Here is a 144,179-nt window from a genome sequence, read left to right as displayed (position 1 = left end):
TGTCAGAAATAAGCTTTCTGATCAGAAAAAAGCATTTTGTGACAAAGTGATTCAGTGGATAATGAGAATGTCAGTTTTGACAAAGAACACTGTTCATTACTGAAATGCTCTAATTGAGCTGTTAGAATGTCAGAAACAAGCTTTCTGAGCTGAAAACTGCATTTTGTGACAAAGTGCATCAGTGGATGATGAGAATGTCAGTTTTGACAAAGAACACTTTTCATTACTAAAATGCTCTCATTGAGCTGTTAGAATGTCAGAAACAAGCTTTCTGAGCAGAAAAATGCATTTTGTGACAAAGTGATTCAGTGGATGATGAGAATGTCAGTTTTGACAAAGAACACTGTTCATTACTGAAATGCTCTAATTGAGCTGTTAGAATGTCAGAAACAAGCTTTCTGAGCTGAAAACTGCATTTTGTGACAGAGTGCTTCAGTGGATGATGAGAATGTCAGTTTTGACAAAGAACAATGTTCATTACTGAAATGCTCTAATTGAGCTGTTAGAATGTCAGAAACAAGCTTTCTGAGCTGAAAACTGCATTTTGTGACAAAGTGCATCAGTGGATGATGAGAATGTCAGTTGTGACAAAGAACACTGTTCATTACTAAAATGCTCTAATTGAGCTGTTAGAATGTCAGAAACATAATTTCTGATCAGAAAAATGCAATTTGTGACAAAGTGATTCAGTGGATGATGAGAATGTCAGTTTTGACAAAGAACACTGTTCATTACTGAAATGCTCTCAGTGACCTGTTAGAATGTCAGAAACAAGCTGTCTGAGCAGAAAAATGCATTTTGTGACAAAGTGATTCAGTGGATGATGAGAATGTCAAGTTTTGACAAAGAACACTGTTCATTACTGAAATGCTCTAATTGAGCTGTTAGAATGTCAGAAATAAGCTTTCTGATCAGAAAAAAGCATTTTGTGACAAAGTGATTCAGTGGATGATGAGAATGTCAGTTTTGACAAAGAACACTGTTCATTACTGAAATGCTCTAATTGAGCTGTTAGAATGTCAGAAACAAGCTTTCTGAGCTGAAAACTGCATTTTGTGACAAAGTGCATCAGTGGATGATGAGAATGTCAGTTTTGACAAAGAACACTTTTCATTACTAAAATGCTCTCATTGAGCTGTTAGAATGTCAGAAACAAGCTTTCTGAGCAGAAAAATGCATTTTGTGACAAAGTGATTCAGTGGATGATGAGAATGTCAGTTTTGACAAAGAACACTGTTCATTACTGAAATGCTCTAATTGAGCTGTTAGAATGTCAGAAACAAGCTTTCTGAGCTGAAAACTGCATTTTGTGACAGAGTGCTTCAGTGGATGATGAGAATGTCAGTTTTGACAAAGAACAATGTTCATTACTGAAATGCTCTAATTGAGCTGTTAGAATGTCAGAAACAAGCTTTCTGAGCTGAAAACTGCATTTTGTGACAAAGTGCATCAGTGGATGATGAGAATGTCAGTTGTGACAAAGAACACTGTTCATTACTAAAATGCTCTAATTGAGCTGTTAGAATGTCAGAAACATAATTTCTGATCAGAAAAATGCAATTTGTGACAAAGTGATTCAGTGGATGATGAGAATGTCAGTTTTGACAAAGAACACTGTTCATTACTGAAATGCTCTCAGTGACCTGTTAGAATGTCAGAAACAAGCTGTCTGAGCAGAAAAATGCATTTTGTGACAAAGTGATTCAGTGGATGATGAGAATGTCAAGTTTTGACAAAGAACACTGTTCATTACTGAAATGCTCTAATTGAGCTGTTAGAATGTCAGAAATAAGCTTTCTGATCAGAAAAAAGCATTTTGTGACAAAGTGATTCAGTGGATGATGAGAATGTCAGTTTTGACAAAGAACACTGTTCATTACTGAAATGCTCTCAATGAGCTGTTAGAATGTCAGAAACAAGCTTTCTGAGCTGAAAACTGCATTTTGTGACAGAGTGCATCAGTGGATGATGAGAATGTCAGTTTTGACAAAGAACACTGTTCATTACTGAAATGCTCTCAATGAGCTGTTAGAATGTCAGAAACAAGCTTTCTGAGCAGAAAAATGCATTTTGTGACAAAGTGATTCAGTGGATGATGAGAATGTCAGTTTTGACAAAGAACACTGTTCATTACTGAAATGCTCTCAATGAGCTGTTAGAATGTCAGAAACAAGCTTTCTGAGCTGAAAACTGCATTTTGTGACAGAGTGCTTCAGTGGTTGATGAGAATGTCAGTTTTGACAAAGAACACTGTTCATTACTGAAATGCTCTAATTGAGCTGTTAGAATGTCAGAAACAAGCTTTCTGAGCTGAAAACTGCATTTTGTGACAAAGTGATTCAGTGGATAATGAGAATGTCAGTTTTGACAAAGAACACTGTTCATTACTGAAATGCTCTAATTGAGCTGTTAGAATGTCAGAAACAAGCTTTCTGATCAGAAAAATGCATTTGGTGACAAAGTGATTCAGTGGATGATGAGAATGTCAGTTTTGACAAAGAACACTGTTCATTACTGAAATGCTCTAATTGAGCTGTTAGAATGTCAGAAACAAGCTTTCTGAGCAGAAAAATGCATTTTGTGACAAAGTGATTCAGTGGATGATGAGAATGTCAGTTTTGACAAAGAACACTGTTCATTACTGAAATGCTCTAATTGAGCTGTTAGAATGTCAGAAACATAATTTCTGATCAGAAAAATGCAATTTGTGACAAAGTGATTCAGTGGATGATGAGAATGTCAGTTTTGACAAAGAACACTGTTCATTACTGAAATGCTCTCAGTGACCTGTTAGAATGTCAGAAACAAGCTGTCTGAGCAGAAAAATGCATTTTGTGACAAAGTGATTCAGTGGATGATGAGAATGTCAGTTTTGACAAAGAACTCTAATTGAGCTGTTAGAATGTCAGAAACAAGCTTTCTGATCAGAAAAATGCATTTTGTGACAAAATGATTCAGTGGATGATGAGAATGTCAGTTTTGACAAAGAACACTGTTCATTACAAAAAAGCTCTAATTGAGCTGTTACAATGTCACAAACAAGCTTTCTGAGCTGAAAATTGCATTTTGTGACAAAGTGCATCAGTGCATGATGAGAATGTCAGTTGTGACAAAGAACACTGTTCATTACTAAAATGCTCTAATTGAGCTGTTAGAATGTCAGAAACAAGCTTTCTGAGCAGAAAAATGCATTTTGTGACAAAGTGATTCAGTGGATGATGAGAATGTCAGTTTTGACAAAGAACACTGTTCATTACTGAAATGCTCTCAATGAGCTGTTAGAATGTCAGAAACAAGCTTTCTGAGCAGAAAAATGCATTTTGTGACAAAGTGATTCAGTGGATGATGAGAATGTCAGTTTTGACAAAGAACACTGTTCATTACTGAAATGCTCTCAATGAGCTGTTAGAATGTAAGAAACATAATTTCTGATCAGAAAAATGCAATTTGTGACAAAGTGATTCAGTGGATGATGAGAATGTCAGTTTTGACAAAGAACACTGTTCATTACTGAAATGCTCTCAATGAGCTGTTAGAATGTCAGAAACAAGCTTTCTGAGCTGAAAACTGCATTTTGTGACAGAGTGCATCAGTGGATGATGAGAATGTCAGTTTTGACAAAGAACACTGTTCATTGCTGAAAAGCTCTAATTGAGCTGTTAGAATGTCAGAAACAAGCTTTCTGAGCTGAAAACTGCATTTTGTGACAAAGTGCATCAGTGGATGATGAGAATGTCAGTTGTGACAAAGAACACTGTTCATTACTAAAATGCTCTAATTGAGCTGTTAGAATGTCAGAAACAAGCTTTCTGAGCAGAAAAATGCATTTTGTGACAAAGTGATTCAGTGGATGATGAGAATGTCAGTTTTGACAAAGAACACTGTTCATTACTGAAATGCTCTAATTGAGCTGTTAGAATGTCAGAATCAAGCTTTCTGATCAGAAAAATGCATTTGGTGACAAAGTGATTCAGTGGATGATGAGAATGTCAGTTTTGACAAAGAACACTGTTCATTACTGAAAAGCTCTAATTGAGCTGTTAGAATGTCAGAAACAAGCTTTCTGAGCTGAAAACTGCATTTTGTGACAAAGTGCATCAGTGGATGATGAGAATGTCAGTTGTGACAAAGAACACTGTTCATTACTAAAATGCTCTAATTGAGCTGTTAGAATGTCAGAAACAAGCTTTCTGAGCAGAAAAATGCATTTTGTGACAAAGTGATTCAGTGGATGATGAGAATGTCAGTTTTGACAAAGAACACTGTTCATTACTGAAATGCTCTAATTGAGCTGTTAGAATGTCAGAAACATAATTTCTGCTCAGAAAAATGCAATTTGTGACAAAGTGCATCAGTGCATGATGAGAATGTCAGTTGTGACAAAGAACACTGTTCATTACTAAAATGCTCTAATTGAGCTGTTAGAATGTCAGAAACAAGCTTTCTGAGCAGAAAAATGCATTTTGTGACAAAGTGATTCAGTGGATGATGAGAATGTCAGTTTTGACAAAGAACACTGTTCATTACTGAAAGGCTCTAATTGAGCTGTTAGAATGTCAGAAACAAGCTTTCTGAGCTGAAAACTGCATTTTGTGACAAAGTGCATCAGTGGATGATGAGAATGTCAGTTTTGACAATGAACACTTTTCATTACTAAAATGCTCTCATTGAGCTGTTAGAATGTCAGAAACAAGCTTTCTGAGCAGAAAAATGCATTTTGTGACAAAGTGATTCAGTGGATGATGAGAATGTCAGTTTTGACAAAGAACACTGTTCATTACTAAAATGCTCTAATTGAGCTGTTAGAATGTCAGAAACAAGCTTTCTGAGCAGAAAAATGCATTTTGTGACAAAGTGATTCAGTGGATGATGAGAATGTCAGTTTTGACAAAGAACACTGTTCATTACTGAAAAGCTCTAATTGAGCTGTTAGAATGTCAGAAACAAGCTTTCTGAGCTGAAAACTGCATTTTGTGACAAAGTGCATCAGTGGATGATGAGAATGTCAGTTGTGACAAAGAACACTGTTCATTACTAAAATGCCCTAATTGAGCTGTTAGAATGTCAGAAACAAGCTTTCTGAGCAGAAAAATGCATTTTGTGACAAAGTGATTCAGTGGATGATGAGAATGTCAGTTTTGACAAAGAACACTGTTCATTACTGAAATGCTCTAATTGAGCTGTTAGAATGTCAGAAACAAGCTTTCTGATCAGAAAAATGCATTTGGTGACAAAGTGATTCAGTGGATGATGAGAATGTCAGTTTTGACAAAGAACACTGTTCATTACTGAAATGCTCTAATTGAGCTGTTAGAATGTCAGAAACAAGCTTTCTGAGCTGAAAACTGCATTTTGTGACAAAGTGCATCAGTGGATGATGAGAATGTCAGTTTTGACAATGAACACTTTTCATTACTAAAATGCTCTCATTGAGCTGTTAGAATGTCAGAAACAAGCTTTCTGAGCAGAAAAATGCATTTTGTGACAAAGTGATTCAGTGGATGATGAGAATGTCAGTTTTGACAAAGAACACTGTTCATTACTAAAATGCTCTAATTGAGCTGTTAGAATGTCAGAAACAAGCTTTCTGAGCAGAAAAATGCATTTTGTGACAAAGTGATTCAGTGGATGATGAGAATGTCAGTTTTGACAAAGAACACTGTTCATTACTGAAAAGCTCTAATTGAGCTGTTAGAATGTCAGAAACAAGCTTTCTGAGCTGAAAACTGCATTTTGTGACAAAGTGCATCAGTGGATGATGAGAATGTCAGTTGTGACAAAGAACACTGTTCATTACTAAAATGCCCTAATTGAGCTGTTAGAATGTCAGAAACAAGCTTTCTGAGCAGAAAAATGCATTTTGTGACAAAGTGATTCAGTGGATGATGAGAATGTCAGTTTTGACAAAGAACACTGTTCATTACTGAAATGCTCTAATTGAGCTGTTAGAATGTCAGAAACAAGCTTTCTGATCAGAAAAATGCATTTGGTGACAAAGTGATTCAGTGGATGATGAGAATGTCAGTTTTGACAAAGAACACTGTTCATTACTGAAATGCTCTAATTGAGCTGTTAGAATGTCAGAAACAAGCTTTCTGAGCTGAAAACTGCATTTTGTGACAAAGTGCATCAGTGGATGATGAGAATGTCAGTTTTGACAATGAACACTTTTCATTACTAAAATGCTCTCATTGAGCTGTTAGAATGTCAGAAACAAGCTTTCTGAGCAGAAAAATGCATTTTGTGACAAAGTGATTCAGTGGATGATGAGAATGTCAGTTTTGACAAAGAACACTGTTCATTACTGAAATGCTCTAATTGAGCTGTTAGAATGTCAGAAACATAATTTCTGATCAGAAAAATGCAATTTTTGACAAAGTGATTCAGTGGATGATGAGAATGTCAGTTTTGACAAAGAACACTGTTCATTACTGAAATGCTCTCAGTGACCTGTTAGAATGTCAGAAACAAGCTGTCTGAGCAGAAAAATGCATTTTGTGACAAAGTGATTCAGTGGATGATGAGAATGTCAGTTTTGACAAAGAACACTGTTCATTACTGAAATGCTCTAATTGAGCTGTTAGAATGTCAGAAACAAGCTTTCTGATCAGAAAAATGCATTTTGTGACAAAATGATTCAGTGGATGATGAGAATGTCAGTTTTGACAAAGAACACTGTTCATTACTGAAATGCTCTCAATGAGCTGTTAGAATGTCAGAAACAAGCTTTCTGAGCAGAAAAATGCATTTTGTGACAAAGTGATTCAGTGGATGATGAGAATGTCAGTTTTGACAAAGAACAATGTTCATTACTGAAATGCTCTAATTGAGCTGTTAGAATGTCAGAAACAAGCTTTCTGAGCTGAAAACTGCATTTTGTGACAAAGTGCATCAGTGGATGATGAGAATGTCAGTTGTGACAAAGAACACTGTTCATTACTAAAATGCTCTAATTGAGCTGTTAGAATGTCAGAAACAAGCTTTCTGAGCAGAAAAATGCATTTTGTGACAAAGTGATTCAGTGGATGATGAGAATGTCAGTTTTGACAAAGAACACTGTTCATTACTGAAATGCTATCAGTGACCTGTTAGAATGTCAGAAACAAGCTGTCTGAGCAGAAAAATGCATTTTGTGACAAAGTGATTCAGTGGATGATGAGAATGTCAAGTTTTGACAAAGAACACTGTTCATTACTGAAATGCTCTAATTGAGCTGTTAGAATGTCAGAAATAAGCTTTCTGATCAGAAAAAAGCATTTTGTGACAAAGTGATTCAGTGGATAATGAGAATGTCAGTTTTGACAAAGAACACTGTTCATTACAAAAAAGCTCTAATTGAGCTGTTAGAATGTCAGAAACAAGCTTTCTGAGCTGAAAACTGCATTTTGTGACAAAGTGCATCAGTGCATGATGAGAATGTCAGTTGTGACAAAGAACACTGTTCATTACTAAAATGCTCTAATTGAGCTGTTAGAATGTCAGAAACAAGCTTTCTGAGCAGAAAAATGCATTTTGTGACAAAGTGATTCAGTGGATGATGAGAATGTCAGTTTTGACAAAGAACACTGTTCATTACTGAAAAGCTCTAATTGAGCTGTTAGAATGTCAGAAACAAGCTTTCTGAGCTGAAAACTGCATTTTGTGACAAAGTGCATCAGTGGATGATGAGAATGTCAGTTGTGACAAAGAACACTGTTCATTACTAAAATGCTCTAATTGAGCTGTTAGAATGTCAGAAACAAGCTTTCTGAGCAGAAAAATGCATTTTGTGACAAAGTGATTCAGTGGATGATGAGAATGTCAGTTTTGACAAAGAACACTGTTCATTACTGAAATGCTCTAATTGAGCTGTTAGAATGTCAGAATCAAGCTTTCTGATCAGAAAAATGCATTTGGTGACAAAGTGATTCAGTGGATGATGAGAATGTCAGTTTTGACAAAGAACACTGTTCATTACTGAAAAGCTCTAATTGAGCTGTTAGAATGTCAGAAACAAGCTTTCTGAGCTGAAAACTGCATTTTGTGACAAAGTGCATCAGTGGATGATGAGAATGTCAGTTGTGACAAAGAACACTGTTCATTACTAAAATGCTCTAATTGAGCTGTTAGAATGTCAGAAACAAGCTTTCTGAGCAGAAAAATGCATTTTGTGACAAAGTGATTCAGTGGATGATGAGAATGTCAGTTTTGACAAAGAACACTGTTCATTACTGAAATGCTCTAATTGAGCTGTTAGAATGTCAGAAACATAATTTCTGCTCAGAAAAATGCAATTTGTGACAAAGTGCATCAGTGCATGATGAGAATGTCAGTTGTGACAAAGAACACTGTTCATTACTAAAATGCTCTAATTGAGCTGTTAGAATGTCAGAAACAAGCTTTCTGAGCAGAAAAATGCATTTTGTGACAAAGTGCATCAGTGCATGATGAGAATGTCAGTTGTGACAAAGAACACTGTTCATTACTAAAATGCTCTAATTGAGCTGTTAGAATGTCAGAAACAAGCTTTCTGAGCAGAAAAATGCATTTTGTGACAAAGTGATTCAGTGGATGATGAGAATGTCAGTTTTGACAAAGAACAATGTTCATTACTGAAATGCTCTAATTGAGCTGTTAGAATGTCAGAAACAAGCTTTCTGAGCTGAAAACTGCATTTTGTGACAAAGTGCATCAGTGGATGATGAGAATGTCAGTTGTGACAAAGAACACTGTTCATTACTAAAATGCTCTAATTGAGCTGTTAGAATGTCAGAAACAAGCTTTCTGAGCAGAAAAATGCATTTTGTGACAAAGTGATTCAGTGGATGATGAGAATGTCAGTTTTGACAAAGAACACTGTTCATTACTGAAATGCTATCAGTGACCTGTTAGAATGTCAGAAACAAGCTGTCTGAGCAGAAAAATGCATTTTGTGACAAAGTGATTCAGTGGATGATGAGAATGTCAAGTTTTGACAAAGAACACTGTTCATTACTGAAATGCTCTAATTGAGCTGTTAGAATGTCAGAAATAAGCTTTCTGATCAGAAAAAAGCATTTTGTGACAAAGTGATTCAGTGGATAATGAGAATGTCAGTTTTGACAAAGAACACTGTTCATTACAAAAAAGCTCTAATTGAGCTGTTAGAATGTCAGAAACAAGCTTTCTGAGCTGAAAACTGCATTTTGTGACAAAGTGCATCAGTGCATGATGAGAATGTCAGTTGTGACAAAGAACACTGTTCATTACTAAAATGCTCTAATTGAGCTGTTAGAATGTCAGAAACAAGCTTTCTGAGCAGAAAAATGCATTTTGTGACAAAGTGATTCAGTGGATGATGAGAATGTCAGTTTTGACAAAGAACACTGTTCATTACTGAAAAGCTCTAATTGAGCTGTTAGAATGTCAGAAACAAGCTTTCTGAGCTGAAAACTGCATTTTGTGACAAAGTGCATCAGTGGATGATGAGAATGTCAGTTGTGACAAAGAACACTGTTCATTACTAAAATGCTCTAATTGAGCTGTTAGAATGTCAGAAACAAGCTTTCTGAGCAGAAAAATGCATTTTGTGACAAAGTGATTCAGTGGATGATGAGAATGTCAGTTTTGACAAAGAACACTGTTCATTACTGAAATGCTCTAATTGAGCTGTTAGAATGTCAGAATCAAGCTTTCTGATCAGAAAAATGCATTTGGTGACAAAGTGATTCAGTGGATGATGAGAATGTCAGTTTTGACAAAGAACACTGTTCATTACTGAAAAGCTCTAATTGAGCTGTTAGAATGTCAGAAACAAGCTTTCTGAGCTGAAAACTGCATTTTGTGACAAAGTGCATCAGTGGATGATGAGAATGTCAGTTGTGACAAAGAACACTGTTCATTACTAAAATGCTCTAATTGAGCTGTTAGAATGTCAGAAACAAGCTTTCTGAGCAGAAAAATGCATTTTGTGACAAAGTGATTCAGTGGATGATGAGAATGTCAGTTTTGACAAAGAACACTGTTCATTACTGAAATGCTCTAATTGAGCTGTTAGAATGTCAGAAACATAATTTCTGCTCAGAAAAATGCAATTTGTGACAAAGTGCATCAGTGCATGATGAGAATGTCAGTTGTGACAAAGAACACTGTTCATTACTAAAATGCTCTAATTGAGCTGTTAGAATGTCAGAAACAAGCTTTCTGAGCAGAAAAATGCATTTTGTGACAAAGTGATTCAGTGGATGATGAGAATGTCAGTTTTGACAAAGAACACTGTTCATTACTGAAAAGCTCTAATTGAGCTGTTAGAATGTCAGAAACAAGCTTTCTGAGCTGAAAACTGCATTTTGTGACAAAGTGCATCAGTGGATAATGAGAATGTCAGTTTTGACAAAGAACACTGTTCAATTCAAAAAAGCTCTAATTGAGCTGTTAGAATGTCAGAAACAAGCTTTCTGAGCTGAAAACTGCATTTTGTGACAAAGTGCATCAGTGCATGATGAGAATGTCAGTTGTGACAAAGAACACTGTTCATTACTAAAATGCTCTAATTGAGCTGTTAGAATGTCAGAAACAAGCTTTCTGAGCAGAAAAATGCATTTTGTGACAAAGTGATTCAGTGGATGATGAGAATGTCAGTTTTGACAAAGAACACTGTTCATTACTGAAAAGCTCTAATTGAGCTGTTAGAATGTCAGAAACAAGCTTTCTGAGCTGAAAACTGCATTTTGTGACAAAGTGCATCAGTGGATGATGAGAATGTCAGTTGTGACAAAGAACACTGTTCATTACTAAAATGCCCTAATTGAGCTGTTAGAATGTCAGAAACAAGCTTTCTGAGCAGAAAAATGCATTTTGTGACAAAGTGATTCAGTGGATGATGAGAATGTCAGTTTTGACAAAGAACACTGTTCATTACTGAAATGCTCTAATTGAGCTGTTAGAATGTCAGAAACAAGCTTTCTGATCAGAAAAATGCATTTGGTGACAAAGTGATTCAGTGGATGATGAGAATGTCAGTTTTGACAAAGAACACTGTTCATTACTGAAATGCTCTAATTGAGCTGTTAGAATGTCAGAAACAAGCTTTCTGAGCTGAAAACTGCATTTTGTGACAAAGTGCATCAGTGGATGATGAGAATGTCAGTTTTGACAATGAACACTTTTCATTACTAAAATGCTCTCATTGAGCTGTTAGAATGTCAGAAACAAGCTTTCTGAGCAGAAAAATGCATTTTGTGACAAAGTGATTCAGTGGATGATGAGAATGTCAGTTTTGACAAAGAACACTGTTCATTACTAAAATGCTCTAATTGAGCTGTTAGAATGTCAGAAACAAGCTTTCTGAGCAGAAAAATGCATTTTGTGACAAAGTGATTCAGTGGATGATGAGAATGTCAGTTTTGACAAAGAACACTGTTCATTACTGAAAAGCTCTAATTGAGCTGTTAGAATGTCAGAAACAAGCTTTCTGAGCTGAAAACTGCATTTTGTGACAAAGTGCATCAGTGGATGATGAGAATGTCAGTTGTGACAAAGAACACTGTTCATTACTAAAATGCCCTAATTGAGCTGTTAGAATGTCAGAAACAAGCTTTCTGAGCAGAAAAATGCATTTTGTGACAAAGTGATTCAGTGGATGATGAGAATGTCAGTTTTGACAAAGAACACTGTTCATTACTGAAATGCTCTAATTGAGCTGTTAGAATGTCAGAAACAAGCTTTCTGATCAGAAAAATGCATTTGGTGACAAAGTGATTCAGTGGATGATGAGAATGTCAGTTTTGACAAAGAACACTGTTCATTACTGAAATGCTCTAATTGAGCTGTTAGAATGTCAGAAACAAGCTTTCTGAGCTGAAAACTGCATTTTGTGACAAAGTGCATCAGTGGATGATGAGAATGTCAGTTTTGACAATGAACACTTTTCATTACTAAAATGCTCTCATTGAGCTGTTAGAATGTCAGAAACAAGCTTTCTGAGCAGAAAAATGCATTTTGTGACAAAGTGATTCAGTGGATGATGAGAATGTCAGTTTTGACAAAGAACACTGTTCATTACTGAAATGCTCTAATTGAGCTGTTAGAATGTCAGAAACATAATTTCTGATCAGAAAAATGCAATTTTTGACAAAGTGATTCAGTGGATGATGAGAATGTCAGTTTTGACAAAGAACACTGTTCATTACTGAAATGCTCTCAGTGACCTGTTAGAATGTCAGAAACAAGCTGTCTGAGCAGAAAAATGCATTTTGTGACAAAGTGATTCAGTGGATGATGAGAATGTCAGTTTTGACAAAGAACACTGTTCATTACTGAAATGCTCTAATTGAGCTGTTAGAATGTCAGAAACAAGCTTTCTGATCAGAAAAATGCATTTTGTGACAAAATGATTCAGTGGATGATGAGAATGTCAGTTTTGACAAAGAACACTGTTCATTACTGAAATGCTCTCAATGAGCTGTTAGAATGTCAGAAACAAGCTTTCTGAGCAGAAAAATGCATTTTGTGACAAAGTGATTCAGTGGATGATGAGAATGTCAGTTTTGACAAAGAACAATGTTCATTACTGAAATGCTCTAATTGAGCTGTTAGAATGTCAGAAACAAGCTTTCTGAGCTGAAAACTGCATTTTGTGACAAAGTGCATCAGTGGATGATGAGAATGTCAGTTGTGACAAAGAACACTGTTCATTACTAAAATGCTCTAATTGAGCTGTTAGAATGTCAGAAACAAGCTTTCTGAGCAGAAAAATGCATTTTGTGACAAAGTGATTCAGTGGATGATGAGAATGTCAGTTTTGACAAAGAACACTGTTCATTACTGAAATGCTATCAGTGACCTGTTAGAATGTCAGAAACAAGCTGTCTGAGCAGAAAAATGCATTTTGTGACAAAGTGATTCAGTGGATGATGAGAATGTCAAGTTTTGACAAAGAACACTGTTCATTACTGAAATGCTCTAATTGAGCTGTTAGAATGTCAGAAATAAGCTTTCTGATCAGAAAAAAGCATTTTGTGACAAAGTGATTCAGTGGATAATGAGAATGTCAGTTTTGACAAAGAACACTGTTCATTACAAAAAAGCTCTAATTGAGCTGTTAGAATGTCAGAAACAAGCTTTCTGAGCTGAAAACTGCATTTTGTGACAAAGTGCATCAGTGCATGATGAGAATGTCAGTTGTGACAAAGAACACTGTTCATTACTAAAATGCTCTAATTGAGCTGTTAGAATGTCAGAAACAAGCTTTCTGAGCAGAAAAATGCATTTTGTGACAAAGTGATTCAGTGGATGATGAGAATGTCAGTTTTGACAAAGAACACTGTTCATTACTGAAATGCTCTAATTGAGCTGTTAGAATGTCAGAAACAAGCTTTCTGAGCAGAAAAATGCATTTTGTGACAAAGTGATTCAGTGGATGATGAGAATGTCAGTTTTGACAAAGAACACTGTTCATTACTGAAATGCTCTAATTGAGCTGTTAGAATGTCAGAAACAAGCTTTCTGAGCTGAAAACTGCATTTTGTGACAAAGTGCATCAGTGCATGATGAGAATGTCAGTTGTGACAAAGAACACTGTTCATTACTAAAATGCTCTAATTGAGCTGTTAGAATGTCAGAAACAAGCTTTCTGAGCAGAAAAATGCATTTTGTGACAAAGTGATTCAGTGGATGATGAGAATGTCAGTTTTGACAAAGAACACTGTTCATTACTGAAAAGCTCTAATTGAGCTGTTAGAATGTCAGAAACAAGCTTTCTGAGCTGAAAACTGCATTTTGTGACAAAGTGCTTCAGTGGATGATGAGAATGTCAGTTGTGACAAAGAACACTGTTCATTACTAAAATGCTCTAATTGAGCTGTTAGAATGTCAGAAACAAGCTTTCTGAGCAGAAAAATGCATTTTGTGACAAAGTGATTCAGTGGATGATGAGAATGTCAGTTTTGACAAAGAACACTGTTCATTACTGAAATGCTCTAATTAAGCTGTTAGAATGTCAGAAACAAGCTTTCTGATCAGAAAAATGCATTTGGTGACAAAGTGATTCAGTGGATGATGAGAATGTCAGTTTTGACAAAGAACACTGTTCATTACTGAAATGCTCTAATTGAGCTGTTAGAATGTCAGAAACAAGCTTTCTGAGCAGAAAAATGCATTTTGTGACAAAGTGATTCAGTGGATGATGAGAATGTCAGTTTTGACAAAGAACACTGTTCATTACTGAAATGCTATCAGTGACCTGTTAGAATGTCAGAAACAAGCTGTCTGAGCAGAAAAATGCATTTTGTGACAAAGTGATTCAGTGGATGATGAGAATGTCAGTTTTGACAAAGAACACTGTTCATTACTGAAATGCTCTAATTGAGCTGTTAGAATGTCAGAAACAAGCTTTCTGATCAGAAAAATGCATTTGGTGACAAAGTGATTCAGTGGATGATGAGAATGTCAGTTTTGACAAAGAACACTGTTCATTACTGAAATGCTCTAATTGAGCTGTTAGAATGTCAGAAACAAGCTTTCTGAGCTGAAAACTGCATTTTGTGACAAAGTGCATCAGTGGATGATGAGAATGTCAGTTTTGACAATGAACACTTTTCATTACTAAAATGCTCTCATTGAGCTGTTAGAATGTCAGAAACAAGCTTTCTGAGCAGAAAAATGCATTTTGTGACAAAGTGATTCAGTGGATGATGAGAATGTCAGTTTTGACAAAGAACACTGTTCATTACTAAAATGCTCTAATTGAGCTGTTAGAATGTCAGAAACAAGCTTTCTGAGCAGAAAAATGCATTTTGTGACAAAGTGATTCAGTGGATGATGAGAATGTCAGTTTTGACAAAGAACACTGTTCATTACTGAAAAGCTCTAATTGAGCTGTTAGAATGTCAGAAACAAGCTTTCTGAGCTGAAAACTGCATTTTGTGACAAAGTGCATCAGTGGATGATGAGAATGTCAGTTGTGACAAAGAACACTGTTCATTACTAAAATGCCCTAATTGAGCTGTTAGAATGTCAGAAACAAGCTTTCTGAGCAGAAAAATGCATTTTGTGACAAAGTGATTCAGTGGATGATGAGAATGTCAGTTTTGACAAAGAACACTGTTCATTACTGAAATGCTCTAATTGAGCTGTTAGAATGTCAGAAACAAGCTTTCTGATCAGAAAAATGCATTTGGTGACAAAGTGATTCAGTGGATGATGAGAATGTCAGTTTTGACAAAGAACACTGTTCATTACTGAAATGCTCTAATTGAGCTGTTAGAATGTCAGAAACAAGCTTTCTGAGCTGAAAACTGCATTTTGTGACAAAGTGCATCAGTGGATGATGAGAATGTCAGTTTTGACAATGAACACTTTTCATTACTAAAATGCTCTCATTGAGCTGTTAGAATGTCAGAAACAAGCTTTCTGAGCAGAAAAATGCATTTTGTGACAAAGTGATTCAGTGGATGATGAGAATGTCAGTTTTGACAAAGAACACTGTTCATTACTGAAATGCTCTAATTGAGCTGTTAGAATGTCAGAAACATAATTTCTGATCAGAAAAATGCAATTTTTGACAAAGTGATTCAGTGGATGATGAGAATGTCAGTTTTGACAAAGAACACTGTTCATTACTGAAATGCTCTCAGTGACCTGTTAGAATGTCAGAAACAAGCTGTCTGAGCAGAAAAATGCATTTTGTGACAAAGTGATTCAGTGGATGATGAGAATGTCAGTTTTGACAAAGAACACTGTTCATTACTGAAATGCTCTAATTGAGCTGTTAGAATGTCAGAAACAAGCTTTCTGATCAGAAAAATGCATTTTGTGACAAAATGATTCAGTGGATGATGAGAATGTCAGTTTTGACAAAGAACACTGTTCATTACTGAAATGCTCTCAATGAGCTGTTAGAATGTCAGAAACAAGCTTTCTGAGCAGAAAAATGCATTTTGTGACAAAGTGATTCAGTGGATGATGAGAATGTCAGTTTTGACAAAGAACAATGTTCATTACTGAAATGCTCTAATTGAGCTGTTAGAATGTCAGAAACAAGCTTTCTGAGCTGAAAACTGCATTTTGTGACAAAGTGCATCAGTGGATGATGAGAATGTCAGTTGTGACAAAGAACACTGTTCATTACTAAAATGCTCTAATTGAGCTGTTAGAATGTCAGAAACAAGCTTTCTGAGCAGAAAAATGCATTTTGTGACAAAGTGATTCAGTGGATGATGAGAATGTCAGTTTTGACAAAGAACACTGTTCATTACTGAAATGCTATCAGTGACCTGTTAGAATGTCAGAAACAAGCTGTCTGAGCAGAAAAATGCATTTTGTGACAAAGTGATTCAGTGGATGATGAGAATGTCAAGTTTTGACAAAGAACACTGTTCATTACTGAAATGCTCTAATTGAGCTGTTAGAATGTCAGAAATAAGCTTTCTGATCAGAAAAAAGCATTTTGTGACAAAGTGATTCAGTGGATAATGAGAATGTCAGTTTTGACAAAGAACACTGTTCATTACAAAAAAGCTCTAATTGAGCTGTTAGAATGTCAGAAACAAGCTTTCTGAGCTGAAAACTGCATTTTGTGACAAAGTGCATCAGTGCATGATGAGAATGTCAGTTGTGACAAAGAACACTGTTCATTACTAAAATGCTCTAATTGAGCTGTTAGAATGTCAGAAACAAGCTTTCTGAGCAGAAAAATGCATTTTGTGACAAAGTGATTCAGTGGATGATGAGAATGTCAGTTTTGACAAAGAACACTGTTCATTACTGAAATGCTCTAATTGAGCTGTTAGAATGTCAGAAACAAGCTTTCTGAGCAGAAAAATGCATTTTGTGACAAAGTGATTCAGTGGATGATGAGAATGTCAGTTTTGACAAAGAACACTGTTCATTACTGAAATGCTCTAATTGAGCTGTTAGAATGTCAGAAACAAGCTTTCTGAGCTGAAAACTGCATTTTGTGACAAAGTGCATCAGTGCATGATGAGAATGTCAGTTGTGACAAAGAACACTGTTCATTACTAAAATGCTCTAATTGAGCTGTTAGAATGTCAGAAACAAGCTTTCTGAGCAGAAAAATGCATTTTGTGACAAAGTGATTCAGTGGATGATGAGAATGTCAGTTTTGACAAAGAACACTGTTCATTACTGAAAAGCTCTAATTGAGCTGTTAGAATGTCAGAAACAAGCTTTCTGAGCTGAAAACTGCATTTTGTGACAAAGTGCTTCAGTGGATGATGAGAATGTCAGTTGTGACAAAGAACACTGTTCATTACTAAAATGCTCTAATTGAGCTGTTAGAATGTCAGAAACAAGCTTTCTGAGCAGAAAAATGCATTTTGTGACAAAGTGATTCAGTGGATGATGAGAATGTCAGTTTTGACAAAGAACACTGTTCATTACTGAAATGCTCTAATTAAGCTGTTAGAATGTCAGAAACAAGCTTTCTGATCAGAAAAATGCATTTGGTGACAAAGTGATTCAGTGGATGATGAGAATGTCAGTTTTGACAAAGAACACTGTTCATTACTGAAATGCTCTAATTGAGCTGTTAGAATGTCAGAAACAAGCTTTCTGAGCAGAAAAATGCATTTTGTGACAAAGTGATTCAGTGGATGATGAGAATGTCAGTTTTGACAAAGAACACTGTTCATTACTGAAATGCTATCAGTGACCTGTTAGAATGTCAGAAACAAGCTGTCTGAGCAGAAAAATGCATTTTGTGACAAAGTGATTCAGTGGATGATGAGAATGTCAGTTTTGACAAAGAACACTGTTCATTACTGAAATGCTCTAATTGAGCTGTTAGAATGTCAGAAACAAGCTTTCTGATCAGAAAAATGCATTTGGTGACAAAGTGATTCAGTGGATGATGAGAATGTCAGTTTTGACAAAGAACACTGTTCATTACTGAAATGCTCTAATTGAGCTGTTAGAATGTCAGAAACAAGCTTTCTGAGCTGAAAACTGCATTTTGTGACAAAGTGCATCAGTGGATGATGAGAATGTCAGTTTTGACAATGAACACTTTTCATTACTAAAATGCTCTCATTGAGCTGTTAGAATGTCAGAAACAAGCTTTCTGAGCAGAAAAATGCATTTTGTGACAAAGTGATTCAGTGGATGATGAGAATGTCAGTTTTGACAAAGAACACTGTTCATTACTAAAATGCTCTAATTGAGCTGTTAGAATGTCAGAAACAAGCTTTCTGAGCAGAAAAATGCATTTTGTGACAAAGTGATTCAGTGGATGATGAGAATGTCAGTTTTGACAAAGAACACTGTTCATTACTGAAAAGCTCTAATTGAGCTGTTAGAATGTCAGAAACAAGCTTTCTGAGCTGAAAACTGCATTTTGTGACAAAGTGCATCAGTGGATGATGAGAATGTCAGTTGTGACAAAGAACACTGTTCATTACTAAAATGCCCTAATTGAGCTGTTAGAATGTCAGAAACAAGCTTTCTGAGCAGAAAAATGCATTTTGTGACAAAGTGATTCAGTGGATGATGAGAATGTCAGTTTTGACAAAGAACACTGTTCATTACTGAAATGCTCTAATTGAGCTGTTAGAATGTCAGAAACAAGCTTTCTGATCAGAAAAATGCATTTGGTGACAAAGTGATTCAGTGGATGATGAGAATGTCAGTTTTGACAAAGAACACTGTTCATTACTGAAATGCTCTAATTGAGCTGTTAGAATGTCAGAAACAAGCTTTCTGAGCTGAAAACTGCATTTTGTGACAAAGTGCATCAGTGGATGATGAGAATGTCAGTTTTGACAATGAACACTTTTCATTACTAAAATGCTCTCATTGAGCTGTTAGAATGTCAGAAACAAGCTTTCTGAGCAGAAAAATGCATTTTGTGACAAAGTGATTCAGTGGATGATGAGAATGTCAGTTTTGACAAAGAACACTGTTCATTACTGAAATGCTCTAATTGAGCTGTTAGAATGTCAGAAACATAATTTCTGATCAGAAAAATGCAATTTTTGACAAAGTGATTCAGTGGATGATGAGAATGTCAGTTTTGACAAAGAACACTGTTCATTACTGAAATGCTCTCAGTGACCTGTTAGAATGTCAGAAACAAGCTGTCTGAGCAGAAAAATGCATTTTGTGACAAAGTGATTCAGTGGATGATGAGAATGTCAGTTTTGACAAAGAACACTGTTCATTACTGAAATGCTCTAATTGAGCTGTTAGAATGTCAGAAACAAGCTTTCTGATCAGAAAAATGCATTTTGTGACAAAATGATTCAGTGGATGATGAGAATGTCAGTTTTGACAAAGAACACTGTTCATTACTGAAATGCTCTCAATGAGCTGTTAGAATGTCAGAAACAAGCTTTCTGAGCAGAAAAATGCATTTTGTGACAAAGTGATTCAGTGGATGATGAGAATGTCAGTTTTGACAAAGAACAATGTTCATTACTGAAATGCTCTAATTGAGCTGTTAGAATGTCAGAAACAAGCTTTCTGAGCTGAAAACTGCATTTTGTGACAAAGTGCATCAGTGGATGATGAGAATGTCAGTTGTGACAAAGAACACTGTTCATTACTAAAATGCTCTAATTGAGCTGTTAGAATGTCAGAAACAAGCTTTCTGAGCAGAAAAATGCATTTTGTGACAAAGTGATTCAGTGGATGATGAGAATGTCAGTTTTGACAAAGAACACTGTTCATTACTGAAATGCTATCAGTGACCTGTTAGAATGTCAGAAACAAGCTGTCTGAGCAGAAAAATGCATTTTGTGACAAAGTGATTCAGTGGATGATGAGAATGTCAAGTTTTGACAAAGAACACTGTTCATTACTGAAATGCTCTAATTGAGCTGTTAGAATGTCAGAAATAAGCTTTCTGATCAGAAAAAAGCATTTTGTGACAAAGTGATTCAGTGGATAATGAGAATGTCAGTTTTGACAAAGAACACTGTTCATTACAAAAAAGCTCTAATTGAGCTGTTAGAATGTCAGAAACAAGCTTTCTGAGCTGAAAACTGCATTTTGTGACAAAGTGCATCAGTGCATGATGAGAATGTCAGTTGTGACAAAGAACACTGTTCATTACTAAAATGCTCTAATTGAGCTGTTAGAATGTCAGAAACAAGCTTTCTGAGCAGAAAAATGCATTTTGTGACAAAGTGATTCAGTGGATGATGAGAATGTCAGTTTTGACAAAGAACACTGTTCATTACTGAAATGCTCTAATTGAGCTGTTAGAATGTCAGAAACAAGCTTTCTGAGCAGAAAAATGCATTTTGTGACAAAGTGATTCAGTGGATGATGAGAATGTCAGTTTTGACAAAGAACACTGTTCATTACTGAAATGCTCTAATTGAGCTGTTAGAATGTCAGAAACAAGCTTTCTGAGCTGAAAACTGCATTTTGTGACAAAGTGCATCAGTGCATGATGAGAATGTCAGTTGTGACAAAGAACACTGTTCATTACTAAAATGCTCTAATTGAGCTGTTAGAATGTCAGAAACAAGCTTTCTGAGCAGAAAAATGCATTTTGTGACAAAGTGATTCAGTGGATGATGAGAATGTCAGTTTTGACAAAGAACACTGTTCATTACTGAAAAGCTCTAATTGAGCTGTTAGAATGTCAGAAACAAGCTTTCTGAGCTGAAAACTGCATTTTGTGACAAAGTGCTTCAGTGGATGATGAGAATGTCAGTTGTGACAAAGAACACTGTTCATTACTAAAATGCTCTAATTGAGCTGTTAGAATGTCAGAAACAAGCTTTCTGAGCAGAAAAATGCATTTTGTGACAAAGTGATTCAGTGGATGATGAGAATGTCAGTTTTGACAAAGAACACTGTTCATCACTGAAATGCTCTAATTAAGCTGTTAGAATGTCAGAAACAAGCTTTCTGATCAGAAAAATGCATTTGGTGACAAAGTGATTCAGTGGATGATGAGAATGTCAGTTTTGACAAAGAACACTGTTCATTACTGAAATGCTCTAATTGAGCTGTTAGAATGTCAGAAACAAGCTTTCTGAGCAGAAAAATGCATTTTGTGACAAAGTGATTCAGTGGATGATGAGAATGTCAGTTTTGACAAAGAACACTGTTCATTACTGAAATGCTATCAGTGACCTGTTAGAATGTCAGAAACAAGCTGTCTGAGCAGAAAAATGCATTTTGTGACAAAGTGATTCAGTGGATGATGAGAATGTCAGTTTTGACAAAGAACACTGTTCATTACTGAAATGCTCTAATTGAGCTGTTAGAATGTCAGAAACAAGCTTTCTGATCAGAAAAAAGCATTTTGTGACAAAGTGATTCAGTGGATAATGAGAATGTCAGTTTTGACAAAGAACACTGTTCATTACAAAAAAGCTCTAATTGAGCTGTTAGAATGTCAGAAACAAGCTTTCTGAGCTGAAAACTGCATTTTGTAACAAAGTGCATCAGTGCATGATGAGAATGTCAGTTGTGACAAAGAACACTGTTCATTACTAAAATGCTCTAATTGAGCTGTTAGAATGTCAGAAACAAGCTTTCTGAGCAGAAAAATGCATTTTGTGACAAAGTGATTCAGTGGATGATGAGAATGTCAGTTTTGACAAAGAACACTGTTCATTACTGAAAAGCTCTAATTGAGCTGTTAGAATGTCAGAAACAAGCTTTCTGAGCAGAAAAATGCATTTTGTGACAAAGTGCATCAGTGGATGATGAGAATGTCAGTTGTGACAAAGAACACTGTTCATTACTAAAATGCCCTAATTGAGCTGTTAGAATGTCAGAAACAAGCTTTCTGAGCAGAAAAATGCATTTTGTGACAAAGTGATTCAGTGGATGATGAGAATGTCAGTTTTGACAAAGAACACTGTTCATTACTGAAATGCTCTAATTGAGCTGTTAGAATGTCAGAAACAAGCTTTCTGAGCTGAAAACTGCATTTTGTGACAAAGTGCATCAGTGGATGATGAGAATGTCAGTTTTGACAATGAACACTTTTCATTACTAAAATGCTCTCATTGAGCTGTTAGAATGTCAGAAACAAGCTTTCTGAGCAGAAAAATGCATTTTGTGACAAAGTGATTCAGTGGATGATGAGAATGTCAGTTTTGACAAAGAACACTGTTCATTACTGAAATGCTCTAATTGAGCTGTTAGAATGTCAGAAACATAATTTCTGATCAGAAAAATGCAATTTGTGACAAAGTGATTCAGTGGATGATGAGAATGTCAGTTTTGACAAAGAACACTGTTCATTACTGAAATGCTCTCAGTGACCTGTTAGAATGTCAGAAACAAGCTGTCTGAGCAGAAAAATGCATTTTGTGACAAAGTGATTCAGTGGATGATGAGAATGTCAGTTTTGACAAAGAACACTGTTCATTACTGAAATGCTCTAATTGAGCTGTTAGAATGTCAGAAACAAGCTTTCTGATCAGAAAAATGCATTTTGTGACAAAATGATTCAGTGGATGATGAGAATGTCAGTTTTGACAAAGAACACTGTTCATTACAAAAAAGCTCTAATTGAGCTGTTACAATGTCACAAACAAGCTTTCTGAGCTGAAAACTGCATTTTGTGACAAAGTGCATCAGTGCATGATGAGAATGTCAGTTGTGACAAAGAACACTGTTCATTACTAAAATGCTCTAATTGAGCTGTTAGAATGTCAGAAACAAGCTTTCTGAGCAGAAAAATGCATTTTGTGACAAAGTGATTCAGTGGATGATGAGAATGTCAGTTTTGACAAAGAACACTGTTCATTACTGAAATGCTCTCAATGAGCTGTTAGAATGTCAGAAACAAGCTTTCTGAGCAGAAAAATGCATTTTGTGACAAAGTGATTCAGTGGATGATGAGAATGTCAGTTTTGACAAAGAACACTGTTCATTACTGAAATGCTCTCAATGAGCTGTTAGAATGTCAGAAACAAGCTTTCTGAGCTGAAAACTGCATTTTGTGACAGAGTGCTTCAGTGGATGATGAGAATGTCAGTTTTGACAAAGAACAATGTTCATTACTGAAATGCTCTAATTGAGCTGTTAGAATGTCAGAAACAAGCTTTCTGAGCTGAAAACTGCATTTTGTGACAAAGTGCATCAGTGGATGATGAGAATGTCAGTTGTGACAAAGAACACTGTTCATTACTAAAATGCTCTAATTGAGCTGTTAGAATGTCAGAAACAAGCTTTCTGAGCAGAAAAATGCATTTTGTGACAAAGTGATTCAGTGGATGATGAGAATGTCAGTTTTGACAAAGAACACTGTTCATTACTGAAATGCTATCAGTGACCTGTTAGAATGTCAGAAACAAGCTGTCTGAGCAGAAAAATGCATTTTGTGACAAAGTGATTCAGTGGATGATGAGAATGTCAAGTTTTGACAAAGAACACTGTTCATTACTGAAATGCTCTAATTGAGCTGTTAGAATGTCAGAAATAAGCTTTCTGATCAGAAAAAAGCATTTTGTGACAAAGTGATTCAGTGGATAATGAGAATGTCAGTTTTGACAAAGAACACTGTTCATTACAAAAAAGCTCTAATTGAGCTGTTAGAATGTCAGAAACAAGCTTTCTGAGCTGAAAACTGCATTTTGTGACAAAGTGCATCAGTGCATGATGAGAATGTCAGTTGTGACAAAGAACACTGTTCATTACTAAAATGCTCTAATTGAGCTGTTAGAATGTCAGAAACAAGCTTTCTGAGCAGAAAAATGCATTTTGTGACAAAGTGATTCAGTGGATGATGAGAATGTCAGTTTTGACAAAGAACACTGTTCATTACTGAAATGCTCTAATTGAGCTGTTAGAATGTCAGAAACAAGCTTTCTGAGCAGAAAAATGCATTTTGTGACAAAGTGATTCAGTGGATGATGAGAATGTCAGTTTTGACAAAGAACACTGTTCATTACTGAAATGCTCTAATTGAGCTGTTAGAATGTCAGAAACAAGCTTTCTGAGCTGAAAACTGCATTTTGTGACAAAGTGCATCAGTGCATGATGAGAATGTCAGTTGTGACAAAGAACACTGTTCATTACTAAAATGCTCTAATTGAGCTGTTAGAATGTCAGAAACAAGCTTTCTGAGCAGAAAAATGCATTTTGTGACAAAGTGATTCAGTGGATGATGAGAATGTCAGTTTTGACAAAGAACACTGTTCATTACTGAAATGCTCTAATTGAGCTGTTAGAATGTCAGAAACAAGCTTTCTGAGCTGAAAACTGCATTTTGTGACAAAGTGCTTCAGTGGATGATGAGAATGTCAGTTGTGACAAAGAACACTGTTCATTACTAAAATGCTCTAATTGAGCTGTTAGAATGTCAGAAACAAGCTTTCTGAGCAGAAAAATGCATTTTGTGACAAAGTGATTCAGTGGATGATGAGAATGTCAGTTTTGACAAAGAACACTGTTCATTACTGAAATGCTCTAATTAAGCTGTTAGAATGTCAGAAACAAGCTTTCTGATCAGAAAAATGCATTTGGTGACAAAGTGATTCAGTGGATGATGAGAATGTCAGTTTTGACAAAGAACACTGTTCATTACTGAAATGCTCTAATTGAGCTGTTAGAATGTCAGAAACAAGCTTTCTGAGCAGAAAAATGCATTTTGTGACAAAGTGATTCAGTGGATGATGAGAATGTCAGTTTTGACAAAGAACACTGTTCATTACTGAAATGCTATCAGTGACCTGTTAGAATGTCAGAAACAAGCTGTCTGAGCAGAAAAATGCATTTTGTGACAAAGTGATTCAGTGGATGATGAGAATGTCAGTTTTGACAAAGAACACTGTTCATTACTGAAATGCTCTAATTGAGCTGTTAGAATGTCAGAAACAAGCTTTCTGATCAGAAAAAAGCATTTTGTGACAAAGTGATTCAGTGGATAATGAGAATGTCAGTTTTGACAAAGAACACTGTTCATTACAAAAAAGCTCTAATTGAGCTGTTAGAATGTCAGAAACAAGCTTTCTGAGCTGAAAACTGCATTTTGTAACAAAGTGCATCAGTGCATGATGAGAATGTCAGTTGTGACAAAGAACACTGTTCATTACTAAAATGCTCTAGTTGAGCTGTTAGAATGTCAGAAACAAGCTTTCTGAGCAGAAAAATGCATTTTGTGACAAAGTGATTCAGTGGATGATGAGAATGTCAGTTTTGACAAAGAACACTGTTCATTACTGAAAAGCTCTAATTGAGCTGTTAGAATGTCAGAAACAAGCTTTCTGAGCTGAAAACTGCATTTTGTGACAAAGTGCATCAGTGGATGATGAGAATGTCAGTTGTGACAAAGAACACTGTTCATTACTAAAATGCCCTAATTGAGCTGTTAGAATGTCAGAAACAAGCTTTCTGAGCAGAAAAATGCATTTTGTGACAAAGTGATTCAGTGGATGATGAGAATGTCAGTTTTGACAAAGAACACTGTTCATTACTGAAATGCTCTAATTGAGCTGTTAGAATGTCAGAAACAAGCTTTCTGATCAGAAAAATGCATTTGGTGACAAAGTGATTCAGTGGATGATGAGAATGTCAGTTTTGACAAAGAACACTGTTCATTACTGAAATGCTCTAATTGAGCTGTTAGAATGTCAGAAACAAGCTTTCTGAGCTGAAAACTGCATTTTGTGACAAAGTGCATCAGTGGATGATGAGAATGTCAGTTTTGACAAAGAACACTTTTCATTACTAAAATGCTCTCATTGAGCTGTTAGAATGTCAGAAACAAGCTTTCTGAGCAGAAAAATGCATTTTGTGACAAAGTGATTCAGTGGATGATGAGAATGTCAGTTTTGACAAAGAACACTGTTCATTACTGAAATGCTCTAATTGAGCTGTTAGAATGTCAGAAACATAATTTCTGATCAGAAAAATGCAATTTGTGACAAAGTGATTCAGTGGATGATGAGAATGTCAGTTTTGACAAAGAACACTGTTCATTACTGAAATGCTCTCAGTGACCTGTTAGAATGTCAGAAACAAGCTGTCTGAGCAGAAAAATGCATTTTGTGACAAAGTGATTCAGTGGATGATGAGAATGTCAGTTTTGACAAAGAACTCTAATTGAGCTGTTAGAATGTCAGAAACAAGCTTTCTGATCAGAAAAATGCATTTTGTGACAAAATGATTCAGTGGATGATGAGAATGTCAGTTTTGACAAAGAACACTGTTCATTACAAAAAAGCTCTAATTGAGCTGTTACAATGTCACAAACAAGCTTTCTGAGCTGAAAACTGCATTTTGTGACAAAGTGCATCAGTGCATGATGAGAATGTCAGTTGTGACAAAGAACACTGTTCATTACTAAAATGCTCTAATTGAGCTGTTAGAATGTCAGAAACAAGCTTTCTGAGCAGAAAAATGCATTTTGTGACAAAGTGATTCAGTGGATGATGAGAATGTCAGTTTTGACAAAGAACACTGTTCATTACTGAAATGCTCTCAATGAGCTGTTAGAATGTCAGAAACAAGCTTTCTGAGCAGAAAAATGCATTTTGTGACAAAGTGATTCAGTGGATGATGAGAATGTCAGTTTTGACAAAGAACACTGTTCATTACTGAAATGCTCTCAATGAGCTGTTAGAATGTAAGAAACATAATTTCTGATCAGAAAAATGCAATTTGTGACAAAGTGATTCAGTGGATGATGAGAATGTCACTTTTGACAAAGAACACTGTTCATTACTGAAATGCTCTCAATGAGCTGTTAGAATGTCAGAAACAAGCTTTCTGAGCTGAAAACTGCATTTTGTGACAGAGTGCATCAGTGGATGATGAGAATGTCAGTTTTGACAAAGAACACTGTTCATTGCTGAAAAGCTCTAATTGAGCTGTTAGAATGTCAGAAACAAGCTTTCTGAGCTGAAAACTGCATTTTGTGACAAAGTGCATCAGTGGATGATGAGAATGTCAGTTGTGACAAAGAACACTGTTCATTACTAAAATGCTCTAATTGAGCTGTTAGAATGTCAGAAACAAGCTTTCTGAGCAGAAAAATGCATTTTGTGACAAAGTGATTCAGTGGATGATGAGAATGTCAGTTTTGACAAAGAACACTGTTCATTACTGAAATGCTCTAATTGAGCTGTTAGAATGTCAGAATCAAGCTTTCTGATCAGAAAAATGCATTTGGTGACAAAGTGATTCAGTGGATGATGAGAATGTCAGTTTTGACAAAGAACACTGTTCATTACTGAAAAGCTCTAATTGAGCTGTTAGAATGTCAGAAACAAGCTTTCTGAGCTGAAAACTGCATTTTGTGACAAAGTGCATCAGTGGATGATGAGAATGTCAGTTGTGACAAAGAACACTGTTCATTACTAAAATGCTCTAATTGAGCTGTTAGAATGTCAGAAACAAGCTTTCTGAGCAGAAAAATGCATTTTGTGACAAAGTGATTCAGTGGATGATGAGAATGTCAGTTTTGACAAAGAACACTGTTCATTACTGAAATGCTCTAATTGAGCTGTTAGAATGTCAGAAACATAATTTCTGCTCAGAAAAATGCAATTTGTGACAAAGTGCATCAGTGCATGATGAGAATGTCAGTTGTGACAAAGAACACTGTTCATTACTAAAATGCTCTAATTGAGCTGTTAGAATGTCAGAAACAAGCTTTCTGAGCAGAAAAATGCATTTTGTGACAAAGTGATTCAGTGGATGATGAGAATGTCAGTTTTGACAAAGAACACTGTTCATTACTGAAATGCTCTCAATGAGCTGTTAGAATGTCAGAAACAAGCTTTCTGAGCAGAAAAATGCATTTTGTGACAAAGTGCATCAGTGCATGATGAGAATGTCAGTTGTGACAAAGAACACTGTTCATTACTAAAATGCTCTAATTGAGCTGTTAGAATGTCAGAAACAAGCTTTCTGAGCAGAAAAATGCATTTTGTGACAAAGTGATTCAGTGGATGATGAGAATGTCAGTTTTGACAAAGAACACTGTTCATTACTGAAATGCTCTCAATGAGCTGTTAGAATGTCAGAAACAAGCTTTCTGAGAAGAAAAATGCATTTTGTGACAAAGTGATTCAGTGGATGATGAGAATGTCAGTTTTGACAAAGAACACTGTTCATTACTGAAATGCTCTAATTAAAATGTTAGAATGTCAGAAACAAGCTTTCTGATCAGAAAAATGCATTTGGTGACAAAGTGATTCAGTGGATGATGAGAATGTCAGTTTTGACAAAGAACACTGTTCATTACTGAAATGCTCTAATTGAGCTGTTAGAATGTCAGAAACAAGCTTTCTGAGCTGAAAACTGCATTTTGTGACAAACTGCATTAGTGGATGATGAGAATGTCAGTTTTGACAAAGAACACTGTTCATTACTGAAATGCTCTAATTGAGCTGTTAGAATGTCAGAAACATGCTTTCTGATCAGAAAAATGCATTTTGTGACAAAGTGATTCAGTGGATGATGAGAATGTCAGTTTTGACAAAGAACACTGTTCATTACTGAAATGCTCTAATTGAGCTGTTAGAATGTCAGAAACAAGCTTTCTGAGCTGAAAACTGCATTTTGTGACAAACTGCATTAGTGGATGATGAGAATGTCAGTTTTGACAAAGAACAGTGTTCATTACTGAAATGCTCTAATTGAGCTGTTAGAATGTCAGAAACATGCTTTCTGATCAGAAAAATGCATTTTGTGACAAAGTGATTCAGTGGATGATGAGAATGTCAGTTTTGACAAAGAACACTGTTCATTACTGAAATGCTATCAGTGACCTGTTAGAATGTCAGAAACAAGCTGTCTGAGCAGAAAAATGCATTTTGTGACAAAGTGATTCAGTGGATGATGAGAATGTCAGTTTTGACAAAGAACACTGTTCATTACTGAAAAGCTCTAATTGAGCTGTTAGAATGTCAGAAACAAGCTTTCTGAGCTGAAAACTGCATTTTGTGACAAAGTGCATCAGTGGATGATGAGAATGTCAGTTGTGACAAAGAACACTGTTCATTACTAAAATGCCCTAATTGAGCTGTTAGAATGTCAGAAACAAGCTTTCTGAGCAGAAAAATGCATTTTGTGACAAAGTGATTCAGTGGATGATGAGAATGTCAGTTTTGACAAAGAACACTGTTCATTACTGAAATGCTCTAATTGAGCTGTTAGAATGTCAGAAACAAGCTTTCTGATCAGAAAAATGCATTTGGTGACAAAGTGATTCAGTGGATGATGAGAATGTCAGTTTTGACAAAGAACACTGTTCATTACTGAAATGCTCTAATTGAGCTGTTAGAATGTCAGAAACAAGCTTTCTGAGCTGAAAACTGCATTTTGTGACAAAGTGCATCAGTGGATGATGAGAATGTCAGTTTTGACAAAGAACACTTTTCATTACTAAAATGCTCTCATTGAGCTGTTAGAATGTCAGAAACAAGCTTTCTGAGCAGAAAAATGCATTTTGTGACAAAGTGATTCAGTGGATGATGAGAATGTCAGTTTTGACAAAGAACACTGTTCATTACTGAAATGCTCTAATTGAGCTGTTAGAATGTCAGAAACAAGCTTTCTGAGCTGAAAACTGCATTTTGTGACAGAGTGCTTCAGTGGATGATGAGAATGTCAGTTTTGACAAAGAACAATGTTCATTACTGAAATGCTCTAATTGAGCTGTTAGAATGTCAGAAACAAGCTTTCTGAGCTGAAAACTGCATTTTGTGACAAAGTGCATCAGTGGATGATGAGAATGTCAGTTGTGACAAAGAACACTGTTCATTACTAAAATGCTCTAATTGAGCTGTTAGAATGTCAGAAACATAATTTCTGATCAGAAAAATGCAATTTGTGACAAAGTGATTCAGTGGATGATGAGAATGTCAGTTTTGACAAAGAACACTGTTCATTACTGAAATGCTCTCAGTGACCTGTTAGAATGTCAGAAACAAGCTGTCTGAGCAGAAAAATGCATTTTGTGACAAAGTGATTCAGTGGATGATGAGAATGTCAAGTTTTGACAAAGAACACTGTTCATTACTGAAATGCTCTAATTGAGCTGTTAGAATGTCAGAAATAAGCTTTCTGATCAGAAAAAAGCATTTTGTGACAAAGTGATTCAGTGGATGATGAGAATGTCAGTTTTGACAAAGAACACTGTTCATTACTGAAATGCTCTAATTGAGCTGTTAGAATGTCAGAAACAAGCTTTCTGAGCTGAAAACTGCATTTTGTGACAAAGTGCATCAGTGGATGATGAGAATGTCAGTTTTGACAAAGAACACTTTTCATTACTAAAATGCTCTCATTGAGCTGTTAGAATGTCAGAAACAAGCTTTCTGAGCAGAAAAATGCATTTTGTGACAAAGTGATTCAGTGGATGATGAGAATGTCAGTTTTGACAAAGAACACTGTTCATTACTGAAATGCTCTAATTGAGCTGTTAGAATGTCAGAAACAAGCTTTCTGAGCTGAAAACTGCATTTTGTGACAGAGTGCTTCAGTGGATGATGAGAATGTCAGTTTTGACAAAGAACAATGTTCATTACTGAAATGCTCTAATTGAGCTGTTAGAATGTCAGAAACAAGCTTTCTGAGCTGAAAACTGCATTTTGTGACAAAGTGCATCAGTGGATGATGAGAATGTCAGTTGTGACAAAGAACACTGTTCATTACTAAAATGCTCTAATTGAGCTGTTAGAATGTCAGAAACATAATTTCTGATCAGAAAAATGCAATTTGTGACAAAGTGATTCAGTGGATGATGAGAATGTCAGTTTTGACAAAGAACACTGTTCATTACTGAAATGCTCTCAGTGACCTGTTAGAATGTCAGAAACAAGCTGTCTGAGCAGAAAAATGCATTTTGTGACAAAGTGATTCAGTGGATGATGAGAATGTCAAGTTTTGACAAAGAACACTGTTCATTACTGAAATGCTCTAATTGAGCTGTTAGAATGTCAGAAATAAGCTTTCTGATCAGAAAAAAGCATTTTGTGACAAAGTGATTCAGTGGATGATGAGAATGTCAGTTTTGACAAAGAACACTGTTCATTACTGAAATGCTCTCAATGAGCTGTTAGAATGTCAGAAACAAGCTTTCTGAGCTGAAAACTGCATTTTGTGACAGAGTGCATCAGTGGATGATGAGAATGTCAGTTTTGACAAAGAACACTGTTCATTACTGAAATGCTCTCAATGAGCTGTTAGAATGTCAGAAACAAGCTTTCTGAGCAGAAAAATGCATTTTGTGACAAAGTGATTCAGTGGATGATGAGAATGTCAGTTTTGACAAAGAACACTGTTCATTACTGAAATGCTCTCAATGAGCTGTTAGAATGTCAGAAACAAGCTTTCTGAGCTGAAAACTGCATTTTGTGACAGAGTGCTTCAGTGGTTGATGAGAATGTCAGTTTTGACAAAGAACACTGTTCATTACTGAAATGCTCTAATTGAGCTGTTAGAATGTCAGAAACAAGCTTTCTGAGCTGAAAACTGCATTTTGTGACAAAGTGATTCAGTGGATAATGAGAATGTCAGTTTTGACAAAGAACACTGTTCATTACAAAAAGGCTCTAATTGAGCTGTTAGAATGTCAGAAACAAGCTTTCTGAGCTGAAAACTGCATTTTGTGACAAAGTGCATCAGTGCATGATGAGAATGTCAGTTGTGACAAAGAACACTGTTCATTACTAAAATGCTCTAATTGAGCTGTTAGAATGTCAGAAACAAGCTTTCTGAGCAGAAAAATGCATTTTGTGACAAAGTGATTCAGTGGATGATGAGAATGTCAGTTTTGACAAAGAACACTGTTCATTACTGAAATGCTCTAATTGAGCTGTTAGAATGTCAGAAACAAGCTTTCTGAGCTGAAAACTGCATTTTGTGACAAAGTGCATCAGTGCATGATGAGAATGTCAGTTGTGACAAAGAACACTGTTCATTACTAAAATGCTCTAATTGAGCTGTTAGAATGTCAGAAACAAGCTTTCTGAGCAGAAAAATGCATTTTGTGACAAAGTGATTCAGTGGATGATGAGAATGTCAGTTTTGACAAAGAACACTGTTCATTACTGAAAAGCTCTAATTGAGCTGTTAGAATGTCAGAAACAAGCTTTCTGAGCAGAAAAAAGCATTTTGTGACAAAGTGCATCAGTGCATGATGAGAATGTCAGTTGTGACAAAGAACACTGTTCATTACTAAAATGCTCTAATTGAGCTGTTAGAATGTCAGAAACAAGCTTTCTGAGCAGAAAAATGCATTTTGTGACAAAGTGATTCAGTGGATGATGAGAATGTCAGTTTTGACAAAGAACACTGTTCATTACTGAAATGCTCTCAATGAGCTGTTAGAATGTCAGAAACAAGCTTTCTGAGCAGAAAAATGCATTTGGTGACAAAGTGATTCAGTGGATGATGAGAATGTCAGTTTTGACAAAGAACACTGTTCATTACTGAAATGCTCTAATTGAGCTGTTAGAATGTCAGAAACAAGCTTTCTGATCAGAAAAATGCATTTGGTGACAAAGTGATTCAGTGGATGATGAGAATGTCAGTTTTGACAAAGAACACTGTTCATTACTGAAATGCTCTAATTGAGCTGTTAGAATGTCAGAAACAAGCTTTCTGAGCTGAAAACTGCATTTTGTGACAAAGTGCATCAGTGGATGATGAGAATGTCAGTTTTGACAAAGAACACTTTTCATTACTAAAATGCTCTCATTGAGCTGTTAGAATGTCAGAAACAAGCTTTCTGAGCTGAAAACTGCATTTTGTGACAAAGTGCATCAGTGCATGATGAGAATGTCAGTTGTGACAAAGAACACTGTTCATTACTAAAATGCTCTAATTGAGCTGTTAGAATGTCAGAAACAAGCTTTCTGAGCAGAAAAATGCCTTTTGTGACAAAGTGATTCAGTGGATGATGAGAATGTCAGTTTTGACAAAGAACACTGTTCATTACTGAAATGCTCTAATTGAGCTGTTAGAATGTCAGAAACATAATTTCTGATCAGAAAAATGCAATTTGTGACAAAGTGATTCAGTGGATGATGAGAATGTCAGTTTTGACAAAGAACACTGTTCATTACTGAAATGCTCTCAGTGACCTGTTAGAATGTCAGAAACAAGCTGTCTGAGCAGAAAAATGCATTTTGTGAAAAAGTGATTCAGTGGATGATGAGAATGTCAGTTTTGACAAAGAACACTGTTCATTACTGAAATGCTCTAATTGAGCTGTTAGAATGTCAGAAACAAGCTTTCTGATCAGAAAAATGCATTTTGTGACAAAGTGATTCAGTGGATGATGAGAATGTCAGTTTTGACAAAGAACACTGTTCATTACAAAAAAGCTCTAATTGAGCTGTTAGAATGTCAGAAACAAGCTTTCTGAGCAGAAAAATGCATTTTGTGACAAAGTGATTCAGTGGATGATGAGAATGTCAGTTTTGACAAAGAACACTGTTCATTACTGAAATGCTCTCAATGAGCTGTTAGAATGTCAGAAACAAGCTTTCTGAGCTGAAAACTGCATTTTGTGACAAAGTGCATCAGTGGATGATGAGAATGTCAGTTGTGACAAAGAACACTGTTCATTACTAAAATGCTCTAATTGAGCTGTTAGAATGTCAGAAACAAGCTTTCTGAGCAGAAAAAAGCATTTTGTGACAAAGTGATTCAGTGGATGATGAGAATGTCAGTTTTGACAAAGAACACTGTTCATTACTGAAATGCTCTAATTGAGCTGTTAGAATGTCAGAAACAAGCTTTCTGATCAGAAAAATGCATTTGGTGACAAAGTGATTCAGTGGATGATGAGAATGTCAGTTGTGACAAAGAACACTGTTCATTACTGAAATGCTCTAATTGAGCTGTTAGAATGTCAGAAACATAATTTCTGATCAGAAAAATGCAATTTGTGACAAAGTGATTCAGTGGATGATGAGAATGTCAGTTTTGACAAAGAACACTGTTCATTACTGAAATGCTCTCAGTGACCTGTTAGAATGTCAGAAACAAGCTGTCTGAGCAGAAAAATGCATTTTGTGAAAAAGTGATTCAGTGGATGATGAGAATGTCAGTTTTGACAAAGAACACTGTTCATTACTGAAATGCTCTAATTGAGCTGTTAGAATGTCAGAAACAAGCTTTCTGATCAGAAAAATGCATTTTGTGACAAAGTGATTCAGTGGATGATGAGAATGTCAGTTTTGACAAAGAACACTGTTCATTACAAAAAAGCTCTAATTGAGCTGTTAGAATGTCAGAAACAAGCTTTCTGAGCAGAAAAATGCATTTTGTGACAAAGTGATTCAGTGGATGATGAGAATGTCAGTTTTGACAAAGAACACTGTTCATTACTGAAATGCTCTCAATGAGCTGTTAGAATGTCAGAAACAAGCTTTCTGAGCTGAAAACTGCATTTTGTGACAAAGTGCATCAGTGGATGATGAGAATGTCAGTTTTGACAAAGAACACTGTTCATTACTGAAATGCTCTAATTGAGCTGTTAGAATGTCAGAAACAAGCTTTCTGATCAGAAAAATGCATTTGGTGACAATGTGATTCAGTGGATGATGAGAATGTCAGTTTTGACAAAGAACACTGTTCATTACTGAAATGCTCTAATTGAGCTGTTAGAATGTCAGAAACAAGCTTTCTGAGCTGAAAACTGCATTTTGTGACAAACTGCATTAGTGGATGATGAGAATGTCAGTTTTGACAAAGAACACTGTTTATTACTGAAATGCTCTAATTGAGCTGTTAGAATGTCAGAAACAAGCTTTCTGAGCAGAAAAATGCATTTTGTGACAAAGTGCATCAGTGCATGATGAGAATGTCAGTTGTGACAAAGAACACTGTTCATTACTAAAATGCTCTAATTGAGCTGTTAGAATGTCAGAAACAAGCTTTCTGAGCAGAAAAAAGCATTTTGTGACAAAGTGATTCAGTGGATGATGAGAATGTCAGTTTTGACAAAGAACACTGTTCATTACTGAAATGCTCTAATTGAGCTGTTAGAATGTCAGAAACAAGCTTTCTGAGCAGAAAAATGCATTTTGTGACAAAGTGATTCAGTGGATGATGAGAATGTCAGTTTTGACAAAGAACACTGTTCATTACTGAAATGCTCTAATTGAGCTGTTAGAATGTCAGAAACAAGCTTTCTGATCAGAAAAATGCATTTGGTGACAAAGTGATTCAGTGGATGATGAGAATGTCAGTTTTGACAAAGAACACTGTTCATTACTGAAATGCTCTAATTGAGCTGTTAGAATGTCAGAAACAAGCTTTCTGAGCTGAAAACTGCATTTTGTGACAAAGTGCATCAGTGGATGATGAGAATGTCAGTTTTGACAAAGAACACTTTTCATTACTAAAATGCTCTAATTGAGCTGTTAGAATGTCAGAAACATAATTTCTGATCAGAAAAATGCAATTTGTGACAAAGTGATTCAGTGGATGATGAGAATGTCAGTTTTGACAAAGAACACTGTTCATTACTGAAATGCTCTCAGTGACCTGTTAGAATGTCAGAAACAAGCTGTCTGAGCTGAAAACTGCATTTTGTGACAAAGTGCATCAGTGCATGATGAGAATGTCAGTTGTGACAAAGAACACTGTTCATTACTAAAATGCTCTAATTGAGCTGTTAGAATGTCAGAAACAAGCTTTCTGAGCAGAAAAATGCATTTTGTGACAAAGTGATTCAGTGGATGATGAGAATGTCAGTTTTGACAAAGAACACTGTTCATTACTGAAATGCTCTCAATGAGCTGTTAGAATGTCAGAAACAAGCTTTCTGAGCAGAAAAATGCATTTTGTGACAAAGTGATTCAGTGGATGATGAGAATGTCAGTTTTGACAAAGAACACTGTTCATTACTGAAATGCTCTCAATGAGCTGTTAGAATGTCAGAAACAAGCTTTCTGAGCTGAAAACTGCATTTTGTGACAGAGTGCTTCAGTGGATGATGAGAATGTCAGTTTTGACAAAGAACACTGTTCATTACTGAAATGCTCTAATTGAGCTGTTAGAATGTCAGAAACAAGCTTTCTGAGCTGAAAACTGCATTTTGTGACAAAGTGATTCAGTGGATAATGAGAATGTCAGTTTTGACAAAGAACACTGTTCATTACAAAAAAGCTCTAATTGAGCTGTTAGAATGTCAGAAACAAGCTTTCTGAGCTGAAAACTGCATTTTGTGACAAAGTGCATCAGTGCATGATGAGAATGTCAGTTGTGACAAAGAACACTGTTCATTACTAAAATGCTCTAATTGAGCTGTTAGAATGTCAGAAACAAGCTTTCTGAGCAGAAAAATGCATTTTGTGACAAAGTGATTCAGTGGATGATGAGAATGTCAGTTTTGACAAAGAACACTGTTCATTACTGAAATGCTCTAATTGAGCTGTTAGAATGTCAGAAACAAGCTTTCTGAGCTGAAAACTGCATTTTGTGACAAAGTGCATCAGTGCATGATGAGAATGTCAGTTGTGACAAAGAACACTGTTCATTACTAAAATGCTCTAATTGAGCTGTTAGAATGTCAGAAACAAGCTTTCTGAGCAGAAAAATGCATTTTGTGACAAAGTGATTCAGTGGATGATGAGAATGTCAGTTTTGACAAAGAACACTGTTCATTACTGAAAAGCTCTAATTGAGCTGTTAGAATGTCAGAAACAAGCTTTCTGAGCTGAAAACTGCATTTTGTGACAAAGTGCATCAGTGCATGATGAGAATGTCAGTTGTGACAAAGAACACTGTTCATTACTAAAATGCTCTAATTGAGCTGTTAGAATGTCAGAAACAAGCTTTCTGAGCAGAAAAATGCATTTTGTGACAAAGTGATTCAGTGGATGATGAGAATGTCAGTTTTGACAAAGAACACTGTTCATTACTGAAATGCTCTCAATGAGCTGTTAGAATGTCAGAAACAAGCTTTCTGAGCAGAAAAATGCATTTTGTGACAAAGTGCATCAGTGCATGATGAGAATGTCAGTTGTGACAAAGAACACTGTTCATTACTAAAATGCTCTAATTGAGCTGTTAGAATGTCAGAAACAAGCTTTCTGAGCAGAAAAATGCATTTTGTGACAAAGTGATTCAGTGGATGATGAGAATGTCAGTTTTGACAAAGAACACTGTTCATTACTGAAATGCTCTCAATGAGCTGTTAGAATGTCAGAAACAAGCTTTCTGAGAAGAAAAATGCATTTTGTGACAAAGTGATTCAGTGGATGATGAGAATGTCAGTTTTGACAAAGAACACTGTTCATTACTGAAATGCTCTAATTAAAATGTTAGAATGTCAGAAACAAGCTTTCTGATCAGAAAAAAGCATTTGGTGACAAAGTGATTCAGTGGATGATGAGAATGTCAGTTTTGACAAAGAACACTGTTCATTACTGAAATGCTCTAATTGAGCTGTTAGAATGTCAGAAACAAGCTTTCTGAGCTGAAAACTGCATTTTGTGACAAACTGCATTAGTGGATGATGAGAATGTCAGTTTTGACAAAGAACACTGTTCATTACTGAAATGCTCTAATTGAGCTGTTAGAATGTCAGAAGCATGCTTTCTGATCAGAAAAATGCATTTTGTGACAAAGTGATTCAGTGGATGATGAGAATGTCAGTTTTGACGAAGAACACTGTTCATTACTGAAATGCTATCAGTGACCTGTTAGAATGTCAGAAAGAAGCTGTCTGAGCAGAAAAATGCATTTTGTGACAAAGTGATTCAGTGGATGATGAGAATGTCAGTTTTGACAAAGAACACTGTTCATTACTGAAATGCTCTAATTGAGCTGTTAGAATGTCAGAAACAAGCTTTCTGATCAGAAAAAAGCATTTTGTGACAAAGTGATTCAGTGGATAATGAGAATGTCAGTTTTGACAAAGAACACTGTTCAATTCAAAAAAGCTCTAATTGAGCTGTTAGAATGTCAGAAACAAGCTTTCTGAGCTGAAAACTGCATTTTGTGACAAAGTGCATCAGTGCATGATGAGAATGTCAGTTGTGACAAAGAACACTGTTCATTACTAAAATGCTCTAATTGAGCTGTTAGAATGTCAGAAACAAGCTTTCTGAGCAGAAAAATGCATTTTGTGACAAAGTGATTCAGTGGATGATGAGAATGTCAGTTTTGACAAAGAACACTGTTCATTACTGAAAAGCTCTAATTGAGCTGTTAGAATGTCAGAAACAAGCTTTCTGAGCTGAAAACTGCATTTTGTGACAAAGTGCATCAGTGGATGATGAGAATGTCAGTTGTGACAAAGAACACTGTTCATTACTAAAATGCCCTAATTGAGCTGTTAGAATGTCAGAAACAAGCTTTCTGAGCAGAAAAATGCATTTTGTGACAAAGTGATTCAGTGGATGATGAGAATGTCAGTTTTGACAAAGAACACTGTTCATTACTGAAATGCTCTAATTGAGCTGTTAGAATGTCAGAAACAAGCTTTCTGATCAGAAAAATGCATTTGGTGACAAAGTGATTCAGTGGATGATGAGAATGTCAGTTTTGACAAAGAACACTGTTCATTACTGAAATGCTCTAATTGAGCTGTTAGAATGTCAGAAACAAGCTTTCTGAGCTGAAAACTGCATTTTGTGACAAAGTGCATCAGTGGATGATGAGAATGTCAGTTTTGACAATGAACACTTTTCATTACTAAAATGCTCTCATTGAGCTGTTAGAATGTCAGAAACAAGCTTTCTGAGCAGAAAAATGCATTTTGTGACAAAGTGATTCAGTGGATGATGAGAATGTCAGTTTTGACAAAGAACACTGTTCATTACTGAAATGCTCTAATTGAGCTGTTAGAATGTCAGAAACATAATTTCTGATCAGAAAAATGCAATTTGTGACAAAGTGATTCAGTGGATGATGAGAATGTCAGTTTTGACAAAGAACACTGTTCATTACTGAAATGCTCTCAGTGACCTGTTAGAATGTCAGAAACAAGCTGTCTGAGCAGAAAAATGCATTTTGTGACAAAGTGATTCAGTGGATGATGAGAATGTCAGTTTTGACAAAGAACACTGTTCATTACTGAAATGCTCTAATTGAGCTGTTAGAATGTCAGAAACAAGCTTTCTGATCAGAAAAATGCATTTTGTGACAAAATGATTCAGTGGATGATGAGAATGTCAGTTTTGACAAAGAACACTGTTCATTACAAAAAAGCTCTAATTGAGCTGTTACAATGTCACAAACAAGCTTTCTGAGCTGAAAACTGCATTTTGTGACAAAGTGCATCAGTGCATGATGAGAATGTCAGTTGTGACAAAGAACATTGTTCATTACTAAAATGCTCTAATTGAGCTGTTAGAATGTCAGAAACAAGCTTTCTGAGCAGAAAAATGCATTTTGTGACAAAGTGATTCAGTGGATGATGAGAATGTCAGTTTTGACAAAGAACACTGTTCATTACTGAAATGCTCTCAATGAGCTGTTAGAATGTCAGAAACAAGCTTTCTGAGCAGAAAAATGCATTTTGTGACAAAGTGATTCAGTGGATGATGAGAATGTCAGTTTTGACAAAGAACACTGTTCATTACTGAAATGCTCTCAATGAGCTGTTAGAATGTCAGAAACAAGCTTTCTGAGCTGAAAACTGCATTTTGTGACAGAGTGCTTCAGTGGATGATGAGAATGTCAGTTTTGACAAAGAACAATGTTCATTACTGAAATGCTCTAATTGAGCTGTTAGAATGTCAGAAACAAGCTTTCTGAGCTGAAAACTGCATTTTGTGACAAAGTGCATCAGTGGATGATGAGAATGTCAGTTGTGACAAAGAACACTGTTCATTACTAAAATGCTCTAATTGAGCTGTTAGAATGTCAGAAACAAGCTTTCTGAGCAGAAAAATGCATTTTGTGACAAAGTGATTCAGTGGATGATGAGAATGTCAGTTTTGACAAAGAACACTGTTCATTACTGAAATGCTATCAGTGACCTGTTAGAATGTCAGAAACAAGCTGTCTGAGCAGAAAAATGCATTTTGTGACAAAGTGATTCAGTGGATGATGAGAATGTCAAGTTTTGACAAAGAACACTGTTCATTACTGAAATGCTCTAATTGAGCTGTTAGAATGTCAGAAATAAGCTTTCTGATCAGAAAAAAGCATTTTGTGACAAAGTGATTCAGTGGATAATGAGAATGTCAGTTTTGACAAAGAACACTGTTCATTACAAAAAAGCTCTAATTGAGCTGTTAGAATGTCAGAAACAAGCTTTCTGAGCTGAAAACTGCATTTTGTGACAAAGTGCATCAGTGCATGATGAGAATGTCAGTTGTGACAAAGAACACTGTTCATTACTAAAATGCTCTAATTGAGCTGTTAGAATGTCAGAAACAAGCTTTCTGAGCAGAAAAATGCATTTTGTGACAAAGTGATTCAGTGGATGATGAGAATGTCAGTTTTGACAAAGAACACTGTTCATTACTGAAATGCTCTAATTGAGCTGTTAGAATGTCAGAAACAAGCTTTCTGAGCAGAAAAATGCATTTTGTGACAAAGTGATTCAGTGGATGATGAGAATGTCAGTTTTGACAAAGAACACTGTTCATTACTGAAATGCTCTAATTGAGCTGTTAGAATGTCAGAAACAAGCTTTCTGAGCTGAAAACTGCATTTTGTGACAAAGTGCATCAGTGCATGATGAGAATGTCAGTTGTGACAAAGAACACTGTTCATTACTAAAATGCTCTAATTGAGCTGTTAGAATGTCAGAAACAAGCTTTCTGAGCAGAAAAATGCATTTTGTGACAAAGTGATTCAGTGGATGATGAGAATGTCAGTTTTGACAAAGAACACTGTTCATTACTGAAAAGCTCTAATTGAGCTGTTAGAATGTCAGAAACAAGCTTTCTGAGCTGAAAACTGCATTTTGTGACAAAGTGCTTCAGTGGATGATGAGAATGTCAGTTGTGACAAAGAACACTGTTCATTACTAAAATGCTCTAATTGAGCTGTTAGAATGTCAGAAACAAGCTTTCTGAGCAGAAAAATGCATTTTGTGACAAAGTGATTCAGTGGATGATGAGAATGTCAGTTTTGACAAAGAACACTGTTCATTACTGAAATGCTCTAATTAAGCTGTTAGAATGTCAGAAACAAGCTTTCTGATCAGAAAAATGCATTTGGTGACAAAGTGATTCAGTGGATGATGAGAATGTCAGTTTTGACAAAGAACACTGTTCATTACTGAAATGCTCTAATTGAGCTGTTAGAATGTCAGAAACAAGCTTTCTGAGCTGAAAACTGCATTTTGTGACAAACTGCATTAGTGGATGATGAGAATGTCAGTTTTGACAAAGAACACTGTTCATTACTGAAATGCTCTAATTGAGCTGTTAGAATGTCAGAAACATGCTTTCTGATCAGAAAAATGCATTTTGTGACAAAGTGATTCAGTGGATGATGAGAATGTCAGTTTTGACGAAGAACACTGTTCATTACTGAAATGCTCTAATTGAGCTGTTAGAATGTCAGAAACAAGCTTTCTGATCAGAAAAATGCATTTGGTGACAAAGTGATTCAGTGGATGATGAGAATGTCAGTTTTGACAAAGAACACTGTTCATTACTGAAATGCTCTAATTGAGCTGTTAGAATGTCAGAAACAAGCTTTCTGAGCTGAAAACTGCATTTTGTGACAAAGTGCATCAGTGGATGATGAGAATGTCAGTTTTGACAAAGAACACTTTTCATTACTAAAATGCTCTCATTGAGCTGTTAGAATGTCAGAAACAAGCTTTCTGAGCAGAAAAATGCATTTTGTGACAAAGTGATTCAGTGGATGATGAGAATGTCAGTTTTGACAAAGAACACTGTTCATTACTGAAATGCTCTAATTGAGCTGTTAGAATGTCAGAAACAAGCTTTCTGAGCTGAAAACTGCATTTTGTGACAGAGTGCTTCAGTGGATGATGAGAATGTCAGTTTTGACAAAGAACAATGTTCATTACTGAAATGCTCTAATTGAGCTGTTAGAATGTCAGAAACAAGCTTTCTGAGCTGAAAACTGCATTTTGTGACAAAGTGCATCAGTGGATGATGAGAATGTCAGTTGTGACAAAGAACACTGTTCATTACTAAAATGCTCTAATTGAGCTGTTAGAATGTCAGAAACATAATTTCTGATCAGAAAAATGCAATTTGTGACAAAGTGATTCAGTGGATGATGAGAATGTCAGTTTTGACAAAGAACACTGTTCATTACTGAAATGCTCTCAGTGACCTGTTAGAATGTCAGAAACAAGCTGTCTGAGCAGAAAAATGCATTTTGTGACAAAGTGATTCAGTGGATGATGAGAATGTCAAGTTTTGACAAAGAACACTGTTCATTACTGAAATGCTCTAATTGAGCTGTTAGAATGTCAGAAATAAGCTTTCTGATCAGAAAAAAGCATTTTGTGACAAAGTGATTCAGTGGATGATGAGAATGTCAGTTTTGACAAAGAACACTGTTCATTACTGAAATGCTCTAATTGAGCTGTTAGAATGTCAGAAACAAGCTTTCTGAGCTGAAAACTGCATTTTGTGACAAAGTGCATCAGTGGATGATGAGAATGTCAGTTTTGACAAAGAACACTTTTCATTACTAAAATGCTCTCATTGAGCTGTTAGAATGTCAGAAACAAGCTTTCTGAGCAGAAAAATGCATTTTGTGACAAAGTGATTCAGTGGATGATGAGAATGTAAGTTTTGACAAAGAACACTGTTCATTACTGAAATGCTCTAATTGAGCTGTTAGAATGTCAGAAACAAGCTTTCTGAGCTGAAAACTGCATTTTGTGACAGAGTGCTTCAGTGGATGATGAGAATGTCAGTTTTGACAAAGAACAATGTTCATTACTGAAATGCTCTAATTGAGCTGTTAGAATGTCAGAAACAAGCTTTCTGAGCTGAAAACTGCATTTTGTGACAAAGTGCATCAGTGGATGATGAGAATGTCAGTTGTGACAAAGAACACTGTTCATTACTAAAATGCTCTAATTGAGCTGTTAGAATGTCAGAAACATAATTTCTGATCAGAAAAATGCAATTTGTGACAAAGTGATTCAGTGGATGATGAGAATGTCAGTTTTGACAAAGAACACTTTTCATTACTGAAATGCTCTCAGTGACCTGTTAGAATGTCAGAAACAAGCTGTCTGAGCAGAAAAATGCATTTTGTGACAAAGTGATTCAGTGGATGATGAGAATGTCAAGTTTTGACAAAGAACACTGTTCATTACTGAAATGCTCTAATTGAGCTGTTAGAATGTCAGAAATAAGCTTTCTGATCAGAAAAAAGCATTTTGTGACAAAGTGATTCAGTGGATGATGAGAATGTCAGTTTTGACAAAGAACACTGTTCATTACTGAAATGCTCTCAATGAGCTGTTAGAATGTCAGAAACAAGCTTTCTGAGCTGAAAACTGCATTTTGTGACAGAGTGCATCAGTGGATGATGAGAATGTCAGTTTTGACAAAGAACACTGTTCATTACTGAAATGCTCTCAATGAGCTGTTAGAATGTCAGAAACAAGCTTTCTGAGCAGAAAAATGCATTTTGTGACAAAGTGATTCAGTGGATGATGAGAATGTCAGTTTTGACAAAGAACACTGTTCATTACTGAAATGCTCTCAATGAGCTGTTAGAATGTCAGAAACAAGCTTTCTGAGCTGAAAACTGCATTTTGTGATAGAGTGCTTCAGTGGATGATGAGAATGTCAGTTTTGACAAAGAACACTGTTCATTACTGAAATGCTCTAATTGAGCTGTTAGAATGTCAGAAACAAGCTTTCTGAGCTGAAAACTGCATTTTGTGACAAAGTGATTCAGTGGATAATGAGAATGTCAGTTTTGACAAAGAACACTGTTCATTACAAAAAGGCTCTAATTGAGCTGTTAGAATGTCAGAAACAAGCTTTCTGAGCTGAAAACTGCATTTTGTGACAAAGTGCATCAGTGCATGATGAGAATGTCAGTTGTGACAAAGAACACTGTTCATTACTAAAATGCTCTAATTGAGCTGTTAGAATGTCAGAAACAAGCTTTCTGAGCAGAAAAATGCATTTTGTGACAAAGTGATTCAGTGGATGATGAGAATGTCAGTTTTGACAAAGAACACTGTTCATTACTGAAATGCTCTAATTGAGCTGTTAGAATGTCAGAAACAAGCTTTCTGAGCTGAAAACTGCATTTTGTGACAAAGTGCATCAGTGCATGATGAGAATGTCAGTTGTGACAAAGAACACTGTTCATTACTAAAATGCTCTAATTGAGCTGTTAGAATGTCAGAAACAAGCTTTCTGAGCAGAAAAATGCATTTTGTGACAAAGTGATTCAGTGGATGATGAGAATGTCAGTTTTGACAAAGAACACTGTTAATTACTGAAAAGCTCTAATTGAGCTGTTAGAATGTCAGAAACAAGCTTTCTGAGCAGAAAAAAGCATTTTGTGACAAAGTGCATCAGTGCATGATGAGAATGTCAGTTGTGACAAAGAACACTGTTCATTACTAAAATGCTCTAATTGAGCTGTTAGAATGTCAGAAACAAGCTTTCTGAGCAGAAAAATGCATTTTGTGACAAAGTGATTCAGTGGATGATGAGAATGTCAGTTTTGACAAAGAACACTGTTCATTACTGAAATGCTCTCAATGAGCTGTTAGAATGTGTCAGAAACAAGCTTTCTGAGCAGAAAAATGCATTTGGTGACAAAGTGATTCAGTGGATGATGAGAATGTCAGTTTTGACAAAGAACACTGTTCATTACTGAAATGCTCTAATTGAGCTGTTAGAATGTCAGAAACAAGCTTTCTGATCAGAAAAATGCATTTGGTGACAAAGTGATTCAGTGGATGATGAGAATGTCAGTTTTGACAAAGAACACTGTTCATTACTGAAATGCTCTAATTGAGCTGTTAGAATGTCAGAAACAAGCTTTCTGAGCTGAAAACTGCATTTTGTGACAAAGTGCATCAGTGGATGATGAGAATGTCAGTTTTGACAAAGAACACTTTTCATTACTAAAATGCTCTCATTGAGCTGTTAGAATGTCAGAAACAAGCTTTCTGAGCTGAAAACTGCATTTTGTGACAAAGTGCATCAGTGCATGATGAGAATGTCAGTTGTGACAAAGAACACTGTTCATTACTAAAATGCTCTAATTGAGCTGTTAGAATGTCAGAAACAAGCTTTCTGAGCAGAAAAATGCATTTTGTGACAAAGTGATTCAGTGGATGATGAGAATGTCAGTTTTGACAAAGAACACTGTTCATTACTGAAATGCTCTAATTGAGCTGTTAGAATGTCAGAAACATAATTTCTGATCAGAAAAATGCAATTTGTGACAAAGTGATTCAGTGGATGATGAGAATGTCAGTTTTGACAAAGAACACTGTTCATTACTGAAATGCTCTCAGTGACCTGTTAGAATGTCAGAAACAAGCTGTCTGAGCAGAAAAATGCATTTTGTGAAAAAGTGATTCAGTGGATGATGAGAATGTCAGTTTTGACAAAGAACACTGTTCATTACTGAAATGCTCTAATTGAGCTGTTAGAATGTCAGAAACAAGCTTTCTGATCAGAAAAATGCATTTTGTGACAAAGTGATTCAGTGGATGATGAGAATGTCAGTTTTGACAAAGAACACTGTTCATTACAAAAAAGCTCTAATTGAGCTGTTAGAATGTCAGAAACAAGCTTTCTGAGCAGAAAAATGCATTTTGTGACAAAGTGATTCAGTGGATGATGAGAATGTCAGTTTTGACAAAGAACACTGTTCATTACTGAAATGCTCTCAATGAGCTGTTAGAATGTCAGAAACAAGCTTTCTGAGCTGAAAACTGCATTTTGTGACAAAGTGCATCAGTGGATGATGAGAATGTCAGTTGTGACAAAGAACACTGTTCATTACTAAAATGCTCTAATTGAGCTGTTAGAATGTCAGAAACAAGCTTTCTGAGCAGAAAAAAGCATTTTGTGACAAAGTGATTCAGTGGATGATGAGAATGTCAGTTTTGACAAAGAACACTGTTCATTACTGAAATGCTCTAATTGAGCTGTTAGAATGTCAGAAACAAGCTTTCTGATCAGAAAAATGCATTTGGTGACAAAGTGATTCAGTGGATGATGAGAATGTCAGTTGTGACAAAGAACACTGTACATTACTGAAATGCTCTAATTGAGCTGTTAGAATGTCAGAAACATAATTTCTGATCAGAAAAATGCAATTTGTGACAAAGTGATTCAGTGGATGATGAGAATGTCAGTTTTGACAAAGAACACTGTTCATTACTGAAATGCTCTCAGTGACCTGTTAGAATGTCAGAAACAAGCTGTCTGAGCAGAAAAATGCATTTTGTGAAAAAGTGATTCAGTGGATGATGAGAATGTCAGTTTTGACAAAGAACACTGTTCATTACTGAAATGCTCTAATTGAGCTGTTAGAATGTCAGAAACAAGCTTTCTGATCAGAAAAATGCATTTTGTGACAAAGTGATTCAGTGGATGATGAGAATGTCAGTTTTGACAAAGAACACTGTTCATTACAAAAAAGCTCTAATTGAGCTGTTAGAATGTCAGAAACAAGCTTTCTGAGCAGAAAAATGCATTTTGTGACAAAGTGATTCAGTGGATGATGAGAATGTCAGTTTTGACAAAGAACACTGTTCATTACTGAAATGCTCTCAATGAGCTGTTAGAATGTCAGAAACAAGCTTTCTGAGCTGAAAACTGCATTTTGTGACAAAGTGCATCAGTGGATGATGAGAATGTCAGTTTTGACAAAGAACACTGTTCATTACTGAAATGCTCTAATTGAGCTGTTAGAATGTCAGAAACAAGCTTTCTGATCAGAAAAATGCATTTGGTGACAATGTGATTCAGTGGATGATGAGAATGTCAGTTTTGACAAAGAACACTGTTCATTACTGAAATGCTCTAATTGAGCTGTTAGAATGTCAGAAACAAGCTTTCTGAGCTGAAAACTGCATTTTGTGACAAACTGCATTAGTGGATGATGAGAATGTCAGTTTTGACAAAGAACACTGTTTATTACTAAAATGCTCTAATTGAGCTGTTAGAATGTCAGAAACAAGCTTTCTGAGCAGAAAAATGCATTTTGTGACAAAGTGCATCAGTGCATGATGAGAATGTCAGTTGTGACAAAGAACACTGTTCATTACTAAAATGCTCTAATTGAGCTGTTAGAATGTCAGAAACAAGCTTTCTGAGCAGAAAAAAGCATTTTGTGACAAAGTGATTCAGTGGATGATGAGAATGTCAGTTTTGACAAAGAACACTGTTCATTACTGAAATGCTCTAATTGAGCTGTTAGAATGTCAGAAACAAGCTTTCTGAGCAGAAAAATGCATTTTGTGACAAAGTGATTCAGTGGATGATGAGAATGTCAGTTTTGACAAAGAACACTGTTCATTACTGAAATGCTCTAATTGAGCTGTTAGAATGTCAGAAACAAGCTTTCTGATCAGAAAAATGCATTTGGTGACAAAGTGATTCAGTGGATGATGAGAATGTCAGTTTTGACAAAGAACACTGTTCATTACTGAAATGCTCTAATTGAGCTGTTAGAATGTCAGAAACAAGCTTTCTGAGCTGAAAACTGCATTTTGTGACAAAGTGCATCAGTGGATGATGAGAATGTCAGTTTTGACAAAGAACACTTTTCATTACTAAAATGCTCTAATTGAGCTGTTAGAATGTCAGAAACATAATTTCTGATCAGAAAAATGCAATTTGTGACAAAGTGATTCAGTGGATGATGAGAATGTCAGTTTTGACAAAGAACACTGTTCATTACTGAAATGCTCTCAGTGACCTGTTAGAATGTCAGAAACAAGCTGTCTGAGCAGAAAAATGCATTTTGTGACAAAGTGATTCAGTGGATGATGAGAATGTCAGTTTTGACAAAGAACACTGTTCATTACTGAAATGCTCTAATTGAGCTGATAGAATGTCAGAAACAAGCTTTCTGATCAGAAAAATGCATTTTGTGACAAAATGATTCAGTGGATGATGAGAATGTCAGTTTTGACAAAGAACACTGTTCATTACAAAAAAGCTCTAATTGAGCTGTTACAATGTCACAAACAAGCTTTCTGAGCTGAAAACTGCATTTTGTGACAAAGTGCATCAGTGCATGATGAGAATGTCAGTTGTGACAAAGAACACTGTTCATTACTAAAATGCTCTAATTGAGCTGTTAGAATGTCAGAAACAAGCTTTCTGAGCAGAAAAATGCATTTTGTGACAAAGTGATTCAGTGGATGATGAGAATGTCAGTTTTGACAAAGAACACTGTTCATTACTGAAATGCTCTCAATGAGCTGTTAGAATGTCAGAAACAAGCTTTCTGAGCAGAAAAATGCATTTTGTGACAAAGTGATTCAGTGGATGATGAGAATGTCAGTTTTGACAAAGAACACTGTTCATTACTGAAATGCTCTCAATGAGCTGTTAGAATGTCAGAAACAAGCTTTCTGAGCTGAAAACTGCATTTTGTGACAGAGTGCTTCAGTGGATGATGAGAATGTCAGTTTTGACAAAGAACACTGTTCATTACTGAAATGCTCTAATTGAGCTGTTAGAATGTCAGAAACAAGCTTTCTGAGCTGAAAACTGCATTTTGTGACAAAGTGATTCAGTGGATAATGAGAATGTCAGTTTTGACAAAGAACACTGTTCATTACAAAAAAGCTCTAATTGAGCTGTTAGAATGTCAGAAACAAGCTTTCTGAGCTGAAAACTGCATTTTGTGACAAAGTGCATCAGTGCATGATGAGAATGTCAGTTGTGACAAAGAACACTGTTCATTACTAAAATGCTCTAATTGAGCTGTTAGAATGTCAGAAACAAGCTTTCTGAGCAGAAAAATGCATTTTGTGACAAAGTGATTCAGTGGATGATGAGAATGTCAGTTTTGACAAAGAACACTGTTCATTACTGAAATGCTCTAATTGAGCTGTTAGAATGTCAGAAACAAGCTTTCTGAGCTGAAAACTGCATTTTGTGACAAAGTGCATCAGTGCATGATGAGAATGTCAGTTGTGACAAAGAACACTGTTCATTACTAAAATGCTCTAATTGAGCTGTTAGAATGTCAGAAACAAGCTTTCTGAGCAGAAAAATGCATTTTGTGACAAAGTGATTCAGTGGATGATGAGAATGTCAGTTTTGACAAAGAACACTGTTCATTACTGAAAAGCTCTAATTGAGCTGTTAGAATGTCAGAAACAAGCTTTCTGAGCTGAAACCTGCATTTTGTGACAAAGTGCATCAGTGCATGATGAGAATGTCAGTTGTGACAAAGAACACTGTTCATTACTGAAATGCTCTAATTGAGCTGTTAGAATGTCAGAATCAAGCTTTCTGATCAGAAAAATGCATTTGGTGACAAAGTGATTCAGTGGATGATGAGAATGTCAGTTTTGACAAAGAACACTGTTCATTACTGAAAAGCTCTAATTGAGCTGTTAGAATGTCAGAAACAAGCTTTCTGAGCTGAAAACTGCATTTTGTGACAAAGTGCATCAGTGGATGATGAGAATGTCAGTTTTGACAAAGAACACTGTTCATTACTGAAATGCTCTCAATGAGCTGTTAGAATGTCAGAAACAAGCTTTCTGAGAAGAAAAATGCATTTTGTGACAAAGTGATTCAGTGGATGATGAGAATGTCAGTTTTGACAAAGAACACTGTTCATTACTGAAATGCTCTAATTAAAATGTTAGAATGTCAGAAACAAGCTTTCTGATCAGAAAAAAGCATTTGGTGACAAAGTGATTCAGTGGATGATGAGAATGTCAGTTTTGACAAAGAACACTGTTCATTACTGAAATGCTCTAATTGAGCTGTTAGAATGTCAGAAACAAGCTTTCTGAGCTGAAAACTGCATTTTGTGACAAACTGCATTAGTGGATGATGAGAATGTCAGTTTTGACAAAGAACACTGTTCATTACTGAAATGCTCTAATTGAGCTGTTAGAATGTCAGAAGCATGCTTTCTGATCAGAAAAATGCATTTTGTGACAAAGTGATTCAGTGGATGATGAGAATGTCAGTTTTGACGAAGAACACTGTTCATTACTGAAATGCTATCAGTGACCTGTTAGAATGTCAGAAAGAAGCTGTCTGAGCAGAAAAATGCATTTTGTGACAAAGTGATTCAGTGGATGATGAGAATGTCAGTTTTGACAAAGAACACTGTTCATTACTGAAATGCTCTAATTGAGCTGTTAGAATGTCAGAAACAAGCTTTCTGATCAGAAAAAAGCATTTTGTGACAAAGTGATTCAGTGGATAATGAGAATGTCAGTTTTGACAAAGAACACTGTTCAATTCAAAAAAGCTCTAATTGAGCTGTTAGAATGTCAGAAACAAGCTTTCTGAGCTGAAAACTGCATTTTGTGACAAAGTGCATCAGTGCATGATGAGAATGTCAGTTGTGACAAAGAACACTGTTCATTACTAAAATGCTCTAATTGAGCTGTTAGAATGTCAGAAACAAGCTTTCTGAGCAGAAAAATGCATTTTGTGACAAAGTGATTCAGTGGATGATGAGAATGTCAGTTTTGACAAAGAACACTGTTCATTACTGAAAAGCTCTAATTGAGCTGTTAGAATGTCAGAAACAAGCTTTCTGAGCTGAAAACTGCATTTTGTGACAAAGTGCATCAGTGGATGATGAGAATGTCAGTTGTGACAAAGAACACTGTTCATTACTAAAATGCCCTAATTGAGCTGTTAGAATGTCAGAAACAAGCTTTCTGAGCAGAAAAATGCATTTTGTGACAAAGTGATTCAGTGGATGATGAGAATGTCAGTTTTGACAAAGAACACTGTTCATTACTGAAATGCTCTAATTGAGCTGTTAGAATGTCAGAAACAAGCTTTCTGATCAGAAAAATGCATTTGGTGACAAAGTGATTCAGTGGATGATGAGAATGTCAGTTTTGACAAAGAACACTGTTCATTACTGAAATGCTCTAATTGAGCTGTTAGAATGTCAGAAACAAGCTTTCTGAGCTGAAAACTGCATTTTGTGACAAAGTGCATCAGTGGATGATGAGAATGTCAGTTTTGACAATGAACACTTTTCATTACTAAAATGCTCTCATTGAGCTGTTAGAATGTCAGAAACAAGCTTTCTGAGCAGAAAAATGCATTTTGTGACAAAGTGATTCAGTGGATGATGAGAATGTCAGTTTTGACAAAGAACACTGTTCATTACTGAAATGCTCTAATTGAGCTGTTAGAATGTCAGAAACATAATTTCTGATCAGAAAAATGCAATTTGTGACAAAGTGATTCAGTGGATGATGAGAATGTCAGTTTTGACAAAGAACACTGTTCATTACTGAAATGCTCTCAGTGACCTGTTAGAATGTCAGAAACAAGCTGTCTGAGCAGAAAAATGCATTTTGTGACAAAGTGATTCAGTGGATGATGAGAATGTCAGTTTTGACAAAGAACACTGTTCATTACTGAAATGCTCTAATTGAGCTGTTAGAATGTCAGAAACAAGCTTTCTGATCAGAAAAATGCATTTTGTGACAAAATGATTCAGTGGATGATGAGAATGTCAGTTTTGACAAAGAACACTGTTCATTACAAAAAAGCTCTAATTGAGCTGTTACAATGTCACAAACAAGCTTTCTGAGCTGAAAACTGCATTTTGTGACAAAGTGCATCAGTGCATGATGAGAATGTCAGTTGTGACAAAGAACATTGTTCATTGCTAAAATGCTCTAATTGAGCTGTTAGAATGTCAGAAACAAGCTTTCTGAGCAGAAAAATGCATTTTGTGACAAAGTGATTCAGTGGATGATGAGAATGTCAGTTTTGACAAAGAACACTGTTCATTACTGAAATGCTCTCAATGAGCTGTTAGAATGTCAGAAACAAGCTTTCTGAGCAGAAAAATGCATTTTGTGACAAAGTGATTCAGTGGATGATGAGAATGTCAGTTTTGACAAAGAACACTGTTCATTACTGAAATGCTCTCAATGAGCTGTTAGAATGTCAGAAACAAGCTTTCTGAGCTGAAAACTGCATTTTGTGACAGAGTGCTTCAGTGGATGATGAGAATGTCAGTTTTGACAAAGAACAATGTTCATTACTGAAATGCTCTAATTGAGCTGTTAGAATGTCAGAAACAAGCTTTCTGAGCTGAAAACTGCATTTTGTGACAAAGTGCATCAGTGGATGATGAGAATGTCAGTTGTGACAAAGAACACTGTTCATTACTAAAATGCTCTAATTGAGCTGTTAGAATGTCAGAAACAAGCTTTCTGAGCAGAAAAATGCATTTTGTGACAAAGTGATTCAGTGGATGATGAGAATGTCAGTTTTGACAAAGAACACTGTTCATTACTGAAATGCTATCAGTGACCTGTTAGAATGTCAGAAACAAGCTGTCTGAGCAGAAAAATGCATTTTGTGACAAAGTGATTCAGTGGATGATGAGAATGTCAAGTTTTGACAAAGAACACTGTTCATTACTGAAATGCTCTAATTGAGCTGTTAGAATGTCAGAAATAAGCTTTCTGATCAGAAAAAAGCATTTTGTGACAAAGTGATTCAGTGGATAATGAGAATGTCAGTTTTGACAAAGAACACTGTTCATTACAAAAAAGCTCTAATTGAGCTGTTAGAATGTCAGAAACAAGCTTTCTGAGCTGAAAACTGCATTTTGTGACAAAGTGCATCAGTGCATGATGAGAATGTCAGTTGTGACAAAGAACACTGTTCATTACTAAAATGCTCTAATTGAGCTGTTAGAATGTCAGAAACAAGCTTTCTGAGCAGAAAAATGCATTTTGTGACAAAGTGATTCAGTGGATGATGAGAATGTCAGTTTTGACAAAGAACACTGTTCATTACTGAAATGCTCTAATTGAGCTGTTAGAATGTCAGAAACAAGCTTTCTGAGCAGAAAAATGCATTTTGTGACAAAGTGATTCAGTGGATGATGAGAATGTCAGTTTTGACAAAGAACACTGTTCATTACTGAAATGCTCTAATTGAGCTGTTAGAATGTCAGAAACAAGCTTTCTGAGCTGAAAACTGCATTTTGTGACAAAGTGCATCAGTGCATGATGAGAATGTCAGTTGTGACAAAGAACACTGTTCATTACTAAAATGCTCTAATTGAGCTGTTAGAATGTCAGAAACAAGCTTTCTGAGCAGAAAAATGCATTTTGTGACAAAGTGATTCAGTGGATGATGAGAATGTCAGTTTTGACAAAGAACACTGTTCATTACTGAAAAGCTCTAATTGAGCTGTTAGAATGTCAGAAACAAGCTTTCTGAGCTGAAAACTGCATTTTGTGACAAAGTGCTTCAGTGGATGATGAGAATGTCAGTTGTGACAAAGAACACTGTTCATTACTAAAATGCTCTAATTGAGCTGTTAGAATGTCAGAAACAAGCTTTCTGAGCAGAAAAATGCATTTTGTGACAAAGTGATTCAGTGGATGATGAGAATGTCAGTTTTGACAAAGAACACTGTTCATTACTGAAATGCTCTAATTAAGCTGTTAGAATGTCAGAAACAAGCTTTCTGATCAGAAAAATGCATTTGGTGACAAAGTGATTCAGTGGATGATGAGAATGTCAGTTTTGACAAAGAACACTGTTCATTACTGAAATGCTCTAATTGAGCTGTTAGAATGTCAGAAACAAGCTTTCTGAGCTGAAAACTGCATTTTGTGACAAACTGCATTAGTGGATGATGAGAATGTCAGTTTTGACAAAGAACACTGTTCATTACTGAAATGCTCTAATTGAGCTGTTAGAATGTCAGAAACATGCTTTCTGATCAGAAAAATGCATTTTGTGACAAAGTGATTCAGTGGATGATGAGAATGTCAGTTTTGACGAAGAACACTGTTCATTACTGAAATGCTCTAATTGAGCTGTTAGAATGTCAGAAACAAGCTTTCTGATCAGAAAAATGCATTTGGTGACAAAGTGATTCAGTGGATGATGAGAATGTCAGTTTTGACAAAGAACACTGTTCATTACTGAAATGCTCTAATTGAGCTGTTAGAATGTCAGAAACAAGCTTTCTGAGCTGAAAACTGCATTTTGTGACAAAGTGCATCAGTGGATGATGAGAATGTCAGTTTTGACAAAGAACACTTTTCATTACTAAAATGCTCTCATTGAGCTGTTAGAATGTCAGAAACAAGCTTTCTGAGCAGAAAAATGCATTTTGTGACAAAGTGATTCAGTGGATGATGAGAATGTCAGTTTTGACAAAGAACACTGTTCATTACTGAAATGCTCTAATTGAGCTGTTAGAATGTCAGAAACAAGCTTTCTGAGCTGAAAACTGCATTTTGTGACAGAGTGCTTCAGTGGATGATGAGAATGTCAGTTTTGACAAAGAACAATGTTCATTACTGAAATGCTCTAATTGAGCTGTTAGAATGTCAGAAACAAGCTTTCTGAGCTGAAAACTGCATTTTGTGACAAAGTGCATCAGTGGATGATGAGAATGTCAGTTGTGACAAAGAACACTGTTCATTACTAAAATGCTCTAATTGAGCTGTTAGAATGTCAGAAACATAATTTCTGATCAGAAAAATGCAATTTGTGACAAAGTGATTCAGTGGATGATGAGAATGTCAGTTTTGACAAAGAACACTGTTCATTACTGAAATGCTCTCAGTGACCTGTTAGAATGTCAGAAACAAGCTGTCTGAGCAGAAAAATGCATTTTGTGACAAAGTGATTCAGTGGATGATGAGAATGTCAAGTTTTGACAAAGAACACTGTTCATTACTGAAATGCTCTAATTGAGCTGTTAGAATGTCAGAAATAAGCTTTCTGATCAGAAAAAAGCATTTTGTGACAAAGTGATTCAGTGGATGATGAGAATGTCAGTTTTGACAAAGAACACTGTTCATTACTGAAATGCTCTAATTGAGCTGTTAGAATGTCAGAAACAAGCTTTCTGAGCTGAAAACTGCATTTTGTGACAAAGTGCATCAGTGGATGATGAGAATGTCAGTTTTGACAAAGAACACTTTTCATTACTAAAATGCTCTCATTGAGCTGTTAGAATGTCAGAAACAAGCTTTCTGAGCAGAAAAATGCATTTTGTGACAAAGTGATTCAGTGGATGATGAGAATGTAAGTTTTGACAAAGAACACTGTTCATTACTGAAATGCTCTAATTGAGCTGTTAGAATGTCAGAAACAAGCTTTCTGAGCTGAAAACTGCATTTTGTGACAGAGTGCTTCAGTGGATGATGAGAATGTCAGTTTTGACAAAGAACAATGTTCATTACTGAAATGCTCTAATTGAGCTGTTAGAATGTCAGAAACAAGCTTTCTGAGCTGAAAACTGCATTTTGTGACAAAGTGCATCAGTGGATGATGAGAATGTCAGTTGTGACAAAGAACACTGTTCATTACTAAAATGCTCTAATTGAGCTGTTAGAATGTCAGAAACATAATTTCTGATCAGAAAAATGCAATTTGTGACAAAGTGATTCAGTGGATGATGAGAATGTCAGTTTTGACAAAGAACACTTTTCATTACTGAAATGCTCTCAGTGACCTGTTAGAATGTCAGAAACAAGCTGTCTGAGCAGAAAAATGCATTTTGTGACAAAGTGATTCAGTGGATGATGAGAATGTCAAGTTTTGACAAAGAACACTGTTCATTACTGAAATGCTCTAATTGAGCTGTTAGAATGTCAGAAATAAGCTTTCTGATCAGAAAAAAGCATTTTGTGACAAAGTGATTCAGTGGATGATGAGAATGTCAGTTTTGACAAAGAACACTGTTCATTACTGAAATGCTCTCAATGAGCTGTTAGAATGTCAGAAACAAGCTTTCTGAGCTGAAAACTGCATTTTGTGACAGAGTGCATCAGTGGATGATGAGAATGTCAGTTTTGACAAAGAACACTGTTCATTACTGAAATGCTCTCAATGAGCTGTTAGAATGTCAGAAACAAGCTTTCTGAGCAGAAAAATGCATTTTGTGACAAAGTGATTCAGTGGATGATGAGAATGTCAGTTTTGACAAAGAACACTGTTCATTACTGAAATGCTCTCAATGAGCTGTTAGAATGTCAGAAACAAGCTTTCTGAGCTGAAAACTGCATTTTGTGATAGAGTGCTTCAGTGGATGATGAGAATGTCAGTTTTGACAAAGAACACTGTTCATTACTGAAATGCTCTAATTGAGCTGTTAGAATGTCAGAAACAAGCTTTCTGAGCTGAAAACTGCATTTTGTGACAAAGTGATTCAGTGGATAATGAGAATGTCAGTTTTGACAAAGAACACTGTTCATTACAAAAAGGCTCTAATTGAGCTGTTAGAATGTCAGAAACAAGCTTTCTGAGCTGAAAACTGCATTTTGTGACAAAGTGCATCAGTGCATGATGAGAATGTCAGTTGTGACAAAGAACACTGTTCATTACTAAAATGCTCTAATTGAGCTGTTAGAATGTCAGAAACAAGCTTTCTGAGCAGAAAAATGCATTTTGTGACAAAGTGATTCAGTGGATGATGAGAATGTCAGTTTTGACAAAGAACACTGTTCATTACTGAAATGCTCTAATTGAGCTGTTAGAATGTCAGAAACAAGCTTTCTGAGCTGAAAACTGCATTTTGTGACAAAGTGCATCAGTGCATGATGAGAATGTCAGTTGTGACAAAGAACACTGTTCATTACTAAAATGCTCTAATTGAGCTGTTAGAATGTCAGAAACAAGCTTTCTGAGCAGAAAAATGCATTTTGTGACAAAGTGATTCAGTGGATGATGAGAATGTCAGTTTTGACAAAGAACACTGTTAATTACTGAAAAGCTCTAATTGAGCTGTTAGAATGTCAGAAACAAGCTTTCTGAGCAGAAAAAAGCATTTTGTGACAAAGTGCATCAGTGCATGATGAGAATGTCAGTTGTGACAAAGAACACTGTTCATTACTAAAATGCTCTAATTGAGCTGTTAGAATGTCAGAAACAAGCTTTCTGAGCAGAAAAATGCATTTTGTGACAAAGTGATTCAGTGGATGATGAGAATGTCAGTTTTGACAAAGAACACTGTTCATTACTGAAATGCTCTCAATGAGCTGTTAGAATGTGTCAGAAACAAGCTTTCTGAGCAGAAAAATGCATTTGGTGACAAAGTGATTCAGTGGATGATGAGAATGTCAGTTTTGACAAAGAACACTGTTCATTACTGAAATGCTCTAATTGAGCTGTTAGAATGTCAGAAACAAGCTTTCTGATCAGAAAAATGCATTTGGTGACAAAGTGATTCAGTGGATGATGAGAATGTCAGTTTTGACAAAGAACACTGTTCATTACTGAAATGCTCTAATTGAGCTGTTAGAATGTCAGAAACAAGCTTTCTGAGCTGAAAACTGCATTTTGTGACAAAGTGCATCAGTGGATGATGAGAATGTCAGTTTTGACAAAGAACACTTTTCATTACTAAAATGCTCTCATTGAGCTGTTAGAATGTCAGAAACAAGCTTTCTGAGCTGAAAACTGCATTTTGTGACAAAGTGCATCAGTGCATGATGAGAATGTCAGTTGTGACAAAGAACACTGTTCATTACTAAAATGCTCTAATTGAGCTGTTAGAATGTCAGAAACAAGCTTTCTGAGCAGAAAAATGCATTTTGTGACAAAGTGATTCAGTGGATGATGAGAATGTCAGTTTTGACAAAGAACACTGTTCATTACTGAAATGCTCTAATTGAGCTGTTAGAATGTCAGAAACATAATTTCTGATCAGAAAAATGCAATTTGTGACAAAGTGATTCAGTGGATGATGAGAATGTCAGTTTTGACAAAGAACACTGTTCATTACTGAAATGCTCTCAGTGACCTGTTAGAATGTCAGAAACAAGCTGTCTGAGCAGAAAAATGCATTTTGTGAAAAAGTGATTCAGTGGATGATGAGAATGTCAGTTTTGACAAAGAACACTGTTCATTACTGAAATGCTCTAATTGAGCTGTTAGAATGTCAGAAACAAGCTTTCTGATCAGAAAAATGCATTTTGTGACAAAGTGATTCAGTGGATGATGAGAATGTCAGTTTTGACAAAGAACACTGTTCATTACAAAAAAGCTCTAATTGAGCTGTTAGAATGTCAGAAACAAGCTTTCTGAGCAGAAAAATGCATTTTGTGACAAAGTGATTCAGTGGATGATGAGAATGTCAGTTTTGACAAAGAACACTGTTCATTACTGAAATGCTCTCAATGAGCTGTTAGAATGTCAGAAACAAGCTTTCTGAGCTGAAAACTGCATTTTGTGACAAAGTGCATCAGTGGATGATGAGAATGTCAGTTGTGACAAAGAACACTGTTCATTACTAAAATGCTCTAATTGAGCTGTTAGAATGTCAGAAACAAGCTTTCTGAGCAGAAAAAAGCATTTTGTGACAAAGTGATTCAGTGGATGATGAGAATGTCAGTTTTGACAAAGAACACTGTTCATTACTGAAATGCTCTAATTGAGCTGTTAGAATGTCAGAAACAAGCTTTCTGATCAGAAAAATGCATTTGGTGACAAAGTGATTCAGTGGATGATGAGAATGTCAGTTGTGACAAAGAACACTGTACATTACTGAAATGCTCTAATTGAGCTGTTAGAATGTCAGAAACATAATTTCTGATCAGAAAAATGCAATTTGTGACAAAGTGATTCAGTGGATGATGAGAATGTCAGTTTTGACAAAGAACACTGTTCATTACTGAAATGCTCTCAGTGACCTGTTAGAATGTCAGAAACAAGCTGTCTGAGCAGAAAAATGCATTTTGTGAAAAAGTGATTCAGTGGATGATGAGAATGTCAGTTTTGACAAAGAACACTGTTCATTACTGAAATGCTCTAATTGAGCTGTTAGAATGTCAGAAACAAGCTTTCTGATCAGAAAAATGCATTTTGTGACAAAGTGATTCAGTGGATGATGAGAATGTCAGTTTTGACAAAGAACACTGTTCATTACAAAAAAGCTCTAATTGAGCTGTTAGAATGTCAGAAACAAGCTTTCTGAGCAGAAAAATGCATTTTGTGACAAAGTGATTCAGTGGATGATGAGAATGTCAGTTTTGACAAAGAACACTGTTCATTACTGAAATGCTCTCAATGAGCTGTTAGAATGTCAGAAACAAGCTTTCTGAGCTGAAAACTGCATTTTGTGACAAAGTGCATCAGTGGATGATGAGAATGTCAGTTTTGACAAAGAACACTGTTCATTACTGAAATGCTCTAATTGAGCTGTTAGAATGTCAGAAACAAGCTTTCTGATCAGAAAAATGCATTTGGTGACAATGTGATTCAGTGGATGATGAGAATGTCAGTTTTGACAAAGAACACTTTTCATTACTAAAATGCTCTAATTGAGCTGTTAGAATGTCAGAAACATAATTTCTGATCAGAAAAATGCAATTTGTGACAAAGTGATTCAGTGGATGATGAGAATGTCAGTTTTGACAAAGAACACTGTTCATTACTGAAATGCTCTCAGTGACCTGTTAGAATGTCAGAAACAAGCTGTCTGAGCAGAAAAATGCATTTTGTGACAAAGTGATTCAGTGGATGATGAGAATGTCAGTTTTGACAAAGAACACTGTTCATTACTGAAATGCTCTAATTGAGCTGATAGAATGTCAGAAACAAGCTTTCTGATCAGAAAAATGCATTTTGTGACAAAATGATTCAGTGGATGATGAGAATGTCAGTTTTGACAAAGAACACTGTTCATTACAAAAAAGCTCTAATTGAGCTGTTACAATGTCACAAACAAGCTTTCTGAGCTGAAAACTGCATTTTGTGACAAAGTGCATCAGTGCATGATGAGAATGTCAGTTGTGACAAAGAACACTGTTCATTACTAAAATGCTCTAATTGAGCTGTTAGAATGTCAGAAACAAGCTTTCTGAGCAGAAAAATGCATTTTGTGACAAAGTGATTCAGTGGATGATGAGAATGTCAGTTTTGACAAAGAACACTGTTCATTACTGAAATGCTCTCAATGAGCTGTTAGAATGTCAGAAACAAGCTTTCTGAGCAGAAAAATGCATTTTGTGACAAAGTGATTCAGTGGATGATGAGAATGTCAGTTTTGACAAAGAACACTGTTCATTACTGAAATGCTCTCAATGAGCTGTTAGAATGTCAGAAACAAGCTTTCTGAGCTGAAAACTGCATTTTGTGACAGAGTGCTTCAGTGGATGATGAGAATGTCAGTTTTGACAAAGAACACTGTTCATTACTGAAATGCTCTAATTGAGCTGTTAGAATGTCAGAAACAAGCTTTCTGAGCTGAAAACTGCATTTTGTGACAAAGTGATTCAGTGGATAATGAGAATGTCAGTTTTGACAAAGAACACTGTTCATTACAAAAAAGCTCTAATTGAGCTGTTAGAATGTCAGAAACAAGCTTTCTGAGCTGAAAACTGCATTTTGTGACAAAGTGCATCAGTGCATGATGAGAATGTCAGTTGTGACAAAGAACACTGTTCATTACTAAAATGCTCTAATTGAGCTGTTAGAATGTCAGAAACAAGCTTTCTGAGCAGAAAAATGCATTTTGTGACAAAGTGATTCAGTGGATGATGAGAATGTCAGTTTTGACAAAGAACACTGTTCATTACTGAAATGCTCTAATTGAGCTGTTAGAATGTCAGAAACAAGCTTTCTGAGCTGAAAACTGCATTTTGTGACAAAGTGCATCAGTGCATGATGAGAATGTCAGTTGTGACAAAGAACACTGTTCATTACTAAAATGCTCTAATTGAGCTGTTAGAATGTCAGAAACAAGCTTTCTGAGCAGAAAAATGCATTTTGTGACAAAGTGATTCAGTGGATGATGAGAATGTCAGTTTTGACAAAGAACACTGTTCATTACTGAAAAGCTCTAATTGAGCTGTTAGAATGTCAGAAACAAGCTTTCTGAGCTGAAACCTGCATTTTGTGACAAAGTGCATCAGTGCATGATGAGAATGTCAGTTGTGACAAAGAACACTGTTCATTACTGAAATGCTCTAATTGAGCTGTTAGAATGTCAGAATCAAGCTTTCTGATCAGAAAAATGCATTTGGTGACAAAGTGATTCAGTGGATGATGAGAATGTCAGTTTTGACAAAGAACACTGTTCATTACTGAAAAGCTCTAATTGAGCTGTTAGAATGTCAGAAACAAGCTTTCTGAGCTGAAAACTGCATTTTGTGACAAAGTGCATCAGTGGATGATGAGAATGTCAGTTGTGACAAAGAACACTGTTCATTACTAAAATGCTCTAATTGAGCTGTTAGAATGTCAGAAACAAGCTTTCTGAGCAGAAAAATGCATTTTGTGACAAAGTGATTCAGTGGATGATGAGAATGTCAGTTTTGACAAAGAACACTGTTCATTACTGAAATGCTCTAATTGAGCTGTTAGAATGTCAGAAACATAATTTCTGCTCAGAAAAATGCAATTTGTGACAAAGTGCATCAGTGCATGATGAGAATGTCAGTTGTGACAAAGAACACTGTTCATTACTAAAATACTCTAATTGAGCTGTTAGAATGTCAGAAACAAGCTTTCTGAGCAGAAAAATGCATTTTGTGACAAAGTGATTCAGTGGATGATGAGAATGTCAGTTTTGACAAAGAACACTGTTCATTACTGAAATGCTCTCAATGAGCTGTTAGAATGTCAGAAACAAGCTTTCTGAGCAGAAAAATGCATTTTGTGACAAAGTGCATCAGTGCATGATGAGAATGTCAGTTGTGACAAAGAACACTGTTCATTACTAAAATGCTCTAATTGAGCTGTTAGAATGTCAGAAACAAGCTTTCTGAGCAGAAAAATGCATTTTGTGACAAAGTGATTCAGTGGATGATGAGAATGTCAGTTTTGACAAAGAACACTGTTCATTACTGAAATGCTCTCAATGAGCTGTTAGAATGTCAGAAACAAGCTTTCTGAGAAGAAAAATGCATTTTGTGACAAAGTGATTCAGTGGATGATGAGAATGTCAGTTTTGACAAAGAACACTGTTCATTACTGAAATGCTCTAATTAAAATGTTAGAATGTCAGAAACAAGCTTTCTGATCAGAAAAATGCATTTGGTGACAAAGTGATTCAGTGGATGATGAGAATGTCAGTTTTGACAAAGAACACTGTTCATTACTGAAATGCTCTAATTGAGCTGTTAGAATGTCAGAAACAAGCTTTCTGAGCTGAAAACTGCATTTTGTGACAAACTGCATTAGTGGATGATGAGAATGTCAGTTTTGACAAAGAACACTGTTCATTACTGAAATGCTCTAATTGAGCTGTTAGAATGTCAGAAACATGCTTTCTGATCAGAAAAATGCATTTTGTGACAAAGTGATTCAGTGGATGATGAGAATGTCAGTTTTGACAAAGAACACTGTTCATTACTGAAATGCTCTAATTGAGCTGTTAGAATGTCAGAAACAAGCTTTCTGAGCTGAAAACTGCATTTTGTGACAAACTGCATTAGTGGATGATGAGAATGTCAGTTTTGACAAAGAACAGTGTTCATTACTGAAATGCTCTAATTGAGCTGTTAGAATGTCAGAAACATGCTTTCTGATCAGAAAAATGCATTTTGTGACAAAGTGATTCAGTGGATGATGAGAATGTCAGTTTTGACAAAGAACACTGTTCATTACTGAAATGCTATCAGTGACCTGTTAGAATGTCAGAAACAAGCTGTCTGAGCAGAAAAATGCATTTTGTGACAAAGTGATTCAGTGGATGATGAGAATGTCAGTTTTGACAAAGAACACTGTTCATTACTGAAAAGCTCTAATTGAGCTGTTAGAATGTCAGAAACAAGCTTTCTGAGCTGAAAACTGCATTTTGTGACAAAGTGCATCAGTGGATGATGAGAATGTCAGTTGTGACAAAGAACACTGTTCATTACTAAAATGCCCTAATTGAGCTGTTAGAATGTCAGAAACAAGCTTTCTGAGCAGAAAAATGCATTTTGTGACAAAGTGATTCAGTGGATGATGAGAATGTCAGTTTTGACAAAGAACACTGTTCATTACTGAAATGCTCTAATTGAGCTGTTAGAATGTCAGAAACAAGCTTTCTGATCAGAAAAATGCATTTGGTGACAAAGTGATTCAGTGGATGATGAGAATGTCAGTTTTGACAAAGAACACTGTTCATTACTGAAATGCTCTAATTGAGCTGTTAGAATGTCAGAAACAAGCTTTCTGAGCTGAAAACTGCATTTTGTGACAAAGTGCATCAGTGGATGATGAGAATGTCAGTTTTGACAAAGAACACTTTTCATTACTAAAATGCTCTCATTGAGCTGTTAGAATGTCAGAAACAAGCTTTCTGAGCAGAAAAATGCATTTTGTGACAAAGTGATTCAGTGGATGATGAGAATGTCAGTTTTGACAAAGAACACTGTTCATTACTGAAATGCTCTAATTGAGCTGTTAGAATGTCAGAAACAAGCTTTCTGAGCTGAAAACTGCATTTTGTGACAGAGTGCTTCAGTGGATGATGAGAATGTCAGTTTTGACAAAGAACAATGTTCATTACTGAAATGCTCTAATTGAGCTGTTAGAATGTCAGAAACAAGCTTTCTGAGCTGAAAACTGCATTTTGTGACAAAGTGCATCAGTGGATGATGAGAATGTCAGTTGTGACAAAGAACACTGTTCATTACTAAAATGCTCTAATTGAGCTGTTAGAATGTCAGAAACATAATTTCTGATCAGAAAAATGCAATTTGTGACAAAGTGATTCAGTGGATGATGAGAATGTCAGTTTTGACAAAGAACACTGTTCATTACTGAAATGCTCTCAGTGACCTGTTAGAATGTCAGAAACAAGCTGTCTGAGCAGAAAAATGCATTTTGTGACAAAGTGATTCAGTGGATGATGAGAATGTCAAGTTTTGACAAAGAACACTGTTCATTACTGAAATGCTCTAATTGAGCTGTTAGAATGTCAGAAATAAGCTTTCTGATCAGAAAAAAGCATTTTGTGACAAAGTGATTCAGTGGATGATGAGAATGTCAGTTTTGACAAAGAACACTGTTCATTACTGAAATGCTCTAATTGAGCTGTTAGAATGTCAGAAACAAGCTTTCTGAGCTGAAAACTGCATTTTGTGACAAAGTGCATCAGTGGATGATGAGAATGTCAGTTTTGACAAAGAACACTTTTCATTACTAAAATGCTCTCATTGAGCTGTTAGAATGTCAGAAACAAGCTTTCTGAGCAGAAAAATGCATTTTGTGACAAAGTGATTCAGTGGATGATGAGAATGTCAGTTTTGACAAAGAACACTGTTCATTACTGAAATGCTCTAATTGAGCTGTTAGAATGTCAGAAACAAGCTTTCTGAGCTGAAAACTGCATTTTGTGACAGAGTGCTTCAGTGGATGATGAGAATGTCAGTTTTGACAAAGAACAATGTTCATTACTGAAATGCTCTAATTGAGCTGTTAGAATGTCAGAAACAAGCTTTCTGAGCTGAAAACTGCATTTTGTGACAAAGTGCATCAGTGGATGATGAGAATGTCAGTTGTGACAAAGAACACTGTTCATTACTAAAATGCTCTAATTGAGCTGTTAGAATGTCAGAAACATAATTTCTGATCAGAAAAATGCAATTTGTGACAAAGTGATTCAGTGGATGATGAGAATGTCAGTTTTGACAAAGAACACTGTTCATTACTGAAATGCTCTCAGTGACCTGTTAGAATGTCAGAAACAAGCTGTCTGAGCAGAAAAATGCATTTTGTGACAAAGTGATTCAGTGGATGATGAGAATGTCAAGTTTTGACAAAGAACACTGTTCATTACTGAAATGCTCTAATTGAGCTGTTAGAATGTCAGAAATAAGCTTTCTGATCAGAAAAAAGCATTTTGTGACAAAGTGATTCAGTGGATGATGAGAATGTCAGTTTTGACAAAGAACACTGTTCATTACTGAAATGCTCTCAATGAGCTGTTAGAATGTCAGAAACAAGCTTTCTGAGCTGAAAACTGCATTTTGTGACAGAGTGCATCAGTGGATGATGAGAATGTCAGTTTTGACAAAGAACACTGTTCATTACTGAAATGCTCTCAATGAGCTGTTAGAATGTCAGAAACAAGCTTTCTGAGCAGAAAAATGCATTTTGTGACAAAGTGATTCAGTGGATGATGAGAATGTCAGTTTTGACAAAGAACACTGTTCATTACTGAAATGCTCTCAATGAGCTGTTAGAATGTCAGAAACAAGCTTTCTGAGCTGAAAACTGCATTTTGTGACAGAGTGCTTCAGTGGTTGATGAGAATGTCAGTTTTGACAAAGAACACTGTTCATTACTGAAATGCTCTAATTGAGCTGTTAGAATGTCAGAAACAAGCTTTCTGAGCTGAAAACTGCATTTTGTGACAAAGTGATTCAGTGGATAATGAGAATGTCAGTTTTGACAAAGAACACTGTTCATTACAAAAAGGCTCTAATTGAGCTGTTAGAATGTCAGAAACAAGCTTTCTGAGCTGAAAACTGCATTTTGTGACAAAGTGCATCAGTGCATGATGAGAATGTCAGTTGTGACAAAGAACACTGTTCATTACTAAAATGCTCTAATTGAGCTGTTAGAATGTCAGAAACAAGCTTTCTGAGCAGAAAAATGCATTTTGTGACAAAGTGATTCAGTGGATGATGAGAATGTCAGTTTTGACAAAGAACACTGTTCATTACTGAAATGCTCTAATTGAGCTGTTAGAATGTCAGAAACAAGCTTTCTGAGCTGAAAACTGCATTTTGTGACAAAGTGCATCAGTGCATGATGAGAATGTCAGTTGTGACAAAGAACACTGTTCATTACTAAAATGCTCTAATTGAGCTGTTAGAATGTCAGAAACAAGCTTTCTGAGCAGAAAAATGCATTTTGTGACAAAGTGATTCAGTGGATGATGAGAATGTCAGTTTTGACAAAGAACACTGTTCATTACTGAAAAGCTCTAATTGAGCTGTTAGAATGTCAGAAACAAGCTTTCTGAGCAGAAAAAAGCATTTTGTGACAAAGTGCATCAGTGCATGATGAGAATGTCAGTTGTGACAAAGAACACTGTTCATTACTAAAATGCTCTAATTGAGCTGTTAGAATGTCAGAAACAAGCTTTCTGAGCAGAAAAATGCATTTTGTGACAAAGTGATTCAGTGGATGATGAGAATGTCAGTTTTGACAAAGAACACTGTTCATTACTGAAATGCTCTCAATGAGCTGTTAGAATGTCAGAAACAAGCTTTCTGAGCAGAAAAATGCATTTGGTGACAAAGTGATTCAGTGGATGATGAGAATGTCAGTTTTGACAAAGAACACTGTTCATTACTGAAATGCTCTAATTGAGCTGTTAGAATGTCAGAAACAAGCTTTCTGATCAGAAAAATGCATTTGGTGACAAAGTGATTCAGTGGATGATGAGAATGTCAGTTTTGACAAAGAACACTGTTCATTACTGAAATGCTCTAATTGAGCTGTTAGAATGTCAGAAACAAGCTTTCTGAGCTGAAAACTGCATTTTGTGACAAAGTGCATCAGTGGATGATGAGAATGTCAGTTTTGACAAAGAACACTTTTCATTACTAAAATGCTCTCATTGAGCTGTTAGAATGTCAGAAACAAGCTTTCTGAGCTGAAAACTGCATTTTGTGACAAAGTGCATCAGTGCATGATGAGAATGTCAGTTGTGACAAAGAACACTGTTCATTACTAAAATGCTCTAATTGAGCTGTTAGAATGTCAGAAACAAGCTTTCTGAGCAGAAAAATGCATTTTGTGACAAAGTGATTCAGTGGATGATGAGAATGTCAGTTTTGACAAAGAACACTGTTCATTACTGAAATGCTCTAATTGAGCTGTTAGAATGTCAGAAACATAATTTCTGATCAGAAAAATGCAATTTGTGACAAAGTGATTCAGTGGATGATGAGAATGTCAGTTTTGACAAAGAACACTGTTCATTACTGAAATGCTCTCAGTGACCTGTTAGAATGTCAGAAACAAGCTGTCTGAGCAGAAAAATGCATTTTGTGAAAAAGTGATTCAGTGGATGATGAGAATGTCAGTTTTGACAAAGAACACTGTTCATTACTGAAATGCTCTAATTGAGCTGTTAGAATGTCAGAAACAAGCTTTCTGATCAGAAAAATGCATTTTGTGACAAAGTGATTCAGTGGATGATGAGAATGTCAGTTTTGACAAAGAACACTGTTCATTACAAAAAAGCTCTAATTGAGCTGTTAGAATGTCAGAAACAAGCTTTCTGAGCAGAAAAATGCATTTTGTGACAAAGTGATTCAGTGGATGATGAGAATGTCAGTTTTGACAAAGAACACTGTTCATTACTGAAATGCTCTCAATGAGCTGTTAGAATGTCAGAAACAAGCTTTCTGAGCTGAAAACTGCATTTTGTGACAAAGTGCATCAGTGGATGATGAGAATGTCAGTTGTGACAAAGAACACTGTTCATTACTAAAATGCTCTAATTGAGCTGTTAGAATGTCAGAAACAAGCTTTCTGAGCAGAAAAAAGCATTTTGTGACAAAGTGATTCAGTGGATGATGAGAATGTCAGTTTTGACAAAGAACACTGTTCATTACTGAAATGCTCTAATTGAGCTGTTAGAATGTCAGAAACAAGCTTTCTGATCAGAAAAATGCATTTGGTGACAAAGTGATTCAGTGGATGATGAGAATGTCAGTTGTGACAAAGAACACTGTTCATTACTGAAATGCTCTAATTGAGCTGTTAGAATGTCAGAAACATAATTTCTGATCAGAAAAATGCAATTTGTGACAAAGTGATTCAGTGGATGATGAGAATGTCAGTTTTGACAAAGAACACTGTTCATTACTGAAATGCTCTCAGTGACCTGTTAGAATGTCAGAAACAAGCTGTCTGAGCAGAAAAATGCATTTTGTGAAAAAGTGATTCAGTGGATGATGAGAATGTCAGTTTTGACAAAGAACACTGTTCATTACTGAAATGCTCTAATTGAGCTGTTAGAATGTCAGAAACAAGCTTTCTGATCAGAAAAATGCATTTTGTGACAAAGTGATTCAGTGGATGATGAGAATGTCAGTTTTGACAAAGAACACTGTTCATTACAAAAAAGCTCTAATTGAGCTGTTAGAATGTCAGAAACAAGCTTTCTGAGCAGAAAAATGCATTTTGTGACAAAGTGATTCAGTGGATGATGAGAATGTCAGTTTTGACAAAGAACACTGTTCATTACTGAAATGCTCTCAATGAGCTGTTAGAATGTCAGAAACAAGCTTTCTGAGCTGAAAACTGCATTTTGTGACAAAGTGCATCAGTGGATGATGAGAATGTCAGTTTTGACAAAGAACACTGTTCATTACTGAAATGCTCTAATTGAGCTGTTAGAATGTCAGAAACAAGCTTTCTGATCAGAAAAATGCATTTGGTGACAATGTGATTCAGTGGATGATGAGAATGTCAGTTTTGACAAAGAACACTGTTCATTACTGAAATGCTCTAATTGAGCTGTTAGAATGTCAGAAACAAGCTTTCTGAGCTGAAAACTGCATTTTGTGACAAACTGCATTAGTGGATGATGAGAATGTCAGTTTTGACAAAGAACACTGTTTATTACTGAAATGCTCTAATTGAGCTGTTAGAATGTCAGAAACAAGCTTTCTGAGCAGAAAAATGCATTTTGTGACAAAGTGCATCAGTGCATGATGAGAATGTCAGTTGTGACAAAGAACACTGTTCATTACTAAAATGCTCTAATTGAGCTGTTAGAATGTCAGAAACAAGCTTTCTGAGCAGAAAAAAGCATTTTGTGACAAAGTGATTCAGTGGATGATGAGAATGTCAGTTTTGACAAAGAACACTGTTCATTACTGAAATGCTCTAATTGAGCTGTTAGAATGTCAGAAACAAGCTTTCTGAGCAGAAAAATGCATTTTGTGACAAAGTGATTCAGTGGATGATGAGAATGTCAGTTTTGACAAAGAACACTGTTCATTACTGAAATGCTCTAATTGAGCTGTTAGAATGTCAGAAACAAGCTTTCTGATCAGAAAAATGCATTTGGTGACAAAGTGATTCAGTGGATGATGAGAATGTCAGTTTTGACAAAGAACACTGTTCATTACTGAAATGCTCTAATTGAGCTGTTAGAATGTCAGAAACAAGCTTTCTGAGCTGAAAACTGCATTTTGTGACAAAGTGCATCAGTGGATGATGAGAATGTCAGTTTTGACAAAGAACACTTTTCATTACTAAAATGCTCTAATTGAGCTGTTAGAATGTCAGAAACATAATTTCTGATCAGAAAAATGCAATTTGTGACAAAGTGATTCAGTGGATGATGAGAATGTCAGTTTTGACAAAGAACACTGTTCATTACTGAAATGCTCTCAGTGACCTGTTAGAATGTCAGAAACAAGCTGTCTGAGCAGAAAAATGCATTTTGTGACAAAGTGATTCAGTGGATGATGAGAATGTCAGTTTTGACAAAGAACACTGTTCATTACTGAAATGCTCTAATTGAGCTGATAGAATGTCAGAAACAAGCTTTCTGATCAGAAAAATGCATTTTGTGACAAAATGATTCAGTGGATGATGAGAATGTCAGTTTTGACAAAGAACACTGTTCATTACAAAAAAGCTCTAATTGAGCTGTTACAATGTCACAAACAAGCTTTCTGAGCTGAAAACTGCATTTTGTGACAAAGTGCATCAGTGCATGATGAGAATGTCAGTTGTGACAAAGAACACTGTTCATTACTAAAATGCTCTAATTGAGCTGTTAGAATGTCAGAAACAAGCTTTCTGAGCAGAAAAATGCATTTTGTGACAAAGTGATTCAGTGGATGATGAGAATGTCAGTTTTGACAAAGAACACTGTTCATTACTGAAATGCTCTCAATGAGCTGTTAGAATGTCAGAAACAAGCTTTCTGAGCAGAAAAATGCATTTTGTGACAAAGTGATTCAGTGGATGATGAGAATGTCAGTTTTGACAAAGAACACTGTTCATTACTGAAATGCTCTCAATGAGCTGTTAGAATGTCAGAAACAAGCTTTCTGAGCTGAAAACTGCATTTTGTGACAGAGTGCTTCAGTGGATGATGAGAATGTCAGTTTTGACAAAGAACACTGTTCATTACTGAAATGCTCTAATTGAGCTGTTAGAATGTCAGAAACAAGCTTTCTGAGCTGAAAACTGCATTTTGTGACAAAGTGATTCAGTGGATAATGAGAATGTCAGTTTTGACAAAGAACACTGTTCATTACAAAAAAGCTCTAATTGAGCTGTTAGAATGTCAGAAACAAGCTTTCTGAGCTGAAAACTGCATTTTGTGACAAAGTGCATCAGTGCATGATGAGAATGTCAGTTGTGACAAAGAACACTGTTCATTACTAAAATGCTCTAATTGAGCTGTTAGAATGTCAGAAACAAGCTTTCTGAGCAGAAAAATGCATTTTGTGACAAAGTGATTCAGTGGATGATGAGAATGTCAGTTTTGACAAAGAACACTGTTCATTACTGAAATGCTCTAATTGAGCTGTTAGAATGTCAGAAACAAGCTTTCTGAGCTGAAAACTGCATTTTGTGACAAAGTGCATCAGTGCATGATGAGAATGTCAGTTGTGACAAAGAACACTGTTCATTACTAAAATGCTCTAATTGAGCTGTTAGAATGTCAGAAACAAGCTTTCTGAGCAGAAAAATGCATTTTGTGACAAAGTGATTCAGTGGATGATGAGAATGTCAGTTTTGACAAAGAACACTGTTCATTACTGAAAAGCTCTAATTGAGCTGTTAGAATGTCAGAAACAAGCTTTCTGAGCTGAAAACTGCATTTTGTGACAAAGTGCATCAGTGCATGATGAGAATGTCAGTTGTGACAAAGAACACTGTTCATTACTAAAATGCTCTAATTGAGCTGTTAGAATGTCAGAAACAAGCTTTCTGAGCAGAAAAATGCATTTTGTGACAAAGTGATTCAGTGGATGATGAGAATGTCAGTTTTGACAAAGAACACTGTTCATTACTGAAATGCTCTCAATGAGCTGTTAGAATGTCAGAAACAAGCTTTCTGAGCAGAAAAATGCATTTTGTGACAAAGTGCATCAGTGCATGATGAGAATGTCAGTTGTGACAAAGAACACTGTTCATTACTAAAATGCTCTAATTGAGCTGTTAGAATGTCAGAAACAAGCTTTCTGAGCAGAAAAATGCATTTTGTGACAAAGTGATTCAGTGGATGATGAGAATGTCAGTTTTGACAAAGAACACTGTTCATTACTGAAATGCTCTCAATGAGCTGTTAGAATGTCAGAAACAAGCTTTCTGAGAAGAAAAATGCATTTTGTGACAAAGTGATTCAGTGGATGATGAGAATGTCAGTTTTGACAAAGAACACTGTTCATTACTGAAATGCTCTAATTAAAATGTTAGAATGTCAGAAACAAGCTTTCTGATCAGAAAAAAGCATTTGGTGACAAAGTGATTCAGTGGATGATGAGAATGTCAGTTTTGACAAAGAACACTGTTCATTACTGAAATGCTCTAATTGAGCTGTTAGAATGTCAGAAACAAGCTTTCTGAGCTGAAAACTGCATTTTGTGACAAACTGCATTAGTGGATGATGAGAATGTCAGTTTTGACAAAGAACACTGTTCATTACTGAAATGCTCTAATTGAGCTGTTAGAATGTCAGAAGCATGCTTTCTGATCAGAAAAATGCATTTTGTGACAAAGTGATTCAGTGGATGATGAGAATGTCAGTTTTGACGAAGAACACTGTTCATTACTGAAATGCTATCAGTGACCTGTTAGAATGTCAGAAAGAAGCTGTCTGAGCAGAAAAATGCATTTTGTGACAAAGTGATTCAGTGGATGATGAGAATGTCAGTTTTGACAAAGAACACTGTTCATTACTGAAATGCTCTAATTGAGCTGTTAGAATGTCAGAAACAAGCTTTCTGATCAGAAAAAAGCATTTTGTGACAAAGTGATTCAGTGGATAATGAGAATGTCAGTTTTGACAAAGAACACTGTTCAATTCAAAAAAGCTCTAATTGAGCTGTTAGAATGTCAGAAACAAGCTTTCTGAGCTGAAAACTGCATTTTGTGACAAAGTGCATCAGTGCATGATGAGAATGTCAGTTGTGACAAAGAACACTGTTCATTACTAAAATGCTCTAATTGAGCTGTTAGAATGTCAGAAACAAGCTTTCTGAGCAGAAAAATGCATTTTGTGACAAAGTGATTCAGTGGATGATGAGAATGTCAGTTTTGACAAAGAACACTGTTCATTACTGAAAAGCTCTAATTGAGCTGTTAGAATGTCAGAAACAAGCTTTCTGAGCTGAAAACTGCATTTTGTGACAAAGTGCATCAGTGGATGATGAGAATGTCAGTTGTGACAAAGAACACTGTTCATTACTAAAATGCCCTAATTGAGCTGTTAGAATGTCAGAAACAAGCTTTCTGAGCAGAAAAATGCATTTTGTGACAAAGTGATTCAGTGGATGATGAGAATGTCAGTTTTGACAAAGAACACTGTTCATTACTGAAATGCTCTAATTGAGCTGTTAGAATGTCAGAAACAAGCTTTCTGATCAGAAAAATGCATTTGGTGACAAAGTGATTCAGTGGATGATGAGAATGTCAGTTTTGACAAAGAACACTGTTCATTACTGAAATGCTCTAATTGAGCTGTTAGAATGTCAGAAACAAGCTTTCTGAGCTGAAAACTGCATTTTGTGACAAAGTGCATCAGTGGATGATGAGAATGTCAGTTTTGACAATGAACACTTTTCATTACTAAAATGCTCTCATTGAGCTGTTAGAATGTCAGAAACAAGCTTTCTGAGCAGAAAAATGCATTTTGTGACAAAGTGATTCAGTGGATGATGAGAATGTCAGTTTTGACAAAGAACACTGTTCATTACTGAAATGCTCTAATTGAGCTGTTAGAATGTCAGAAACATAATTTCTGATCAGAAAAATGCAATTTGTGACAAAGTGATTCAGTGGATGATGAGAATGTCAGTTTTGACAAAGAACACTGTTCATTACTGAAATGCTCTCAGTGACCTGTTAGAATGTCAGAAACAAGCTGTCTGAGCAGAAAAATGCATTTTGTGACAAAGTGATTCAGTGGATGATGAGAATGTCAGTTTTGACAAAGAACACTGTTCATTACTGAAATGCTCTAATTGAGCTGTTAGAATGTCAGAAACAAGCTTTCTGATCAGAAAAATGCATTTTGTGACAAAATGATTCAGTGGATGATGAGAATGTCAGTTTTGACAAAGAACACTGTTCATTACAAAAAAGCTCTAATTGAGCTGTTACAATGTCACAAACAAGCTTTCTGAGCTGAAAACTGCATTTTGTGACAAAGTGCATCAGTGCATGATGAGAATGTCAGTTGTGACAAAGAACATTGTTCATTACTAAAATGCTCTAATTGAGCTGTTAGAATGTCAGAAACAAGCTTTCTGAGCAGAAAAATGCATTTTGTGACAAAGTGATTCAGTGGATGATGAGAATGTCAGTTTTGACAAAGAACACTGTTCATTACTGAAATGCTCTCAATGAGCTGTTAGAATGTCAGAAACAAGCTTTCTGAGCAGAAAAATGCATTTTGTGACAAAGTGATTCAGTGGATGATGAGAATGTCAGTTTTGACAAAGAACACTGTTCATTACTGAAATGCTCTCAATGAGCTGTTAGAATGTCAGAAACAAGCTTTCTGAGCTGAAAACTGCATTTTGTGACAGAGTGCTTCAGTGGATGATGAGAATGTCAGTTTTGACAAAGAACAATGTTCATTACTGAAATGCTCTAATTGAGCTGTTAGAATGTCAGAAACAAGCTTTCTGAGCTGAAAACTGCATTTTGTGACAAAGTGCATCAGTGGATGATGAGAATGTCAGTTGTGACAAAGAACACTGTTCATTACTAAAATGCTCTAATTGAGCTGTTAGAATGTCAGAAACAAGCTTTCTGAGCAGAAAAATGCATTTTGTGACAAAGTGATTCAGTGGATGATGAGAATGTCAGTTTTGACAAAGAACACTGTTCATTACTGAAATGCTATCAGTGACCTGTTAGAATGTCAGAAACAAGCTGTCTGAGCAGAAAAATGCATTTTGTGACAAAGTGATTCAGTGGATGATGAGAATGTCAAGTTTTGACAAAGAACACTGTTCATTACTGAAATGCTCTAATTGAGCTGTTAGAATGTCAGAAATAAGCTTTCTGATCAGAAAAAAGCATTTTGTGACAAAGTGATTCAGTGGATAATGAGAATGTCAGTTTTGACAAAGAACACTGTTCATTACAAAAAAGCTCTAATTGAGCTGTTAGAATGTCAGAAACAAGCTTTCTGAGCTGAAAACTGCATTTTGTGACAAAGTGCATCAGTGCATGATGAGAATGTCAGTTGTGACAAAGAACACTGTTCATTACTAAAATGCTCTAATTGAGCTGTTAGAATGTCAGAAACAAGCTTTCTGAGCTGAAAACTGCATTTTGTGACAAAGTGCATCAGTGCATGATGAGAATGTCAGTTGTGACAAAGAACACTGTTCATTACTAAAATGCTCTAATTGAGCTGTTAGAATGTCAGAAACAAGCTTTCTGAGCAGAAAAATGCATTTTGTGACAAAGTGATTCAGTGGATGATGAGAATGTCAGTTTTGACAAAGAACACTGTTCATTACTGAAAAGCTCTAATTGAGCTGTTAGAATGTCAGAAACAAGCTTTCTGAGCTGAAAACTGCATTTTGTGACAAAGTGCATCAGTGCATGATGAGAATGTCAGTTGTGACAAAGAACACTGTTCATTACTAAAATGCTCTAATTGAGCTGTTAGAATGTCAGAAACAAGCTTTCTGAGCAGAAAAATGCATTTTGTGACAAAGTGATTCAGTGGATGATGAGAATGTCAGTTTTGACAAAGAACACTGTTCATTACTGAAATGCTCTCAATGAGCTGTTAGAATGTCAGAAACAAGCTTTCTGAGCAGAAAAATGCATTTTGTGACAAAGTGCATCAGTGCATGATGAGAATGTCAGTTGTGACAAAGAACACTGTTCATTACTAAAATGCTCTAATTGAGCTGTTAGAATGTCAGAAACAAGCTTTCTGAGCAGAAAAATGCATTTTGTGACAAAGTGATTCAGTGGATGATGAGAATGTCAGTTTTGACAAAGAACACTGTTCATTACTGAAATGCTCTCAATGAGCTGTTAGAATGTCAGAAACAAGCTTTCTGAGAAGAAAAATGCATTTTGTGACAAAGTGATTCAGTGGATGATGAGAATGTCAGTTTTGACAAAGAACACTGTTCATTACTGAAATGCTCTAATTAAAATGTTAGAATGTCAGAAACAAGCTTTCTGATCAGAAAAAAGCATTTGGTGACAAAGTGATTCAGTGGATGATGAGAATGTCAGTTTTGACAAAGAACACTGTTCATTACTGAAATGCTCTAATTGAGCTGTTAGAATGTCAGAAACAAGCTTTCTGAGCTGAAAACTGCATTTTGTGACAAACTGCATTAGTGGATGATGAGAATGTCAGTTTTGACAAAGAACACTGTTCATTACTGAAATGCTCTAATTGAGCTGTTAGAATGTCAGAAGCATGCTTTCTGATCAGAAAAATGCATTTTGTGACAAAGTGATTCAGTGGATGATGAGAATGTCAGTTTTGACGAAGAACACTGTTCATTACTGAAATGCTATCAGTGACCTGTTAGAATGTCAGAAAGAAGCTGTCTGAGCAGAAAAATGCATTTTGTGACAAAGTGATTCAGTGGATGATGAGAATGTCAGTTTTGACAAAGAACACTGTTCATTACTGAAATGCTCTAATTGAGCTGTTAGAATGTCAGAAACAAGCTTTCTGATCAGAAAAAAGCATTTTGTGACAAAGTGATTCAGTGGATAATGAGAATGTCAGTTTTGACAAAGAACACTGTTCAATTCAAAAAAGCTCTAATTGAGCTGTTAGAATGTCAGAAACAAGCTTTCTGAGCTGAAAACTGCATTTTGTGACAAAGTGCATCAGTGCATGATGAGAATGTCAGTTGTGACAAAGAACACTGTTCATTACTAAAATGCTCTAATTGAGCTGTTAGAATGTCAGAAACAAGCTTTCTGAGCAGAAAAATGCATTTTGTGACAAAGTGATTCAGTGGATGATGAGAATGTCAGTTTTGACAAAGAACACTGTTCATTACTGAAAAGCTCTAATTGAGCTGTTAGAATGTCAGAAACAAGCTTTCTGAGCTGAAAACTGCATTTTGTGACAAAGTGCATCAGTGGATGATGAGAATGTCAGTTGTGACAAAGAACACTGTTCATTACTAAAATGCCCTAATTGAGCTGTTAGAATGTCAGAAACAAGCTTTCTGAGCAGAAAAATGCATTTTGTGACAAAGTGATTCAGTGGATGATGAGAATGTCAGTTTTGACAAAGAACACTGTTCATTACTGAAATGCTCTAATTGAGCTGTTAGAATGTCAGAAACAAGCTTTCTGATCAGAAAAATGCATTTGGTGACAAAGTGATTCAGTGGATGATGAGAATGTCAGTTTTGACAAAGAACACTGTTCATTACTGAAATGCTCTAATTGAGCTGTTAGAATGTCAGAAACAAGCTTTCTGAGCTGAAAACTGCATTTTGTGACAAAGTGCATCAGTGGATGATGAGAATGTCAGTTTTGACAATGAACACTTTTCATTACTAAAATGCTCTCATTGAGCTGTTAGAATGTCAGAAACAAGCTTTCTGAGCAGAAAAATGCATTTTGTGACAAAGTGATTCAGTGGATGATGAGAATGTCAGTTTTGACAAAGAACACTGTTCATTACTGAAATGCTCTAATTGAGCTGTTAGAATGTCAGAAACATAATTTCTGATCAGAAAAATGCAATTTGTGACAAAGTGATTCAGTGGATGATGAGAATGTCAGTTTTGACAAAGAACACTGTTCATTACTGAAATGCTCTCAGTGACCTGTTAGAATGTCAGAAACAAGCTGTCTGAGCAGAAAAATGCATTTTGTGACAAAGTGATTCAGTGGATGATGAGAATGTCAGTTTTGACAAAGAACACTGTTCATTACTGAAATGCTCTAATTGAGCTGTTAGAATGTCAGAAACAAGCTTTCTGATCAGAAAAATGCATTTTGTGACAAAATGATTCAGTGGATGATGAGAATGTCAGTTTTGACAAAGAACACTGTTCATTACAAAAAAGCTCTAATTGAGCTGTTACAATGTCACAAACAAGCTTTCTGAGCTGAAAACTGCATTTTGTGACAAAGTGCATCAGTGCATGATGAGAATGTCAGTTGTGACAAAGAACATTGTTCATTACTAAAATGCTCTAATTGAGCTGTTAGAATGTCAGAAACAAGCTTTCTGAGCAGAAAAATGCATTTTGTGACAAAGTGATTCAGTGGATGATGAGAATGTCAGTTTTGACAAAGAACACTGTTCATTACTGAAATGCTCTCAATGAGCTGTTAGAATGTCAGAAACAAGCTTTCTGAGCAGAAAAATGCATTTTGTGACAAAGTGATTCAGTGGATGATGAGAATGTCAGTTTTGACAAAGAACACTGTTCATTACTGAAATGCTCTCAATGAGCTGTTAGAATGTCAGAAACAAGCTTTCTGAGCTGAAAACTGCATTTTGTGACAGAGTGCTTCAGTGGATGATGAGAATGTCAGTTTTGACAAAGAACAATGTTCATTACTGAAATGCTCTAATTGAGCTGTTAGAATGTCAGAAACAAGCTTTCTGAGCTGAAAACTGCATTTTGTGACAAAGTGCATCAGTGGATGATGAGAATGTCAGTTGTGACAAAGAACACTGTTCATTACTAAAATGCTCTAATTGAGCTGTTAGAATGTCAGAAACAAGCTTTCTGAGCAGAAAAATGCATTTTGTGACAAAGTGATTCAGTGGATGATGAGAATGTCAGTTTTGACAAAGAACACTGTTCATTACTGAAATGCTATCAGTGACCTGTTAGAATGTCAGAAACAAGCTGTCTGAGCAGAAAAATGCATTTTGTGACAAAGTGATTCAGTGGATGATGAGAATGTCAAGTTTTGACAAAGAACACTGTTCATTACTGAAATGCTCTAATTGAGCTGTTAGAATGTCAGAAATAAGCTTTCTGATCAGAAAAAAGCATTTTGTGACAAAGTGATTCAGTGGATAATGAGAATGTCAGTTTTGACAAAGAACACTGTTCATTACAAAAAAGCTCTAATTGAGCTGTTAGAATGTCAGAAACAAGCTTTCTGAGCTGAAAACTGCATTTTGTGACAAAGTGCATCAGTGCATGATGAGAATGTCAGTTGTGACAAAGAACACTGTTCATTACTAAAATGCTCTAATTGAGCTGTTAGAATGTCAGAAACAAGCTTTCTGAGCAGAAAAATGCATTTTGTGACAAAGTGATTCAGTGGATGATGAGAATGTCAGTTTTGACAAAGAACACTGTTCATTACTGAAATGCTCTAATTGAGCTGTTAGAATGTCAGAAACAAGCTTTCTGAGCAGAAAAATGCATTTTGTGACAAAGTGATTCAGTGGATGATGAGAATGTCAGTTTTGACAAAGAACACTGTTCATTACTGAAATGCTCTAATTGAGCTGTTAGAATGTCAGAAACAAGCTTTCTGAGCTGAAAACTGCATTTTGTGACAAAGTGCATCAGTGCATGATGAGAATGTCAGTTGTGACAAAGAACACTGTTCATTACTAAAATGCTCTAATTGAGCTGTTAGAATGTCAGAAACAAGCTTTCTGAGCAGAAAAATGCATTTTGTGACAAAGTGATTCAGTGGATGATGAGAATGTCAGTTTTGACAAAGAACACTGTTCATTACTGAAAAGCTCTAATTGAGCTGTTAGAATGTCAGAAACAAGCTTTCTGAGCTGAAAACTGCATTTTGTGACAAAGTGCTTCAGTGGATGATGAGAATGTCAGTTGTGACAAAGAACACTGTTCATTACTAAAATGCTCTAATTGAGCTGTTAGAATGTCAGAAACAAGCTTTCTGAGCAGAAAAATGCATTTTGTGACAAAGTGATTCAGTGGATGATGAGAATGTCAGTTTTGACAAAGAACACTGTTCATTACTGAAATGCTCTAATTAAGCTGTTAGAATGTCAGAAACAAGCTTTCTGATCAGAAAAATGCATTTGGTGACAAAGTGATTCAGTGGATGATGAGAATGTCAGTTTTGACAAAGAACACTGTTCATTACTGAAATGCTCTAATTGAGCTGTTAGAATGTCAGAAACAAGCTTTCTGAGCTGAAAACTGCATTTTGTGACAAACTGCATTAGTGGATGATGAGAATGTCAGTTTTGACAAAGAACACTGTTCATTACTGAAATGCTCTAATTGAGCTGTTAGAATGTCAGAAACATGCTTTCTGATCAGAAAAATGCATTTTGTGACAAAGTGATTCAGTGGATGATGAGAATGTCAGTTTTGACGAAGAACACTGTTCATTACTGAAATGCTCTAATTGAGCTGTTAGAATGTCAGAAACAAGCTTTCTGATCAGAAAAATGCATTTGGTGACAAAGTGATTCAGTGGATGATGAGAATGTCAGTTTTGACAAAGAACACTGTTCATTACTGAAATGCTCTAATTGAGCTGTTAGAATGTCAGAAACAAGCTTTCTGAGCTGAAAACTGCATTTTGTGACAAAGTGCATCAGTGGATGATGAGAATGTCAGTTTTGACAAAGAACACTTTTCATTACTAAAATGCTCTCATTGAGCTGTTAGAATGTCAGAAACAAGCTTTCTGAGCAGAAAAATGCATTTTGTGACAAAGTGATTCAGTGGATGATGAGAATGTCAGTTTTGACAAAGAACACTGTTCATTACTGAAATGCTCTAATTGAGCTGTTAGAATGTCAGAAACAAGCTTTCTGAGCTGAAAACTGCATTTTGTGACAGAGTGCTTCAGTGGATGATGAGAATGTCAGTTTTGACAAAGAACAATGTTCATTACTGAAATGCTCTAATTGAGCTGTTAGAATGTCAGAAACAAGCTTTCTGAGCTGAAAACTGCATTTTGTGACAAAGTGCATCAGTGGATGATGAGAATGTCAGTTGTGACAAAGAACACTGTTCATTACTAAAATGCTCTAATTGAGCTGTTAGAATGTCAGAAACATAATTTCTGATCAGAAAAATGCAATTTGTGACAAAGTGATTCAGTGGATGATGAGAATGTCAGTTTTGACAAAGAACACTGTTCATTACTGAAATGCTCTCAGTGACCTGTTAGAATGTCAGAAACAAGCTGTCTGAGCAGAAAAATGCATTTTGTGACAAAGTGATTCAGTGGATGATGAGAATGTCAAGTTTTGACAAAGAACACTGTTCATTACTGAAATGCTCTAATTGAGCTGTTAGAATGTCAGAAATAAGCTTTCTGATCAGAAAAAAGCATTTTGTGACAAAGTGATTCAGTGGATGATGAGAATGTCAGTTTTGACAAAGAACACTGTTCATTACTGAAATGCTCTAATTGAGCTGTTAGAATGTCAGAAACAAGCTTTCTGAGCTGAAAACTGCATTTTGTGACAAAGTGCATCAGTGGATGATGAGAATGTCAGTTTTGACAAAGAACACTTTTCATTACTAAAATGCTCTCATTGAGCTGTTAGAATGTCAGAAACAAGCTTTCTGAGCAGAAAAATGCATTTTGTGACAAAGTGATTCAGTGGATGATGAGAATGTCAGTTTTGACAAAGAACACTGTTCATTACTGAAATGCTCTAATTGAGCTGTTAGAATGTCAGAAACAAGCTTTCTGAGCTGAAAACTGCATTTTGTGACAGAGTGCTTCAGTGGATGATGAGAATGTCAGTTTTGACAAAGAACAATGTTCATTACTGAAATGCTCTAATTGAGCTGTTAGAATGTCAGAAACAAGCTTTCTGAGCTGAAAACTGCATTTTGTGACAAAGTGCATCAGTGGATGATGAGAATGTCAGTTGTGACAAAGAACACTGTTCATTACTAAAATGCTCTAATTGAGCTGTTAGAATGTCAGAAACATAATTTCTGATCAGAAAAATGCAATTTGTGACAAAGTGATTCAGTGGATGATGAGAATGTCAGTTTTGACAAAGAACACTTTTCATTACTGAAATGCTCTCAGTGACCTGTTAGAATGTCAGAAACAAGCTGTCTGAGCAGAAAAATGCATTTTGTGACAAAGTGATTCAGTGGATGATGAGAATGTCAAGTTTTGACAAAGAACACTGTTCATTACTGAAATGCTCTAATTGAGCTGTTAGAATGTCAGAAATAAGCTTTCTGATCAGAAAAAAGCATTTTGTGACAAAGTGATTCAGTGGATGATGAGAATGTCAGTTTTGACAAAGAACACTGTTCATTACTGAAATGCTCTCAATGAGCTGTTAGAATGTCAGAAACAAGCTTTCTGAGCTGAAAACTGCATTTTGTGACAGAGTGCATCAGTGGATGATGAGAATGTCAGTTTTGACAAAGAACACTGTTCATTACTGAAATGCTCTCAATGAGCTGTTAGAATGTCAGAAACAAGCTTTCTGAGCAGAAAAATGCATTTTGTGACAAAGTGATTCAGTGGATGATGAGAATGTCAGTTTTGACAAAGAACACTGTTCATTACTGAAATGCTCTCAATGAGCTGTTAGAATGTCAGAAACAAGCTTTCTGAGCTGAAAACTGCATTTTGTGATAGAGTGCTTCAGTGGATGATGAGAATGTCAGTTTTGACAAAGAACACTGTTCATTACTGAAATGCTCTAATTGAGCTGTTAGAATGTCAGAAACAAGCTTTCTGAGCTGAAAACTGCATTTTGTGACAAAGTGATTCAGTGGATAATGAGAATGTCAGTTTTGACAAAGAACACTGTTCATTACAAAAAGGCTCTAATTGAGCTGTTAGAATGTCAGAAACAAGCTTTCTGAGCTGAAAACTGCATTTTGTGACAAAGTGCATCAGTGCATGATGAGAATGTCAGTTGTGACAAAGAACACTGTTCATTACTAAAATGCTCTAATTGAGCTGTTAGAATGTCAGAAACAAGCTTTCTGAGCAGAAAAATGCATTTTGTGACAAAGTGATTCAGTGGATGATGAGAATGTCAGTTTTGACAAAGAACACTGTTCATTACTGAAATGCTCTAATTGAGCCGTTAGAATGTCAGAAACAAGCTTTCTGAGCTGAAAACTGCATTTTGTGACAAAGTGCATCAGTGCATGATGAGAATGTCAGTTGTGACAAAGAACACTGTTCATTACTAAAATGCTCTAATTGAGCTGTTAGAATGTCAGAAACAAGCTTTCTGAGCAGAAAAATGCATTTTGTGACAAAGTGATTCAGTGGATGATGAGAATGTCAGTTTTGACAAAGAACACTGTTCATTACTGAAAAGCTCTAATTGAGCTGTTAGAATGTCAGAAACAAGCTTTCTGAGCAGAAAAAAGCATTTTGTGACAAAGTGCATCAGTGCATGATGAGAATGTCAGTTGTGACAAAGAACACTGTTCATTACTAAAATGCTCTAATTGAGCTGTTAGAATGTCAGAAACAAGCTTTCTGAGCAGAAAAATGCATTTTGTGACAAAGTGATTCAGTGGATGATGAGAATGTCAGTTTTGACAAAGAACACTGTTCATTACTGAAATGCTCTCAATGAGCTGTTAGAATGTCAGAAACAAGCTTTCTGAGCAGAAAAATGCATTTGGTGACAAAGTGATTCAGTGGATGATGAGAATGTCAGTTTTGACAAAGAACACTGTTCATTACTGAAATGCTCTAATTGAGCTGTTAGAATGTCAGAAACAAGCTTTCTGATCAGAAAAATGCATTTGGTGACAAAGTGATTCAGTGGATGATGAGAATGTCAGTTTTGACAAAGAACACTGTTCATTACTGAAATGCTCTAATTGAGCTGTTAGAATGTCAGAAACAAGCTTTCTGAGCTGAAAACTGCATTTTGTGACAAAGTGCATCAGTGGATGATGAGAATGTCAGTTTTGACAAAGAACACTTTTCATTACTAAAATGCTCTCATTGAGCTGTTAGAATGTCAGAAACAAGCTTTCTGAGCTGAAAACTGCATTTTGTGACAAAGTGCATCAGTGCATGATGAGAATGTCAGTTGTGACAAAGAACACTGTTCATTACTAAAATGCTCTAATTGAGCTGTTAGAATGTCAGAAACAAGCTTTCTGAGCAGAAAAATGCATTTTGTGACAAAGTGATTCAGTGGATGATGAGAATGTCAGTTTTGACAAAGAACACTGTTCATTACTGAAATGCTCTAATTGAGCTGTTAGAATGTCAGAAACATAATTTCTGATCAGAAAAATGCAATTTGTGACAAAGTGATTCAGTGGATGATGAGAATGTCAGTTTTGACAAAGAACACTGTTCATTACTGAAATGCTCTCAGTGACCTGTTAGAATGTCAGAAACAAGCTGTCTGAGCAGAAAAATGCATTTTGTGAAAAAGTGATTCAGTGGATGATGAGAATGTCAGTTTTGACAAAGAACACTGTTCATTACTGAAATGCTCTAATTGAGCTGTTAGAATGTCAGAAACAAGCTTTCTGATCAGAAAAATGCATTTTGTGACAAAGTGATTCAGTGGATGATGAGAATGTCAGTTTTGACAAAGAACACTGTTCATTACAAAAAAGCTCTAATTGAGCTGTTAGAATGTCAGAAACAAGCTTTCTGAGCAGAAAAATGCATTTTGTGACAAAGTGATTCAGTGGATGATGAGAATGTCAGTTTTGACAAAGAACACTGTTCATTACTGAAATGCTCTCAATGAGCTGTTAGAATGTCAGAAACAAGCTTTCTGAGCTGAAAACTGCATTTTGTGACAAAGTGCATCAGTGGATGATGAGAATGTCAGTTGTGACAAAGAACACTGTTCATTACTAAAATGCTCTAATTGAGCTGTTAGAATGTCAGAAACAAGCTTTCTGAGCAGAAAAAAGCATTTTGTGACAAAGTGATTCAGTGGATGATGAGAATGTCAGTTTTGACAAAGAACACTGTTCATTACTGAAATGCTCTAATTGAGCTGTTAGAATGTCAGAAACAAGCTTTCTGATCAGAAAAATGCATTTGGTGACAAAGTGATTCAGTGGATGATGAGAATGTCAGTTGTGACAAAGAACACTGTACATTACTGAAATGCTCTAATTGAGCTGTTAGAATGTCAGAAACATAATTTCTGATCAGAAAAATGCAATTTGTGACAAAGTGATTCAGTGGATGATGAGAATGTCAGTTTTGACAAAGAACACTGTTCATTACTGAAATGCTCTCAGTGACCTGTTAGAATGTCAGAAACAAGCTGTCTGAGCAGAAAAATGCATTTTGTGAAAAAGTGATTCAGTGGATGATGAGAATGTCAGTTTTGACAAAGAACACTGTTCATTACTGAAATGCTCTAATTGAGCTGTTAGAATGTCAGAAACAAGCTTTCTGATCAGAAAAATGCATTTTGTGACAAAGTGATTCAGTGGATGATGAGAATGTCAGTTTTGACAAAGAACACTGTTCATTACAAAAAAGCTCTAATTGAGCTGTTAGAATGTCAGAAACAAGCTTTCTGAGCAGAAAAATGCATTTTGTGACAAAGTGATTCAGTGGATGATGAGAATGTCAGTTTTGACAAAGAACACTGTTCATTACTGAAATGCTCTCAATGAGCTGTTAGAATGTCAGAAACAAGCTTTCTGAGCTGAAAACTGCATTTTGTGACAAAGTGCATCAGTGGATGATGAGAATGTCAGTTTTGACAAAGAACACTGTTCATTACTGAAATGCTCTAATTGAGCTGTTAGAATGTCAGAAACAAGCTTTCTGATCAGAAAAATGCATTTGGTGACAATGTGATTCAGTGGATGATGAGAATGTCAGTTTTGACAAAGAACACTGTTCATTACTGAAATGCTCTAATTGAGCTGTTAGAATGTCAGAAACAAGCTTTCTGAGCTGAAAACTGCATTTTGTGACAAACTGCATTAGTGGATGATGAGAATGTCAGTTTTGACAAAGAACACTGTTTATTACTAAAATGCTCTAATTGAGCTGTTAGAATGTCAGAAACAAGCTTTCTGAGCAGAAAAATGCATTTTGTGACAAAGTGCATCAGTGCATGATGAGAATGTCAGTTGTGACAAAGAACACTGTTCATTACTAAAATGCTCTAATTGAGCTGTTAGAATGTCAGAAACAAGCTTTCTGAGCAGAAAAAAGCATTTTGTGACAAAGTGATTCAGTGGATGATGAGAATGTCAGTTTTGACAAAGAACACTGTTCATTACTGAAATGCTCTAATTGAGCTGTTAGAATGTCAGAAACAAGCTTTCTGAGCAGAAAAATGCATTTTGTGACAAAGTGATTCAGTGGATGATGAGAATGTCAGTTTTGACAAAGAACACTGTTCATTACTGAAATGCTCTAATTGAGCTGTTAGAATGTCAGAAACAAGCTTTCTGATCAGAAAAATGCATTTGGTGACAAAGTGATTCAGTGGATGATGAGAATGTCAGTTTTGACAAAGAACACTGTTCATTACTGAAATGCTCTAATTGAGCTGTTAGAATGTCAGAAACAAGCTTTCTGAGCTGAAAACTGCATTTTGTGACAAAGTGCATCAGTGGATGATGAGAATGTCAGTTTTGACAAAGAACACTTTTCATTACTAAAATGCTCTAATTGAGCTGTTAGAATGTCAGAAACATAATTTCTGATCAGAAAAATGCAATTTGTGACAAAGTGATTCAGTGGATGATGAGAATGTCAGTTTTGACAAAGAACACTGTTCATTACTGAAATGCTCTCAGTGACCTGTTAGAATGTCAGAAACAAGCTGTCTGAGCAGAAAAATGCATTTTGTGACAAAGTGATTCAGTGGATGATGAGAATGTCAGTTTTGACAAAGAACACTGTTCATTACTGAAATGCTCTAATTGAGCTGATAGAATGTCAGAAACAAGCTTTCTGATCAGAAAAATGCATTTTGTGACAAAATGATTCAGTGGATGATGAGAATGTCAGTTTTGACAAAGAACACTGTTCATTACAAAAAAGCTCTAATTGAGCTGTTACAATGTCACAAACAAGCTTTCTGAGCTGAAAACTGCATTTTGTGACAAAGTGCATCAGTGCATGATGAGAATGTCAGTTGTGACAAAGAACACTGTTCATTACTAAAATGCTCTAATTGAGCTGTTAGAATGTCAGAAACAAGCTTTCTGAGCAGAAAAATGCATTTTGTGACAAAGTGATTCAGTGGATGATGAAAATGTCAGTTTTGACAAAGAACACTGTTCATTACTGAAATGCTCTCAATGAGCTGTTAGAATGTCAGAAACAAGCTTTCTGAGCAGAAAAATGCATTTGGTGACAAAGTGATTCAGTGGATGATGAGAATGTCAGTTTTGACAAAGAACACTGTTCATTACTGAAATGCTATAATTGAGCTGTTAGAATGTCAGAAACAAGCTTTCTGAGCTGAAAACTGCATTTTGTGACAGAGTGCTTCAGTGGATGATGAGAATGTCAGTTTTGACAAAGAACACTGTTCATTACTGAAATGCTCTAATTGAGCTGTTAGAATGTCAGAAACAAGCTTTCTGAGCTGAAAACTGCATTTTGTGACAAAGTGATTCAGTGGATAATGAGAATGTCAGTTTTGACAAAGAACACTGTTCATTACAAAAAAGCTCTAATTGAGCTGTTAGAATGTCAGAAACAAGCTTTCTGAGCTGAAAACTGCATTTTGTGACAAAGTGCATCAGTGCATGATGAGAATGTCAGTTGTGACAAAGAACACTGTTCATTACTAAAATGCTCTAATTGAGCTGTTAGAATGTCAGAAACAAGCTTTCTGAGCAGAAAAATGCATTTTGTGACAAAGTGATTCAGTGGATGATGAGAATGTCAGTTTTGACAAAGAACACTGTTCATTACTGAAATGCTCTAATTGAGCTGTTAGAATGTCAGAAACAAGCTTTCTGAGCTGAAAACTGCATTTTGTGACAAAGTGCATCAGTGCATGATGAGAATGTCAGTTGTGACAAAGAACACTGTTCATTACTAAAATGCTCTAATTGAGCTGTTAGAATGTCAGAAACAAGCTTTCTGAGCAGAAAAATGCATTTTGTGACAAAGTGATTCAGTGGATGATGAGAATGTCAGTTTTGACAAAGAACACTGTTCATTACTGAAAAGCTCTAATTGAGCTGTTAGAATGTCAGAAACAAGCTTTCTGAGCTGAAACCTGCATTTTGTGACAAAGTGCATCAGTGCATGATGAGAATGTCAGTTGTGACAAAGAACACTGTTCATTACTAAAATGCTCTAATTGAGCTGTTAGAATGTCAGAAACAAGCTTTCTGAGCAGAAAAATGCATTTTGTGACAAAGTGATTCAGTGGATGATGAGAATGTCAGTTTTGACAAAGAACACTGTTCATTACTGAAATGCTCTCAATGAGCTGTTAGAATGTCAGAAACAAGCTTTCTGAGCAGAAAAATGCATTTTGTGACAAAGTGCATCAGTGCATGATGAGAATGTCAGTTGTGACAAAGAACACTGTTCATTACTAAAATGCTCTAATTGAGCTGTTAGAATGTCAGAAACAAGCTTTCTGAGCAGAAAAATGCATTTTGTGACAAAGTGATTCAGTGGATGATGAGAATGTCAGTTTTGACAAAGAACACTGTTCATTACTGAAATGCTCTCAATGAGCTGTTAGAATGTCAGAAACAAGCTTTCTGAGAAGAAAAATGCATTTTGTGACAAAGTGATTCAGTGGATGATGAGAATGTCAGTTTTGACAAAGAACACTGTTCATTACTGAAATGCTCTAATTAAAATGTTAGAATGTCAGAAACAAGCTTTCTGATCAGAAAAATGCATTTGGTGACAAAGTGATTCAGTGGATGATGAGAATGTCAGTTTTGACAAAGAACACTGTTCATTACTGAAATGCTCTAATTGAGCTGTTAGAATGTCAGAAACAAGCTTTCTGAGCTGAAAACTGCATTTTGTGACAAACTGCATTAGTGGATGATGAGAATGTCAGTTTTGACAAAGAACACTGTTCATTACTGAAATGCTCTAATTGAGCTGTTAGAATGTCAGAAGCATGCTTTCTGATCAGAAAAATGCATTTTGTGACAAAGTGATTCAGTGGATGATGAGAATGTCAGTTTTGACGAAGAACACTGTTCATTACTGAAATGCTATCAGTGACCTGTTAGAATGTCAGAAAGAAGCTGTCTGAGCAGAAAAATGCATTTTGTGACAAAGTGATTCAGTGGATGATGAGAATGTCAGTTTTGACAAAGAACACTGTTCATTACTGAAATGCTCTAATTGAGCTGTTAGAATGTCAGAAACAAGCTTTCTGATCAGAAAAAAGCATTTTGTGACAAAGTGATTCAGTGGATAATGAGAATGTCAGTTTTGACAAAGAACACTGTTCAATTCAAAAAAGCTCTAATTGAGCTGTTAGAATGTCAGAAACAAGCTTTCTGAGCTGAAAACTGCATTTTGTGACAAAGTGCATCAGTGCATGATGAGAATGTCAGTTGTGACAAAGAACACTGTTCATTACTAAAATGCTCTAATTGAGCTGTTAGAATGTCAGAAACAAGCTTTCTGAGCAGAAAAATGCATTTTGTGACAAAGTGATTCAGTGGATGATGAGAATGTCAGTTTTGACAAAGAACACTGTTCATTACTGAAAAGCTCTAATTGAGCTGTTAGAATGTCAGAAACAAGCTTTCTGAGCTGAAAACTGCATTTTGTGACAAAGTGCATCAGTGGATGATGAGAATGTCAGTTGTGACAAAGAACACTGTTCATTACTAAAATGCCCTAATTGAGCTGTTAGAATGTCAGAAACAAGCTTTCTGAGCAGAAAAATGCATTTTGTGACAAAGTGATTCAGTGGATGATGAGAATGTCAGTTTTGACAAAGAACACTGTTCATTACTGAAATGCTCTAATTGAGCTGTTAGAATGTCAGAAACAAGCTTTCTGATCAGAAAAATGCATTTGGTGACAAAGTGATTCAGTGGATGATGAGAATGTCAGTTTTGACAAAGAACACTGTTCATTACTGAAATGCTCTAATTGAGCTGTTAGAATGTCAGAAACAAGCTTTCTGAGCTGAAAACTGCATTTTGTGACAAAGTGCATCAGTGGATGATGAGAATGTCAGTTTTGACAATGAACACTTTTCATTACTAAAATGCTCTCATTGAGCTGTTAGAATGTCAGAAACAAGCTTTCTGAGCAGAAAAATGCATTTTGTGACAAAGTGATTCAGTGGATGATGAGAATGTCAGTTTTGACAAAGAACACTGTTCATTACTGAAATGCTCTAATTGAGCTGTTAGAATGTCAGAAACATAATTTCTGATCAGAAAAATGCAATTTGTGACAAAGTGATTCAGTGGATGATGAGAATGTCAGTTTTGACAAAGAACACTGTTCATTACTGAAATGCTCTCAGTGACCTGTTAGAATGTCAGAAACAAGCTGTCTGAGCAGAAAAATGCATTTTGTGACAAAGTGATTCAGTGGATGATGAGAATGTCAGTTTTGACAAAGTACACTGTTCATTACTGAAATGCTCTAATTGAGCTGTTAGAATGTCAGAAACAAGCTTTCTGATCAGAAAAATGCATTTTGTGACAAAGTGATTCAGTGGATGATGAGAATGTCAGTTTTGACAAAGAACACTGTTCATTACAAAAAAGCTCTAATTGAGCTGTTACAATGTCACAAACAAGCTTTCTGAGCTGAAAACTGCATTTTGTGACAAAGTGCATCAGTGCATGATGAGAATGTCAGTTGTGACAAAGAACACTGTTCATTACTAAAATGCTCTAATTGAGCTGTTAGAATGTCAGAAACAAGCTTTCTGAGCAGAAAAATGCATTTTGTGACAAAGTGATTCAGTGGATGATGAGAATGTCAGTTTTGACAAAGAACACTGTTCATTACTGAAATGCTCTCAATGAGCTGTTAGAATGTCAGAAACAAGCTTTCTGAGCAGAAAAATGCATTTTGTGACAAAGTGATTCAGTGGATGATGAGAATGTCAGTTTTGACAAAGAACACTGTTCATTACTGAAATGCTCTCAATGAGCTGTTAGAATGTCAGAAACAAGCTTTCTGAGCTGAAAACTGCATTTTGTGACAGAGTGCTTCAGTGGATGATGAGAATGTCAGTTTTGACAAAGAACAATGTTCATTACTGAAATGCTCTAATTGAGCTGTTAGAATGTCAGAAACAAGCTTTCTGAGCTGAAAACTGCATTTTGTGACAAAGTGCATCAGTGGATGATGAGAATGTCAGTTGTGACAAAGAACACTGTTCATTACTAAAATGCTCTAATTGAGCTGTTAGAATGTCAGAAACAAGCTTTCTGAGCAGAAAAATGCATTTTGTGACAAAGTGATTCAGTGGATGATGAGAATGTCAGTTTTGACAAAGAACACTGTTCATTACTGAAATGCTATCAGTGACCTGTTAGAATGTCAGAAACAAGCTGTCTGAGCAGAAAAATGCATTTTGTGACAAAGTGATTCAGTGGATGATGAGAATGTCAAGTTTTGACAAAGAACACTGTTCATTACTGAAATGCTCTAATTGAGCTGTTAGAATGTCAGAAATAAGCTTTCTGATCAGAAAAAAGCATTTTGTGACAAAGTGATTCAGTGGATAATGAGAATGTCAGTTTTGACAAAGAACACTGTTCATTACAATAAAGCTCTAATTGAGCTGTTAGAATGTCAGAAACAAGCTTTCTGAGCTGAAAACTGCATTTTGTGACAAAGTGCATCAGTGCATGATGAGAATGTCAGTTGTGACAAAGAACACTGTTCATTACTAAAATGCTCTAATTGAGCTGTTAGAATGTCAGAAACAAGCTTTCTGAGCAGAAAAATGCATTTTGTGACAAAGTGATTCAGTGGATGATGAGAATGTCAGTTTTGACAAAGAACACTGTTCATTACTGAAATGCTCTAATTGAGCTGTTAGAATGTCAGAAACAAGCTTTCTGAGCAGAAAAATGCATTTTGTGACAAAGTGATTCAGTGGATGATGAGAATGTCAGTTTTGACAAAGAACACTGTTCATTACTGAAATGCTCTAATTGAGCTGTTAGAATGTCAGAAACAAGCTTTCTGAGCTGAAAACTGCATTTTGTGACAAAGTGCATCAGTGCATGATGAGAATGTCAGTTGTGACAAAGAACACTGTTCATTACTAAAATGCTCTAATTGAGCTGTTAGAATGTCAGAAACAAGCTTTCTGAGCAGAAAAATGCATTTTGTGACAAAGTGATTCAGTGGATGATGAGAATGTCAGTTTTGACAAAGAACACTGTTCATTACTGAAAAGCTCTAATTGAGCTGTTAGAATGTCAGAAACAAGCTTTCTGAGCTGAAAACTGCATTTTGTGACAAAGTGCTTCAGTGGATGATGAGAATGTCAGTTGTGACAAAGAACACTGTTCATTACTAAAATGCTCTAATTGAGCTGTTAGAATGTCAGAAACAAGCTTTCTGAGCAGAAAAATGCATTTTGTGACAAAGTGATTCAGTGGATGATGAGAATGTCAGTTTTGACAAAGAACACTGTTCATTACTGAAATGCTCTAATTAAGCTGTTAGAATGTCAGAAACAAGCTTTCTGATCAGAAAAATGCATTTGGTGACAAAGTGATTCAGTGGATGATGAGAATGTCAGTTTTGACAAAGAACACTGTTCATTACTGAAATGCTCTAATTGAGCTGTTAGAATGTCAGAAACAAGCTTTCTGAGCTGAAAACTGCATTTTGTGACAAACTGCATTAGTGGATGATGAGAATGTCAGTTTTGACAAAGAACACTGTTCATTACTGAAATGCTCTAATTGAGCTGTTAGAATGTCAGAAACATGCTTTCTGATCAGAAAAATGCATTTTGTGACAAAGTGATTCAGTGGATGATGAGAATGTCAGTTTTGACAAAGAACACTGTTCATTACTGAAATGCTATCAGTGACCTGTTAGAATGTCAGAAACAAGCTGTCTGAGCAGAAAAATGCATTTTGTGACAAAGTGATTCAGTGGATGATGAGAATGTCAGTTTTGACAAAGAACACTGTTCATTACTGAAATGCTCTAATTGAGCTGTTAGAATGTCAGAAACAAGCTTTCTGATCAGAAAAAAGCATTTTGTGACAAAGTGATTCAGTGGATAATGAGAATGTCAGTTTTGACAAAGAACACTGTTCATTACAAAAAAGCTCTAATTGAGCTGTTAGAATGTCAGAAACAAGCTTTCTGAGCTGAAAACTGCATTTTGTAACAAAGTGCATCAGTGCATGATGAGAATGTCAGTTGTGACAAAGAACACTGTTCATTACTAAAATGCTCTAATTGAGCTGTTAGAATGTCAGAAACAAGCTTTCTGAGCAGAAAAATGCATTTTGTGACAAAGTGATTCAGTGGATGATGAGAATGTCAGTTTTGACAAAGAACACTGTTCATTACTGAAAAGCTCTAATTGAGCTGTTAGAATGTCAGAAACAAGCTTTCTGAGCTGAAAACTGCATTTTGTGACAAAGTGCATCAGTGGATGATGAGAATGTCAGTTGTGACAAAGAACACTGTTCATTACTAAAATGCCCTAATTGAGCTGTTAGAATGTCAGAAACAAGCTTTCTGAGCAGAAAAATGCATTTTGTGACAAAGTGATTCAGTGGATGATGAGAATGTCAGTTTTGACAAAGAACACTGTTCATTACTGAAATGCTCTAATTGAGCTGTTAGAATGTCAGAAACAAGCTTTCTGATCAGAAAAATGCATTTGGTGACAAAGTGATTCAGTGGATGATGAGAATGTCAGTTTTGACAAAGAACACTGTTCATTACTGAAATGCTCTAATTGAGCTGTTAGAATGTCAGAAACAAGCTTTCTGAGCTGAAAACTGCATTTTGTGACAAAGTGCATCAGTGGATGATGAGAATGTCAGTTTTGACAAAGAACACTTTTCATTACTAAAATGCTCTCATTGAGCTGTTAGAATGTCAGAAACAAGCTTTCTGAGCAGAAAAATGCATTTTGTGACAAAGTGATTCAGTGGATGATGAGAATGTCAGTTTTGACAAAGAACACTGTTCATTACTGAAATGCTCTAATTGAGCTGTTAGAATGTCAGAAACATAATTTCTGATCAGAAAAATGCAATTTGTGACAAAGTGATTCAGTGGATGATGAGAATGTCAGTTTTGACAAAGAACACTGTTCATTACTGAAATGCTCTCAGTGACCTGTTAGAATGTCAGAAACAAGCTGTCTGAGCAGAAAAATGCATTTTGTGACAAAGTGATTCAGTGGATGATGAGAATGTCAGTTTTGACAAAGAACTCTAATTGAGCTGTTAGAATGTCAGAAACAAGCTTTCTGATCAGAAAAATGCATTTTGTGACAAAATGATTCAGTGGATGATGAGAATGTCAGTTTTGACAAAGAACACTGTTCATTACAAAAAAGCTCTAATTGAGCTGTTACAATGTCACAAACAAGCTTTCTGAGCTGAAAACTGCATTTTGTGACAAAGTGCATAGGTGCATGATGAGAATGTCAGTTGTGACAAAGAACACTGTTCATTACTAAAATGCTCTAATTGAGCTGTTAGAATGTCAGAAACAAGCTTTCTGAGCAGAAAAATGCATTTTGTGACAAAGTGATTCAGTGGATGATGAGAATGTCAGTTTTGACAAAGAACACTGTTCATTACTGAAATGCTCTCAATGAGCTGTTAGAATGTCAGAAACAAGCTTTCTGAGCAGAAAAATGCATTTTGTGACAAAGTGATTCAGTGGATGATGAGAATGTCAGTTTTGACAAAGAACACTGTTCATTACTGAAATGCTCTCAATGAGCTGTTAGAATGTAAGAAACATAATTTCTGATCAGAAAAATGCAATTTGTGACAAAGTGATTCAGTGGATGATGAGAATGTCAGTTTTGACAAAGAACACTGTTCATTACTGAAATGCTCTCAATGAGCTGTTAGAATGTCAGAAACAAGCTTTCTGAGCTGAAAACTGCATTTTGTGACAGAGTGCATCAGTGGATGATGAGATGTCAGTTTTGACAAAGAACACTGTTCATTGCTGAAAAGCTCTAATTGAGCTGTTAGAATGTCAGAAACAAGCTTTCTGAGCTGAAAACTGCATTTTGTGACAAAGTGCATCAGTGGATGATGAGAATGTCAGTTGTGACAAAGAACACTGTTCATTACTAAAATGCTCTAATTGAGCTGTTAGAATGTCAGAAACAAGCTTTCTGAGCAGAAAAATGCATTTTGTGACAAAGTGATTCAGTGGATGATGAGAATGTCAGTTTTGACAAAGAACACTGTTCATTACTGAAATGCTCTAATTGAGCTGTTAGAATGTCAGAATCAAGCTTTCTGATCAGAAAAATGCATTTGGTGACAAAGTGATTCAGTGGATGATGAGAATGTCAGTTTTGACAAAGAACACTGTTCATTACTGAAAAGCTCTAATTGAGCTGTTAGAATGTCAGAAACAAGCTTTCTGAGCTGAAAACTGCATTTTGTGACAAAGTGCATCAGTGGATGATGAGAATGTCAGTTGTGACAAAGAACACTGTTCATTACTAAAATGCTCTAATTGAGCTGTTAGAATGTCAGAAACAAGCTTTCTGAGCAGAAAAATGCATTTTGTGACAAAGTGATTCAGTGGATGATGAGAATGTCAGTTTTGACAAAGAACACTGTTCATTACTGAAATGCTCTAATTGAGCTGTTAGAATGTCAGAAACATAATTTCTGCTCAGAAAAATGCAATTTGTGACAAAGTGCATCAGTGCATGATGAGAATGTCAGTTGTGACAAAGAACACTGTTCATTACTAAAATGCTCTAATTGAGCTGTTAGAATGTCAGAAACAAGCTTTCTGAGCAGAAAAATGCATTTTGTGACAAAGTGATTCAGTGGATGATGAGAATGTCAGTTTTGACAAAGAACACTGTTCATTACTGAAATGCTCTAAATGAGCTGTTAGAATGTCAGAAACAAGCTTTCTGAGCAGAAAAATGCATTTTGTGACAAAGTGCATCAGTGCATGATGAGAATGTCAGTTGTGACAAAGAACACTGTTCATTACTAAAATGCTCTAATTGAGCTGTTAGAATGTCAGAAACAAGCTTTCTGAGCAGAAAAATGCATTTTGTGACAAAGTGATTCAGTGGATGATGAGAATGTCAGTTTTGACAAAGAACACTGTTCATTACTGAAATGCTCTCAATGAGCTGTTAGAATGTCAGAAACAAGCTTTCTGAGAAGAAAAATGCATTTTGTGACAAAGATATTCAGTGGATGATGAGAATGTCAGTTTTGACAAAGAACACTGTTCATTACTGAAATGCTCTAATTAAAATGTTAGAATGTCAGAAACAAGCTTTCTGATCAGAAAAATGCATTTGGTGACAAAGTGATTCAGTGGATGATGAGAATGTCAGTTTTGACAAAGAACACTGTTCATTACTGAAATGCTCTAATTGAGCTGTTAGAATGTCAGAAACAAGCTTTCTGAGCTGAAAACTGCATTTTGTGACAAACTGCATTAGTGGATGATGAGAATGTCAGTTTTGACAAAGAACACTGTTCATTACTGAAATGCTCTAATTGAGCTGTTAGAATGTCAGAAACATGCTTTCTGATCAGAAAAATGCATTTTGTGACAAAGTGATTCAGTGGATGATGAGAATGTCAGTTTTGACAAAGAACACTGTTCATTACTGAAATGCTCTAATTGAGCTGTTAGAATGTCAGAAACAAGCTTTCTGAGCTGAAAACTGCATTTTGTGACAAACTGCATTAGTGGATGATGAGAATGTCAGTTTTGACAAAGAACAGTGTTCATTACTGAAATGCTCTAATTGAGCTGTTAGAATGTCAGAAACATGCTTTCTGATCAGAAAAATGCATTTTGTGACAAAGTGATTCAGTGGATGATGAGAATGTCAGTTTTGACAAAGAACACTGTTCATTACTGAAATGCTATCAGTGACCTGTTAGAATGTCAGAAACAAGCTGTCTGAGCAGAATAATGCATTTTGTGACAAAGTGATTCAGTGGATGATGAGAATGTCAGTTTTGACAAAGAACACTGTTCATTACTGAAATGCTCTAATTGAGCTGTTAGAATGTCAGAAACAAGCTTTCTGATCAGAAAAAAGCATTTTGTGACAAAGTGATTCAGTGGATAATGAGAATGTCAGTTTTGACAAAGAACACTGTTCATTACAAAAAAGCTCTAATTGAGCTGTTAGAATGTCAGAAACAAGCTTTCTGAGCTGAAAACTGCATTTTGTGGCAAAGTGCATCAGTGCATGATGAGAATGTCAGTTGTGAAAGAAGAACACTGTTCATTACTAAAATGCTCTAATTGAGCTGTTAGAATGTCAGAAACAAGCTTTCTGAGCAGAAAAATGCATTTTGTGACAAAGTGATTCAGTGGATGATGAGAATGTCAGTTTTGACAAAGAACACTGTTCATTACTGAAAAGCTCTAATTGAGCTGTTAGAATGTCAGAAACAAGCTTTCTGAGCTGAAAACTGCATTTTGTGACAAAGTGCATCAGTGGATGATGAGAATGTCAGTTGTGACAAAGAACACTGTTCATTACTAAAATGCCCTAATTGAGCTGTTAGAATGTCAGAAACAAGCTTTCTGAGCAGAAAAATGCATTTTGTGACAAAGTGATTCAGTGGATGATGAGAATGTCAGTTTTGACAAAGAACACTGTTCATTACTGAAATGCTCTAATTGAGCTGTTAGAATGTCAGAAACAAGCTTTCTGATCAGAAAAATGCATTTGGTGACAAAGTGATTCAGTGGATGATGAGAATGTCAGTTTTGACAAAGAACACTGTTCATTACTGAAATGCTCTAATTGAGCTGTTAGAATGTCAGAAACAAGCTTTCTGAGCTGAAAACTGCATTTTGTGACAAAGTGCATCAGTGGATGATGAGAATGTCAGTTTTGACAAAGAACACTTTTCATTACTAAAATGCTCTCATTGAGCTGTTAGAATGTCAGAAACAAGCTTTCTGAGCAGAAAAATGCATTTTGTGACAAAGTGATTCAGTGGATGATGAGAATGTCAGTTTTGACAAAGAACACTGTTCATTACTGAAATGCTCTAATTGAGCTGTTAGAATGTCAGAAACATAATTTCTGATCAGAAAAATGCAATTTGTGACAAAGTGATTCAGTGGATGATGAGAATGTCAGTTTTGACAAAGAACACTGTTCATTACTGAAATGCTCTCAGTGACCTGTTAGAATGTCAGAAACAAGCTGTCTGAGCAGAAAAATGCATTTTGTGACAAATTGATTCAGTGGATGATGAGAATGTCAGTTTTGACAAAGAACACTGTTCATTACTGAAAAGCTCTAATTGAGCTGTTAGAATGTCAGAAACAAGCTTTCTGAGCTGAAAACTGCATTTTGTGACAAAGTGCATCAGTGGATGATGAGAATGTCAGTTGTGACAAAGAACACTGTTCATTACTAAAATGCCCTAATTGAGCTGTTAGAATGTCAGAAACAAGCTTTCTGAGCAGAAAAATGCATTTTGTGACAAAGTGATTCAGTGGATGATGAGAATGTCAGTTTTGACAAAGAACACTGTTCATTACTGAAATGCTCTAATTGAGCTGTTAGAATGTCAGAAACAAGCTTTCTGATCAGAAAAATGCATTTGGTGACAAAGTGATTCAGTGGATGATGAGAATGTCAGTTTTGACAAAGAACACTGTTCATTACTGAAATGCTCTAATTGAGCTGTTAGAATGTCAGAAACAAGCTTTCTGAGCTGAAAACTGCATTTTGTGACAAAGTGCATCAGTGGATGATGAGAATGTCAATTTTGACAAAGAACACTTTTCATTACTAAAATGCTCTCATTGAGCTGTTAGAATGTCAGAAACAAGCTTTCTGAGCAGAAAAATGCATTTTGTGACAAAGTGATTCAGTGGATGATGAGAATGTCAGTTTTGACAAAGAACACTGTTCATTACTGAAATGCTCTAATTGAGCTGTTAGAATGTCAGAAACAAGCTTTCTGAGCTGAAAACTGCATTTTGTGACAGAGTGCTTCAGTGGATGATGAGAATGTCAGTTTTGACAAAGAACAATGTTCATTACTGAAATGCTCTAATTGAGCTGTTAGAATGTCAGAAACAAGCTTTCTGAGCTGAAAACTGCATTTTGTGACAAAGTGCATCAGTGGATGATGAGAATGTCAGTTGTGACAAAGAACACTGTTCATTACTAAAATGCTCTAATTGAGCTGTTAGAATGTCAGAAACATAATTTCTGATCAGAAAAATGCAATTTGTGACAAAGTGATTCAGTGGATGATGAGAATGTCAGTTTTGACAAAGAACACTGTTCATTACTGAAATGCTCTCAGTGACCTGTTAGAATGTCAGAAACAAGCTGTCTGAGCAGAAAAATGCATTTTGTGACAAAGTGATTCAGTGGATGATGAGAATGTCAAGTTTTGACAAAGAACACTGTTCATTACTGAAATGCTCTAATTGAGCTGTTAGAATGTCAGAAATAAGCTTTCTGATCAGAAAAAAGCATTTTGTGACAAAGTGATTCAGTGGATAATGAGAATGTCAGTTTTGACAAAGAACACTGTTCATTACAAAAAAGCTCTAATTGAGCTGTTAGAATGTCAGAAACAAGCTTTCTGAGCTGAAAACTGCATTTTGTGACAAAGTGCATCAGTGCATGATGAGAATGTCAGTTGTGACAAAGAACACTGTTCATTACTAAAATGCTCTAATTGAGCTGTTAGAATGTCAGAAACAAGCTTTCTGAGCAGAAAAATGCATTTTGTGACAAAGTGATTCAGTGGATGATGAGAATGTCAGTTTTGACAAAGAACACTGTTCATTACTGAAATGCTCTAATTGAGCTGTTAGAATGTCAGAAACAAGCTTTCTGATCAGAAAAATGCATTTGGTGACAAAGTGATTCAGTGGATGATGAGAATGTCAGTTTTGACAAAGAACACTGTTCATTACTGAAATGCTCTAATTGAGCTGTTAGAATGTCAGAAACAAGCTTTCTGAGCTGAAAACTGCATTTTGTGACAAAGTGCATCAGTGGATGATGAGAATGTCAGTTTTGACAAAGAACACTTTTCATTACTAAAATGCTCTCATTGAGCTGTTAGAATGTCAGAAACAAGCTTTCTGAGCAGAAAAATGCATTTTGTGACAAAGTGATTCAGTGGATGATGAGAATGTCAGTTTTGACAAAGAACACTGTTCATTACTGAAATGCTCTAATTGAGCTGTTAGAATGTCAGAAACATAATTTCTGATCAGAAAAATGCAATTTGTGACAAAGTGATTCAGTGGATGATGAGAATGTCAGTTTTGACAAAGAACACTGTTCATTACTGAAATGCTCTCAGTGACCTGTTAGAATGTCAGAAACAAGCTGTCTGAGCAGAAAAATGCATTTTGTGACAAAGTGATTCAGTGGATGATGAGAATGTCAGTTTTGACAAAGAACTCTAATTGAGCTGTTAGAATGTCAGAAACAAGCTTTCTGATCAGAAAAATGCATTTTGTGACAAAATGATTCAGTGGATGATGAGAATGTCAGTTTTGACAAAGAACACTGTTCATTACAAAAAAGCTCTAATTGAGCTGTTACAATGTCACAAACAAGCTTTCTGAGCTGAAAACTGCATTTTGTGACAAAGTGCATCAGTGCATGATGAGAATGTCAGTTGTGACAAAGAACACTGTTCATTACTAAAATGCTCTAATTGAGCTGTTAGAATGTCAGAAACAAGCTTTCTGAGCAGAAAAATGCATTTTGTGACAAAGTGATTCAGTGGATGATGAGAATGTCAGTTTTGACAAAGAACACTGTTCATTACTGAAATGCTCTCAATGAGCTGTTAGAATGTCAGAAACAAGCTTTCTGAGCAGAAAAATGCATTTTGTGACAAAGTGATTCAGTGGATGATGAGAATGTCAGTTTTGACAAAGAACACTGTTCATTACTGAAATGCTCTCAATGAGCTGTTAGAATGTAAGAAACATAATTTCTGATCAGAAAAATGCAATTTGTGACAAAGTGATTCAGTGGATGATGAGAATGTCAGTTTTGACAAAGAACACTGTTCATTACTGAAATGCTCTCAATGAGCTGTTAGAATGTCAGAAACAAGCTTTCTGAGCTGAAAACTGCATTTTGTGACAGAGTGCATCAGTGGATGATGAGAATGTCAGTTTTGACAAAGAACACTGTTCATTGCTGAAAAGCTCTAATTGAGCTGTTAGAATGTCAGAAACAAGCTTTCTGAGCTGAAAACTGCATTTTGTGACAAAGTGCATCAGTGGATGATGAGAATGTCAGTTGTGACAAAGAACACTGTTCATTACTAAAATGCTCTAATTGAGCTGTTAGAATGTCAGAAACAAGCTTTCTGAGCAGAAAAATGCATTTTGTGACAAAGTGATTCAGTGGATGATGAGAATGTCAGTTTTGACAAAGAACACTGTTCATTACTGAAATGCTCTAATTGAGCTGTTAGAATGTCAGAATCAAGCTTTCTGATCAGAAAAATGCATTTGGTGACAAAGTGATTCAGTGGATGATGAGAATGTCAGTTTTGACAAAGAACACTGTTCATTACTGAAAAGCTCTAATTGAGCTGTTAGAATGTCAGAAACAAGCTTTCTGAGCTGAAAACTGCATTTTGTGACAAAGTGCATCAGTGGATGATGAGAATGTCAGTTGTGACAAAGAACACTGTTCATTACTAAAATGCTCTAATTGAGCTGTTAGAATGTCAGAAACAAGCTTTCTGAGCAGAAAAATGCATTTTGTGACAAAGTGATTCAGTGGATGATGAGAATGTCAGTTTTGACAAAGAACACTGTTCATTACTGAAATGCTCTAATTGAGCTGTTAGAATGTCAGAAACATAATTTCTGCTCAGAAAAATGCAATTTGTGACAAAGTGCATCAGTGCATGATGAGAATGTCAGTTGTGACAAAGAACACTGTTCATTACTAAAATGCTCTAATTGAGCTGTTAGAATGTCAGAAACAAGCTTTCTGAGCAGAAAAATGCATTTTGTGACAAAGTGATTCAGTGGATGATGAGAATGTCAGTTTTGACAAAGAACACTGTTCATTACTGAAATGCTCTCAATGAGCTGTTAGAATGTCAGAAACAAGCTTTCTGAGCAGAAAAATGCATTTTGTGACAAAGTGCATCAGTGCATGATGAGAATGTCAGTTGTGACAAAGAACACTGTTCATTACTAAAATGCTCTAATTGAGCTGTTAGAATGTCAGAAACAAGCTTTCTGAGCAGAAAAATGCATTTTGTGACAAAGTGATTCAGTGGATGATGAGAATGTCAGTTTTGACAAAGAACACTGTTCATTACTGAAATGCTCTCAATGAGCTGTTAGAATGTCAGAAACAAGCTTTCTGAGAAGAAAAATGCATTTTGTGACAAAGTGATTCAGTGGATGATGAGAATGTCAGTTTTGACAAAGAACACTGTTCATTACTGAAATGCTCTAATTAAAATGTTAGAATGTCAGAAACAAGCTTTCTGATCAGAAAAATGCATTTGGTGACAAAGTGATTCAGTGGATGATGAGAATGTCAGTTTTGACAAAGAACACTGTTCATTACTGAAATGCTCTAATTGAGCTGTTAGAATGTCAGAAACAAGCTTTCTGAGCTGAAAACTGCATTTTGTGACAAACTGCATTAGTGGATGATGAGAATGTCAGTTTTGACAAAGAACACTGTTCATTACTGAAATGCTCTAATTGAGCTGTTAGAATGTCAGAAACATGCTTTCTGATCAGAAAAATGCATTTTGTGACAAAGTGATTCAGTGGATGATGAGAATGTCAGTTTTGACAAAGAACACTGTTCATTACTGAAATGCTCTAATTGAGCTGTTAGAATGTCAGAAACAAGCTTTCTGAGCTGAAAACTGCATTTTGTGACAAACTGCATTAGTGGATGATGAGAATGTCAGTTTTGACAAAGAACAGTGTTCATTACTGAAATGCTCTAATTGAGCTGTTAGAATGTCAGAAACATGCTTTCTGATCAGAAAAATGCATTTTGTGACAAAGTGATTCAGTGGATGATGAGAATGTCAGTTTTGACAAAGAACACTGTTCATTACTGAAATGCTATCAGTGACCTGTTAGAATGTCAGAAACAAGCTGTCTGAGCAGAAAAATGCATTTTGTGACAAAGTGATTCAGTGGATGATGAGAATGTCAGTTTTGACAAAGAACACTGTTCATTACTGAAATGCTCTAATTGAGCTGTTAGAATGTCAGAAACAAGCTTTCTGATCAGAAAAAAGCATTTTGTGACAAAGTGATTCAGTGGATAATGAGAATGTCAGTTTTGACAAAGAACACTGTTCATTACAAAAAAGCTCTAATTGAGCTGTTAGAATGTCAGAAACAAGCTTTCTGAGCTGAAAACTGCATTTTGTGACAAAGTGCATCAGTGCATGATGAGAATGTCAGTTGTGAAAGAAGAACACTGTTCATTACTAAAATGCTCTAATTGAGCTGTTAGAATGTCAGAAACAAGCTTTCTGAGCAGAAAAATGCATTTTGTGACAAAGTGATTCAGTGGATGATGAGAATGTCAGTTTTGACAAAGAACACTGTTCATTACTGAAAAGCTCTAATTGAGCTGTTAGAATGTCAGAAACAAGCTTTCTGAGCTGAAAACTGCATTTTGTGACAAAGTGCATCAGTGGATGATGAGAATGTCAGTTGTGACAAAGAACACTGTTCATTACTAAAATGCCCTAATTGAGCTGTTAGAATGTCAGAAACAAGCTTTCTGAGCAGAAAAATGCATTTTGTGACAAAGTGATTCAGTGGATGATGAGAATGTCAGTTTTGACAAAGAACACTGTTCATTACTGAAATGCTCTAATTGAGCTGTTAGAATGTCAGAAACAAGCTTTCTGATCAGAAAAATGCATTTGGTGACAAAGTGATTCAGTGGATGATGAGAATGTCAGTTTTGACAAAGAACACTGTTCATTACTGAAATGCTCTAATTGAGCTGTTAGAATGTCAGAAACAAGCTTTCTGAGCTGAAAACTGCATTTTGTGACAGAGTGCTTCAGTGGATGATGAGAATGTCAGTTTTGACAAAGAACAATGTTCATTACTGAAATGCTCTAATTGAGCTGTTAGAATGTCAGAAACAAGCTTTCTGAGCTGAAAACTGCATTTTGTGACAAAGTGCATCAGTGGATGATGAGAATGTCAGTTGTGACAAAGAACACTGTTCATTACTAAAATGCTCTAATTGAGCTGTTAGAATGTCAGAAACATAATTTCTGATCAGAAAAATGCAATTTGTGACAAAGTGATTCAGTGGATGATGAGAATGTCAGTTTTGACAAAGAACACTGTTCATTACTGAAATGCTCTCAGTGACCTGTTAGAATGTCAGAAACAAGCTGTCTGAGCAGAAAAATGCATTTTGTGACAAAGTGATTCAGTGGATGATGAGAATGTCAAGTTTTGACAAAGAACACTGTTCATTACTGAAATGCTCTAATTGAGCTGTTAGAATGTCAGAAATAAGCTTTCTGATCAGAAAAAAGCATTTTGTGACAAAGTGATTCAGTGGATAATGAGAATGTCAGTTTTGACAAAGAACACTGTTCATTACAAAAAAGCTCTAATTGAGCTGTTAGAATGTCAGAAACAAGCTTTCTGAGCTGAAAACTGCATTTTGTGACAAAGTGCATCAGTGCATGATGAGAATGTCAGTTGTGACAAAGAACACTGTTCATTACTAAAATGCTCTAATTGAGCTGTTAGAATGTCAGAAACAAGCTTTCTGAGCAGAAAAATGCATTTTGTGACAAAGTGATTCAGTGGATGATGAGAATGTCAGTTTTGACAAAGAACACTGTTCATTACTGAAATGCTCTAATTGAGCTGTTAGAATGTCAGAAACAAGCTTTCTGATCAGAAAAATGCATTTGGTGACAAAGTGATTCAGTGGATGATGAGAATGTCAGTTTTGACAAAGAACACTGTTCATTACTGAAATGCTCTAATTGAGCTGTTAGAATGTCAGAAACAAGCTTTCTGAGCAGAAAAATGCATTTTGTGACAAAGTGATTCAGTGGATGATGAGAATGTCAGTTTTGACAAAGAACACTGTTCATTACTGAAATGCTCTAATTGAGCTGTTAGAATGTCAGAAACAAGCTTTCTGATCAGAAAAATGCATTTGGTGACAAAGTGATTCAGTGGATGATGAGAATGTCAGTTTTGACAAAGAACACTGTTCATTACTGAAATGCTCTAATTGAGCTGTTAGAATGTCAGAAACAAGCTTTCTGAGCAGAAAAATGCATTTTGTGACAAAGTGCATCAGTGGATGATGAGAATGTCAGTTTTGACAAAGAACACTTTTCTTTACTAAAATGCTCTCATTGAGCTGTTAGAATGTCAGAAACAAGCTTTCTGAGCAGAAAAATGCATTTTGTGACAAAGTGCATCAGTGGATGATGAGAATGTCAGTTTTGACAAATAACACTTTTCTTTACTAAAATGCTCTCATTGAGCTGTTAGAATGTCAGAAACAAGCTTTCTGATCAGAAAAATGCAATTTGTGACAAAGTGATTCAGTGGATGATGAGAATGTCAGTTTTGACAAAGAACACTGTTCATTACTGAAATGCTCTCAGTGACCTGTTAGAATGTCAGAAACAAGCTGTCTGAGCAGAAAAATGCATTTTGTGACAAAGTGATTCAGTGGATGATGAGAATGTCAGTTTTGACAAAGAACACTGTTCATTACTGAAATGCTCTCAATGAGCTGTTAGAATGTCAGAAACAAGCTTTCTGAGCAGAAAAATGCATTTTGTGACAAAGTGCATCAGTGCATGATGAGAATGTCAGTTGTGACAAAGAACACTGTTCATTACTAAAATGCTCTAATTGAGCTGTTAGAATGTCAGAAACAAGCTTTCTGAGCAGAAAAATGCATTTTGTGACAAAGTGATTCAGTGGATGATGAGAATGTCAGTTTTGACAAAGAACACTGTTCATTACTGAAATGCTCTCAATGAGCTGTTAGAATGTCAGAAACAAGCTTTCTGAGAAGAAAAATGCATTTTGTGACAAAGTGATTCAGTGGATGATGAGAATGTCAGTTTTGACAAAGAACACTGTTCATTACTGAAATGCTCTAATTAAAATGTTAGAATGTCAGAAACAAGCTTTCTGATCAGAAAAATGCATTTGGTGACAAAGTGATTCAGTGGATGATGAGAATGTCAGTTTTGACAAAGAACACTGTTCATTACTGAAATGCTCTAATTGAGCTGTTAGAATGTCAGAAACAAGCTTTCTGAGCTGAAAACTGCATTTTGTGACAAACTGCATTAGTGGATGATGAGAATGTCAGTTTTGACAAAGAACACTGTTCATTACTGAAATGCTCTAATTGAGCTGTTAGAATGTCAGAAACATGCTTTCTGATCAGAAAAATGCATTTTGTGACAAAGTGATTCAGTGGATGATGAGAATGTCAGTTTTGACAAAGAACACTGTTCATTACTGAAATGCTCTAATTGAGCTGTTAGAATGTCAGAAACAAGCTTTCTGAGCTGAAAACTGCATTTTGAGACAAACTGCATTAGTGGATGATGAGAATGTCAGTTTTGACAAAGAACAGTGTTCATTACTGAAATGCTCTAATTGAGCTGTTAGAATGTCAGAAACATGCTTTCTGATCAGAAAAATGCATTTTGTGACAAAGTGATTCAGTGGATGATGAGAATGTCAGTTTTGACAAAGAACACTGTTCATTACTGAAATGCTATCAGTGACCTGTTAGAATGTCAGAAACAAGCTGTCTGAGCAGAAAAATGCATTTTGTGACAAAGTGATTCAGTGGATGATGAGAATGTCAGTTTTGACAAAGAACACTGTTCATTACTGAAATGCTCTAATTGAGCTGTTAGAATGTCAGAAACAAGCTTTCTGATCAGAAAAAAGCATTTTGTGACAAAGTGATTCAGTGGATAATGAGAATGTCAGTTTTGACAAAGAACACTGTTCATTACAAAAAAGCTCTAATTGAGCTGTTAGAATGTCAGAAACAAGCTTTCTGAGCTGAAAACTGCATTTTGTGACAAAGTGCATCAGTGCATGATGAGAATGTCAGTTGTGAAAGAAGAACACTGTTCATTACTAAAATGCTCTAATTGAGCTGTTAGAATGTCAGAAACAAGCTTTCTGAGCAGAAAAATGCATTTTGTGACAAAGTGATTCAGTGGATGATGAGAATGTCAGTTTTGACAAAGAACACTGTTCATTACTGAAAAGCTCTAATTGAGCTGTTAGAATGTCAGAAACAAGCTTTCTGAGCTGAAAACTGCATTTTGTGACAAAGTGCATCAGTGGATGATGAGAATGTCAGTTGTGACAAAGAACACTGTTCATTACTAAAATGCCCTAATTGAGCTGTTAGAATGTCAGAAACAAGCTTTCTGAGCAGAAAAATGCATTTTGTGACAAAGTGATTCAGTGGATGATGAGAATGTCAGTTTTGACAAAGAACACTGTTCATTACTGAAATGCTCTAATTGAGCTGTTAGAATGTCAGAAACAAGCTTTCTGATCAGAAAAATGCATTTGGTGACAAAGTGATTCAGTGGATGATGAGAATGTCAGTTTTGACAAAGAACACTGTTCATTACTGAAATGCTCTAATTGAGCTGTTAGAATGTCAGAAACAAGCTTTCTGAGCTGAAAACTGCATTTTGTGACAGAGTGCTTCAGTGGATGATGAGAATGTCAGTTTTGACAAAGAACAATGTTCATTACTGAAATGCTCTAATTGAGCTGTTAGAATGTCAGAAACAAGCTTTCTGAGCTGAAAACTGCATTTTGTGACAAAGTGCATCAGTGGATGATGAGAATGTCAGTTGTGACAAAGAACACTGTTCATTACTAAAATGCTCTAATTGAGCTGTTAGAATGTCAGAAACATAATTTCTGATCAGAAAAATGCAATTTGTGACAAAGTGATTCAGTGGATGATGAGAATGTCAGTTTTGACAAAGAACACTGTTCATTACTGAAATGCTCTCAGTGACCTGTTAGAATGTCAGAAACAAGCTGTCTGAGCAGAAAAATGCATTTTGTGACAAAGTGATTCAGTGGATGATGAGAATGTCAAGTTTTGACAAAGAACACTGTTCATTACTGAAATGCTCTAATTGAGCTGTTAGAATGTCAGAAATAAGCTTTCTGATCAGAAAAAAGCATTTTGTGACAAAGTGATTCAGTGGATAATGAGAATGTCAGTTTTGACAAAGAACACTGTTCATTACAAAAAAGCTCTAATTGAGCTGTTAGAATGTCAGAAACAAGCTTTCTGAGCTGAAAACTGCATTTTGTGACAAAGTGCATCAGTGCATGATGAGAATGTCAGTTGTGACAAAGAACACTGTTCATTACTAAAATGCTCTAATTGAGCTGTTAGAATGTCAGAAACAAGCTTTCTGAGCAGAAAAATGCATTTTGTGACAAAGTGATTCAGTGGATGATGAGAATGTCAGTTTTGACAAAGAACACTGTTCATTACTGAAATGCTCTAATTGAGCTGTTAGAATGTCAGAAACAAGCTTTCTGATCAGAAAAATGCATTTGGTGACAAAGTGATTCAGTGGATGATGAGAATGTCAGTTTTGACAAAGAACACTGTTCATTACTGAAATGCTCTAATTGAGCTGTTAGAATGTCAGAAACAAGCTTTCTGAGCAGAAAAATGCATTTTGTGACAAAGTGATTCAGTGGATGATGAGAATGTCAGTTTTGACAAAGAACACTGTTCATTACTGAAATGCTCTAATTGAGCTGTTAGAATGTCAGAAACAAGCTTTCTGATCAGAAAAATGCATTTGGTGACAAAGTGATTCAGTGGATGATGAGAATGTCAGTTTTGACAAAGAACACTGTTCATTACTGAAATGCTCTAATTGAGCTGTTAGAATGTCAGAAACAAGCTTTCTGAGCAGAAAAATGCATTTTGTGACAAAGTGCATCAGTGGATGATGAGAATGTCAGTTTTGACAAAGAACACTTTTCTTTACTAAAATGCTCTCATTGAGCTGTTAGAATGTCAGAAACAAGCTTTCTGAGCAGAAAAATGCATTTTGTGACAAAGTGCATCAGTGGATGATGAGAATGTCAGTTTTGACAAATAACACTTTTCTTTACTAAAATGCTCTCATTGAGCTGTTAGAATGTCAGAAACAAGCTTTCTGATCAGAAAAATGCAATTTGTGACAAAGTGATTCAGTGGATGATGAGAATGTCAGTTTTGACAAAGAACACTGTTCATTACTGAAATGCTCTCAGTGACCTGTTAGAATGTCAGAAACAAGCTGTCTGAGCAGAAAAATGCATTTTGTGACAAAGTGATTCAGTGGATGATGAGAATGTCAGTTTTGACAAAGAACTCTAATTGAGCTGTTAGAATGTCAGAAACAAGCTTTCTGATCAGAAAAATGCATTTTGTGACAAAATGATTCAGTGGATGATGAGAATGTCAGTTTTGACAAAGAACACTGTTCATTACAAAAAAGCTCTAATTGAGCTGTTACAATGTCACAAACAAGCTTTCTGAGCTGAAAACTGCATTTTGTGACAAAGTGCATCAGTGCATGATGAGAATGTCAGTTGTGACAAAGAACACTGTTCATTACTAAAATGCTCTAATTGAGCTGTTAGAATGTCAGAAACAAGCTTTCTGAGCAGAAAAATGCATTTTGTGACAAAGTGATTCAGTGGATGATGAGAATGTCAGTTTTGACAAAGAACACTGTTCATTACTGAAATGCTCTCAATGAGCTGTTAGAATGTCAGAAACAAGCTTTCTGAGCAGAAAAATGCATTTTGTGACAAAGTGATTCAGTGGATGATGAGAATGTCAGTTTTGACAAAGAACACTGTTCATTACTGAAATGCTCTCAATGAGCTGTTAGAATGTAAGAAACATAATTTCTGATCAGAAAAATGCAATTTGTGACAAAGTGATTCAGTGGATGATGAGAATGTCAGTTTTGACAAAGAACACTGTTCATTACTGAAATGCTCTCAATGAGCTGTTAGAATGTCAGAAACAAGCTTTCTGAGCTGAAAACTGCATTTTGTGACAGAGTGCATCAGTGGATGATGAGAATGTCAGTTTTGACAAAGAACACTGTTCATTGCTGAAAAGCTCTAATTGAGCTGTTAGAATGTCAGAAACAAGCTTTCTGAGCTGAAAACTGCATTTTGTGACAAAGTGCATCAGTGGATGATGAGAATGTCAGTTGTGACAAAGAACACTGTTCATTACTAAAATGCTCTAATTGAGCTGTTAGAATGTCAGAAACAAGCTTTCTGAGCAGAAAAATGCATTTTGTGACAAAGTGATTCAGTGGATGATGAGAATGTCAGTTTTGACAAAGAACACTGTTCATTACTGAAAAGCTCTAATTGAGCTGTTAGAATGTCAGAAACAAGCTTTCTGAGCTGAAAACTGCATTTTGTGACAAAGTGCATCAGTGGATGATGAGAATGTCAGTTGTGACAAAGAACACTGTTCATTACTGAAAAGCTCTAATTGAGCTGTTAGAATGTCAGAAACAAGCTTTCTGAGCTGAAAACTGCATTTTGTGACAAAGTGATTCAGTGGATGATGAGAATGTCAGTTTTGACAAAGAACACTGTTCATTACTGAAAAGCTCTAATTGAGCTGTTAGAATGTCAGAAACAAGCTTTCTGAGCTGAAAACTGCATTTTGTGACAAAGTGCATCAGTGGATGATGAGAATGTCAGTTGTGACAAAGAACACTGTTCATTACTAAAATGCTCTAATTGAGCTGTTAGAATGTCAGAAACAAGCTTTCTGAGCAGAAAAATGCATTTTGTGACAAAGTGATTCAGTGGATGATGAGAATGTCAGTTTTGACAAAGAACACTGTTCATTACTGAAATGCTCTAATTGAGCTGTTAGAATGTCAGAAACATAATTTCTGCTCAGAAAAATGCAATTTGTGACAAAGTGCATCAGTGCATGATGAGAATGTCAGTTGTGACAAAGAACACTGTTCATTACTAAAATGCTCTAATTGAGCTGTTAGAATGTCAGAAACAAGCTTTCTGAGCAGAAAAATGCATTTTGTGACAAAGTGATTCAGTGGATGATGAGAATGTCAGTTTTGACAAAGAACACTGTTCATTACTGAAATGCTCTAATTGAGCTGTTAGAATGTCAGAAACAAGCTTTCTGAGCTGAAAACTGCATTTTGTGACAAAGTGCATCAGTGGATGATGAGAATGTCAGTTTTGACAAAGAACACTTTTCATTACTAAAATGCTCTCATTGAGCTGTTAGAATGTCAGAAACAAGCTTTCTGAGCAGAAAAATGCATTTTGTGACAAAGTGATTCAGTGGATGATGAGAATGTCAGTTTTGACAAAGAACACTGTTCATTACTGAAATGCTCTAATTGAGCTGTTAGAATGTCAGAAACATAATTTCTGATCAGAAAAATGCAATTTGTGACAAAGTGATTCAGTGGATGATGAGAATGTCAGTTTTGACAAAGAACACTGTTCATTACTGAAATGCTCTCAGTGACCTGTTAGAATGTCAGAAACAAGCTTTCTGAGCAGAAAAATGCATTTTGTGACAAATTGATTCAGTGGATGATGAGAATGTCAGTTTTGACAAAGAACACTGTTCATTACTGAAAAGCTCTAATTGAGCTGTTAGAATGTCAGAAACAAGCTTTCTGAGCTGAAAACTGCATTTTGTGACAAAGTGCATCAGTGGATGATGAGAATGTCAGTTGTGACAAAGAACACTGTTCATTACTAAAATGCCCTAATTGAGCTGTTAGAATGTCAGAAACAAGCTTTCTGAGCAGAAAAATGCATTTTGTGACAAAGTGATTCAGTGGATGATGAGAATGTCAGTTTTGACAAAGAACACTGTTCATTACTGAAATGCTCTAATTGAGCTGTTAGAATGTCAGAAACAAGCTTTCTGATCAGAAAAATGCATTTGGTGACAAAGTGATTCAGTGGATGATGAGAATGTCAGTTTTGACAAAGAACACTGTTCATTACTGAAATGCTCTAATTGAGCTGTTAGAATGTCAGAAACAAGCTTTCTGAGCTGAAAACTGCATTTTGTGACAAAGTGCATCAGTGGATGATGAGAATGTCAGTTTTGACAAAGAACACTTTTCATTACTAAAATGCTCTCATTGAGCTGTTAGAATGTCAGAAACAAGCTTTCTGAGCAGAAAAATGCATTTTGTGACAAAGTGATTCAGTGGATGATGAGAATGTCAGTTTTGACAAAGAACACTGTTCATTACTGAAATGCTCTCAATGAGCTGTTAGAATGTCAGAAACAAGCTTTCTGAGCAGAAAAATGCATTTTGTGACAAAGTGATTCAGTGGATGATGAGAATGTCAGTTTTGACAAAGAACACTGTTCATTACTGAAATGCTCTCAGTGACCTGTTGGAATGTCAGAAACAAGCTGTCTGAGCAGAAAAATGCATTTTGTGACAAAGTGATTCAGTGGATGATGAGAATGTCAAGTTTTGACAAAGAACACTGTTCATTACTGAAATGCTCTAATTGAGCTGTTAGAATGTCAGAAATAAGCTTTCTGATCAGAAAAAAGCATTTTGTGACAAAGCGATTCAGTGGATAATGAGAATGTCAGTTTTGACAAAGAACACTGTTCATTACAAAAAAGCTCTATTTGAGCTGTTAGAATGTCAGAAACAAGCTTTCTGAGCTGAAAACTGCATTTTGTGACAAAGTGCATCAGTGCATGATGAGAATGTCAGTTGTGACAAAGAACACTGTTCATTACTAAAATGCTCTAATTGAGCTGTTAGAATGTCAGAAACAAGCTTTCTGAGCAGAAAAATGCATTTTGTGACAAAGTGATTCAGTGGATGATGAGAATGTCAGTTTTGACAAAGAACACTGTTCATTACTGAAATGCTCTAATTGAGCTGTTAGAATGTCAGAAACAAGCTTTCTGAGCAGAAAAATGCATTTTGTGACAAAGTGATTCAGTGGATGATGAGAATGTCAGTTTTGACAAAGAACACTGTTCATTACTGAAATGCTCTAATTGAGCTGTTAGAATGTCAGAAACAAGCTTTCTGAGCTGAAAACTGCATTTTGTGACAAAGTGCATCAGTGCATGATGAGAATGTCAGTTGTGACAAAGAACACTGTTCATTACTAAAATGCTCTAATTGAGCTGTTAGAATGTCAGAAACAAGCTTTCTGAGCAGAAAAATGCATTTTGTGACAAAGTGATTCAGTGGATGATGAGAATGTCAGTTTTGACAAAGAACACTGTTCATTACTGAAAAGCTCTAATTGAGCTGTTAGAATGTCAGAAACAAGCTTTCTGAGCTGAAAACTGCATTTTGTGACAAAGTGCTTCAGTGGATGATGAGAATGTCAGTTGTGACAAAGAACACTGTTCATTACTAAAATGCTCTAATTGAGCTGTTAGAATGTCAGAAACAAGCTTTCTGAGCAGAAAAATGCATTTTGTGACAAAGTGATTCAGTGGATGATGAGAATGTCAGTTTTGACAAAGAACACTGTTCATTACTGAAATGCTCTAATTAAGCTGTTAGAATGTCAGAAACAAGCTTTCTGATCAGAAAAATGCATTTGGTGACAAAGTGATTCAGTGGATGATGAGAATGTCAGTTTTGACAAAGAACACTGTTCATTACTGAAATGCTATAATTGAGCTGTTAGAATGTCAGAAACAAGCTTTCTGAGCTGAAAACTGCATTTTGTGACAAACCGCATTAGTGGATGATGAGAATGTCAGTTTTGACAAAGAACACTGTTCATTACTGAAATGCTCTAATTGAGCTGTTAGAATGTCAGAAACATGCTTTCTGATCAGAAAAATGCATTTTGTGACAAAGTGATTCAGTGGATGATGAGAATGTCAGTTTTGACAAAGAACACTGTTCATTACTGAAATGCTATCAGTGACCTGTTAGAATGTCAGAAACAAGCTGTCTGAGCAGAAAAATGCATTTTGTGACAAAGTGATTCAGTGGATGATGAAAATGTCAGTTTTGACAAAGAACACTGTTCATTACTGAAATGCTCTAATTGAGCTGTTAGAATGTCAGAAACAAGCTTTCTGATCAGAAAACTGCATTTTGTGACAAACTGCATTAGTGGATGATGAGAATGTCAGTTTTGACAAAGAACACTGTTCATTACTGAAATGCTCTAATTGAGCTGTTAGAATGTCAGAAACATGCTTTCTGATCAGAAAAATGCATTTTGTGACAAAGTGATTCAGTGGATGATGAGAATGTCAGTTTTGACAAAGAACACTGTTCATTACTGAAATGCTCTCAGTGACCTGTTAGAATGTCAGAAACAAGCTTTCTGAGCAGAAAAATGCATTTTGTGACAAATTGATTCAGTGGATGATGAGAATGTCAGTTTTGACAAAGAACACTGTTCATTACTGAAAAGCTCTAATTGAGCTGTTAGAATGTCAGAAACAAGCTTTCTGAGCTGAAAACTGCATTTTGTGACAAAGTGCATCAGTGGATGATGAGAATGTCAGTTGTGACAAAGAACACTGTTCATTACTAAAATGCCCTAATTGAGCTGTTAGAATGTCAGAAACAAGCTTTCTGAGCAGAAAAATGCATTTTGTGACAAAGTGATTCAGTGGATGATGAGAATGTCAGTTTTGACAAAGAACACTGTTCATTACTGAAATGCTCTAATTGAGCTGTTAGAATGTCAGAAACAAGCTTTCTGATCAGAAAAATGCATTTGGTGACAAAGTGATTCAGTGGATGATGAGAATGTCAGTTTTGACAAAGAACACTGTTCATTACTGAAATGCTCTAATTGAGCTGTTAGAATGTCAGAAACAAGCTTTCTGAGCTGAAAACTGCATTTTGTGACAAAGTGCATCAGTGGATGATGAGAATGTCAGTTTTGACAAAGAACACTTTTCATTACTAAAATGCTCTCATTGAGCTGTTAGAATGTCAGAAACAAGCTTTCTGAGCAGAAAAATGCATTTTGTGACAAAGTGATTCAGTGGATGATGAGAATGTCAGTTTTGACAAAGAACACTGTTCATTACTGAAATGCTCTCAATGAGCTGTTAGAATGTCAGAAACAAGCTTTCTGAGCAGAAAAATGCATTTTGTGACAAAGTGATTCAGTGGATGATGAGAATGTCAGTTTTGACAAAGAACACTGTTCATTACTGAAATGCTCTCAGTGACCTGTTGGAATGTCAGAAACAAGCTGTCTGAGCAGAAAAATGCATTTTGTGACAAAGTGATTCAGTGGATGATGAGAATGTCAAGTTTTGACAAAGAACACTGTTCATTACTGAAATGCTCTAATTGAGCTGTTAGAATGTCAGAAATAAGCTTTCTGATCAGAAAAAAGCATTTTGTGACAAAGTGATTCAGTGGATAATGAGAATGTCAGTTTTGACAAAGAACACTGTTCATTACAAAAAAGCTCTATTTGAGCTGTTAGAATGTCAGAAACAAGCTTTCTGAGCTGAAAACTGCATTTTGTGACAAAGTGCATCAGTGCATGATGAGAATGTCAGTTGTGACAAAGAACACTGTTCATTACTAAAATGCTCTAATTGAGCTGTTAGAATGTCAGAAACAAGCTTTCTGAGCAGAAAAATGCATTTTGTGACAAAGTGATTCAGTGGATGATGAGAATGTCAGTTTTGACAAAGAACACTGTTCATTACTGAAATGCTCTAATTGAGCTGTTAGAATGTCAGAAACAAGCTTTCTGAGCTGAAAACTGCATTTTGTGACAAAGTGGATCAGTGGATGATGAGAATGTCAGTTTTGACAAAGAACACTGCTCATTACTAAAATGCTCTAATTGAGCTGTTAGAATGTCAGAAATAAGCTTTCTGATCAGAAAAAAGCATTTTGTGACAAAGTGATTCAGTGGATAATGAGAATGTCAGTTTTGACAAAGAACACTGTTCATTACAAAAAAGCTCTAATTGAGCTGTTAGAATGTCAGAAACAAGCTTTCTGAGCTGAAAACTGCATTTTGTGACAAAGTGCATCAGTGCATGATGAGAATGTCAGTTGTGACAAAGAACACTGTTCATTACTAAAATGCTCTAATTGAGCTGTTAGAATGTCAGAAACAAGCTTTCTGAGCAGAAAAATGCATTTTGTGACAAAGTGATTCAGTGGATGATGAGAATGTCAGTTTTGACAAAGAACACTGTTCATTACTGAAATGCTCTAATTGAGCTGTTAGAATGTCAGAAACAAGCTTTCTGAGCTGAAAACTGCATTTTGTGACAAAGTGCATCAGTGCATGATGAGAATGTCAGTTGTGACAAAGAACACTGTTCATTACTAAAATGCTCTAATTGAGCTGTTAGAATGTCAGAAACAAGCTTTCTGAGCAGAAAAATGCATTTTGTGACAAAGTGATTCAGTGGATGATGAGAATGTCAGTTTTGACAAAGAACACTGTTCATTACTGAAAAGCTCTACCGGTAATTGAGCTGTTAGAATGTCAGAAACAAGCTTTCTGAGCTGAAAACTGCATTTTGTGACAAAGTGCTTCAGTGGATGATGAGAATGTCAGTTGTGACAAAGAACACTGTTCATTACTAAAATGCTCTAATTGAGCTGTTAGAATGTCAGAAACAAGCTTTCTGAGCAGAAAAATGCATTTTGTGACAAAGTGATTCAGTGGATGATGAGAATGTCAGTTTTGACAAAGAACACTGTTCATTACTGAAATGCTCTAATTAAGCTGTTAGAATGTCAGAAACAAGCTTTCTGATCAGAAAAATGCATTTGGTGACAAAGTGATTCAGTGGATGATGAGAATGTCAGTTTTGACAAAGAACACTGTTCATTACTGAAATGCTCTAATTGAGCTGTTAGAATGTCAGAAACAAGCTTTCTGAGCTGAAAACTGCATTTTGTGACAAACTGCATTAGTGGATGATGAGAATGTCAGTTTTGACAAAGAACACTGTTCATTACTGAAATGCTCTAATTGAGCTGTTAGAATGTCAGAAACATGCTTTCTGATCAGAAAAATGCATTTTGTGACAAAGTGATTCAGTGGATGATGAGAATGTCAGTTTTGACAAAGAACACTGTTCATTACTGAAATGCTATCAGTGACCTGTTAGAATGTCAGAAACAAGCTGTCTCAGCAGAAAAATGCATTTTGTGACAAAGTGATTCAGTGGATGATGAGAATGTCAGTTTTGACAAAGAACACTGTTCATTACTGAAATGCTCTAATTGAGCTGTTAGAATGTCAGAAACAAGCTTTCTGATCAGAAAAAAGCATTTTGTGACAAAGTGATTCAGTGGATAATGAGAATGTCAGTTTTGACAAAGAACACTGTTCATTACAAAAAAGCTCTAATTGAGCTGTTAGAATGTCAGAAACAAGCTTTCTGAGCTGAAAACTGCATTTTGTGACAAAGTGCATCAGTGGATGATGAGAATGTCAGTTGTGACAAAGAACACTGTTCATTACTAAAATGCCCTAATTGAGCTGTTAGAATGTCAGAAACAAGCTTTCTGAGCTGAAAACTGCATTTTGTGACAAAGTGCATCAGTGGATGATGAGAATGTCAGTTTTGACAAAGAACACTGTTCATTACTGAAATGCTCTAATTGAGCTGTTAGAATGTCAGAAACAAGCTTTCTGATCAGAAAAATGCATTTGGTGACAAAGTGATTCAGTGGATAATGAGAATGTCAGTTTTGAAAAAGAACACTGTTCATTACTGAAAAGCTCTAATTGAGCTGTTAGAATGTCAGAAACAAGCTTTCTGAGCTGAAAACTGCATTTTGTGAAAAAGTGCATCAGTGGATGATGAGAATGTCAGTTGTGACAAAGAACACTGTTCATTACTAAAATGCTCTAATTGAGCTGTTAGAATGTCAGAAACTAGCTTTCTGAGCAGAAAAATGCATTTTGTGACAAAGTGATTCAGTGGATGATGAGAATGTCAGTTTTGACAAAGAACACTGTTCATTACTGAAATGCTCTAATTGAGCTGTTAGAATGTCAGAAACAAGCTTTCTGATCAGAAAAATGCATTTTGTGACAAAGTGCATCAGTGGATGATGAGAATGTCAGTTTTGACAAAGAACACTTTTCATTACTAAAATGCTCTCATTGAGCTGTTAGAATGTCAGAAACAAGCTTTCTGAGCTGAAAACTGCATTTTGTGACAAAGTGGATCAGTGGATGATGAGAATGTCAGTTTTGACAAAGAACACTGTTCATTACTAAAATGCTCTAATTGAGCTGTTAGAATGTCAGAAACAAGCTTTCTGAGCTGAAAACTGCATTTTGTGACAAAGTGGATCAGTGGATGATGAGAATGTCAGTTTTGACAAAGAACACTGCTCATTACTAAAATGCTCTAATTGAGCTGTTAGAATGTCAGAAACAAGCTTTCTGAGCTGAAAACTGCATTTTGTGACATAGTGATTCAGTGGATGATGAGAATGTCAGTTTTGACAAAGAACACTGTTCATTACTGAAATGCTCTCAGTGAGCTGTTAGAATGTCAGAAACAAGCTTTCTGAGCTGAAAACTGCATTTTGTGACAAAGTGCATCAGTGCATGATGAGAATGTCAGTTGTGACAAAGAACACTGTTCATTACTAAAATGCTCTAATTGAGCTGTTAGAATGTCAGAAACAAGCTTTCTGAGCAGAAAAATGCATTTTGTGACAAAGTGATTCAGTGGATGATGAGAATGTCAGTTTTGACAAAGAACACTGTTCATTACTGAAAAGCTCTACCGGTAATTGAGCTGTTAGAATGTCAGAAACAAGCTTTCTGAGCTGAAAACTGCATTTTGTGACAAAGTGCTTCAGTGGATGATGAGAATGTCAGTTGTGACAAAGAACACTGTTCATTACTAAAATGCTCTAATTGAGCTGTTAGAATGTCAGAAACAAGCTTTCTGAGCAGAAAAATGCATTTTGTGACAAAGTGATTCAGTGGATGATGAGAATGTCAGTTTTGACAAAGAACACTGTTCATTACTGAAATGCTCTAATTAAGCTGTTAGAATGTCAGAAACAAGCTTTCTGATCAGAAAAATGCATTTGGTGACAAAGTGATTCAGTGGATGATGAGAATGTCAGTTTTGACAAAGAACACTGTTCATTACTGAAATGCTCTAATTGAGCTGTTAGAATGTCAGAAACAAGCTTTCTGAGCTGAAAACTGCATTTTGTGACAAACTGCATTAGTGGATGATGAGAATGTCAGTTTTGACAAAGAACACTGTTCATTACTGAAATGCTCTAATTGAGCTGTTAGAATGTCAGAAACATGCTTTCTGATCAGAAAAATGCATTTTGTGACAAAGTGATTCAGTGGATGATGAGAATGTCAGTTTTGACAAAGAACACTGTTCATTACTGAAATGCTATCAGTGACCTGTTAGAATGTCAGAAACAAGCTGTCTCAGCAGAAAAATGCATTTTGTGACAAAGTGATTCAGTGGATGATGAGAATGTCAGTTTTGACAAAGAACACTGTTCATTACTGAAATGCTCTAATTGAGCTGTTAGAATGTCAGAAACAAGCTTTCTGATCAGAAAAAAGCATTTTGTGACAAAGTGATTCAGTGGATAATGAGAATGTCAGTTTTGACAAAGAACACTGTTCATTACAAAAAAGCTCTAATTGAGCTGTTAGAATGTCAGAAACAAGCTTTCTGAGCTGAAAACTGCATTTTGTGACAAAGTGCATCAGTGGATGATGAGAATGTCAGTTGTGACAAAGAACACTGTTCATTACTAAAATGCCCTAATTGAGCTGTTAGAATGTCAGAAACAAGCTTTCTGAGCTGAAAACTGCATTTTGTGACAAAGTGCATCAGTGGATGATGAGAATGTCAGTTTTGACAAAGAACACTGTTCATTACTGAAATGCTCTAATTGAGCTGTTAGAATGTCAGAAACAAGCTTTCTGATCAGAAAAATGCATTTGGTGACAAAGTGATTCAGTGGATAATGAGAATGTCAGTTTTGAAAAAGAACACTGTTCATTACTGAAAAGCTCTAATTGAGCTGTTAGAATGTCAGAAACAAGCTTTCTGAGCTGAAAACTGCATTTTGTGAAAAAGTGCATCAGTGGATGATGAGAATGTCAGTTGTGACAAAGAACACTGTTCATTACTAAAATGCTCTAATTGAGCTGTTAGAATGTCAGAAACTAGCTTTCTGAGCAGAAAAATGCATTTTGTGACAAAGTGATTCAGTGGATGATGAGAATGTCAGTTTTGACAAAGAACACTGTTCATTACTGAAATGCTCTAATTGAGCTGTTAGAATGTCAGAAACAAGCTTTCTGATCAGAAAAATGCATTTGGTGACAAAGTGATTCAGTGGATAATGAGAATGTCAGTTTTGAAAAAGAACACTGTTCATTACTGAAAAGCTCTAATTGAGCTGTTAGAATGTCAGAAACAAGCTTTCTGAGCTGAAAACTGCATTTTGTGAAAAAGTGCATCAGTGGATGATGAGAATGTCAGTTGTGACAAAGAACACTGTTCATTACTAAAATGCTCTAATTGAGCTGTTAGAATGTCAGAAACTAGCTTTCTGAGCAGAAAAATGCATTTTGTGACAAAGTGATTCAGTGGATGATGAGAATGTCAGTTTTGACAAAGAACACTGTTCATTACTGAAATGCTCTAATTGAGCTGTTAGAATGTCAGAAACAAGCTTTCTGATCAGAAAAATGCATTTTGTGACAAAGTGCATCAGTGGATGATGAGAATGTCAGTTTTGACAAAGAACACTTTTCATTACTAAAATGCTCTCATTGAGCTTTTAGAATGTCAGAAACAAGCTTTCTGAGCTGAAAACTGCATTTTGTGACAAAGTGGATCAGTGGATGATGAGAATGTCAGTTTTGACAAAGAACACTGTTCATTTCTGAAATGCTCTTAATGAGCTGTTAGAATGTCAAAAACAAGCTTTCTGAGGCTGAAAACTACATTTTGTGACAAAGTGTATCAGTGGATGATGAGAATGTCAGTTTTGACAAAGAATACTGTTCATTACTAAAATGCTCTAATTGAGCTGTTAGAATGTCAGAAACAAGCTTTCTGAGCTGAAAACTGCATTTTGTGACATAGTGATTCAGTGGATCATGAGAATGTCAGTTTTGACAATGAATACTGTTCATTACTAAAATGCTCTAATTGAGCTGTTAGAATTTCAGAAACAAGCTTTCTGAGCTGAAAACTACATTTTGTGACAAAGTGTATCAGTGGATGATGAGAATGTCAGTTTTGACAATGTATACTGTTCATTACTAAAATGCTCTAATTGAGCTGTTAGAATGTCAGAAACAAGCTTTCTGAGCTGAAAACTGCATTTTGTGACAAAGTGATTCAGTGGATGATGAGAATGTCAGTTTTTACAATGAATACTGTTCATTACTAAAATGCTCTAATTGAGCTGTTAGAATGTCAGAAACAAGCTTTCTGAGCTGAAAACTACATTTTGTGACAAAGTGCATCAGTGGATGATGAGAATGTCAGTTTTGACAATGAATACTGTTCATTACTAAAATGCTCTAATTGAGCTGTTAGAATGTCAGAAATAAGCTTTCTGAGCTGAAAACTGCATTTTGTGACAAAGTGCATCAGTGGATGATGAGAATGTCAGTTTTGACAAAGAACACTGTGAATTACAAAAAAACTCTAATTGAGCTGTTAGAATGTCAGAAACAAGCTTTCTGAGCAGAAAAAGGCATTTTGTGACATAGTGATTCAGTGGATGATGAGAATGTCAGTTTTGACAATGAATACTGTTCATTACTAAAATGCTCTAATTGAGCTGTTAGAATGTCAGAAACAAGCTTTCTGAGCTGAAAACTGCATTTTGTGACAAAGTGGATCAGTGCATGATGAGAATGTCAGTTGTGACAAAGAACACTGTTCATTACTAAAATGCTCTAATTGAGCTGTTAGAATGTCAGAAACAAGCTTTCTGAGCAGAAAAATGCATTTTGTGACAAAGTGATTCAGTGGATGATGAGAATGTCAGTTTTGACAAAGAACACTGTTCATTACTGAAATGCTCTCAATGAGCTGTTAGAATGTCAGAAACAAGCTTTCTGAGCAGAAAAATGCATTTTGTGACAAAGTGATTCAGTGGATGATGAGAATGTCAGTTTTGACAAAGAACACTGTTCATTACTGAAATGCTCTCAATGAGCTGTTAGAATGTCAGAAACAAGCTTTCTGAGCTGAAAACTGCATTTTGTGACAGAGTGCTTCAGTGGATGATGAGAATGTCAGTTTTGACAAAGAACAATGTTCATTACTGAAATGCTCTAATTGAGCTGTTAGAATGTCAGAAACAAGCTTTCTGAGCTGAAAACTGCATTTTGTGACAAAGTGCATCAGTGGATGATGAGAATGTCAGTTGTGACAAAGAACACTGTTCATTACTAAAATGCTCTAATTGAGCTGTTAGAATGTCAGAAACATAATTTCTGATCAGAAAAATGCAATTTGTGACAAAGTGATTCAGTGGATGATGAGAATGTCAGTTTTGACAAAGAACACTGTTCATTACTGAAATGCTCTCAGTGACCTGTTAGAATGTCAGAAACAAGTTGCCTGAGCAGAAAAATGCATTTTGTGACAAAGTGATTCAGTGGATGATGAGAATGTCAAGTTTTGACAAAGAACACTGTTCATTACTGAAATGCTCTAATTGAGCTGTTAGAATGTCAGAAATAAGCTTTCTGATCAGAAAAAAGCATTTTGTGACAAAGTGATTCAGTGGATAATGAGAATGTCAGTTTTGATAAAGAACACTGTTCATTACAAAAAAGCTCTAATTGAGCTGTTAGAATGTCAGAAACAAGCTTTCTGAGCTGAAAACTGCATTTTGTGACAAAGTGCATCAGTGCATGATGAGAATGTCAGTTGTGACAAAGAACACTGTTCATTACTAAAATGCTCTAATTGAGCTGTTAGAATGTCAGAAACAAGCTTTCTGAGCAGAAAAATGCATTTTGTGACAAAGTGATTCAGTGGATGATGAGAATGTCAGTTTTGACAAAGAACACTGTTCATTACTGAAATGCTCTAATTGAGCTGTTAGAATGTCAGAAACAAGCTTTCTGAGCAGAAAAATGCATTTTGTGACAAAGTGATTCAGTGGATGATGAGAATGTCAGTTTTGACAAAGAACACTGTTCATTACTGAAATGCTCTAATTGAGCTGTTAGAATGTCAGAAACAAGCTTTCTGAGCTGAAAACTGCATTTTGTGACAAAGTGCATCAGTGCATGATGAGAATGTCAGTTGTGACAAAGAACACTGTTCATTACTAAAATGCTCTAATTGAGCTGTTAGAATGTCAGAAACAAGCTTTCTGAGCAGAAAAATGCATTTTGTGACAAAGTGATTCAGTGGATGATGAGAATGTCAGTTTTGACAAAGAACACTGTTCATTACTGAAAAGCTCTAATTGAGCTGTTAGAATGTCAGAAACAAGCTTTCTGAGCTGAAAACTGCATTTTGTGACAAAGTGCTTCAGTGGATGATGAGAATGTCAGTTGTGACAAAGAACACTGTTCATTACTAAAATGCTCTAATTGAGCTGTTAGAATGTCAGAAACAAGCTTTCTGAGCAGAAAAATGCATTTTGTGACAAAGTGATTCAGTGGATGATGAGAATGTCAGTTTTGACAAAGAACACTGTTCATTACTGAAATGCTCTAATTAAGCTGTTAGAATGTCAGAAACAAGCTTTCTGATCAGAAAAATGCATTTGGTGACAAAGTGATTCAGTGGATCATGAGAATGTCAGTTTTGACAAAGAACACTGTTCATTACTGAAATGCTCTAATTGAGCTGTTAGAATGTCAGAAACAAGCTTTCTGAGCTGAAAACTGCATTTTGTGACAAACTGCATTAGTGGATGATGAGAATGTCAGTTTTGACAAAGAACACTGTTCATTACTGAAATGCTCTAATTGAGCTGTTAGAATGTCAGAAACATGCTTTCTGATCAGAAAAATGCATTTTGTGACAAAGTGATTCAGTGGATGATGAGGATGTCAGTTTTGACAAAGAACACTGTTCATTACTGAAATGCTATCAGTGACCTGTTAGAATGTCAGAAACAAGCTGTCTGAGCAGAAAAATGCATTTTGTGACAAAGTGATTCAGTGGATGATGAGAATGTCAGTTTTGACAAAGAACACTGTTCATTACTGAAATGCTCTAATTGAGCTGTTAGAATGTCAGAAACAAGCTTTCTGATCAGAAAAAAGCATTTTGTGACAAAGTGATTCAGTGGATAATGAGAATGTCAGTTTTGACAAAGAACACTGTTCATTACAAAAAAGCTCTAATTGAGCTGTTAGAATGTCAGAAACAAGCTTTCTGAGCTGAAAACTGCATTTTGTGACAAAGTGCATCAGTGCATGATGAGAATGTCAGTTGTGACAAAGAACACTGTTCATTACTAAAATGCTCTAATTGAGCTGTTAGAATGTCAGAAACAAGCTTTCTGAGCAGAAAAATGCATTTTGTGACAAAGTGATTCAGTGGATGATGAGAATGTCAGTTTTGACAAAGAACACTGTTCATTACTGAAAAGCTCTAATTGAGCTGTTAGAATGTCAGAAACAAGCTTTCTGAGCTGAAAACTGCATTTTGTGACAAAGTGCATCAGTGGATGATGAGAATGTCAGTTGTGACAAAGAACACTGTTCATTACTAAAATGCCCTAATTGAGCTGTTAGAATGTCAGAAACAAGCTTTCTGAGCAGAAAAATGCATTTTGTGACAAAGTGATTCAGTGGATGATGAGAATGTCAGTTTTGACAAAGAACACTGTTCATTACTGAAATGCTCTAATTGAGCTGTTAGAATGTCAGAAACAAGCTTTCTGATCAGAAAAATGCATTTGGTGACAAAGTGATTCAGTGGATGATGAGAATGTCAGTTTTGACAAAGAACACTGTTCATTACTGAAATGCTCTAATTGAGCTGTTAGAATGTCAGAAACAAGCTTTCTGAGCTGAAAACTGCATTTTGTGACAAAGTGCATCAGTGGATGATGAGAATGTCAGTTTTGACAAAGAACACTTTTCATTACTAAAATGCTCTCATTGAGCTGTTAGAATGTCAGAAACAAGCTTTCTGAGCAGAAAAATGCATTTTGTGACAAAGTGATTCAGTGGATGATGAGAATGTCAGTTTTGACAAAGAACACTGTTCATTACTAAAATGCTCTAATTGAGCTGTTAGAATGTCAGAAACAAGCTTTCTGATCAGAAAAATGCATTTGGTGACAAAGTGATTCAGTGGATGATGAGAATGTCAGTTTTGACAAAGAACACTGTTCATTACTGAAATGCTCTAATTGAGCTGTTAGAATGTCAGAAACAAGCTTTCTGAGCTGAAAACTGCATTTTGTGACAAAGTGCATCAGTGGATGATGAGAATGTCAGTTTTGACAAAGAACACTTTTCATTACTAAAATGCTCTCATTGAGCTGTTAGAATGTCAGAAACAAGCTTTCTGAGCAGAAAAATGCATTTTGTGACAAAGTGATTCAGTGGATGATGAGAATGTCAGTTTTGACAAAGAACACTGTTCATTACTGAAATGCTCTAATTGAGCTGTTAGAATGTCAGAAACATAATTTCTGATCAGAAAAATGCAATTTGTGACAAAGTGATTCAGTGGATGATGAGAATGTCAGTTTTGACAAAGAACACTTTTCATTACTGAAATGCTCTCAGTGACCTGTTAGAATGTCAGAAACAAGCTGTCTGAGCAGAAAAATGCATTTTGTGACAAAGTGATTCAGTGGATGATGAGAATGTCAGTTTTGACAAAGAACTCTAATTGAGCTGTTAGAATGTCAGAAACAAGCTTTCTGATCAGAAAAATGCATTTTGTGACAAAATGATTCAGTGGATGATGAGAATGTCAGTTTTGACAAAGAACACTGTTCATTACAAAAAAGCTCTAATTGAGCTGTTACAATGTCACAAACAAGCTTTCTGAGCTGAAAACTGCATTTTGTGACAAAGTGCATCAGTGCATGATGAGAATGTCAGTTGTGACAAAGAACACTGTTCATTACTAAAATGCTCTAATTGAGCTGTTAGAATGTCAGAAACAAGCTTTCTGAGCAGAAAAATGCATTTTGTGACAAAGTGATTCAGTGGATGATGAGAATGTCAGTTTTGACAAAGAACACTGTTCATTACTGAAAAGCTCTAATTGAGCTGTTAGAATGTCAGAAACAAGCTTTCTGAGCTGAAAACTGCAATTTGTGACAAAGTGCATCAGTGCATGATGAGAATGTCAGTTGTGACAAAGAACACTGTTCATTACTAAAATGCTCTAATTGAGCTGTTAGAATGTCAGAAACAAGCTTTCTGAGCAGAAAAATGCATTTTGTGACAAAGTGATTCAGTGGATGATGAGAATGTCAGTTTTGACAAAGAACACTGTTCATTACTGAAATGCTCTCAATGAGCTGTTAGAATGTCAGAAACAAGCTTTCTGAGCAGAAAAATGCATTTTGTGACAAAGTGCATCAGTGCATGATGAGAATGTCAGTTGTGACAAAGAACACTGTTCATTACTAAAATGCTCTAATTGAGCTGTTAGAATGTCAGAAACAAGCTTTATGAGCAGAAAAATGCATTTTGTGACAAAGTGATTCAGTGGATGATGAGAATGTCAGTTTTGACAAAGAACACTGTTCATTACTGAAATGCTCTCAATGAGCTGTTAGAATGTCAGAAACAAGCTTTCTGAGAAGAAAAATGCATTTTGTGACAAAGTGATTCAGTGGATGATGAGAATGTCAGTTTTGACAAAGAACACTGTTCATTACTGAAATGCTCTAATTAAAATGTTAGAATGTCAGAAACAAGCTTTCTGATCAGAAAAATGCATTTGGTGACAAAGTGATTCAGTGGATGATGAGAATGTCAGTTTTGACAAAGAACACTGTTCATTACTGAAATGCTCTAATTGAGCTGTTAGAATGTCAGAAACAAGCTTTCTGAGCTGAAAACTGCATTTTGTGACAAACTGCATTAGTGGATGATGAGAATGTCAGTTTTGACAAAGAACACTGTTCATTACTGAAATGCTCTAATTGAGCTGTTAGAATGTCAGAAACATGCTTTCTGATCAGAAAAATGCATTTTGTGACAAAGTGATTCAGTGGATGATGAGAATGTCAGTTTTGACAAAGAACACTGTTCATTACTGAAATGCTATCAGTGACCTGTTAGAATGTCAGAAACAAGCTGTCTGAGCAGAAAAATGCATTTTGTGACAAAGTGATTCAGTGGATGATGAGAATGTCAGTTTTGACAAAGAACACTGTTCATTACTGAAATGCTCTAATTGAGCTGTTAGAATGTCAGAAACAAGCTTTCTGATCAGAAAAAAGCATTTTGTGACAATGTGATTCAGTGGATAATGAGAATGTCAGTTGTGACAAAGAACACTGTTCATTACTAAAATGCCCTAATTGAGCTGTTAGAATGTCAGAAACAAGCTTTCTGAGCAGAAAAATGCATTTTGTGACAAAGTGCATCAGTGCATGATGAGAATGTCAGTTGTGACAAAGAACACTGTTCATTACTAAAATGCTCTAATTGAGCTGTTAGAATGTCAGAAACAAGCTTTCTGATCAGAAAAATGCATTTGGTGACAAAGTGATTCAGTGGATGATGAGAATGTCAGTTTTGACAAAGAACACTGTTCATTACTGAAATGCTCTAATTGAGCTGTTAGAATGTCAGAAACAAGCTTTCTGAGCTGAAAACTGCAATTTGTGACAAAGTGCATCAGTGCATGATGAGAATGTCAGTTGTGACAAAGAACACTGTTCATTACTAAAATGCTCTAATTGAGCTGTTAGAATGTCAGAAACAAGCTTTCTGAGCAGAAAAATGCATTTTGTGACAAAGTGATTCAGTGGATGATGAGAATGTCAGTTTTGACAAAGAACACTGTTCATTACTGAAATGCTCTCAATGAGCTGTTAGAATGTCAGAAACAAGCTTTCTGAGCAGAAAAATGCATTTTGTGACAAAGTGCATCAGTGCATGATGAGAATGTCAGTTGTGACAAAGAACACTGTTCATTACTAAAATGCTCTAATTGAGCTGTTAGAATGTCAGAAACAAGCTTTATGAGCAGAAAAATGCATTTTGTGACAAAGTGATTCAGTGGATGATGAGAATGTCAGTTTTGACAAAGAACACTGTTCATTACTGAAATGCTCTCAATGAGCTGTTAGAATGTCAGAAACAAGCTTTCTGAGAAGAAAAATGCATTTTGTGACAAAGTGATTCAGTGGATGATGAGAATGTCAGTTTTGACAAAGAACACTGTTCATTACTGAAATGCTCTAATTAAAATGTTAGAATGTCAGAAACAAGCTTTCTGATAAGAGAAAATGCATTTGGTGACAAAGTGATTCAGTGGATGATGAGAATGTCAGTTTTGACAAAGAACACTGTTCATTACTGAAATGCTCTAATTGAGCTGTTAGAATGTCAGAAACAAGCTTTCTGAGCTGAAAACTGCATTTTGTGACAAACTGCATTAGTGGATGATGAGAATGTCAGTTTTGACAAAGAACACTGTTCATTACTGAAATGCTCTAATTGAGCTGTTAGAATGTCAGAAACATGCTTTCTGATCAGAAAAATGCATTTTGTGACAAAGTGATTCCGTGGATGATGAGAATGTCAGTTTTGACAAAGAACACTGTTCATTACTGAAATGCTATCAGTGACCTGTTAGAATGTCAGAAACAAGCTGTCTGAGCAGAAAAATGCATTTTGTGACAAAGTGATTCAGTGGATGATGAGAATGTCAGTTTTGACAAAGAACACTGTTCATTACTGAAATGCTCTAATTGAGCTGTTAGAATGTCAGAAACAAGCTTTCTGATCAGAAAAAAGCATTTTGTGACAAAGTGATTCAGTGGATAATGAGAATGTCAGTTGTGACAAAGAACACTGTTCATTACTAAAATGCCCTAATTGAGCTGTTAGAATGTCAGAAACAAGCTTTCTGAGCAGAAAAATGCATTTTGTGACAAAGTGCATCAGTGCATGATGAGAATGTCAGTTGTGACAAAGAACACTGTTCATTACTAAAATGCTCTAATTGAGCTGTTAGAATGTCAGAAACAAGCTTTCTGAGCAGAAAAATGCATTTTGTGACAAAGTGATTCAGTGGATGATGAGAATGTCAGTTTTGACAAAGAACACTGTTCATTACTGAAAAGCTCTAATTGAGCTGTTAGAATGTCAGAAACAAGCTTTCTGAGCTGAAAACTGCATTTTGTGACAAAGTGCATCAGTGGATGATGAGAATGTCAGTTGTGACAAAGAACACTGTTCATTACTAAAATGCCCTAATTGTTTCTGACATTCTAACAGCTGTTAGAATGTCAGAAACAAGCTTTCTGAGCAGAAAAATGCATTTTGTGACAAAGTGATTCAGTGGATGATGAGAATGTCAGTTTTGACAAAGAACACTGTTCATTACTGAAATGCTCTAATTGAGCTGTTAGAATGTCAGAAACAAGCTTTCTGATCAGAAAAATGCATTTGGTGACAAAGTGATTCAGTGGATGATGAGAATGTCAGTTTTGACAAAGAACACTGTTCATTACTGAAATGCTCTAATTGAGCTGTTAGAATGTCAGAAACAAGCTTTCTGATCAGAAAAATGCATTTTGTGACAAAATGATTCAGTGGATGATGAGAATGTCAGTTTTGACAAAGAACACTGTTCATTACAAAAAAGCTCTAATTGAGCTGTTACAATGTCACAAACAAGCTTTCTGAGCTGAAAACTGCATTTTGTGACAAAGTGCATCAGTGCATGATGAGAATGTCAGTTGTGACAAAGAACACTGTTCATTACTAAAATGCTCTAATTGAGCTGTTAGAATGTCAGAAACAAGCTTTCTGAGCAGAAAAATGCATTTTGTGACAAAGTGATTCAGTGGATGATGAGAATGTCAGTTTTGACAAAGAACACTGTTCATTACTGAAATGCTCTCAATGAGCTGTTAGAATGTCAGAAACAAGCTTTCTGAGCAGAAAAATGCATTTTGTGACAAAGTGATTCAGTGGATGATGAGAATGTCAGTTTTGACAAAGAACACTGTTCATTACTGAAATGCTCTCAATGAGCTGTTAGAATGTCAGAAACAAGCTTTCTGAGCTGAAAACTGCATTTTGTGACAGAGTGCTTCAGTGGATGATGAGAATGTCAGTTTTGACAAAGAACAATGTTCATTACTAAAATGCTCTAATTGAGCTGTTAGAATGTCAGAAACAAGCTTTCTGAGCAGAAAAATGCATTTTGTGACAAAGTGATTCAGTGGATGATGAGAATGTCAGTTTTGACAAAGAACACTGTTCATTACTGAAATGCTATCAGTGACCTGTTAGAATGTCAGAAACAAGCTGTCTGAGCAGAAAAATGCATTTTGTGACAAAGTGATTCAGTGGATGATGAGAATGTCAAGTTTTGACAAAGAACACTGTTCATTACTGAAATGCTCTAATTGAGCTGTTAGAATGTCAGAAATAAGCTTTCTGATCAGAAAAAAGCATTTTGTGACAAAGTGATTCAGTGGATAATGAGAATGTCAGTTTTGACAAAGAACACTGTTCATTACAAAAAAGCTCTAATTGAGCTGTTAGAATGTCAGAAACAAGCTTTCTGAGCTGAAAACTGCATTTTGTGACAAAGTGCATCAGTGCATGATGAGAATGTCAGTTGTGAAAGAAGAACACTGTTCATTACTAAAATGCTCTAATTGAGCTGTTAGAATGTCAGAAACAAGCTTTCTGAGCAGAAAAATGCATTTTGTGACAAAGTGATTCAGTGGATGATGAGAATGTCAGTTTTGACAAAGAACACTGTTCATTACTGAAATGCTCTAATTGAGCTGTTAGAATGTCAGAAACAAGCTTTCTGAGCAGAAAAATGCATTTTGTGACAAAGTGATTCAGTGGATGATGAGAATGTCAGTTTTGACAAAGAACACTGTTCATTACTGAAATGCTCTAATTGAGCTGTTAGAATGTCAGAAACAAGCTTTCTGAGCTGAAAACTGCATTTTGTGACAAAGTGCATCAGTGGATGATGAGAATGTCAGTTGTGACAAAGAACACTGTTCATTACTAAAATGCCCTAATTGTTTCTGACATTCTAACAGCTGTTAGAATGTCAGAAACAAGCTTTCTGAGCAGAAAAATGCATTTTGTGACAAAGTGATTCAGTGGATGATGAGAATGTCAGTTTTGACAAAGAACACTGTTCATTACTGAAATGCTCTAATTGAGCTGTTAGAATGTCAGAAACAAGCTTTCTGATCAGAAAAATGCATTTGGTGACAAAGTGATTCAGTGGATGATGAGAATGTCAGTTTTGACAAAGAACACTGTTCATTACTGAAATGCTCTAATTGAGCTGTTAGAATGTCAGAAACAAGCTTTCTGATCAGAAAAATGCATTTTGTGACAAAATGATTCAGTGGATGATGAGAATGTCAGTTTTGACAAAGAACACTGTTCATTACAAAAAAGCTCTAATTGAGCTGTTACAATGTCACAAACAAGCTTTCTGAGCTGAAAACTGCATTTTGTGACAAAGTGCATCAGTGCATGATGAGAATGTCAGTTGTGACAAAGAACACTGTTCATTACTAAAATGCTCTAATTGAGCTGTTAGAATGTCAGAAACAAGCTTTCTGAGCAGAAAAATGCATTTTGTGACAAAGTGATTCAGTGGATGATGAGAATGTCAGTTTTGACAAAGAACACTGTTCATTACTGAAATGCTCTCAATGAGCTGTTAGAATGTCAGAAACAAGCTTTCTGAGCAGAAAAATGCATTTTGTGACAAAGTGATTCAGTGGATGATGAGAATGTCAGTTTTGACAAAGAACACTGTTCATTACTGAAATGCTCTCAATGAGCTGTTAGAATGTCAGAAACAAGCTTTCTGAGCTGAAAACTGCATTTTGTGACAGAGTGCTTCAGTGGATGATGAGAATGTCAGTTTTGACAAAGAACAATGTTCATTACTAAAATGCTCTAATTGAGCTGTTAGAATGTCAGAAACAAGCTTTCTGAGCAGAAAAATGCATTTTGTGACAAAGTGATTCAGTGGATGATGAGAATGTCAGTTTTGACAAAGAACACTGTTCATTTCTGAAATGCTATCAGTGACCTGTTAGAATGTCAGAAACAAGCTGTCTGAGCAGAAAAATGCATTTTGTGACAAAGTGATTCAGTGGATGATGAGAATGTCAAGTTTTGACAAAGAACACTGTTCATTACTGAAATGCTCTAATTGAGCTGTTAGAATGTCAGAAATAAGCTTTCTGATCAGAAAAAAGCATTTTGTGACAAAGTGATTCAGTGGATAATGAGAATGTCAGTTTTGACAAAGAACACTGTTCATTACAAAAAAGCTCTAATTGAGCTGTTAGAATGTCAGAAACAAGCTTTCTGAGCTGAAAACTGCATTTTGTGACAAAGTGCATCAGTGCATGATGAGAATGTCAGTTGTGACAAAGAACACTGTTCATTACTAAAATGCTCTAATTGAGCTGTTAGAATGTCAGAAACAAGCTTTCTGAGCAGAAAAATGCATTTTGTGACAAAGTGATTCAGTGGATGATGAGAATGTCAGTTTTGACAAAGAACACTGTTCATTACTGAAATGCTCTAATTGAGCTGTTAGAATGTCAGAAACAAGCTTTCTGAGCAGAAAAATGCATTTTGTGACAAAGTGATTCAGTGGATGATGAGAATGTCAGTTTTGACAAAGAACACTGTTCATTACTGAAATGCTCTAATTGAGCTGTTAGAATGTCAGAAACAAGCTTTCTGAGCTGAAAACTGCATTTTGTGACAAAGTGCATCAGTGCATGATGAGAATGTCAGTTGTGACAAAGAACACTGTTCATTACTAAAATGCTCTAATTGAGCTGTTAGAATGTCAGAAACAAGCTTTCTGAGCAGAAAAATGCATTTTGTGACAAAGTGATTCAGTGGATGATGAGAATGTCAGTTTTGACAAAGAACACTGTTCATTACTGAAAAGCTCTAATTGAGCTGTTAGAATGTCAGAAACAAGCTTTCTGAGCTGAAAACTGCATTTTGTGACAAAGTGCTTCAGTGGATGATGAGAATGTCAGTTGTGACAAAGAACACTGTTCATTACTAAAATGCTCTAATTGAGCTGTTAGAATGTCAGAAACAAGCTTTCTGAGCAGAAAAATGCATTTTGTGACAAAGTGATTCAGTGGATGATGAGAATGTCAGTTTTGACAAAGAACACTGTTCATTACTGAAATGCTCTAATTAAGCTGTTAGAATGTCAGAAACAAGCTTTCTGATCAGAAAAATGCATTTGGTGACAAAGTGATTCAGTGGATGATGAGAATGTCAGTTTTGACAAAGAACACTGTTCATTACTGAAATGCTCTAATTGAGCTGTTAGAATGTCAGAAACAAGCTTTTTGAGCTGAAAACTGCATTTTGTGACAAACTGCATTAGTGGATGATGAGAATGTCAGTTTTGACAAAGAACACTGTTCATTACTGAAATGCTCTAATTGAGCTGTTAGAATGTCAGAAACATGCTTTCTGATCAGAAAAATGCATTTTGTGACAAAGTGATTCAGTGGATGATGAGAATGTCAGTTTTGACAAAGAACACTGTTCATTACTGAAATGCTATCAGTGACCTGTTAGAATGTCAGAAACAAGCTGTTTGAGCAGAAAAATGCATTTTGTGACAAAGTGATTCAGTGGATGATGAGAATGTCAGTTTTGACAAAGAACACTGTTCATTACTGAAATGCTCTAATTGAGCTGTTAGAATGTCAGAAACAAGCTTTCTGATCAGAAAAAAGCATTTTGTGACAAAGTGATTCAGTGGATAATGAGAATGTCAGTTTTGACAAAGAACACTGTTCATTACAAAAAAGCTCTAATTGAGCTGTTAGAATGTCAGAAACAAGCTTTCTGAGCTGACAACTGCATTTTGTGACAAAGTGCATCAGTGGATGATGAGAATGTCAGTTGTGACAAAGAACACTGTTCATTACTAAAATGCCCTAATTGAGCTGTTAGAATGTCAGAAACAAGCTTTCTGAGCTGAAAACTGCATTTTGTGACAAAGTGCATCAGTGGATGATGAGAATGTCAGTTTTGACAAAGAACACTGTTCATTACTGAAATGCTCTAATTGAGCTGTTAGAATGTCAGAAACAAGCTTTCTGATCAGAAAAAAGCATTTTGTGACAAAGTGATTCAGTGGATAATGAGAATGTCAGTTTTGACAAAGAACACTGTTCATTACAAAAAAGCTCTAATTGAGCTGTTAGAATGTCAGAAACAAGCTTTCTGAGCTGAAAACTGCATTTTGTGACAAAGTGCATCAGTGGATGATGAGAATGTCAGTTGTGACAAAGAACACTGTTCATTACTAAAATGCCCTAATTGAGCTGTTAGAATGTCAGAAACAAGCTTTCTGAGCTGAAAACTGCATTTTGTGACAAAGTGCATCAGTGGATGATGAGAATGTCAGTTTTGACAAAGAACACTGTTCATTACTGAAATGCTCTAATTGAGCTGTTAGAATGTCAGAAACAAGCTTTCTGATCAGAAAAATGCATTTGGTGACAAAGTGATTCAGTGGATAATGAGAATGTCAGTTTTGAAAAAGAACACTGTTCATTACTGAAAAGCTCTAATTGAGCTGTTAGAATGTCAGAAACAAGCTTTCTGAGCTGAAAACTGCATTTTGTGAAAAAGTGCATCAGTGGATGATGAGAATGTCAGTTGTGACAAAGAACACTGTTCATTACTAAAATGCTCTAATTGAGCTGTTAGAATGTCAGAAACTAGCTTTCTGAGCAGAAAAATGCATTTTGTGACAAAGTGATTCAGTGGATGATGAGAATGTCAGTTTTCAAAGAACACTGTTCATTACTGAAATGCTCTAATTGAGCTGTTAGAATGTCAGAAACAAGCTTTCTGATCAGAAAAATGCATTTTGTGACAAAGTGCATCAGTGGATGATGAGAATGTCAGTTTTGACAAAGAACACTTTTCATTACTAAAATGCTCTCATTGAGCTGTTAGAATGTCAGAAACAAGCTTTCTGAGCTGAAAACTGCATTTTGTGACAAAGTGGATCAGTGGATGATGAGAATGTCAGTTTTGACAAAGAACACTGTTCATTACTAAAATGCTCTAATTGAGCTGTTAGAATGTCAGAAACAAGCTTTCTGAGCTGAAAACTAAATTTTGTGACAAAGTGGATCAGTGGATGATGAGAATGTCAGTTTTGACAATGAATACTGTTCATTACTAAAATAATCTAATTGAGCTATTAGAATGTCAGAAACAAGCTTTCTGAGCTGAAAACTGCATTTTGTGACAAAGTGCATCAGTGGATGATGAGAATGTCAGTTTTTGACAAAGAACACTGTTCATTACTAAAATGCTCTAATTGAGCTGTTAGAATGTCAGAAACAAGCTTTCTGAGCTGAAAACTACATTTTGTGACAAAGTGTATCAGTGGATGATGAGAATGTCAGTTTTGACAATGAATACTGTTCATTACTAAAATGCTCTAATTGAGCTGTTAGAATGTCAGAAACAAGCTTTCTGAGCTGAAAACTGCATTTTGTGACATAGTGATTCAGTGGATGATGAGAATGTCAGTTTTGACAATGAATACTGTTCATTACTAAAATGCTCTAATTGAGCTGTTAGAATGTCAGAAACAAGCTTTCTGAGCTGAAAACTACATTTTGTGACGAAGTGTATCAGTGGATGATGAGAATGTCAGTTTTGACAATGAATACTGTTCATTACTAAAATGCTCTAATTGAGCTGTTAGAATGTCAAAAACAAGCTTTCTGAGCTGAAAACTGCATTTTGTGACATAGTGATTCAGTGGATCATGAGAATGTCAGTTTTGACAATGAATACTGTTCATTACTAAAATGCTCTAATTGAGCTGTTAGAATTTCAGAAACAAGCTTTCTGAGCTGAAAACTACATTTTGTGACAAAGTGTATCAGTGGATGATGAGAATGTCAGTTTTGACAATGTATACTGTTCATTACTAAAATGCTCTAATTGAGCTGTTAGAATGTCAGAAACAAGCTTTCTGAGCTGAAAACTGCATTTTGTGACAAAGTGATTCAGTGGATGATGAGAATGTCAGTTTTTACAATGAATACTGTTCATTACTGAAATGCTCTAATTGAGCTGTTAGAATGTCAGAAACAAGCTTTCTGAGCTGAAAACTACATTTTGTGACAAAGTGCATCAGTGGATGATGAGAATGTCAGTTTTGACAATGAATACTGTTCATTACTAAAATGCTCTAATTGAGCTGTTAGAATGTCAGAAATAAGCTTTCTGAGCTGAAAACTGCATTTTGTGACAAAGTGCATCAGTGGATGATGAGAATGTCAGTTTTGACAAAGAACACTGTGAATTACAAAAAAGCTCTAATTGAGCTGTTAGAATGTCAGAAACAAGCTTTCTGAGCAGAAAAATGCATTTTGTGACATAGTGATTCAGTGGATGATGCTAATGTCAGTTTTGACAAAGAACACTGTTCATTACTGAAATGCTCTAATTGAGCTGTTATAATGTCAGAAACAAGCTTTCTGAGCTGAAATCTGCATTTTGTGACAAAGTGCATCAGTGGATGATGAGAATGTGAGTTTTTGACAAAGAACACTGTTCATTACTGAAATGCTCTAATTGAGCTGTTATAATGTCAGAAACAAGCTTTCTGAGCTGAAATCTGCATTTTGTGACAAAGTTCATCAGTGGATGATGAGAATGTCAGTTTTGACAAAGAACACTGTTCATTACAAAAAAGCTCTAATTGAGCTGTTAGAATGTCAGAAACAAGCTTTCTGAGCAGAAAAAGGCATTTTGTGACATAGTGATTCAGTGGATGATGAGAATGTCAGTTTTGACAATGAACACTGTTCATAACAAAAAAGCTCTAATTGAGCTGTAAGAATGTCAGAAACAAGCTTTCTGAGCAGAAAAATGCATTTTGTGACAAAGTGATTCAGTGGATGATGAGAATGTCAGTTTTGACAAAGAACACTGTTCATTTCTGAAATGCTCTTAATGAGCTGTTAGAATGTCAAAAACAAGCTTTCTGAGCAGAAAAATGCATTTTGTGACAAAGTGATTCAGTGGATGATGAGAATGTCAGTTTTGACAAAGAACACTGTTCATTACTGAAATGCTCTAATTGAGCTGTTAGAATGTCAGAAACAAGCTTTCTGAGCTGAAAACTGCATTTTGTGACAAAGTGCATCAGTGCATGATGAGAATGTCAGTTGTGACAAAGAACACTGTTCATTACTAAAATGCTCTAATTGAGCTGTTAGAATGTCAGAAACAAGCTTTCTGAGCAGAAAAATGCATTTTGTGACAAAGTGATTCAGTGGATGATGAGAATGTCAGTTTTGACAAAGAACACTGTTCATTACTGAAAAGCTCTAATTGAGCTGTTAGAATGTCAGAAACAAGCTTTCTGAGCTGAAAACTGCATTTTGTGACAAAGTGCTTCAGTGGATGATGAGAATGTCAGTTGTGACAAAGAACACTGTTCATTACTAAAATGCTCTAATTGAGCTGTTAGAATGTCAGAAACAAGCTTTCTGAGCAGAAAAATGCATTTTGTGACAAAGTGATTCAGTGGATGATGAGAATGTCAGTTTTGACAAAGAACACTGTTCATTACTGAAATGCTCTAATTAAGCTGTTAGAATGTCAGAAACAAGCTTTCTGATCAGAAAAATGCATTTGGTGACAAAGTGATTCAGTGGATGATGAGAATGTCAGTTTTGACAAAGAACACTGTTCATTACTGAAATGCTCTAATTGAGCTGTTAGAATGTCAGAAACAAGCTTTTTGAGCTGAAAACTGCATTTTGTGACAAACTGCATTAGTGGATGATGAGAATGTCAGTTTTGACAAAGAACACTGTTCATTACTGAAATGCTCTAATTGAGCTGTTAGAATGTCAGAAACATGCTTTCTGATCAGAAAAATGCATTTTGTGACAAAGTGATTCAGTGGATGATGAGAATGTCAGTTTTGACAAAGAACACTGTTCATTACTGAAATGCTATCAGTGACCTGTTAGAATGTCAGAAACAAGCTGTTTGAGCAGAAAAATGCATTTTGTGACAAAGTGATTCAGTGGATGATGAGAATGTCAGTTTTGACAAAGAACACTGTTCATTACTGAAATGCTCTAATTGAGCTGTTAGAATGTCAGAAACAAGCTTTCTGATCAGAAAAAAGCATTTTGTGACAAAGTGATTCAGTGGATAATGAGAATGTCAGTTTTGACAAAGAACACTGTTCATTACAAAAAAGCTCTAATTGAGCTGTTAGAATGTCAGAAACAAGCTTTCTGAGCTGAAAACTGCATTTTGTGACAAAGTGCATCAGTGGATGATGAGAATGTCAGTTGTGACAAAGAACACTGTTCATTACTAAAATGCCCTAATTGAGCTGTTAGAATGTCAGAAACAAGCTTTCTGAGCTGAAAACTGCATTTTGTGACAAAGTGCATCAGTGGATGATGAGAATGTCAGTTTTGACAAAGAACACTGTTCATTACTGAAATGCTCTAATTGAGCTGTTAGAATGTCAGAAACAAGCTTTCTGATCAGAAAAAAGCATTTTGTGACAAAGTGATTCAGTGGATAATGAGAATGTCAGTTTTGACAAAGAACACTGTTCATTACAAAAAAGCTCTAATTGAGCTGTTAGAATGTCAGAAACAAGCTTTCTGAGCTGAAAACTGCATTTTGTGACAAAGTGCATCAGTGGATGATGAGAATGTCAGTTGTGACAAAGAACACTGTTCATTACTAAAATGCCCTAATTGAGCTGTTAGAATGTCAGAAACAAGCTTTCTGAGCTGAAAACTGCATTTTGTGACAAAGTGCATCAGTGGATGATGAGAATGTCAGTTTTGACAAAGAACACTGTTCATTACTGAAATGCTCTAATTGAGCTGTTAGAATGTCAGAAACAAGCTTTCTGATCAGAAAAATGCATTTGGTGACAAAGTGATTCAGTGGATAATGAGAATGTCAGTTTTGAAAAAGAACACTGTTCATTACTGAAAAGCTCTAATTGAGCTGTTAGAATGTCAGAAACAAGCTTTCTGAGCTGAAAACTGCATTTTGTGAAAAAGTGCATCAGTGGATGATGAGAATGTCAGTTGTGACAAAGAACACTGTTCATTACTAAAATGCTCTAATTGAGCTGTTAGAATGTCAGAAACTAGCTTTCTGAGCAGAAAAATGCATTTTGTGACAAAGTGATTCAGTGGATGATGAGAATGTCAGTTTTCAAAGAACACTGTTCATTACTGAAATGCTCTAATTGAGCTGTTAGAATGTCAGAAACAAGCTTTCTGATCAGAAAAATGCATTTTGTGACAAAGTGCATCAGTGGATGATGAGAATGTCAGTTTTGACAAAGAACACTTTTCATTACTAAAATGCTCTCATTGAGCTGTTAGAATGTCAGAAACAAGCTTTCTGAGCTGAAAACTGCATTTTGTGACAAAGTGGATCAGTGGATGATGAGAATGTCAGTTTTGACAAAGAACACTGTTCATTACTAAAATGCTCTAATTGAGCTGTTAGAATGTCAGAAACAAGCTTTCTGAGCTGAAAACTAAATTTTGTGACAAAGTGGATCAGTGGATGATGAGAATGTCAGTTTTGACAATGAATACTGTTCATTACTAAAATAATCTAATTGAGCTATTAGAATGTCAGAAACAAGCTTTCTGAGCTGAAAACTGCATTTTGTGACAAAGTGCATCAGTGGATGATGAGAATGTCAGTTTTTGACAAAGAACACTGTTCATTACTAAAATGCTCTAATTGAGCTGTTAGAATGTCAGAAACAAGCTTTCTGAGCTGAAAACTACATTTTGTGACAAAGTGTATCAGTGGATGATGAGAATGTCAGTTTTGACAATGAATACTGTTCATTACTAAAATGCTCTAATTGAGCTGTTAGAATGTCAGAAACAAGCTTTCTGAGCTGAAAACTGCATTTTGTGACATAGTGATTCAGTGGATGATGAGAATGTCAGTTTTGACAATGAATACTGTTCATTACTAAAATGCTCTAATTGAGCTGTTAGAATGTCAGAAACAAGCTTTCTGAGCTGAAAACTACATTTTGTGACGAAGTGTATCAGTGGATGATGAGAATGTCAGTTTTGACAATGAATACTGTTCATTACTAAAATGCTCTAATTGAGCTGTTAGAATGTCAAAAACAAGCTTTCTGAGCTGAAAACTGCATTTTGTGACATAGTGATTCAGTGGATCATGAGAATGTCAGTTTTGACAATGAATACTGTTCATTACTAAAATGCTCTAATTGAGCTGTTAGAATTTCAGAAACAAGCTTTCTGAGCTGAAAACTACATTTTGTGACAAAGTGTATCAGTGGATGATGAGAATGTCAGTTTTGACAATGTATACTGTTCATTACTAAAATGCTCTAATTGAGCTGTTAGAATGTCAGAAACAAGCTTTCTGAGCTGAAAACTGCATTTTGTGACAAAGTGATTCAGTGGATGATGAGAATGTCAGTTTTTACAATGAATACTGTTCATTACTGAAATGCTCTAATTGAGCTGTTAGAATGTCAGAAACAAGCTTTCTGAGCTGAAAACTACATTTTGTGACAAAGTGCATCAGTGGATGATGAGAATGTCAGTTTTGACAATGAATACTGTTCATTACTAAAATGCTCTAATTGAGCTGTTAGAATGTCAGAAATAAGCTTTCTGAGCTGAAAACTGCATTTTGTGACAAAGTGCATCAGTGGATGATGAGAATGTCAGTTTTGACAAAGAACACTGTGAATTACAAAAAAGCTCTAATTGAGCTGTTAGAATGTCAGAAACAAGCTTTCTGAGCAGAAAAATGCATTTTGTGACATAGTGATTCAGTGGATGATGCTAATGTCAGTTTTGACAAAGAACACTGTTCATTACTGAAATGCTCTAATTGAGCTGTTATAATGTCAGAAACAAGCTTTCTGAGCTGAAATCTGCATTTTGTGACAAAGTGCATCAGTGGATGATGAGAATGTGAGTTTTTGACAAAGAACACTGTTCATTACTGAAATGCTCTAATTGAGCTGTTATAATGTCAGAAACAAGCTTTCTGAGCTGAAATCTGCATTTTGTGACAAAGTTCATCAGTGGATGATGAGAATGTCAGTTTTGACAAAGAACACTGTTCATTACAAAAAAGCTCTAATTGAGCTGTTAGAATGTCAGAAACAAGCTTTCTGAGCAGAAAAAGGCATTTTGTGACATAGTGATTCAGTGGATGATGAGAATGTCAGTTTTGACAATGAACACTGTTCATAACAAAAAAGCTCTAATTGAGCTGTAAGAATGTCAGAAACAAGCTTTCTGAGCAGAAAAATGCATTTTGTGACAAAGTGATTCAGTGGATGATGAGAATGTCAGTTTTGACAAAGAACACTGTTCATTTCTGAAATGCTCTTAATGAGCTGTTAGAATGTCAAAAACAAGCTTTCTGAGGCTGAAAACTACATTTTGTGACAAAGTGTATCAGTGGATGATGAGAATGTCAGTTTTGACAAAGAATACTGTTCATTACTAAAATGCTCTAATTGAGCTGTTAGAATGTCAGAAACAAGCTTTCTGAGCTGAAAAATACATTTTGTGACAAAGTGCATCAGTGGATGATGAGAATGTCAGTTTTTGACAAAGAACACTGTTCATTACTGAAATGCTCTAATTGAGCTGTTAGAATGTCAGAAACAAGCTTACTGAGCTGAAAACTGCATTTTGTGACAAAGTGCATCAGTGGATGATGAGAATGTCAGTTTTGACAAAGAACACTGTTCATTACTGAAATGCTCTAATTGAGCTGTTAGAATGTCAGAAACAAGCTTTCTGAGCTGAAATCTGCATTTTGTGACAAAGTTCATCAGTGGATGATGAGAATGTCAGTTTTGACAAAGAACACTGTTCATTACTGAAATGCTCTAATTGAGGTGTTAGAATGTCAGAAACAAGCTTTCTGAGCTGAAAACTGCATTTTGTGACAAAGTGCATCAGCGGATGATGAGAATGTCAGTTTTGACAAAGAACACTGTTCAATACTGAAATGCTCTAATTGAGCTGTTAGAATGTCAGAAACAAGCTTTCTGAGAAGAAAAATGCATTTTGTGACATAGTGATTCAGTGGATGATGAGAATGTCTGTTTTGACAAAGAACACTGTTCATTACTGAAATGCTCTAATTGAGGTGTTAGAATGTCAGAAACAAGCTTTCTGAGCTGAAAACTGCATTTTGTGACAAAGTACATCAGTGGATGATGAGAATGTCAGTTTTGACAAAGAACACTGTTCATTACAAAAAAGCTCTAATTGAGCTGTTAGAATGTCAGAAACAAGCTTTCTGAGCAGAAAAATGCATTTTGTGACATAGTTATTCAGTCGATGATGCTAATGTCAGTTTTGACAAAGAACACTGTTCATTACTGAAATGCTCTAATTGAGCTGTTAGAATGTCAGAAACAAGCTTTCTGAGCTGAAAACTGCATTTTGTGACAAAGTGCATCAGTGGATGATGAGAATGTCAGTTTTGACAAAGAACACTGTTCATTACTGAAATGCTCTAATTGAGCTGTTAGAATGTCAGAAACAAGCTTTCTGAGCAGAAAAATGCATTTTGTGACAAAGTGCATCAGTGGATGATGAGAATGTCAGTTTTGACAAAGAACACTTTTCAATACTGAAATGCTCTAATTGAGCTGTTAGAATGTCAGAAACAAGCTTTCTGAGCTGAAAACTGCATTTTGTGACAAAGTGCATCAGTGGATGATGAGAATGTCAGTTTTGACAAAGAACACTGTTCATTACAAAAAAGCTCTAATTGAGCTGTTAGAATGTCAGAAACAATCTTTCTGAGCAGAAAAATGCATTTTGTGACATAGTTATTCAGTCGATGATGCTAATGTCAGTTTTGACAAAGAACACTGTTCATTACTGAAATGCTCTAATTGAGCTGTTAGAATGTCAGAAACAAGCTTTCTGAGCTGAAATCTGCATTTTGTGACAAAGTTCATCAGTGGATGATGAGAATGTCAGTTTTGACAAAGAACACTGTTCATTACTGAAATGCTCTAATTGAGGTGTTAGAATGTCAGAAACAAGCTTTCTGAGCTGAAAACTGCATTTTGTGACAAAGTGCATCAGCGGATGATGAGAATGTCAGTTTTGACAAAGAACACTGTTCAATACTGAAATGCTCTAATTGAGCTGTTAGAATGTCAGAAACAAGCTTTCTGAGCAGAAAAATGCATTTTGTGACATAGTGATTCAGTGGATGATGAGAATGTCTGTTTTGACAAAGAACACTCTTCATTACTGAAATGCTCTAATTGAGGTGTTAGAATGTCAGAAACAAGCTTTCTGAGCTGAAAACTGCATTTTGTGACAAAGTGCATCAGTGGATGATGAGAATGTCAGTTTTGACAAAGAACACTGTTCATTACTAAAATGCTCTAATTGAGCTGTTAGAATGTCAGAAACAAGCTTTCTGAGCAGAAAAATCCATTTTGTGACAAAGTGATTCAGTGGATGATGCTAATGTCAGTTTTGACAAAGAACACTGTTCATTACTGAAATGCTCTAATTGAGCTGTTAGAATGTCAGAAACAAGCTTTCTGAGCTGAAATCTAAATTTTGTGACAAAGTTCATCAGTGGATGATGAGAATGTCAGTTTTGACAAAGAACACTGTTCATTACTGAAATGCACTAATTGAGGTGTTAGAATGTCAGAAACGAGCTTTCTGAGCTGAAAACTGCATTTTGTGACAAAGTGCATCAGCGGATGATGAGAATGTCAGTTTTGACAAAGAACACTGTTCAATACTGAAATGCTCTAATTGAGCTGTTAGAATGTCAGAAACAAGCTTTCTGAGCAGAAAAATGCATTTTGTGACAAAGTGATTCAGTGGATGATGAGAATGTCAGTTTTGACAAAGAACACTGTTCATTACTGAAAAGCTCTAATTGAGCTGTTAGAATGTCAGAAACAAGCTTTCTGAGCTGAAAACTGCATTTTGTGACAAAGTGCTTCAGTGGATGATGAGAATGTCAGTTGTGACAAAGAACACTGTTCATTACTAAAATGCTCTAATTGAGCTGTTAGAATGTCAGAAACAAGCTTTCTGAGCAGAAAAATGCATTTTGTGACAAAGTGATTCAGTGGATGATGAGAATGTCAGTTTTGACAAAGAACACTGTTCATTACTGAAATGCTCTAATTAAGCTGTTAGAATGTCAAAACAAGCTTTCTGAGCAGAAAAATGCATTTTGTGACAAAGTGATTCAGTGGATGATGAGAATGTCAGTTTTGACAAAGAACACTGTTCATTACTGAAATGCTCTCAATGAGCTGTTAGAATGTCAGAAACAAGCTTTCTGAGCAGAAAAATGCATTTTGTGACAAAGTGCATCAGTGCATGATGAGAATGTCAGTTGTGACAAAGAACACTGTTCATTACTAAAATGCTCTAATTGAGCTGTTAGAATGTCAGAAACAAGCTTTATGAGCAGAAAAATGCATTTTGTGACAAAGTGATTCAGTGGATGATGAGAATGTCAGTTTTGACAAAGAACACTGTTCATTACTGAAATGCTCTCAATGAGCTGTTAGAATGTCAGAAACAAGCTTTCTGAGAAGAAAAATGCATTTTGTGACAAAGTGATTCAGTGGATGATGAGAAT

The sequence above is a fragment of the Barbatula barbatula genome (assembly GCF_947034865.1).
Source record: "Barbatula barbatula genome assembly, chromosome: 15".
Lineage (NCBI taxonomy): Eukaryota > Metazoa > Chordata > Actinopteri > Cypriniformes > Nemacheilidae > Barbatula > Barbatula barbatula.
This window is presented reverse-complemented; position numbering follows the sequence as displayed.